Source organism: Amblyraja radiata, chromosome 8, assembly GCF_010909765.2.
Source record: "Amblyraja radiata isolate CabotCenter1 chromosome 8, sAmbRad1.1.pri, whole genome shotgun sequence".
NCBI classification, from domain to species: Eukaryota; Metazoa; Chordata; class Chondrichthyes; order Rajiformes; family Rajidae; genus Amblyraja; species Amblyraja radiata.
The window spans coordinates 72,150,526-72,294,704 of NC_045963.1; the positions used below are offsets into that span (position 1 = coordinate 72,150,526).

The 144,179-nt window shown below is 43.2% G+C and overlaps 3 protein-coding genes and 1 non-coding gene across 6 annotated transcripts; 2 read left to right on the forward strand and 2 right to left on the reverse strand.

Moving 5' to 3' along the window:
• The first annotated feature begins 4,558 nt into the window (after window positions 1-4,558).
• Window positions 4,559-29,737, forward strand: LOC116976373 (GDNF-inducible zinc finger protein 1-like). Of its 3 annotated transcripts, none has more exons than XM_033026213.1 (9): window positions 4,562-4,683; window positions 6,829-6,834; window positions 8,764-8,863; window positions 11,212-12,557; window positions 14,407-15,369; window positions 16,855-16,949; window positions 23,998-24,165; window positions 26,589-26,746; window positions 28,095-29,737. In XM_033026213.1, exons 4-9 carry the CDS (start codon window positions 11,212-11,214, stop codon window positions 28,272-28,274), a joined length of 2,910 nt encoding a protein of 969 aa, XP_032882104.1. In that variant the 5' UTR covers window positions 4,562-4,683; window positions 6,829-6,834; window positions 8,764-8,863; the 3' UTR covers window positions 28,275-29,737. The 3 variants fall into 3 exon arrangements, with proteins under 3 accessions (XP_032882102.1, XP_032882104.1, XP_032882103.1); XM_033026212.1 differs by lacking the exon at window positions 6,829-6,834 and adding an exon at window positions 8,389-8,457 and having other exon boundaries at window positions 4,567-4,691; XM_033026211.1 differs by lacking the exon at window positions 6,829-6,834 and having other exon boundaries at window positions 4,559-4,691.
• Window positions 29,738-32,509: 2,772 nt separating this feature from the next.
• LOC116976374 (GDNF-inducible zinc finger protein 1) lies at window positions 32,510-51,447 on the forward strand. Its single transcript, XM_033026214.1, has 7 exons — window positions 32,510-32,567; window positions 36,118-36,191; window positions 40,046-41,500; window positions 43,840-43,934; window positions 46,886-47,053; window positions 48,613-48,770; window positions 50,066-51,447. Exons 3-7 carry the CDS (start codon window positions 40,065-40,067, stop codon window positions 50,711-50,713), a joined length of 2,505 nt encoding a protein of 834 aa, XP_032882105.1. The 5' UTR covers window positions 32,510-32,567; window positions 36,118-36,191; window positions 40,046-40,064; the 3' UTR covers window positions 50,714-51,447.
• A 6,342-nt stretch (window positions 51,448-57,789) lies between these two features.
• LOC116976375 (beta-soluble NSF attachment protein) lies at window positions 57,790-97,023 on the reverse strand. The gene is made up of 11 exons (XM_033026216.1): window positions 96,734-97,023; window positions 92,228-92,307; window positions 75,562-75,678; window positions 71,276-71,322; window positions 71,064-71,141; window positions 69,422-69,477; window positions 69,246-69,330; window positions 68,188-68,292; window positions 66,547-66,615; window positions 62,512-62,562; window positions 57,790-61,600 (listed from the first exon to the last, which is right to left on the reverse strand). Exons 1-11 carry the CDS (start codon window positions 96,829-96,831, stop codon window positions 61,502-61,504), a joined length of 885 nt encoding a protein of 294 aa, XP_032882107.1. The 5' UTR covers window positions 96,832-97,023; the 3' UTR covers window positions 57,790-61,501.
• Window positions 80,691-80,861, reverse strand: LOC116976569. The gene has a single exon (XR_004412979.1). It is a non-coding gene; the product is annotated as a U1 spliceosomal RNA (small nuclear RNA).
• Window positions 97,024-144,179: the final 47,156 nt, after the last annotated feature.

Here is a 144,179-nt window from a genome sequence, read left to right on the forward strand (position 1 = left end):
AAAGACTTTACTGAATCGTATGCAAAAAGGGATATTCACTGTACCTAGTACATGTGACAAAGTACCATTGAACCAAGTAACCTTGCACCTATCCATGTTTAATTTTCAATCAACAGACACAAATCCACATGAATAGCACCCTTTTTTTGGTCATCTAAGTGCTGTTTTAAGCCTAGATTGATTACCTTATGCAGGTACCCTGCTGGATTTGTCGCATTGGTTACACATTGGTAATGTTTTTATTGTCTATACTAAATGAATGCGCACACTGGGAAATTGATACCAATTAACATGTGCCAACCCAAAACATCACCTATTCACGTTCTACAGAGATGCTGCCTGACCCACTGAGTTACTCCATCACTTTGTGTCCAATTGTGTAAACCAGCATCTGCAGTTTCTTGTTTCTACCTTGAACCAATAGGAGCGGCATGGTGGTTCAGCGGTAGAATTGCTGCCTCACAGCACCAAAGGCCCGGGTTCGATCCTGACTACGGGTGCATTCGTCCAGTAACCACATTGGCTTTCTCCAGGTGCTCCAGTTTCCTCCCACACTCCAAAAACACGCAGGTTTGTAAGAGAACTGGCTTTGGCAAAATAGTAAATTGTCCCTAGTGTGTAGGATAGTGCTAGTGTATGGGGTGATTGCTGGTCAGAGCAGACTTGGTGGACTGGTGGGCACGTTCCATGCTATCTCTAGAGTCTAAAGTCATATAATGATTTGCCTGAAAAGAAAGTGTTCCACTGTATCTCTGTACAGGTCAAAGGGTCATAAGGTCAAAAGTGATAGGAGCAGACCATTTGGCCCATCAAGTCTGCTTGATCAATGCGGCCTGACCAGCACCTTACAGAGACTCAGCATTACATCCCTGGTTTTGTATTCTAGCCCTCTTGAAATAAATGCTAGCATTGTGTTTGCTTTCTTTACTACCGATTCAACTTGCAGATTGACTTTTTGGGAATCCTGCACCAGCACTCCCAAGTCCTTTTGCACCTCTGATTGCTGTTTTCTCTCCCCATTTTGAAAATAGTCCACGCCTTTATTCCTTCTACCAAAATGTATGACTCCACACTTTGCTACACTATATTTCATCTGCCACTTCTCTGCCCACTCTCCAAGCCTGTCCAAGTCCTTCTGCAGAATCCCTGCTTTCTCTGTACTACTGTACCTGCTCTTACACCTATTTTCTTATCGTCCACAAATTTGGCCACATTCTCCTCAATCCCTTCAAACCTCTCATCCAAATCATTAATATATAACATGAAGAGTAGCAGTCCCAGCACCAACTGGCAGCCAACCAGAAAAATCCCCCTTTATTGCCACTCTTTGCCTTCTGTCATCCAGCCAACCTGTTATGCATGCATGCAAGTATCTTCCCTTTGATACCATGGGCTCTCATCTTCCTTAGCAGCCTCACGTGTGGCACCTTATCAAAGGCTTTCTGAAAATCACATGAAAATAATAAATTACTAGTAATAATAAACCAACACAAACACTTGTAAAGTTGTGGTCTGAAGAAGGGTCTCGATTCAGAACATCACCCATTCCTTCTATCCAGAGATGCTGCTTGTCCTGCTGAGTTGCTCCACAATTTTGTGTCTATCTTCGGTGTAAATCAGCATCTGCAATTCCTTCAAGATTCAAGAGTGTTTTATTGTCAAATGTCCCAGATAGAACAATTAAATTCTTCTTTGCAGCAACACAACAGAATTCCTGCACCAAAAACTTCTATCCCCATATACAGAGTTCAGTGTGTCTATATAGCATAGACAATATATATATATATATATATATACACATAAATACACAGATAAAGTGCAATAGGCTGTTATAGTTCAGGATAAATCTCTACCGGAATATGTAAAAATTTCACCGTTAACGCGTCGTGTTTTCGAGGAGATGAGAATCGCACACAAACATCACACAAATAAATACACATCCAAGATCAGAGTTTTATAAGTATAAAGATTGTGTGTTATTTTTTAATTGTACCACTGCTGGCAAATTCATTTCACTGCACTTTATTATGTATGTGATGAATAAAACTGATTGATTGATTGAGAAAGAATGTGTGACGTTTTGGGTCGACACTTTTCTTCGGAAGTCTGAGGAAGGGTCTCGACCCGAAACGCCACACATTTTTTCTCGCCAGAGATGCTGCCTGTCCCGCTGAATTACTCCAGCTTTTTGTGTCCATCTTCAGTTAAAAAACAGCATCTGCAGTTCCTCCCTGCACAGTACTAACCAAGAATCTATCTACCTATGCCTTAAATATTCCACTGACTTTGCCTCCACAGCCTTGTGTGGCAAAGAATTCCACAGATTCACCACCCTCTGACTGAAGAAATTTCCCCTCATCTCCTTCCTAAAAGAAGGTCCTTCAATATCTGAATGCACCTTGCAGCCAAGTTGTCTTTGCCCAGACAAGTGTTGGTCAATGAAGAGCAAAGATCCTATAGCGGAGCAAGATAGGCTACTCCTGCGAAATGCAATAGGCTGACGTGTAGTACGCTACGGAGGGAATCCTGGGCATTTTTCCCCGCCCATTTTAGTAACCGGAACCTACCCGACCCGACCCGGCTCGCAGTGTAATCAACGTTGCGGGGGAACAGTTTGTGTGTGTGATATAGGGTTAGATTCATAATTCTGTCAGTTCATACTTCTGTTAATTCTTGTCAAGAATAAAATTTGACTCTGGTAATTGTCTTTTTTAATGTTTTTTAAATCTTTTCTTTTTAAATAGCTCATAAGCTGCGTTTGAGTTGATTTTGTAGTAACCGGAACCTACCCAGCCTGACCCGACCCGACTCGCAGGGTGATCAACATTGCGGGGGAACAGTTTGCGTGCGTGATATAGGGTTAGATTCATAATTCTGTTAGTTCATACTTCTGTTAATTCTTGTTAAAGAATAAAATGTTTATAAACACACATACATGAATGCGATATAGATGTAAATAATCATGTAACACACACAATTATATTTTTTCTGATTTTTATATCCAATGATGAACTTTATTTCAGACTAATAATAATAATAATATACTTTATTACAGACTCAAGGTCCAGACAAGGGGCAACATTACATTAAAAATGCATTGCATATCAAATATCATAAATACATATAAAAACTTGGTATATCACTTATAAAAAACATCATAATTTATATATTTTTTAAACACAATACTTAAGTTAAAAATCCAGATTAAAAGATGATCAATGTCCTACAACGAGACAACGATACCAGTGTCTCCACAGCTGGGATTCGTAGCGTGTAGTGCTAACCCTTATGTTTGTCAAGGCCACAATAAGCACATTTTTAAAGTCATTTATCCTGCAAATGAATTTATACATGTGGTGTCTTAGGATAGCTTCTAAAGTACTGACTCCTGCAGCCACAAACATATTACTGGCACTACACCATCTAGGTTGCCTTAGCAGTGTTCTCATGGCATCGTTATTTGCCACCTTTAGTCTCTGCATACTTGTCTTTAAATAGTTCGACCACAGGTGCGCAGTGTAGAGTGGTGTGCAGTATGCTCTAAATAGCGACAACTTCACCACATCTGCACACGCACCAAATTTACGCAAGAGAATATTTGCCTGTACATACAGCATGCGTCGTTGCCTATAAATATCCTCATCATCTGTCATTTGTTCTGTAATAATATGCCCTAGATATTTTATCTTATTACAGACACTAAGATTGTTGTCAGACAATTTAAAATCAGGATATTTTAGGCATTTATCCTCTTTGGTTCGACAGATCATAACGGCACTCTTACTAGCATTATATTTAATGTCATGTTCCACACCATACACAGAACATATAGTAAGGAGCTGCTGGAGACCAGCGCTAGATGGACTAAAGACCACAAGATCATCTGCATACATAATATGGTTCACTAAAATATTACCAATTACGCACCCAGTGTTACAGGCTTTCAATTGTTTAGACAGATCATCAATATATAGATGAAAAAGGACTGGGGACAAAATTCCCCCTTGTCTAACACCATTGCTAACCCTAAATGGGGCTGAGACCCTATTGCCCCATTTTATTTGCATAGTCTGGTGGGCATACCAGTAGGCCAGAATTAGACAAGGGACATTAAATAATAAACATTGTAAACCTCCCCGCAACCTCCCTCTCTGCCTCCTCCCCACACTACAATGTCTCCCCTCCTATGCTGTAGTCCCTTAACCCACCAGCCCCACATCTTTCCCCATGCTCTCTGCACCCCGGCCCCTACCTCACCTCTGCTATAAGATCTTTGATGCTCCGCTATAGGATCTTTGATGAAGAGCGTCCTGAGCTTTCCTATTTGTGGAATGGACAGAGGGAAGGGGGATGATGGACGTGTCGGGCCGCCAATGCGATGCGGGAGAGGGCGGGACTGTTTGCGTCATCGTTCTAGGGAATCAACCCGCCCACTCTCTTTGCGTCACCGCGGGCGCGGCGGTTGGTCGCGGACGCGCGCGCTCCCTCCCTCCCTCCCTCCCGCAGCTCGTGCACGCGGACTCGCGCACGCGCGCCTGGCCCGCCCGCCCGCCCCGTGCTCGCGCTCGCGCCTCGCCGGCTCCTCCTCGCGTGAGGGGAGGGAGAGAGAAACGGGCGGCAGCCGTCGACTGGATGGCGGCCTAGAGGCTGCTGGCGCCGCGCCTCCCCTCCCACCGCACCGCCGTCGCCGGGTAGGTTCTGGTTGCCGGGGGAAGGGTTTAACGGGTTGGTCAGGACCGTGGAGGAGAGGGGTGTGAGGGAGAGGAAGGAGGGGGGTGTGAGCGAGGGTAGATAGAGGGGAGGAGAGGTACAGAGGAGGGGGTGTGAGGGAGGAGTGGTAGAGGGGAGGAGTGGAGGGGAGGGGGGGTGAGGGAGGAGGATAAGTACAGGGGAGTGAGTGTGAGGGAGGAGAGATAGAGGGGGTGAGAGGGTTGAGGGAAGGATTGAGGGAGGGTCTGGATTGAGGGGAGAGGAGGGGGGGTTGAGTGGAGGAAAAGTACAGGGGAGGAGGTGTGAGGGTGAGGGAGGGTATTGAGTGAGCGGGGTTAGAGGAGAGGCGAAGGAGGGGGGTTTAGGGGTGTAAAGGTACAGGGGAGGGGGTGTGAGGGAGGAGATGGTAGAATGGAGGGAGGAGGTAAGTGAGGGAGATGGAGTAGTAGGGAGGGGGATAAAAGGGAGGTGGGGGGCTGGCAGCTCAGTAAGAGGGCTCCTGTGAGGGAGGAGGGAGGCATAGATGGAGGGCAGATGAGGAAAGGGTATTGGGAGGCCAGTGTGGGTAAGGGCGAACAGGTGGGACATGGATGGAGGGCAGGTGAGGAGAAGGTAAGGGAGGCCAGTGTGGGTCAAGGGGAAGAGGTCCAGGAGCTGAGAATGTGCTTGCAGGGCTATGGAGGGAAGATATGCAGAACCTGTGTTGGTAGTGAGGAAGATGGCGGTTCACAAATGTAGTAGAAAAGTCCCTTCAGCCCTACTTGTCCATGCCAATGCAAGATATCCCACCTATGCTAGTCCCACCTGTCCACGTTTGGCCCATATCCTTCTAAACCTCTCCTATCCCTGTGCCTGTCTAATGCATTTTAAAACATATCATCGTACCTGCTTCAGTTACCTTCCCTGGCAGTTTGTACCATACACCCTTTGCCCCCTGGGTGAAAAGTTGCCCCTCATGTTCCTATAAAATCTTTCCCCCTCACCTTAAACCTATATGATATTGGTAAGGCTGCATTTAGAGTATTATGTTCAATTCTCAGCACCATGTTATAGGATGGATGTTGTTAAGTTAGAAATGATGCAGAGAAGATTTACAAGGATGTTACCAGGACTCGTGGGTCTGAGCTTTCGGGAGAGGTTGAGCAGGCTGGGTCTCTATTCCCTGGAGCGCAGGACGATATGGGGTTATCTTATAAAAGTGTATAAAACCATGAGATGAATAGATCAGGTGGATGCACAGAATCTCTTGCCCAGAGTGGGGGAATCGAGAACCAAAAGGTATAGGTTTAAGGTAAAAGGGAAAGAATCTGAGGGGTAACTTTTTCACACAAAGGATGGTGGATGTATGGACAAGTTACGGGAGGAGGTAGTTGAGGAAGGGACTATCGCAATCTCTAAGAAGCAATTAGGCAGGTACGTGGATAGGACTGGTTTAGAAGGATACGGGTCCCAAACATTATGGTGCCCTGAAATGGGGAATATGTATAAACACAGCTGTCATTTCTACATGATGAAACCAAAATATATAAAAATACCATTTAATAAAATCTGACAATGTGCACTTTAACCATATGTGATTTTTTTTTTCTATTACAAATTTCAAATTGTGGACTACAGAGGCAAATAAATAAATGATGGTTCTTTGTCCCAAACATTATGGAGGCACTGTACCTGCTAATATTGGTGTTGCTTGTTAATCCCATTGAGTACAAAATCCAACCCACCCTTCAGCGAGGACTATGGATTGAGAGGTGGCGCGACTCACCCGTTGCAGCGGCCCCTACAGCCTGTCTGCCTTTTTTTTATTTTTTGTCTAGTTAAATGTAGTGTTGGTGTTTTTTAATACTGGTTTTAAATGTGTATATGGGGGGGGAGGGGGAAACTGTTTAAAATCTCTTCCCTGTCTGGGAGACCCGACCTTTTCCCTGTCGGGTCTCCGTTGTCGTTGGGGCCTAGCACCGTGGAGCGGCCTCCAGCCTGAACGACCCGGGGGCTCGGGAGACTGCGGAGCTGCGGACTACTCACCATCGTGGGGCTGGCCAGCCTCAGAGCGTGGGGAGCGGTGGTGACTCACTGCTGCGACTCGACTCCTGGGGCTCGGAGGCTCCAGCAACGCAGCCGCAGGTCCGGTGGACTGGGACATCGGGAGCTCGCGGGTCCGGGGGGAGAGAGAGACTGCTTCCCGGAGCTCCCGCAACGCGACTTCTCCAGCCCGTGTCGCGGGGTTGGAACGACCTGGAGCGGGGTCATACATCACCCGGCACGGCTTCATGGCCGTGGGACATTCCAGCGCCCGCCGGGGGCTCCAACTTCGAGACTTCTAGACCGGGAGCGGGGCCGTAAATCGCCCGGCACGGCCTAAAATGGCTGTGGGACTTATCATCGCCCGCCTGGGGCTTCGACATCGGGAGAGTCATGGAGAACAGGGGAGAGAAAATACTTTGCCTTCCATCACAGTGGGTCCACTGTGATGGATGTTTGTGTGAACTAAATTGTGTGTATGTCTAGGAATTGTCTTTGTTTGTATGGCTGTGGAAACAGAATTTCGTTTGAGCCTCACTGAGGCTCAAATGACAATAAAATTGTATTGTGAATAGGAAGGCGCTGATGGTCCAGAGAGTTGCTGTTTTATTGTATCACACGTAGACTGTGGAAGATGTGAGTGCAAAAATTGGCTTGGTCCACTTCTAACCAAAGGCAGCTTGCTCCCTGACATCTTGGCAGGCAGCCATGTCCAACATTTTTCTTGCTTTGTGACTGGCCAATCCTAACTGGTACCTGATCATGCCAGTGCTTCAGTGCACTTGTCTCTCTAGCATGTGCTTAAATCAACGGTTTCTGCAGAATCGCTCTTAGATAATTAATAAGCCATTTTTTAAATAACGCATTAGTCAAGCCATTAGTGATAAAACTTTAATTATTACCAGACTTCTTTTTACTGAATTCATATTCTCAAACTTCTCGGTTGAGATGCAAACAGGCCTCTGGATATCTATCACTTCTTGCCCCTTTTCACTGTGCATCCGACATCGATCCTAAACACTAGTATGAAACTAGTGTATGGGTGATTGCTGGTCAGCACGGATTCGGTGTGCAAAGGGCCTGTTTCCACACTGTATCTCTAAACTAAATTTTAAAACGACACTTCTTTCTTGTTCTTCCTTATCTGTTCAGGATCATGTTCCTTATCATCTACTGTTACTCTTCATTCTTACCCTCAGTGGATAACGTTTAGCACACAATTTGCGCACAACATTTATCTCTTTGGCTTCAAAACTATTAAATGCATTCTTTCCTGCAATTTACTGGATTTTTCCAACTTAAAAACAGGAAGGCCTGAAAACATGCCACATAAATGTGGTTATCTGAATATGTCCCAACCATTGAAGGGCAGATTGAGAAACTGATTACAAAGGCACACAGAAGCTAGGATTTATAAATAAAGGCCAAGAGTGTAGAAGCAAAGATGTTACAATCACCCACTATAAAACACATGTTTTTCTCAGTACTGCATTTAATTCTGTGCATAGTACTCCAGGGAGAATGTGAAGATCTTTTGAGAGGGTGGGAAAAGGTTAATTTGGAAAAACTCCACAGATGAGAAATTTTGATTATCGGGTAAGGTGGGGAAGCAGGTTATTTCTCATGGTTCAAAGAAAATTGTGTGTTAATTTAAAGGAAATATTTGAAATCATGAAGGGTCTAGCCAAGAGAAGATATAGAAGGATCACAAACCAAATGATACAGGTATAAAGTGATAGAATGAGCTATGGGGAAAACATGAGGAAAAACATATTAATGCAATGAGTTGTTATGATATGCATTGTAGAATTTTACTGACATTTTGAGTGGGTTACTGTACTTGTAACAGCAAGTACTTTGACGTTTTAGTATTAAATATATACTCTCATTGTACTCTAACCATCTAAAAAAATAAAATATAGTCACAAGAGATGTGTATGTATTAAATCCATAACAAAATACACTAATTAATTTTAGTAAATGTAATCTTACTTAAAATGTTTTAAGAACTCAATCTTTGTTTTCCTTAAGGTTTTTTTGGGCAGAGTGTAAAGGACCAGCATCTACACATATATCCAATGATGCTCTGGCTTTTGAGACATTTATACCTTGAAGTAAAGCTCTATTGAAGGTATTAAAAACCACAAAACTATTTGTTGTGGGTTATTGACTGGGTATAACTGTATGGGGCAAATCAAATTCCTCGTATATTGTAAAACATACTTGGCTAATAAAGTATGATTACGATTTGTTTATAGATTGCCATAAAGTGCCGTCTGATTCGCTAATGTGGAAATAAACTTTTCCTTACCTAGGCTGGCATATAGTGTAACTCCAGGCACACAGCCATGGGTTTGACCTTTACCTCCCTGATTAAACACAAGCTCATCCATAAGGCAGCTCGGCACCATCTATGGGCAACAAGTGTTCGTTTTGGTAGAGATGTTCACATCCTATGTATGGGGATGTTTTTTTTTAAGGAAGATATATTATTTTAATGGTTCAATTACAATATGCTTAGATGAGAATGATTTGGGGATTTGATGTTTATCTCACGTATGTTTACATAAATGTGGAATATTATTCAAGAAGAAAACTAACTTCCAATTTCTGAATCAGATATTCAGGATGAAAGGGAGAATGATATAAATGGGCACATGATTAAAAAAAAAAATTCTTGTAGAAGAAAGTGTGATTAGAAAATATATGCCTTGCAATGCATTGCATAGCATAAATTATCTTTGGTTTTGGGTATTTAATAAAACATTCAACTAATTTGGAAATTTTAAAGACTTTAATGCTGCAGTTATTCTGGAGTCATGCTATGCAAAACATTTTTGAGATCTTTTTCTGTTAAATATTGTGAACATTTGGTTAGTTGCAAAATTTGGAGGGTCTCCATAGAAGATTGTCTCAATAAGCATTTGCTCCAAAGGTTTTATTTGATATTAATCTTTCCATTACAATGCAAAACACAATGCCCATTTCACTTTTTATTTCTTGCACTTATACATTGATTTCCTTTGTATAGGGTGATTTCACGAAAGGTCACTGGAGCGTAAATCCCCACTCACGTGACCGAAATTTTTAACTGGGGGACAAGCGTCACTTCCGGTACATGTTAGTGAATGGGAAAACACGCACTTTCACACCCGTTAAAAACATCGAAAACGGCCCGTTTTTGAGCTGCAATTAACGGAGCCAGTCGGGGTGACCGTGAGGAACAGCTACCTAAATTTACAGTCCAAAAAAAAGATAGAAACTAAGGTAAATACAAGAGCGAGCTGAAGGTGTAAAAAAGGCGGAAGTGCTAGCGGACTTTTTTCTTGGAGATTTAAAGATCCAAAATATCGGGAATTATCGCGTTTGCTCGCTGCATTTCATCAAAAGTGGCATTATTGACTTTGTTATCTTTATTCATTTGTTATATGAAAAGTATTAAAAGTTAGAAACCCGTCAGTAAAATTGCAAAATTGCCCATGGTTCTCGGGTGGGTTTTAACATGCAAAATGAAAACGCTTCTGAAGCTCCATTTACCATTTAAATAATCGTAAACTCTCAATGCGTTTGGAAATCAATTTTACTGAGATGCAAGCTTTGTTGTTACCTCTTTGTTATTTTTAGGGCTATGCTATGTGCACATCAACAACCATGTTTGCTGCATTAGAGCAATGTGATGCATGCACATTAGTTTAGTTTTGTTTAGTCTAGATCAGCACAGAAACAGGCGCTTACATCCCATACACAAGCATTGTCCTACCCACGAGGGACCATTTTACAATTTTACCAAACTAATTAACCTACATCTTTGGAATGTGGGAGGAAACCTGAGCACTCTGAGAAAACCCACAGGGTTACAGCAAAAAACATACAAACTCCGTACAGGCACCACCCATAGTCAGGATCGAACCTGGGTCCCAGTTGCTCTACTGCTGCACTACTATGCCATCCACGTATGTATTTCAGGGCATATAGAGAATGAGAATGGTCCAATACTAATGCAAGTTCATAGTCTGTTTCTCTTAGTTAAAACAAACTAAGTTTCGAATTAACATTAGAATTATTGGGGGGGGTTTCCCTTAAAATTTTCCAAGATTTGCTGAATTGCATACAAGCATTTGCTATTGCTGTCTGTATTGCTCTTTGGTATTTTATTGAAGTTTTTTTAAATCCTGAAAGGTTGTGATGACCTTCACCTTATTAATGTCAGATATTAACTTGCTCTTCATGTCAGCAAGAGATTTCTGTTGGCTGCAATGTCCATCTGGTTCTCAGATGATTACCGTAAATCAAACTATTGACACAGCATAGATTCTAAATATATTACTATGGCAATTTGTTTACATGGATAGTAATTGATAGCCCAATCTGTTGTCCATATATGCCTTTCAACAGTAGTCAATGAATAATGATTACAATCTGCAACATTTGTTAACAATTAGCTTAATTTCTATATTTTCCTGTTTTTATTCCAAAAAGATGGATCCATCCAAAGTCACTATGGAATCAAAGGATGCTGCTTCAAATCTTTTGAGTGCATTGCATACTTTTTACCAGTTTGGCCATCTGTGTGATGTAACTGTCCATACAGAGCATCTTGGAATTCAAGATGAATTTTCTGTTCACAAAGCAGTGTTGGCTGCCTCAAGCAATTACTTTAAAGAAATATTCCTACGGGATGAGCTATCCGTGAAAAAAGAAGCTACAGTCACCTTGCAGGATATTTATACAGAAGATTTTACCTCATTTTTGGAGTTTGTATACACGACAAAAATAGAGATTGAACCACAGAATGTATATCGAATGCAGGAGGTTGCCGAAAGACTAGAATGTAAAGATCTTGTGGAAGCCTGTGAACACTTGAAGATGAAGCTTTCGGCTCAGAGTTCCGATGTGAAGGAACAAGTTTGCAAAGAACACAAGCTTGCTGGTAAATCTGAAAGTGATTGGAATAAGACACATTCACGTGATCTGGGTGACCAGGAAACAGAGATGTCATCCAAGATTGTTGCTGCACCAGTGAGAAACAGACTTTGGGACAAATTACCCAAAAAGAAAACACTGGAGAACAGCCAGTCACAATTGGATGAATGCGTACAACAAGGAAACATAAAAGAAGTCAGTGGGTCAATCACTGACATTAATTCGAGCACAGGAATGGGTAAATCAACAACATATGCCACAGAAACTGTGAACCTAAAGAATATTGATATTGTTAATGAATTTCCTGAAAAAGATAATTGCACAATTAGTTCAATAATCCAGGCTGTTTCTCCAGAAACGAGAATTGTAATCAAGAAACTCCACTGTCTGGAGGATGAAGATGGAACACAGGATGAACCCGAAGTTTTGGATGGTTATGAGTTGAAAAAAATAACTCGGAGCGCTTCCAAACGCATGGCTCAAAATTACACATGTGACAAATGTCACCAGACCTTTCCGTTTTTGAAACCCTATCAAGCTCATATGACTTCCGAGCATGGTATAACCATTGTGGTAAAGTACAGCTGCAGTATGTGTTCTCAGCTTTTTTCCAATTATCAGAACCTAAGGCAGCATAGAATGACTGTTCATAACAATGAGCGTCCTTTTGCGTGTTCGTTGTGTGACAAGCGATTTAAACGGCAAAAGGACATCAACGACCACACTAGGAGAGTGCACGAGAAGAAGAGGACTCCTCAGAAGTGTCCATTTTGTGATAAAGTTATTAGCTCAAAATGTGGATTGACGGTTCACATCAGAACACATACGGGCGAGAAGCCCTATAGATGCCAGTACTGCCCTGCCAGCTTTGCTCAGCGGTCTGCATACAACACACACGTAAGGTATTCCAATTCCATATAGATTGTTATTTATCGTAATTCACTGATCTGTGTCTTTTTACAAAAGTGTATCTCATGGATTATTTTTTTTTAATTACTGAAATCGAAAATGATACCAATGAATTCTTGAGTACTCTGAAATAAATACACAGCGGTCAGTGGTAACCCCAGTATCTCAGCCTGTGTGGTTTAATATTCAGAATTCCCTTCAATATTGTACCATTGGTATCCTGCATACAGGCACTCCCCGACCGTTATGTAAGTCAGATTTAATATAACTTTCTCGGCTGCACATGGGCGCTTTTGCGGCGAGTGGCCTTCTTGGTAAGCACCGCCACTTTGCCACCGCCACTTTCCGATCTAAACGTGAATGATCAAACAGAGTTGTGGAAATTACAAACTGCCTTTTATGGCACTGGGGACTGAGTATAGAGTTGTTTATGTAAGTACGAGTTTACGTAAGTCGCCGATTGCATCAGTCAGGGAGTGTCAGTAGAACTGAAGTATTCTTATTACTGTCGAAGAGGTAAATATACAGCAGTCAGAAGTAAAACCAATTTCTATGCCCGTTTGATTTAATGTTCAGAATTCCCTTCAATATTGTACCATTGGTATCCTGTATATTTCCTCTCAGTAGGATCTATTTGATCTTTGCTTGAATGTGTTTCAAGATTCAAGAGAATCTTGTCATGTGTCCCAGATTAGAACAATGAAATTCTTGCTTTGCTTTCAGCACAACAGAATATTGCAGGCATAAATAATACAGAACAGGTCGTTGCAGATTTCAGGCTCCTGTACCTTCCACCTGAAGGCAGCGGAGAGATGAGTGTGTGGCCAGGATGGTGTGGGTCCTTGATGATGCTGCCAGCCTTTTTGAGGAAGCAACTGTGGTAGATCCCATCGATGGTAGGGAGGTCAGAGCTGATGATGGACTAGGCAGTGTTTACAACTTTTTGCAGTCTTTTCCGCTCCTGGGCCACAAGTTTCCGAACCAAGCCACGATGCAACAGGTCAGTATGCTCTCTACTGTGCACCTGTAGAAGTTCGAGAGAGTCCTCCTCGACATACCGACTCTCCGTAATCTTCTCAGGAAGTAGAGGCACTGATGTGCTTTCTTTATAATTGCATCAGTGTTCTGGGACCAGGAGAGATCTTCGGAAATATGCACGCCCAGGAATTTGAAGCTCTTGACCCTTTCCACCATCGACCCGTTGATATAAACGGGACTGTGGGTCCCCATCCTACCCCTTCCAAAGTCCACAATCAGTTCCTTGGTTTTGCTGGTGTTGAGAGCCAGGTTATTGTGCTGGCACCATTTGGTCAGTCGGTCGATCTCACTTCTATACTCTGACTCGTCTCCATCAGTGATACGTCACACAACAGTGGTGTCGGCGGCGAACTTGATGTTTGATGCAGTTTAAAATTATACTCTCATCTGTCCAAGTGTAATAAACTTATTAACTGATATTTGAGTTTATCTAGTCCCCCACCCTCCCCCTCTCCTTCTACCCCCCGATTAAGTTTTTAAAAGGCATAATATATTTGGAATTTGGAATCTTTTAACAATTGACTCTGCCACTAGATATTATTTGCTTATTTTGGTTCAATATAGAAAGTATCATTCTAGTGATTTTGCAGAGCTGTCTGAAGACTCTTTTATTGTGTTTCAAGAGACAAATCTAAATTATTTAACTCAGCATATTCCCCAGAGATGCTGCCTGACCTGCTGAGTTCTCCAGCACTTTGCAGTTTTTTTTTTGGCATATACAGTTTACTTTTGTTCAGAAAGAATACATTTATACTTCTCAAACTTTAAGAAATATTAGATTAAATTGTGGTTTTTTTTTTACAGAAAGATACACGAATCTGGTCAAGAGAAGAAACCACCATTTATGTACTGGAAAGTTGTACCACAGGTAGATAAGCCGGATGAAATTGCTGGTGTTGCCATGGAAGTCAGTAGTAATGGAGACAAATGGGATAGATCAGAAGATAATGACTTGGTCATGAACATTAGCGATAACAGAGAAACATGTGATGAAGAACAACAGAATACATCTAATAGAGAAATTAGAGAGTGTACTAATATAAATGAAACGGAAGAAAAGAAAGGCATAGATACAAAATGTGCAAATGCACAAAATATTCTACTAAACAAAGGAAGGCATGTCAGGAACGAAGATAGTGGAGATGATGAAGACGAAGATAGTGGAGAAGATGATGAAGAAGAAGAATCTGGAGTAGAGGGCAATGAAGAAAATAGCACAGAGAATGAAGATGAAAACGATAAAGATGTAGACTACTCAAATGAACATGATCCTGAACCAAATGATTCTGACGAGGACTTTAAAACAAAGAAAGTCAACAAACGAGGAAGATTGCAGAAATCAAATCACGTTATTAAATGTGATAAATGTGATAATGAATTTGAGTCCCGGAAAGAATATGTGATACACTGCAAAGATGTTCACCAGTCCCTACCAGGAAAAGTCTATCACTGTGAGATTTGTGGCAAGGCTTTTGCAACCCACAACAGTTGGAAAGAGCACTGTGCTTGCGTTCACAGTGATGAAAGACACTTTGCTTGCACTCTATGTAATGCAACTTTTAAGAGGAAAAGAGATGTGCGGACTCACTATGCTCGGAAGCATGAGGGGCGTATAAAACGTCCGTTGTGCTCTGTTTGTGGGAAGATTTTAAGTTCACGAACAGCACTGGTATTCCATATGCGGACACACACAGGAGAGAAGCCTTATGAGTGCTCTATATGCCATTCTCGATTTGCCCAACCATCCCAGCTCAAAATTCATACAAGGTCACATCTTTAAGTTTGGTTTATGTTTATTCCCTAATAGCTTTGTGTGGGTGCGTACGTGCGCGTGTGTTTCTATTTTGATAGAAAGGTCAGCTAGGCTTCACCCTAGTGCATCCCCATCTCAATTGGTGGTCATTTGTTTAATTATTTAAAGTTCTGGCTGGCAAATCTACTTCGGTTTGGTCTAATGTGATGCCTAAATAGCTTGGTAAGTGGAAAGGAAGGTATCTCCTCATGTATGCCTACCAGAGTTGGAATTAGATAACTCCTTGCTTAACCATGTTACCCATTTGATTGTATTTGCTCTTCAGCAATATGTGAAAGAAGGTAAAACACATCAAAGTCATTGACTGGCATTATACACATGTTGAAGAGTTCTACAATTTGCAGTAATACTTGTATACAAAGCATTTTAATTTTACCTAGCTGTTTAAAATGTCAGGTGATGTGGTGATAAGTCTATTTGTCTTTATATATGTCTTTATATATATATATATACTAGACCAAGTGCAGACCCGTTGGGTCTGTTCCCCCAACGTGCGGTTGTGGGGGGGGAGGCGGCATGCAGCATCACACACTAACTACCCCCCCCCCCTCCCGCACTCACGCTAATGGAGGGGAGGAGGGGGGAGAGAGAGAGAGGGGGGGGGGAGGGGGGTAGGAGGAGAGGGGGGAGAGGAGAGGGGGAGAGGAGAGGGGAGGGAGAGGAGAGGGGAGGGGATGAGGAGAGGGGGAGGAGAGGGAAGGGGGAGAGGAGAGGAGGGAGGGGGGAGAGGAGGGGAGGGGGGGAAGAGGAGAGGGGGGGGGAGAGGAGAGGAGAGGAGGGTGAAAGGAGAGGGGGAGAGGGAGGGGGGGGAGAGGAGAGGGAGGGGGGGGAGAGAAAGGGAGGGAGGGGGAGAGGAGAGGGAGGGGGGAGGGAGGGAGAGAGAGTGCCTTTTTTACTTCAACCAACCCAAACAACCATTTGCAGGCAGTGCTTTTTTACCTCTAACCATATTTTCATTTTCAAACCAAATTATGGGTACTCGCAGTGCTGTAGACATTTGTCAGTGTCATTCAAAGCTCTGATTGAGGCACACCACTTGCAGAGACTGATTGAGGCACACCACTTGCAGAGACTGATTGAGGCACATCACTTCCTGGTTTTATAGTCCCTCCCCCTCCCTCCAGCAGAGGCAGCAGAGAGAATGGGGAATGTTGTAAAAACATTAATATCTCCGTCAATTTTCATCGACGGGAAAAATCCTCGGCACACATGCGGCGGAGGGGGGCTCTGAGCGAGGTGGCCAAAAATGACGGCCGTAGGTGGCGGTGTACTCTCGGAAACCGCAGCACAGAAAGCCAAAACCGGTCAAGAACAGAGTTTTAGTAATAAAGATGTATATGTTTGGACAGATATGTCCAGATTTATGTCTGGAATGTTTTGAAATTATTATTGGAGAATGGCAAATGTTTAATGTTCAAATAATTTCATACTAATTGCAGATCACATACTGGAGAGAAACCCTATATTTGTGAGGATTGCGGAGCCTGTTTCACCGATAAAGCTAAATTAAATGGTCACAAGAGAACACATACAGGTATGAATTGGATGGAGTCCACCGACTGGCGCCAGCAATGGCTGCCTCGCCAACAGTCTGTCCTTTCCTTCTCTGTTGTTTTTTAGTATGTGTTAAATGTCTGTTTTTAGTGTTCTTTAGCTTGTTTTATTTGGCGGTTGGGGGAACCTTTTTTTAAAATCTCTTACCTCGATGGACATGCAATGTTTTTCCGTATTATCGCGGAGTTGGCGGCCACTTCTGGAGATCGACTTTGGGAGCTCCATCCGCAGGAGCCTGCAGGACTTAACATCATGGGGCTGGCGATCCCTTTGTCGGGGATCGACCTCTGAGCTCCAACCGCGGGAGCCTGCGGACTTTAACACCGTGGCGCTCACGATCCCTGGTTAGAGACCGACTTCTAGGAGCTCTAGGCCGCAGGAGCTTTAACGCGGGGGCTTATATCGTGCTGACGCGGGGGCTTCGACTGCCGGCTGCAGGAACTTTGATAGCCCCGACGGATGGTTCGACTGCCCCGACTGCGGGAGAAAAATTAGGGAAGAAGATTAGACTTTATTGCCTTCAATAACAGTGAGGAATGTGATGTTTATGTTCACTTTTATGTAGTTGTGTGTCTTGTTGCTTTTTTCTAGTATAGCTGTATGGTAATACGAATATCACTGTACCTTAATTGGTGCACATGACAATAAAATACCTTTGAAACCTTTGGCTGGATGTGGATAGGATGTTTCCACGGATGTGAGATTCCAGGACCAGATTTAAAGGACATTCCTTTAGGAAGGAGATGAGGAGGAATTTAGTCAGAGGTTGGTGAATATGGAATTATTTGCCACAGAAGGCTGTGGAGGCCAAGTCAATGAATATTTTTAAGGCAGAGATAGATTCTTGATTATTAGGGTGTCGGGGGTCATGGGGAGAAGGCAGGAGCATGTGGTTAGGAGGTAGGAAGGAGATAGATCCGCCATGATTGAATGGCAGAGTAGACTTGATGGGCCGAATGGCCTAATTCTGCTCCTATCACATGATCTTATGAAATAATCATGGAGTACATTCTGCCATTTTAAACCGAATTTTGTCATTTTTGCCATATTTTGCGATTATTTAGTGTACCCCCTTCCAATTCAATGGGGCTTCCCCCACACTTTGCTTGAGTTAAATGAATATTTTCACATATTGAATTAAAAATTCTAAATTTATTATGCAATATCTAAAAATTAAATATTTGTCAACTGCTTCTAAATGACCCTGATATTCAGGAACAAGTGCAAGCAGTGGAACAGGCTTTCTGACGGAGGGCCAAATGTGTAATCGATGGGCAGGGCAGTTTCTGCTGGCTACAGCCTCATTGACACTCACAGTTCACTCCCTCTGTAAAACAACCGCAGTAAAAGGTCAGTGTAGCTACTGGTATCAAGCGAGAGGCGAACATCTGGTACTATCTGTGTCCTGCATTATCTGGCCTATTAAGAAATTAATACAGAGCACATTTTCTCTAAAGTTATCATTTCAAAATTGAATGATGTTCATACGGATGAAGTAATCTTGTGAAGTAATTATTCATTGCTGCAGGGTGTCTCACGTTAATAATAATAATAATAATAATACATTTTATTTGTATAGCGCTTTTCAAGGACTCAAAGTCGCTTTACATGGTGAGTCAAGAACAAAACAAAATAGAGCAGTAAGACAGAGATGCAAAGGGGAGGGGGACATGGGACTAAGGGTATGCAGAGGTGAAGAGATGGGTCTTGAGGCGGGACTGGAAGATGGTGAGGGACTCAGAAGTTCGGATCAATTGTGGGAGGGAGTTCCAGAGCCTGGGAGCTGCCCTGGAGAAGGCTCTGTCTCCAAAAGTGCAGAGGTTGGATTTCAGAATGGAGAGGAGACCGGCTGAAATGGATCTGAGGGACCGTGAGGGTTGGTAGGGGGAGAGGAGGTCAGTGAGATAAGGGGGGGCCAAGTGGTTGAGGGCTTTGTAGGTGAGGACCAGGATTTTGTAGATGATCCGGTGGGAAATGGGAAGCCAGTGAAGTTCTTTGAGGACTGGGATGATGTGGTGCCAGGATTTGGTGTGGGTAATGAGTCGGGCGGCTACATTCTGGACCAGTTGGAGTCGATTGATGTTGCTGGAATTGATGCCAAAGAGAAGAGAGTTACAGTAGTCCAGTCGGGAGGAGATGAAGGCATGGATGAGTCTTTCAGCAGCGGGGGGTGTGAGAGAGGGTCTGATTTTGGCAATGTTGCGGAGGTGAAAAAATGATGTTTTGACAACATGGCGGATGTGAGGCTCAAGGGAGAGGGTTGAGTCAAAGATCACGCCAAGGTTGCGGGCCTGAGGAGATGGGGAGACAGTGGTGCCGTCAATAGTGAGAGTGGGGTTGTTAATTTTGGTAAGTGTTGATTTGGAGCCAATGAGGAGAAATTCTGTTTTGTTACTGTTTAATTTAAGGAAGTTGAGTTGCATCCAAGATTTGATGGTTGACAGGCAGGAGTTGATATGGGAGAGAGGGGAGTGGTGGGGGGACTTGGTGCTGAGATAGATCTGGGTGTCATCAGCATAGCAATGGAAGTCCAGTTTGAAGTGACGGAGTATATGACCAAGGGGGAGGATGTAGATGATGAAGAGGAGGGGACCGAGAACAGAGCCTTGGGGAACGCCTTGAGTGACAGTGGCTGTAGCAGAGGTGTGCTTATGGAGAGATGAAGTGGGATCGGTTGGAAAGGTAGGAACGGAGCCAGCTGAGTGCAGAACCTTCAATGCCAAGGTCTTTAAGTCTGGTAAGCAGGATGTTTTGGTTCACGGTATCGGAGGCCGCACTCAGGTCGATGAGGATGTTGAGGGAACCAGTGTCAGCAGAGGTGAGGAGGTCGTTGAGGACTTTGAGGGGAGCAGTTTCTGTGCTATGGAGGGGGCGAAATCCAGATTGGAGGGGTTCGAATAGGTTATACGCGAGGAGGTGGGAATGAAGTTGTGACGCGACGATACGCTCCAGGGTTTTTGAAAGAAAGGGGAGGTTTGAGATTGGGCGGTAGTTAATGAGAGAGGAGGGATCAAGACCAGGTTTCTTTAAGATTGGTGTGACAGCAGCAGTTTTGAAAGCAGAGGGGACAATTCCTTGGGACAATGAGGAGTTGAAGAGATTAATGAGGTAGGGGCAGAGAACGGGGAGGCAGGACTTCAGCAGGGGAGTGGGGAGAGGGTCGAGGGAGCAGGTAGTGGGTTTGGAAGAGCTAATTAGTTTGGAGATTTCAGTAGGGGTGACCAGGTCAAACTGGGAGAGGAAGCAGTGTGGAGAGGGTAAGGAGGTCAGTGGAGATGTTGAAAGGAGGGGCCTTGGTAGGTGGTGGAGTAGATGATGGGGAGTCGGGTACAGGGGATAAAGATTGATAGATGGTGCTGATTTTGTCAGCGAAAAAGTGGAGGAATGAGTTGCAGAGATCCGGAGTAGAGGTAGGGAGAGTGTTGGCTCGAGGCTTGAGGAGGTTGCCCACTGTGGAGAAGAGGGTTCTGTGGTTAAGGCAGGGGTCGGTGAATATGGAGGAGAGGTAGGCAGATTTTGCAGCAATGAGGGCATCTTTATAGGCAGTGAGGTGGAGTTTGTAAGCTTCATGGTGGACTGTGAGAGATGATTTCTTTGTGAGTCGTTCAAGTCGGCGACCAGTCTGTTTCAGCTTACGAAGTACAGGTGTGTACCAAGGTGAAGATGTGTTAAAAGTTACGGTTCTTGTTTTGAGGGGGGCCAGAGTGTTAAGGGAGGTAGACAAGGTGGAGTTGAGATGGTTTGTGAGATCATCAGGTGAGATGTGGGTTGAGTCCAGGGGGAGAGTGGTGGAGAGCAGCTCAGAGAGATGGTGGGGATCGATGGATTTTAGATTAGGGAAGGTGATTTCTCGGAGGAAGCGAGGGCGAGGTGTCGGAGAAGGGATGGTGAACCGTATAAGCTTATGATCAGAGAGGGGGAAGAGGCATGGATGGAGGTCGAGTACCGGTTGATTTGTGGAGCAGACCAGGTCAAGGATGTGACCTTTGTCATGGGTGGGAAAGGTGACGTGCTGAGTGAGAGAGAAGTTGTCAAGTAAAAAGGCGAATTCAGATGCGAGCTTGCAGGTGGGGGTGTCCATATGAATATTTAAGTCACCAAGTAGCAGCAGACGTGGGGAGAGAGATGAGGCAAGTGTGAGGAGTTCAGTGAAGTCAGATAGGAAGGAGGGGTTTGGTTTAGGTGGCCGGTAAATGAGGATGACTGTCATGGAGGAAAGGGCTTTGAAGGCGAGGAATGATGCTACTGGGGGGAGGGTGAGTTCAGTGATCGGAAAGTTCTGGTTGAAAATAACAGCGAGGCCACCTTCATGGCGGGAGGGGCGGGGTTTGGATATGTAATTAAATCCAGGTGGGGATGCTTGATTGAGGGAGAAGAAGACATTGGGTTGTAGCCAAGTTTCAGTGAGCAGAAGGAAGTCCAGAGTGTAGTCAAGGATTAGTTCATGGAGGGCAAGGGCTTTGTTGTTGAGCGACTGGGTGTTGAGGAGGGCAAAGTTGGCATTGTGAGAGGGTGGAGGGATGGGGGCAGGCTGGAGAGATCTGAGGTTGTCCCAGTTGACAGTGCGTGTGGTCAGCTGGGATGGGGGGTGACGCGGTTGAGGGGGGGCAGAGCGTGGTAGTGAGCAGATGGATGGAATGGAATGTCCGTGGTTGAAGTAAACAAGCTTGCGTTGAGAGCCTCTGTGGATGTAACGTGGTCGACGTAGAAGTCTAAGCTGTTTAATGACTGGGATGCAGGATGGGATGTAGTTGTTGAAGAGACCAGTCAGTTGCAGAGTTGAGTATTTGAGCATGATGAGGAGCCCGAGCAACTGCAGGAAGCAGCAGAGAGGTGACCAGCAGAGAAGGTGAAGAGAGGTTGTCCAGCAGAGCGGGTGCAGCGAGTATCCAGCGGTGAAGGAGCAGAGAGGTTGTCCAGCAGAGCGGGTGCAGCGAGGTGTCCAGCAGTGAGGGAGCAAAGAGGTTGTCCAGCGGTGCAGGTGCAGAGAGGTTGGCCAGCAGTGCAGGTGCAGAGGCTGTCCAGCAGTGCAGGTGCAGAGGTTGTCCAGCGGTGCGGGTGCAGAGAGGTTGTCCAGCGGTGCGGGTGCAGCGAGGTGTGCAGCAGTGAGGGAGCAAAGAGGTTGTCCAGCAGTGCAGGTGCAGGTGCAGAGAGGTTGTCCAGCAGTGCAGGTGCAGAGGTTGTCCAGCAGTGCAGGTGCAGAGAGGTTGTCCAGCGGTGCGGGTGCAGAAAGGATCAAGCGTCGCTGGTGCAGGGAGGTGTCCAGCGTCGATGGTGCACAGACAGGTAACAGACAGGTTACAAAAGAGGGGGGGGGGGAATGGCGGGCGGAGAAGCGGCGAACAATCAACGCCAGCGTCCTCTCCGGGCAGCGTGCAGGGTTCTAGCGGCTAGCGATGAAGGCCGCAGGGCGACAGCCTTCGGCTGTCAGCTGAAGATCGTTCCACGGCCAAGAACGGCAAAAAAAGCCGCAGACCACCGCAATCGGAGCGACCCCCCCAGTGGTCCCTCGTCGGTGGTAGGTCCAGGCCTCGTCCGAGGTGGAAATTTACCACATTCGGCAATTGTAGCCGACTCGCTAAAGGGACCGTTATCATTTTGAATCTGCCGCCACTGCCGCCACGTTAACCATTGAAAAGGCCAGGTATCTAAACCTGTGCAGTTTTTAGGTTTTACCTTATTCAGTGCATCATTATACATTAGGTGTACAATGGTTGTGGCAGCTTGTATTAATGTAGCAATGCCCTTTGAGGATACCATGTTTAGAAGCAAAATCAATCAGAATAACTGGCTATTACACTCAAAGAATAAATAGGATGCTTTTCTTCCAGATGCAATACTGGTCCCAAATTGTTTATGTAAGATGATAATTTATTATTAAAAGTAATGCTCTAAAAGATTGCTAGCTACAGAATTCTCATCAAAATTCCTGAATAAGGAATAGATAAGGTGAATGCACAAGTCTTTTACCAAGAACCAGAGGACATGGGATTAAGGGAGAGGGGAAAGATTTAATAGAAACCGAAGAGACAACTTTTTCACTCAGAGGGTGGTGGATGTATGGAACGAGCTGCCACAGAAGGTAGTTGAGGCAGGTACTTTAACAGTATTTTAAAGACACAGACAGATACATGGGTAGCAAAGGTTTAGCGGCATATGACCAAATGCAGGCATATGGAACTAGTTTAGATGGGACATCTTGGTTGGTATGGATGAGTTGGACCTAAGGCCTGTGCTGTATGACTATTTGTGAACAGTTATCTCTTGCTCTTCCTCACTACCAACCAATATTTTTAAAGAAAGGAGGGAAGAGACAAAGACTTTAAGACTTTTGCCTTCCATCACAGTGAGGATGTGACTGGTGAACTCACTGTGGTGGATGTTAAATTTGTGTTTATTGTGTGTTTTTGTTATTTTTATTATATGTATGACTGCAAGGCAACAAAAATTTGTTCAGACCGAAAGGTCTGATTAACAATAAAGGATACTTTGACTTTGAAAACACTTAAAGGAAAACCTTGTATTCAGGATAAATTGTATTTGGCTTCTCGAAAAGAAATATTTAAGGAAAATTTTAGTTTTCTTATTTTATTTTGCTCAAATGGTGGTACTTGAGAAGAATGTCTAATTAATCTATTGATTGAACAAAGGAAGATATCAGCTTGATTCTTCAAGTAAACTGAGTTTTTTAATCTTATCACCAGAAGGGAAACTGATCAGTATTAGTGGAACTAAACATGCATGAATATTGGATAAGGAAAAAACTTAGCAAATCTTTACTCGGTCTTTTAAATGAACAATGGCCACTTTATCTAATTTGGAGGGGGAAGAAGCATTGCTTTGTTTAGTTTATTCAGGGAAGAACCAATTTAAAACGAGCAGGTAAGAATATGGGCAGAGAAAACTGGAAGGAAATTTGTATTTGTTATAAATGAAATCCTCAATTGGCACGCTTATGGTTAAAATCTGAGAATTAAATAAATTTGGTTTTGCAAGTAATGGACAACGTTGTTTGATTTCTCTTGCAGGGGAGCGCCTTTATGGCTGTGATGTATGCGGGAAGCATTTTGCCACCAATGAGTATTTGAAATGTCACAAGCGATGTCACATGGGAGCAAAACCTTATAAATGTGATGCATGTGGGAAAACCTTTGGTCTGAGAGCTTCCTTGGCACAACACAGCAATATCCATGCAGGTCTGTAACAATTCTATTAAAGGGGATTAATGTATCCACATAATCTATCTGTAAACACAAAGTTTCTGTTAATCCTATTAAATAAAAGGACTCGCTGTGAGGTAGATATTTATTGGAACTTCACAATTTTAAAGATACATTCTCAACTTCTCTATTTCCCCTATGTAACTGGGTTCCCTATCCCTGTTACTATTCTTCATCTTCACCACTGCAGGTTCCCAGCTCCAAGTTTGGGTAATATACCTGATGAGCCTGCGCCATTTTAAACCTGGTGTCAATACAGAATGGTGCCAAACAACTGTCAAAAATCTCAACGTTTCTGTTGGCTAAAAACAGCAAGCATAAGGGATACCGATGCCAATGATCTCAGTGGCTGACGGAGAGGCTAAAAAAGTAATCCCATAACAGGAATCTGATACACTGGTGTGTATCATTTTTTGCTGGATCATTTTTAGGTGGAACATTCCACTTTCCCAGAGTCTGAGGGACTTTAAATTAATGAAATATTTCAGTCATGCTACTCCACCTCACAATACAACAATGCATTCTTAGCAAAGAATAGTTGATTATAAACCATTCCTTCCAAATCAAGTTTCTAATGTAAGACTTGTCTTATTACCCCATGGGAATGGAGAGGGCCCTGCAACATCTCGTGAAAGCCTAGATATTCATACGATTACTTAATTGATCAAACATTAGTCAAGAGTATTTTATTGTCATATGTCCTAGATAGAACAATGAAATTCTTGCTTGCTGCAGCACAACAGAACATGTACACTGTACACTGTAAACAACATTACCCTTTTAACTTCTGACACTGCTCACAGCTGCAGATTGATTTTGAAGTTGCATTTGGCAACATGGTAGATATTGACTAAGGATTTGTTTTAAACTTTGATATTTAAACCTGACGTTGCTCTGAGTCGTTTCAATAAGGTTTGTGTCAGCTGTAAGAGAAAATAAAGGCTGCAGTTAGAATGCTATTGGGTGGCATGGTGGCGAGTTGCCGCCTTACAGCGCCAGAGACCCAGGTTCGATCCTGACTACAGGTGCTGTCTATACAGTGTTTGTATGTTCTCCCCATGACTGCATGGGTTTTTCCATAGGTGCTCTGGTTTCCTCCCACACTCCAAAGGCGTGCAGGTTTGTAGGTTAATTGGCATCGGTAAAAATTGTAAATTGTCCCTAGTATGTAGTGTGTGCTAGTGTAACGGGGATTGCTGGTCGGCACGGACCCTGGGCCGATGGGCCTATTTCCGTGCTGTATCTCTAAACTAAACTAAAAACTACTGTATTTCTCAGCAATGAAGACGCACCTGCGTGGAAGACTCACCCCCATTTTGAGTTGCTAAATTGTGAAAAAGGACTGGAACACATGGATCAAGGGTTTGGTTTATTCCCCACAAGCTGTGGAACAAACTCTTCTCCCCCCCCCCCCCCCAGCGGTGCTGTCCTTTTACAGCCGCTGTACTGAGGGATAGCCAAGTCTATCTTTCTTGGCTAACAATCTAACCTTCGGCCTTCAAGACGCAGGTACATTTTCGGGCCTTAATTTAGGGTAAAAATTGCGTCTTCATTGCCGGCAAATGCGGTAATACTGTCTGTCAGCAGCAGTGTTGCCAATTGGAGACGGGCAAATACTCTTTTAACAGTAGGAGTTAGAATTTCCTCATCAAATTGCCACAGGAGCCTTGCAGGTCTTTTGAATACTGGAATTTATATTTCCATGTTTGTATCAGGTTTACTGCTAACTCATGCCGCATGAGATCCATTGATATTCTATCTACCTCACCATGGAAGAATGCATGTGTTGATTGTGCTTCGGCAGAGACTTGATCTCTGGCCAGCCTGAGCTCATTAAGCATAATGTAGCCAAGAATCAATGTCCTTGATTCATGCTCACATTGAAATTTGAAAATTTAACACTTAATAAATATCTCCACTTTTCACTCCTTAGAGTGCCAGCAGTAGACATCAATTGGAGCAGCCCTTCGCCACCTCATAGAGATGAGATTTGTTCTTGTCATTCTACATACCTTCAAAACAGGCCACAAAGAACTATGTCATAGATCATAGAAACAGCCCTTCCATCCATGTCAACCAAGATGCCCCATCTAAGCTCGTCCCATTTGGCCCATATCCCTCTAAACCTTTCCTATCCATGTACCTGTACAACTCTGGTCTGAAGATGGACACAAAGTGCTGGAGTAGCTCAGCGGGTCAGGCAGCATCTCAGGAGAAAAATGATTGGTGACGTTTTGGGTCGGGACCCTTCTTCAGACTCGAGGTCTGAGATCAGTTGACTGCCAAGCAACTGGAGATCTGTCACTGCACATTTGGGTTTAATTATTCAGTATGAAAATTGCAATATTTTATCTCTGTTACTTGCGATGGCTTTACTGGAATCTTATTATATTTCACAGACACACGTCCATATTTTTGTGAACTGTGTGGAAAAGCTTTTACCCAACAGGGGGCACTTCGACGTCACCAACGAATTCACACAGGGGAGAAGCCTTACAAGTGCAAGGCTTGTGAGCGGACTTTCACAGATATGTCCACATTGAGAAGACATGTGTCTGTAGGTGCTTCCTATTTTTAGATAATGCATGCTTTCTGCTTAATTTAAAATATATTTTATATTGGATTAAATATAAAAGATTAAATATAAAATATATTTTATATTTAAAATATTATAGTCATGCTGTTCCAAACCCCCCTCCCCCCCAAATAAAAACAATGTATTCTTGGCATTGAATAGTTGATTATAAGGAGGAATGTTTTGCCCTCTACTTCTTTCTCCTTGAAGGCATGATTCATGTTAAAGCTTCTTAAACTGTTGGGTGACAAAATCCTTCAGCTATTTTGTATTAAGAAACAGTGTGAAAGATTAATGTGTTCAGATTTTTCTGTAAGTCCCAAGGCATTTCTTAAGTATATTAAGATGAAGAGGGTGAGCAGGGAAAAAGATCAGCCTGGTAAATGACCAGAGGAGCAATATGTACTTGGAGCCACAGGATGTGGGTGAGATCTTAAAATAATACTTTTCATCTGTGTTCACAAAGAAGGATATTTTTAATTTCAGATTTTGGGGAAGTGACAGGGATATTCTAGACCACATTAACATTAAAATGGATGTCTTAACGGCCCACGGTATCAAGGTCTAAGACCTAGTGCTGGTAAATGGGTTAATGTAGAATAGATGGTTACTTGATAGTCAACATGAGCATGGTACACAGATCTGTTTATATGCTGTTTGACTCCATGTTCCTGTTTATGATCCGAGTTATTGTTCTTGTTGCAATAATGATTATTCTAGGCCTGAATTTTTAATGTCTATTGTTAATCTGTTTTCTTAAGGTTGTCTGGTTATTACATTAATTTTCAGTGCTATTAAACCGTTTACTCATGACATCTGAACTAATTACAAAACCAGACAGTAATTATTTCCTCACCAAGAGAGCCTACTTGCTTTCTGTGCAGGACTTAAAACCTGTTTAATATTGCGCCCATTTGCATGTTTTTCGATTACGGCTGAATATTTTAAAATTTGATATAGCGAGGGGCGGCACGGTGGTGCAGCGGTAGAGTTGCTTCCTTACAGCGCCAGACACTCAGGTTCGATCCTGACTACAGGTGCTATCTGTACGGAATTTGCACGTTCTCCCTGTGACCACGTTGGTATTCTCCAGGTGCTCCTGTTTCCTCCCACACTCCAAAGATGTGTAGGTTAATTGGCTTCAGTACGAATTGTAAATTGTCCCCGATGTGTAGGACTGTATTAGTGTATGGGGATCGCTGGTCGGCATAGACTCGGTGGGCCAAAAGACCTGTTTCCGCGCTGTATCTCTTCAGAGAAAACAAACATTTTAATACAATTTCAAATTACATTCACTAATATTTATTTTTATGTTGTATTTTGCTTTTAGGTTCATGATCGAAATGCTCACTGGCGGTCCTATTTGATTGATCTAACCTCAAAGAAAGATCACAATTGGTCAAAAATTGAAACTTTAGCAGACATATGCCTCTCAGATGACCCTGTACCTGTTAGTTGGATGAGCATACAAAATGAACAGCCATTGGAAGGCATGCAACCGAGTCACTGACTGATATTCCATAAAGACGTGAACTTAGCACACAATAAATATATATATTTCAATCATCATGCAATTTATGGTGAAAAATAGGATATTTTTATTTCTAATTAACTAGTTCTTTAAAAGCCACTTTAACTAAAGGCATCACTGATATACCATTCAGTTAGTTCAATTTGCAAAAATAAGCCACGTTGTAATATTTAAATCTATTATTGTCATCTGGCACAATTTCTGTAGTTTGTCCATTAATGCAAACCTACAAATTAGACATATCTAATTCTTATATTAATTTGGCAAAAACCAATATCAATTTAATAATTGTACTATACCCTTCAATTTTTTTTTTAAATCTAGCTTGTGGAGATCAGGATATTATTGTCCTGTATTGTAAGAATTAAATATATTCATCAAAATCTTCCATATATTAACACAGTTCGCCAGTATGTTGAGGCAGAAATGAAAGTATCCTAGATTGGTGCAATGAACAGGATCCCATAGAAGCATAAATTTCCACACCAAATTTGTTGTTATTAATCAGTTCAAGTGTGCATTTCAAAAATGTATCTATATTTGGAATTAACCTCACCTGACATGTAACTTAATTTGGTCAATGCTAATCAGGATAACCTGATTTCTGGGAAGCTGCTGTTTTCATCTGCTTATATCCCTAGATTAATTTAAACTATGATAGAATATATTAAATTAATATAACATTTGACTCCTCAAAGGTTTAGTAGTCCATTGCTGTAAGTTTAAAATAATTTCATTAAATGCCATGGAACTTTATTTTTGGTATTGATTTACTGTGTTTAAGCTCTTAACAATTGGTGCAATATTATGAAGGAAAGGCTTATAAGCAAGAAGCAAATCGGCAACAATGGTGTTCATAAAATATTTGTGCACTTAACAGGATGTCATGGTAATTTCTACTGTTGAGGACTGCCCTCTGACATTGCGACAGATGCCTGAAAATCAAATGTTCTTTCCTACACTGATCAAATGTAGATGACATTGTACTTGTTGGAACATAATACATAAACCCTGATGCTCATATGATCCAGAGGAGAGTTTGTTAGTAACCTATTTCCTCGGAATCTGATGGGACTAAGCTGTTTTGTCTGCCAATAATATAATGTGATCACATAGTAAAGTCCTTTGTTAAATTTAACAGCTATATAATACCTCATAACTGAGCTTCTGTGAATTGTGCACCATTTATTTGTATGGGTTATAATGAGTGAACATCCAGGGTACAAGAATTTTTACTATAACAAGGCATACACTATAATTTAAGGAGGTATTAATCCTGGTCTGCTAAATATGTCATTCAAAGTATATTTAAAGTTTTGAAGTCGCATTGATAGAAATGTGTCATTAAAAAAATTTAATGCAAAAATCGCAAAACATATCATTGATCGATTGCAATTAGCTGGACGAAATCGAGAATCATTAAAGTCTTTCATTTGAAAAAATATTTAATGATTTTGGTTTTAATTCATCTTTCTTTCTTTTAGATGCATTAGTTAGTGTGTAACGGTTAGATTTTTAATACTTTTGATTTTTTCCAGTTAATCTTGTAACCAAATGAATCAAAAGAATAAAATTCTGCAATTCAAAAATTTTGCCGTTTAATATATATATATAAATATTGGCATTTAACTGTCCCAAATTCCAACAAAGATTTAGAGAGGAAATGTTCCAACCTACCAAGTCAGGGGAGAAGGATGGAGAGAGAGGGAAGGCAGAGGTTACTTGAAGTTAGTGGTCAATATTCTTACTGCTGAGGAGGAAGCTGCCCAACCGAAATGTGAGGTGTTCCTTCAATTTGGTTTGGGCCTCAATCTGACAATGGAGGAGACCCAGGACAGAAAGCTCAGTGTGGGAATGGGAGGGGGTTATCCACCACTTACTTACGAATTAGAGACAAAAATTATATATATAGAGGGGGGGGGGGGGGGCATTCTGGAGCGCTAGTATGGGTATTGTGGGTTGAAGGGACTGGTTTCCAGTGGGCTAGTATGGACATTGTGCGCCAAATGGATTCTTGGGGCGACAGCTGAGTCACTCAGGCCTGATGTGCTGGCAGCTCACTCACGGCTGGTGGGTGAGCAGTTGACTTGAAATTTCAAGCAGGGTGCAAGGCCACCAAATTCAAGTGCAGTTTCTTACCACTTCAAGCAGGGTGCAAGGCCACCAAATTCAATTGCAGTTTCATGCCACTTCAAGCAGGGTGCAAGGCCACCAAATTCAAGTGCAGTTTCCGACCACTTCAAGCAGGGTGCAATGCCACCGAATTCAAGTGCAGTTTCATACTACTTCAAGCAGGGTACAGGGCCACCAAATTCAAGTGCAGTTTCATACCACTTCAAGCAGGGTGCAAGACAACCAAATTCAAGTGCAGTTTCATACCATTTCATGCAGGTAGCAAGGCCACCAAATTTAAATGCAATTTCATACCATTTCATGTAGGGTGCAAGGCCACCACATTCAAATGCAGTTTCATACCATTTCAAGCAGTGTGAAACCACCATAAAACCACATAAACACCACACTTACAATTCAGTAGACATTCAATGTGTTCAGTTGATTCACAGCTCAGGCAGAGTCGAGACCTCGCCCTCCCCCATCTTGCAGAGACTGAGCCACACCCACACTTCCGGGTTTTATAATCCCTCCCACCGGAAGGGGCATGGCCTTCATGGCGTGATTGACTAGAGAGAGATTCTCAACATTTTTTTAAACACTTATTTTTCATTGATGGGAAGGATCCTCTGCATCTGATGAGCGGAGGGGGACTGAGTAAGATGGCCAAAAATCACAGCCGTAAGTGGGAGCGTTTTATCAAAAATCAATATACAGTGCAAACAGGAAGTTGTCCAGTTACCACCACCGACAGCCATTTGCAGTGCAGCATTTCAAAGCAGTTACCACCACCGACAGCCATTTGCAGTGCAGCATTTCAAAGCAGTTATCACCACCGACAGCCATTTGCAATGCAACATTTCAAAGCGACCACATTTTCATTTTCAAACCACATCAAGAGCACTTACAGTTGAGTAGACATGTGTTCAGTGTTATTCACAGCTCAGAGAGACGTGACCCTCTCACATCGTCCATCTTGCAGAGACAGAGAGGCACATCACTTCCGTGTTTTATAGACCCTCCCCCCTCCCAACAGCAGGGTCAGCAGAGAGAATGTCAACATTTTTTAAACATTCATAACTTCTATTTTTCATCGATGGGAAAAATCCTCTTGTCCTGCACAGCGGAGGGGGACTGAGTAAGATGGCCAAAAATCACAGCCGTAAGTGGCAGCGTTTTTATAAAAATCATGAAACAGAAAAACAGGAAGTGGTCAAGATCTTACTTTCAGTAATATAGATAATAGAATTACTATCTGCTTCTGTCAATCTTTGATCGGAATTCACTGGCTTTATCTTGCAATAAACGCTATTCCCTTATCGTGTACCTACACTGTGAATGGCTTGATTGTAATCGTGTATAGTCTTTCCGCTGACTGCATAGTATGCAACAAAAGCTGTTCACTGTACCTCAGTACACCTCACAATAAACTAAACTAGATTAGGAGGCATGGTGGCACAGCGGTAGAGACCCGGGTTCGATCCCGACTACGGGTGCTGTCTGTACGGAGTTTGTACGTTCTCCCCGTGACCAGGGTGGGTTTTCTCCGAGATCTTCAGTTTCCTCCCACACTCCAAAGACCTACGGGTTTGTAGGCTAATTGGCTTGGTATAATTATAAATTGTCCCAGCTCTGTGTAGGATGATGTTAGTGTGCGGGGATCGCTAGTCAGTGCGGACTCGGTGGGCCGAAGGGCCTGTTTCCACACTGTATCTCTAAGCTGAACAAGACGTGGAAATAAAACTGAAACTGCGCATGCTGAAAATCTGAAATAAAAAAGCAGACTGCAGGAAATCTGTTATCAAAGCAGAAAAGGGTGGAAACACACAGCAGGTCAGGCAGCATCTGTGGAGAGAAAGATTGACAGGTCGAGCTGCAGGCGGGGCATGGTCTGCGCACAGCTGACTGGCCGGGCAGGCGGCCGGCAACAGCGCCTGCGCGTCCCGCCTTGTGCCGGTTGCTGGGCCGACGGGGGGGAGGGGCGCGCACGCCCAGCTCCGTCGTGACGCCGTGCCGTGACGTGACGTGGTGACGTAATCCTCCTTCCCGCAGCACCCGTGCCACCGCTCGGTGGCGACCGAGAGCTCGCGCACCCGGCCCTCCCCCTCCCCCTCCCGGCCTAGGCCGCACCGCACCGGCCCCGCGCTGCCCCGCACTCGGGTGAGTTGGCGTCTGCACTCGGGGGGTGGGCAGGGCCTGGGGAGAGGAGGCCGGCGTGTTACGGGCGGGGGGTTGAAGGTAGGAGGGTGAAGAGGGCGGGGGCACTGGGGGTGGGGGGGGGGGAGGACAGGTGCGGGGCAGGTGGTGGCGTGGGCTGGATGGGGTGGGCTCTGTCTCTCTGACCCGTGCAATCTGTCTCACACACATACACTCACATATACACACGGACATAAACACACACATACACTCACACTCACACTCACATATACACACACATTCACACTCACATATACACACACATTCACACTCACATATACACACACATTCACACTCACATATACACACTAACATAAACACACACATTCACACTCACATATACACACTGACATAAACACACACACATTCATACTCATATATACACACCAACAAATAAACACACACACACTCATATGTACACTAAGATAAACGCACACACATTCACACTCACATATACGCACTAACATATTTAGCATTCATAGCAAAAGGATTGGAGTATAGGAGCAGGGAGGTTCTACTGCAGTTGTACAGGGTCTTGGTGAGACCACACCTGGAGTATTGCGTACAGTTTTGGTCTCCTAATCTGAGGAAAGACATTCTTGCCATAGAGGGAGTACAGAGAAGGTTCACCAGACTGATTCCTGGGATGTCAGGACTTTCATATGAAGAAAGACTGGATAGACTCGGCTTGTACTCACTAGAATTTAGAAGATTGAGGGGGGGATCTTATAGAAACTTACAAAATTCTTAAGGGGTTGGACAGGTTAGATGCAGGAAGATTGTTCCCGATGTTGGGGAAGTCCAGAACAAGGGATCACAGTTTAAGGATAAGGGGGAAATCTTTTAGGACCGAGATGAGGAAAACATTTTTCACACAGAGAGTGGTGAATCTCTGGAATTCTCTGCCACAGAAGGTAGTTGAGGCCAGTTCATTGGCTATATTTAAGAGGGAGTTAGATGTGGCCCTTGTGGCTAAAGGGATCAGGGGGTATGGAGAGAAGGCAGGTACAGGATACTAAGTTGAATGATCAGCCATGATCATATTGAATGGCGGTGCAGGCTCGAAGTGCCGAATAGCCTACTCCTGCACCTATTTTCTATGTTTCTATTAACACACACATTCACACTCACATATACACACTAACATAAACACACACATTCACACTCATATATACACACCAACAAATAAATACACACACATTCACACTCACATATACACACGAACATAAACACACATACAGTCACACTCGCATATACACACCAACAAATAAACACACACACATTCACACTCACATACACACGTGCATAAACACACACACATTCACACTAACATAAACACACACACATTCCCACTCACATATACACACCAACATAAAAACACACACACATTCACACTCACATATGCACACTAACATAAACACACACATTCACACGCACATATACACACCAACAAATAAAAACACACACATATACACACGTGCATAAACACACACACATTCACACTCACATATACAGGGCAACAAATAAACACACACATTCACACTCACATATACACACTAACATAAACACACACACTTTCACACTCATATATACACACTAACATAAACACACACATTCACACATATACACACCAACAAATAAACACACGCACATTCACACTCACATATACATACACACATTCACATAAACATTGCTCTAATTTCTACATGGTGAAACCAAAATGTATAAAAATGGCCTTTATTAAAATCTGACAATGTGCACTTTAACCACATGTGATTTTTTCTAATACAAATCTCAAATTGTGGAGTACAGAGGCAAACAAATAAATGATGGGTCTTTGTCCCAAACATTATGGAGGACACTTTATATTCAGTGAGAACCAACATCAATGAAACCGTGTAAGAAAGAACTGCAGAAGCTGGTATAAATCGAAGGTAGACACAAAATGCTGGAGTAACTCAGCGGGACAGGGAGCATCTCTGGAGAGAAGGAAAGGGTGACGTTTCGGGTCGAGACCCTTCTTCAGACTGAAACTATACCGTGTGAATGTCGGTGTGGGGATCTATTCCCCATAGAGTTGGTGTGTCTGTAACGACTCTCGCTAAGTATCTGTTACATGGGATTGTGTTCAAGAAGGAACTGCAGATGCTGGAAGAGCATGGGATTGTTGGGTTCCAATTCTACCAGGGTCAGGCAGAAAGTAATAGGACTTTGTGAAAGTCCCTCTAACAAAGTCAGTAATAAGGTAGCAGAAATAGATTTTTAACAATAAATCACTTTAAGGGCAGCAGAGTGGTGCAGCGGTAGAGTTGCTGCCTTACAGCGCCAGAGACCCGGGTTCAATCCTGACTACGGCTGCTGTCTGCACAGAGTTTGTATGTTCCATGCTCCGGTTTCCTTCCACACTCCAAAGACGTATAGGTTTGTAGGTTAATAGGCTTTGATAAAATTGTAAATTGTCTCTAGTGTGTAGAATGGTGTTATTGTGCGGGGATCGCTGGTCGGCACGGTCTTGGTGGGCTGAAGGGTCTGTTTCTGCGCTGTATCTCTAAACTAAACTAAATCAACAGTCGGTACTCTTGCCTGCCAATTGTAAAACAATGGAGATGGTGTGGAAAGGATAGGGCTGGACATGTTTTCTAATTGTGTTTGTGTGTATGTGTGTGTGCATGCGTGTGTTTGCTTATTCCTGCTTGACTCTGTGTAAATGCTTGAGCAGCAGTGAAGGTATTGAAATGGAAATGAGGTGTAAATCGTTCAAGTGAGAAATACCAGAATTAGATTCATATTAATTTAATTTATCGAGTTGATGTTAAAATTGTCCCTTGATGCCCCTGTGTATTGTCTTTGCAAAATTTTGCTGTTCCTGTTGTTTTACATTCGTCGTTGTATTTATTGTTGGGTCCATCATTGTCATGTATACTGTGTGCTCTATGTGTTTTGTGCAAACAAAAAATTTCACCGCACTCTTGTGTGTATGACAGTAAATTAATCTGAATCTGACACAATGTGAGATTGTATGCTGTTATATTAAAGAGTGGTATGCTATTAAGTTTATTCCACATGGGGAAAGGAGAATGCACCTCAAGAGATCATGTTCCACCATCCACCTATTCAATACAAGCTGTTTTACTCCCAGTGAATGGATGCAGATCCATATAGTATGTTTAAGAAGGAACTGCAGATGCTGGAAAATCGAAGGTAGACAAAAATGCTGGAGAAACTCAGCGGGTGAGGCAGCATCTATGGAGCGAAGGAAACAGGCAACGTTTCGGGCCGAAACATGCCTATTTCCTTCGCTCCATAGATGCTGCCTCACCCGCTGAGTTTCTCCAGCATTTTTGTCTACCATATAAATAGTATGTTTGCTTTTCCAGTAAAGCCTGTAAATTCTCCTCGTTGTAAGAACTTGAAGGACATAAACGAGTGAATGTCGGTTTTACTAATTGGGCCATCTGTTAACGTCATGCTGTTTTTAGTTGAAATCTTAACTACACATGCATTTACTTTGCAGTTGTACCTCAAGTACAGAATGGCGATCATCTTGACAGTCGTGATAAATTTAATTCTGGCATACTGAACCTCACAGTAAGTTTTTTTTAAATCATTTTGACTATTCCCACTTCCACAAAATTAGTTAATATATTTATCAGAGTGGGTGTCAGAGGTTATGAGGAGAAGGCAGTAGAATGGGGTTAGGAGGGAGGGATTGAATGGCGGAGTAGGCTTGATGGGCGAATGGCCTAATTTGCTCCTATCACTTATGATCACATGATTTATTGGGCTTTCAGGCCTTTAACGTTTGGATGAGATGGAGTTAATACAGGATAGGTCACTGATCCGTGGAATAATTAAGCTGCATGTTGAATCAGCCTGTGGGCTAAGGAGAACCATGTTGTGTAGGAGAGGAAGGCAACTTTGTTAAGCAGATGTCAGGATTTCAGAAGCTAGAATCAGTTTTAGTTTATTTTAGAGATACAGCATGGAAGCAGGCCCTTCAGCCCTCCAGGTCCGCGCTGACCAGCGATCCCCGCACACTAACACTATCCTACACACACTAGGGACAATTTACATTTATACCAAGCCAATTAGCCTACAAACCTGTATATCTTTGGAATGTGGGAGGAAACTCACACAGGTCACAGGGAGAACGTACAAACTCCGTACAGACAAGCACCCCTATTCCGCATCGAACCCAGGTCTCTGACGCTGTAAGGCTGCTACTCTACTGCTGCGCCACCATGCCGCTCACTAGCATTTACTGAAAGTTTGGTACCACTTGGCATAATACCAACTTTGAAGAACCAGTACAAAAGAGGAAATGCCAGAAAAAAGTGTTAGTACAGGAATACTACTAGAGCAGATAATGTGCCTGAAAACTGTTACATCCAAAGATTATGAACTATGAGCCAGAGATGTGAACAGGAAGGAGAGACAGAAGATAATCTGGTTCTCGCCTTCCAAAATTCTGTAGGATTTGAGGTTGACCCCACAAATTGGAGGGAAGCCAATATAAGCTCATTATTGGAGAAAGGTGAGAGAAAATAGGGAACAATCAACTTGTGAAAACAAAATTTTTATGTCAATTTAGTCACAAAATGACTATACAATTGAGCACAGTCAAGATGGATTAATGAAAGATAGACTACACTTCTTCCCACCCTGCTTCCTGTAGAGACTCTATCCCCTACTCCCAATTCTTTCGTCTATGCCGCATCTGTGCCCAGGATGAGGTTTTCTATACCAGGTCATCGGAGATGTCCTCATTCTTGGGGAAATTTGGGTTCCCCTCTTCCATTATACTGTAGATGAGGCTCTCACTAGGGTCTCCACGATATCCCGCAGTTCCGCTCTTGCTCCCCCTCCCCCTATTCGTAACAAGGACAGAGTCCCCCCCTGGTCCTCACCTTCCACCCCACCAGCCGTCGTATACAACATATAATCCTCCAACATTTTCACCACCTTCGACGGGATCCCACATCTTTCCATCTCCACCCCGTTCTGCTTTCCGCAGAGACTGTTCCCTCCGCAACTCCATGGTTAACTCCTCCCTCGTCCCTTTCCACCCCCTCCCCAGATACTTTCCCCTGCAACTGCAGGAGATGCAACACCTGTCCCAACACCTCCCTCGACTACATCCAAGGACCCCGACAGTCTTTCCAGGTGAGGCAGAGGTTCACTTGCACCTCCTCAAACCTCATCTACTGTATCCACCTGTTCCAGGTGTCAACATCTCTACATCGGCGAGATCAAGCGAGGGCTCGGCGATCGTTTCACTGAACACCTCCACTCAGTCCGCCTGAACCTGCCAGATCTCCCAGTTGTTCAGCACTTTAACTCCCCCTCCCATTCCCAATCTGACCTTTCTGTCCTGGGACTCCTCCATTGTCAGAGTGAGACCCAGCGCAAATTGGAGGAACAGCACCTCATATTCCACTTGGGTAGCTTACACCCCAGCGGTATTAACATTGACTTCTCTAACTTCAAATAGCCCTTGTTTTCCCTCTCTCTCCATCCCCCCTCCCCCTTCCCAGTTCTCCCACCAGTCTTACTGTCTCCGACTACATTCTATCTCTGTACCACCCACTCCCCTGACATCATTCTGAAGAAGGGTCTCGACCCGAAACTTCATCCATTCCTTCTCTCCAGCGATGCTGCCTGGCCCGCTGAGTTTTGTGTCTACCTTTAATGAATGGTAAATCAGATTTGACTAATCTATTGCCGTTTGTTGAGGGGGAGCCAACGCACTTGTGCTTGGGTTTTCAGAAGACTTTCAAAAATGTCCCAAGCAGGAGATTGGGAAATAAGGTTAGAGCACATCTTAGAATGGATTGAAAGTTGATCAGTTCAAAATGAGTCAAATTTGCAAGTTGGAATGTGTAAGAAGGAACTGCAGATACTGGTTTAAACCAAAGATAGACATAAAAAGCTGGAGTAACTCAGCGGGACAGGCAGCATCTCTGGAGAGAAGGAATGGGTGATGTTTCGGGTCGAGACCTTTCTTCAGACTGGTTAGGGATAAGGAAAAAAAGCGATATAGACAGTGATGTGGAGAGATAAAGAACAATGAATGAAAGATATGCAAAAAAAGTAACGATGACAAAGGAAACAGGCCGTTTTAAGCTAGCTCGCTAGGAGCTCATCCGCCCTTTGATGGGTCTTGTTTTAGGTCCTGCTGGGGGTCTACAGCCCCCTCCTCACCTGGCAAAACAGGTGGGGTAGACGGTTAAGTCGCCGACTATCCGACCATGGAGCAGATAGCATGGGATTACATGGTACCCGTGGCGCGGAGAGAGGGAATGCTCCAGGGATGCTGCCTATCCCGCTGAGTTACTCCAGCTTTTAGTGTCTTATCTTTTTGCAAGTTGGAAAACTGTTTTGTGAATAGAGTTCAAACGATTCATAATAATTTGGGCGAGTTAACTAAAGGTAAAATTTCCAAGTTTACTGGTGGCAAAAAATTAATGGGAATGGTGGGGGAGTAGTGAAGAAGATGCAAATTGTCTTCAAAGAGATGTGCACAGGCTCGGGGAGTGGGCAATATATAGTGATGCACAATGTGAAACATAGGAGGTTATCCACTTCAATGGAAGAAACAGCAATGGTGGCTACATTTTTGGTCAAAGGAACCTGGGCGTTCTTGTGCACAAGTTGCTGAAACCTAACATGCAGGTGCCAGTGTAATTAGGATTGAAAATGATAGGTTGGCCTTTATTGCTTGACAATTGAAATACAAGCCTAATTGAACAAGACCACGGTAAAACTCCAGCTGAAGTATTATCTATAATTTTCCTTACCTCATTTTAAAAAAAGATTGCAGTCGGGGAAGCGGTCCAAAGATTCACCAGACTAGTTTCTTAAATGGCAGGTTTGATAAATGCGATTGAATAGATTAGACAATTATATGGGAAGGAACTGCGGATGCTTGTTTTGACTGGATAGATTATTTATATTACTCTAGACTACTATATATATTGGGCAGCACAGTGGCACAGCCGGTGGAGCTGCTGCCTCACAGCACCAGAGATCCGGGTTCAGTCTTGACCTCGGATGCTGTCTGTATGGAGTTTACCCTTTTCCCTGTGACTACGTGGCTTTCCTCCAGTTTCCTCCCACATCCCAAAGACGTGCGGGTCTTTAGGCAAATTGACCCCAGTATGTAGGGAGTTGGTAATGTGGGATAACATAGAACGGTTGAGAACAGGTAATGAATGGTCGGCATGGACTCAATGGGCGGAAGGTGCCTGTTTTCATGCTGTATTTTTAAACCTAATTATATTCTCCAATGTTTTTACATATCTAGCAGTTAAATAATTTAACTCCAGACTTCAAAAGAGTTGTTTATGCGATCAGTTTCCATCGTGTTGACCTTCTGTCTTCTAAAGTTCAGAATGTAGTAAATCATAATTGTTGAGTTTGACAGAGTAACTTTTTTGTTACAGGGGTTGAACATAAAGGAAGATGGTAAGCAATCAAGTTGTACTGGAGTCAAAGGCAGCCCCTAAAAACCTGTTGGAAGAAATGCACAAACTCCGCATCTTATGCTACTTCTGTGACGTGACAGTGCAGATAGAACATCAGGGAAACAAAGAGGAATTTGTTGCTCATAAAGCTGTGTTGGCTGCGGCCAGCAGTTACTTCAAAGAACTGTTCCTTAATGAAATGGTGAACACTAAAATTACTGTAGTAACTCTGCAAGATATCTACACAGCAGACTTTGCCTCTTTTCTGGATTTTGTCTATACAGCAAAAGTGGAGGTTGAAGCCGAGAGGGTACAAAGGATACAGGAGATTGCGGAGAAGTTGAAATGCAAGGAGCTTGCGGAAGTCTGCAGTCAGGTGAAAACACAGATACTTGAGACTGCTCTGATGGACCTGGGCAATTTGGCTGATTCCCATGGAGCCGAGGATCTTAAAGACACCAAAGAACTGAGAGATTATGTCTCCGCTCCTGCTCAAACTGCAACTGTAATACCTTCCAAAGCACACAACTGCAAAGAATCCTCTAGCCAAGATATTTCGAATGAAGAGAAAGTTCATGATAGCGATTTGAATGCAGTGCCCACAACTACCAGAAGCAAAGGCTGGGAAAAATCGGAAAAGGACAAGAAAACGGGGAAACCGCTGAATGTAAAGGCAAAACGAGTTAGCGGTAGGCTGGCCGGCCGAAAAGTCTTTTTAGAAATTCCCAAAAAGAAATATACGCGTAAACTCAAAGAGCAGGAGAAGGTTAAACAAGGCCTGGAAGAAGAATCTGTAAAATTGGCCTTGGTCGAAGGTAATCAAAATATTGAAGACCAAGTCAAGAAGGAAACAACAGCAGAGGTTGTTGTTGAGGAGGCAGATGATGAAGAGATGATGGAGGGAGATGATGTTGAAGATGAGGAGGAAGAACCAGAAAGTGACGATAGCGAGTTTGAATTGGATGAGGACACCAGAAAGACACCAGATGAGAATGAGAAGAAGAGAAGGGGTGGAAATTTCAAGTGCGACAAATGTGAGAAAGACTTTCAGTATGAGAAAAGCTACTTGAAGCACATCGAACAAAACCACGGTATTACTCCAGAAATCATATACCGCTGCGAGACCTGCAACCAGACTTTTGCAAATCGCTGCAACTTAAAGAGCCACCAAAGACATGTCCACGTTGAGGAACGTCGCTTCCCGTGCACAATCTGCGGCAAAAAGTTTAAAAGGAAAAAGGACGTGAAACGGCATATCCTCCAAGTACACGAGGGCGGTGGAGAGCGCCATCTATGCTTGCAGTGTGGTAAAGGACTGAGTTCCAAAACTGCCTTGAGGCTCCATGAAAGGACACACACTGGAGACAAACCTTACGAATGCACTGTATGCCATGCAAAGTTTTCTCAGCCATCTGCACTGAAGGTGCACTTGAGGTAGAAACGTCTTAAGTAATTATTCAATGATATCTGTTACTTCAATATTGTAATAATTGTTGTTTGCTTCCAAGATAATGGAGAGGTCGTTCCATCTGTCTCGCCCTCATTGCAGCAATATAATTTAACTTGTTGTTGACCAGATTTATTTCAAACGCAGATCGTCAAGCTAGTTTGTCGTTTTTAGAAGTTAATCTATGCACAAATGATAACCAAGACCACTATAATACAGAAAATGTTGAAGTACACAGCAGGTCAGGCAGCATCTTAAGAGAAGCAAATGGAGTTAACATTTCAGTTTGATGGTGGTTTTCTGATGAAGCATGAACTCTTCTTTCTCTCTCCTCAGTTTCTACCTGACCAGGGTATTAAAGTATTTTCTGTTTTTATTTCAGATTTCTGACCTGCAATATTTTGCTTTACGTGAATGTGACTGACTTGGCCCAGATCATACAGTCTATATTTAAAAATTGTAGTTTTGTGTTATTTTTACTTTCCATCGTGTCTCAGATTGAAAAAAAATGTTTTTTTTCTAAAAGACAGATTTGGTACATGTTTGAACATATGGATAATTAAGGATCTGGGCATTCAGCAAGAAAATTAAGTTGCTTACTCAGCAATGATTGTTGCGGGATCTCAACCTTGATTTTACGAACTTTTACTATCAATCAATCAACCTTTATTGTCATCTTGCAAGCAACAGTTGTACAGTGCAAAATGACTTGGTAGAGCCGGCAGGAAGGATAGAATAGCTTATCGGTTTTATTTCTTCATCCATTCGTTAAATAGATGTACTTTGACCTTAATGCTGGAATTCAACCTTTTGCAATTCCAAAATGGTAGATCTATGATCTAACCGTTAGATGACTGTTTCTTTAATGCTTTCTCCAGGGAAGAATACAAAAAATAGGAGGGCAGATGGACATATTCGACCATAAGACGTAGGAGCGGTATTTGGCCATTCGATCGTGGCTGATCTATTTTTCCCTGTCAACCCCATTCTCCTGCCTTCTCCCTGTAACTGTTTATTAATTACACGATTACTAATCAGGAACAAAATCATTCACCGCTTTAAAAATTCCAAATGACTTGGTCTCCACCGCCATCTGTGGCAGTGAATTCCATAGATTTACCACCCTCTAGACCAGTGCTTCTTAAACTATTTCAATGTCATTCACTCTTGAGTCTTTATCACAAAATTTCATTCACCCTTGACTAAATTTTCTAATGTTTTTTTGATAATTGTTGTCTTATTCTCCCTTGTGTGTAATTTAATATATCATTTATTTTGTCACATGAGCAAAAACATAAATTAACTAATTCACCCCCAGAATAATGTCATTCACCCTTGGGTGAACCATTCACCAATCTAAGAAGCACTGCTCTAGATAAAGAAATTCCTCTTCATCTGCAGTCCTTTTATTTTGAGACTGTGCCCTCTGGTTCTAGACTCTCCCACTACGGGAAATGTACATGATTATTTGAACAACATTGGCCTCCTAAAATGTCAAATGTAAAGGCCAGGATACTGAGGAGAAAATGTAGAAGGAAGTAGAGAAGCAGGTAACATTTTTAGTAGTGAATCTATTAGATGCTGGTCTAGGACTGTCTTGTTTGGTTAATAAAATTAGGTAAGGAATAGGCCAAAGACATAACATGATTTAGCATTTCAGTGATTTATAACCATTAACTCCAAAGACATACAGGTTTGTAGGTTAATTGGTTTAGTAAATGTACAAATTGTCCCTAGTGGCTATAGGATAGTGTTAATGTGCAGGGATCGCTGGTCGGCGCAGATCCGGTGGGCCAAAAGGGCCTGTTTCCACGCCGTATCTCTAAACTAAACTAAAAAGGAAATCAACGCAATTACTTTCCTTTAGTCATTTCTACTGAAAGGTTCAAAGCAAAAAACATTAGTTCATTATAAAATAGTGCAGTCTTCAGAAAGATTTACCAATATATTAGTTTCAACAATAAAAAAATAAGAAAACCTAAACGTTGCAGAAAACAAAATGCTGGAGGAATTCAGCAGACTGAGAGTATCCAGATATAGCGTCTCAAACTGAAATCTCGACCGTAGTTCTGCCTCCACAGATGCTGCTTGACCTGCCCCTTCAGTAGTGTGTTTCTCTCTCCTGATTATGGCATATGCAGTCTTGTGTGTCAACAGCTAAAGTAATGTCCATAATTTTGGGTTTTATTGACATTTTATAATATAAGGTTCAATCTAATTTATTTGAAGTCTGATGTGTACAATGTTTGGAATTTTATCTTTGAATATTGAGAATACTTTGGACAATATTTATAAGATTCATGTCTCTCTTTTGTGCACTTTTAAGGGTGCATACCGGCGAAAAGCCTTTTGCCTGTGATGAATGTGGTGCCAGGTTCACACAGAATCACATGTTGATATATCACAAGAGATCTCATACAGGTAATCATTTATTTTTTGGGTTTTGGTGAAAATCCAGTACATTCTGAAATGTGATTTAAATCAAGAATTGTGATTAAGCCACGTTTTCAATTTACTTGAAATACTCGGTAGTTAAAACAGCCTTGGACCTGTCCATAAAAAGTGGGAACATGTTTGAAAGAGAAAAATTGATGCAAACACAGAGTAATAGTAATGAAGAATTATAGTTTATCCAACCTCCCCTTATTTTAGGTAAAGTTTATTGTCAAGTGTACCGAGGTACAGTGAAAAGCTTTTGTTGCGTGCTATCCAGTCAGCAGAAAGACAATACATGATTACAATCGAGCCTTTTACAGTGTATAGATACTTGATAATGGGATAATGTTTAGTGCAAGGTAAAGCCAGCAAAGTCCAATCAAGGATATTCCGAGGGTCACCGAAGAGGTAGATTGTAGTTCAGCATTGCAAGGCCATCTAATCCCAGCAGTATCCTGGTAAACTACTTCTGCGCCTTCTCCAATGCCTCTACCATGTCTAGTATAACCATATAACAATTACAGCACGGAAACAGGCCAACTCAGCCCTTCTAGTCCGTGCCGAACACTTATTCTCCCCTAGTCCCATCTACCTGCACTCAGATCATAACCCTCCATTCCTTTCCTGTCCATATACCTATCCAATTTATTTTTAAATTATAAAATCGAACCTGCCTCCACCACTTCCACTGGAAGCTCATTCCACACAGCTACCACTCTCTGAGTAAAGAAGTTCCCCCTCATGTTACCCCTAAACTTCTGTCCCTTAATTCTCAAGTCATGTCCTCTTGTTTGAAACTTCCCTACTCTCAATGGGAAAAGCTTATCCACGTCAACTCTGTCTATCCCTCACATCATTTTAAAGACCTCTATCAAGTCCCCCCTTAATCTTCTGTGCTCCAAAGAATAAAGACCTAACTTGTTCAACCTTTCTCTGTAACTTAGTTGCTGAAACCCAGGCAACATTCTAGTAAATCTCCTCTGTACTCTCTCTATTTTGTTGACATCCTTCCTATAATTAGGTGACCAAAATTGTGCACCATACTCCATAATTGGCCTCACCAATGCCTTGTACAATTTTAACATTACATCTTAGAACCATTTTTAAACAATGGAACAACATGCGCAAAACGCCAACCCTCCGGCACTATTCCCGTTTCTAATGACAATTGAAATAGTTCTGTTATAGCCCTTGCTATTTCTACACTAACTTCCCTCAATGTCCTAGCGAATATCCTGTCAGGACCTGGAGAATTATCTACTTTTATATTTTTCAAAAGTGTCAGTACTTCCTCTTCTTTGAATCTCATAGTTTCCATAGCTACTCTACTTGTTTCCCATACCTCACATAGTTCAATATCCTTCTCCTTGGTGAATACCGAAGAAAATAAATTGTTCAATATCTCCCCCATCTCTTTTGGCTCTGCAGATAGCTGTCCACTCTGACTCTCTAATGGACCAATTTTATCCCTCGTTATCCTTTTGCTATTAATATAGCTGTAGAAACCCTTTGGATTTACTTTCACCTTACTTGCCAAAGCAACCTCATCTTCTTTTAGCTTTTCTAATTTCTTTCTTAACATTCTTTTTACATTCTTTATACTCCTCAAGCACCTCATGCTACAATATGTTAACCATACAAGGACATTTCTATTGCACACAGCTCTGTCTTTCTCCAAGCTGTCCCATAATGGAGCCACTAATGATGCCCATTTCACAATTCAGTTGATTTACTTGAATGGGTTAGTTTACTGCCATTAACCTAACTTTCTTTTACAAAAGCTGATTTACTTGCCTATATTACAATAGTGTGTTTTTATTTTCGAATGACAAACCACTTGCAGTTCCTCGTGACCCTTAAGAATATGTACCTTGCTGCACAAAGAGGAACATAAAGAAATAATTTTAATTGTATAAAGCCTCTGATTAGATCCTCATCTGTACTTGTTGAAATGAAAGACTGAGATATAGAGGGTGTGGGGAGGATGTTTCTGGTAGTGGGAGGGTCTGGGACTAGAGGGCACAGCCTCAGAATAAAAGGTTGAATGGAGATGAGGAGGAATTTATTTTGCCAGGTGGTGGTGAATCTGTCGAATTCATTTCCACAGATGGCGGTGTGGCCATGTCAGTGGGTATTTTTAAAGCGGAGATTAATAGGTTCTTGATTAGTAAAGGCATCAAAGATTATGGGGAGAAGGCAGGAGAATGGGGTTCAGAAGAAAAAATAATCAGCCATGATCGAATGGAGGAGCAGACTCGAAGGGCTGAATGGCTGAATTCTGCTCCTGCATCTCATGGTTGAGAAGGTGTGGTGGTAAAAGGAGTACAAAGCACCACATTACCAAGAACATTGGATTTTGAGAGAAAATTATATGAACCGTGTTCTCTCGAATATAGAAGACTAGCAACGGATATGATGGGAAGAGAAACCTTTAACACTGGTAGGAGGACTTCAATTTGAAATTCGTCAAAGCATGCAGGAGAGAAGATGGAAGTGCTACAAAACAAAGTGTGATAGAAACAGGGAACACGCTCCCACATAATGCAGATTATAACACGATCTTCGAATTAAAAAATAATTGTTCAACTTCAATGGGATAGAAAGGAATATGAAGCCAAAATGTAGGGGGTGGTGTTGTTAGGATGTTGGATTGAATGATAGCACAAACTTAAAAGACTGAATGGCCTGTTTTTGTTCTTTGTATAGTCAGGAAAAAAACCACACAATGCTGGAGTAACTCAGCAGATCAGGCAGCAAGCATCTCTGGAGACCATGGATAGGTGACATTTCAGGTGGTGACCCTTCTTCAGACTGATTATAGTACAGGGGAGGGAGAAGCCTGGACAAGAGACATATAGTCAATACCGTTTAACCTCACCGTTATATAAGTCATGGACACTTGAGCACAGCTTTACTAATTTTACTTTATTTTACAGGTGAAAAACCCTTTATGTGTGAAACATGTGGAAAAAGTTTTGCTTCAAAGGAGTATTTAAAACACCACAACAGGATTCACACCGGATCAAAGCCATTTATATGTGGAATCTGCTTTCGAGCCTTTGCACAGAGAAATTCTCTTCACCAGCACCTTCGAGTTCATACAGGTGCGATACGATTTTGTGCCAACACTTTTGTTGTAATGCTCAAGCCCCTGTCCCACTTAGGCAATTTTTTCGGTGACTAGGCTGCCACCACATGATTGCGGGGTGACGCCTGTACGGTGGTGAGTTGTCTCCTCAAGTCACCTCAAGAGTCGTAACGTTTTTCTGGTCGCCGCTGGATTTTGAAATGTTCAAAACTTTTCGGCGACTGTGGGCTTGAGGTAGCTTGTCTTCTCCTGTCATAGGTGCTGTCGTAGGTTGTCGCCGGGTGCTGACTTCGGTGAATTCCATTGGCGACTACCTGCGTCAACCGGCAACAGGTACCGGCGACTGAATTGTCTTCAGTTGTCGCCGACGGGGTTGTTGGATGTAGGTTGACTTTGATTGTCGTAGGTTGTTGCCTGAGTGGTCGTAGGTTGTTGTAGGTGGACGTCGTAATGGGTCACCAGTTGACGGTAGCTTGCTGTAGCTTGAAGTCGACTAGGTGGTAGGTTGACGTAGACATTGTTGTGAGGGGGGAGTTCAGTCGCCGCTTTTTCAGCGACCTGCTACGACTATGACAGTCGCTGAAAAAATCGCCTAAGTGGGACAGGCCCTTCACTCTCCTTGAAGACAAGCTTAGTTTCTATATTTACTTATAAGCCAAGTACTATATCCAAATTTCCCCAAGTACAGATGTTATAAAGATATAAAATTGAGCATCTACATTAAAGCAAGCGGCAATATAACTCAGAAATTAAAGTATAGAGCAAAGAAATAGATAAAGTTCAGTAATGAGAGCTAAGTGGGTTATTTGTACCATGCAGCTTTTTGTCTCCTGTTCAGGAAGTTCAATGTATGAAGAACCTTGCACTGCAAATGTTTACTTTGATTAAAGTATTCCCGGGTATGAAGTACCCGGGATGGATCCAACCCCCATCTTTAATAGGTGCATGGTCAAGAACAATTGATTAAATTCAGCAGTGATTTAAAGACATGCCTTGCTTTTACATGCCCGATTTCATAACTTATCGGAGCCCCCAAAATCAATCCCTTTCCATCTGCTCATCTCACCCCCTCCCCGCACTCCGTTCCCCATTTTCTTTCCCACCCCACCTACAATGCCACCCTCTAGCTATCCCTATCTTCCACATTAACACCCTTTTATCTCTACTTCACCTCTTGCCTTGGTTACTATCTCCTCCCATCTCTGCTCCCCTGAATTCACTTATCACTTGCCAATTCTTGCCCCACCACTTCCCCTTCACCTATCTCAACTTTTGTTCCTTTTCTCCATCAGTATGAAGAAGGGTTCCAATCCAAAACATCACCTGAACTTTTCTCTCCACTGGCACAATCTGGCCTGCTGAGTTCTTACAGCACTTTTTTTTTTTTTTTTGCACAATCTATAGGCGATTAATTATGGTCACAGGGGACAAAGAGTAGCAAATTTAACTACTCACAAAAAATGCGAAGCAATGTAGCAGAAAAAGTGAAGTAGGAGGACTAAATGGACTGTTCTTGAAAGACCTGGAGGCTCAAATGTATTTGTTGGATTGATCATTATAAGGTGTCTTTTGCAGGTGAAAGGCCCTATTGCTGCGATCAGTGTGGCAAACAGTTCACACAGTTGAATGCTCTGCAACGCCATTATCGCATACATTCGGGAGAGAAACCTTTTATGTGCAGTGCATGTGGGAGAACCTTCACTGATAAATCTACACTCAGAAGACACGCTTCAGTAAGTAACCAAATTGTATGATGCATTTTCTACAAGGCACTATTTGTAGATATATGTATATACTTGCTAGTGACATTACGGGTCAAAAGAAACAAAATGGATTCTAGCGTACCTGGATTTATGCGCTTCTGTGTAGAATGGCACTGCAGATGCTGTTTATACCAAAGATGGACACAAAATGATGGAGCAACTCTGCGGGTCAGGCAGCATCCCTGGAGAGAAGGAATAGGTGACGTTTCGGGACAGAATCCGTCTTCAGAAGATCCGAAACGTCACCTATTCCTTTTCTACAGAGATGCTGCCTGACCACCTGGGTTACTCCAGCATTTTGTGTCTATCTTGTGTCCTCATGTCTCCTCTTTCACTAAGTTTTAAGATTATCAAATATACAACAGTTTACCAATAAAAATTTAGTAAATCCTGCATCAGTTTATATTTGTAAACTTCCCCAATATAAATTTAGGACATCATTTATAACAGACGATTACAAGCAGATGCAAGAAGAGTATTGAACATTGTGAGGTACTGCACGGGCACAATTTGTAGAAATAAATTATTCTAATCAATGGAGCAATCAAGAACTGGAGGATGACTGTCAAAAGATTCAAGGATTTATTTATAAATACACATGTGGTAAGGTAAGGGGCTGTCCCACTTGGCCGTCATTTAGGCGACGGGCCAGTAGTGACTGACCCGCGACGGTCGGGCGCATCATCATGCGTCCGCAGAGCCGTCTGGAGCGCGTGACGTCATTTGAAGATAGGCACAAAATGCAGGAGTAAGTCAGCGGGACCGGCAGCATCTCTGGAGAGAAGGAATGGATGATATTTCGGGTCGAGACTCTTCTCCAGTCTGAAGAAGGGTCTCGACCCGAAACGTCACACATTGCTTATCTCCAGAGATGCTGCGGTCCCCGCTGTGTTACTCCAGCATTTTGTGTCCATCTAAAATGCTTTTTTTAAATTTTGCATCAGCTTTATATCAAAGCAAGATATGCCATTATAATTTAAGATACTTAATGCTACAGAAGACATCATGACCTTCCCCGGTGACTTGCACGCTTCATTCCTCTTGTGTATTCTGCTTCTGGATCCTGTGAACAGATCGAAATCCAAACATCTGAAACCCATTCGTCCATCCAACAAACTATAATTTGCCCACTCTCCGAAGAAGGGTCTCGATCTGAAACGTCCCCTATTCCTTCTCTCCAGAGATGCTGCCTGTCCCACTCAGTTACTCCAGCTTTTTGTGTCTATCTTAACTATAATTGAAACGTGGGCTTGTATTCTTCACAGGTCCATGACAAGAATGCACGATGGCAGTCCTTCCTTGTCACTTTGGACGAGGGAACAAAGAAGGGACACGCTCGAAGAACAGACCTCCACGCATTTGTGGACTGCGAGCAGGTTTCTCCCACAGATGCCCAAGACAGCTCAGCATCTTGTACAGAGCTGAATGCTGTAACACTCCACGGAAACATCTCCGGTGGACACGAGCAGGAAGCTTCGGGTACATCAGGTTGGAGGGCAGCCGATCTGCCTTCCATCACTATGGTGACTCAAGGAACCTCCATGGCGGTCACCTTTAACGAGCTTGCGGTGCTTCACACCCCAACAGATTTAGTGCAGCCTCACCTGCACACCTTGGCCAACGTCGAGCAGTTGGGTGCAGCAAGTTCACAAGGTCTAGTCCTCGACAACGTGGCACTGGAGAAGAATGGGGCCACCAACACAAGCATTGTGACTACCATTTCAGTACCCGCCTGCTTGGCCATGACTGGTCACATGAATAACATGCTAACACATGCAGCCGGGGGTGGACAAATGCCCAGTGGACTTCCTGTCACCCTAGCAGCAGGTTCTCCACAGTTAACTGTGATGCAAAGCTGTAACCTGTCAGTGTTGCAGAACACGGTAAATGGAGTGACCAATATACAGATGTGAGGTATTAATCAGCAATGCTATTTCCATTAGCCCCCAGACTCATGGATTCTATTTAACTAAATTTGGGTAAGGACACATTTTGATTATCTGCGACGTTTTGTCCATCGACTATGACTCTTCTGCAGTGAACTGGAGCATCAATGGCACAGTATACTTTTTACAATCTCCTTTGAGGCTCAAGATTGCAATTCTTTTGTGCTTCCACTTTTTCTGATGCTGTGTGACAGGGGTTGCCTTGTAATGGATTTAGATTTTTTAAATAAAGTAACTTGCAGTAACTAGTTAGTCTGACTATTGGCTTTGAAAGGCACCAGAAGATCTGTTACCCATGATTTGTTAGGTCCTTCAGAGAAAATAAGGTGATGCTACTTTTGTGACTGTCCCGCAATTTTTGTTTGGAAGACCTGGCATTAGTAATTATATTTACCCACCACATAATTAGTATTGGATTCTCATTTGCCTGCACAATGCTAAATGACATGCTTGGATTTTTGTCAACAGAAGGAAATACAATTTTTTTTTGATGTCCATAGCATCTCAGATCTAACGGCCTTATAATACAAGTGTCTTTATTTTAAATTATAGACTCGCCCCTGTATAAATGCACGTGCCTGTAATGCCGTGTAATATAGATGAGTAATTTTGGGGAAGTGATGCTGTTTGTTCATTTATGCTTTTATCAATAATGTCAAGATACAAAACATGGTCTTAATAAATCGAACATGTTCATAAGGCTCCTTTGTAACTTTGCAAATTGGCACTAATGTTCTGAAGCTCTGGAAATGCTCAAACTGAACGATGATTAAGCAGTACCGTGTATGTGGTGTAATTTTGAATGTATTAGTATAAAAAATGTGGTAGGAGACATTTATGAATTTGTATTTAACTTTGATCCATAATTTACAGTGTAAACAAATACTGGTGTAGAGGGATGCAATTCAAAATTGTAGCCAGTCACATTGGCCAGTCTACACAGTGCTGCTCCCCTAGTTCGTGTATGCTAACTTATCCAGCATGAAAAATGTTCTCAATAGACTTCAGTCTGATGGAGAGATCTTCTGAAAACAAGTTTCATGGGAATGTATGTTCTGCATCCGAGCTTACAAACACCATCTTTTCCTATCACTGAGGGAAAATTTCAAATTACTCCAGGTTAAAACAAACATTTGACTTCCATTTACCCAATGTTATTTTTGTCATTATAAGCTTGCTAGAAATTGTCCATCTAATTTTAAATATTGATAAAACACTGACATTACCATCTTACCTACTTCATACTGTAGGTCCAAGAGCATTCTTCAGAAGGTAATTTCTTTGTCACACCTGAGAGTGATATAAATTTACAGGTATGTCTTAGCCTAGTCGACTTAAATTAGATAATGTACTCGCAGAGTGATACAGTGTGAAAACAGGCCCTTCGGCCCAACTTGCCCACACAGGCCAACATGTCCCAGCTACACTAGTTCCACCTGCCAACGTTTGGTCTATATCCCTCCAGATTTGTCCTATGCATGTACTCTTAAGGGCCTGTCCCACTGTACGAGGTAATTCAAGAGATCTCCCGAGTTTAAAAAAAAAATCAAACTTGTGGTAAGTACGTAGCGGTTATGTCGGAGCTCGGGACGTCTCTTAGCGGCTCGTAACGCTAACGGCAGGTACTCGGGAAACGCCGTAAGCTCGTGAAGACTCGTGACGATTTTTCAACATGTTGAAAAATGTCCACGAGAGCCCCGAGTACCTACGAGCGGCTATTACCATAATTCTCCAAGTTCGAATCGGGGAACTCGGGAGAACTCTTGAATTCGCTCGTACAGTGGGACAGGACCTTTAGAACCAATTCACATTTAGCATCAATCCATAGTAACAACAAAATAATATATTTTGCAATATGTAGTATAAATATGAGTGATTTTAATTATTTATCCTGTTATGAACAATACTATAGGAATCCCACAAGCAGTTTAAAGTACTTACCTTTCAATCATTCTCTTTCTCGGAAACAAAAAGGTGAGAGAGGTTTTTTTTCTCCCACCTATTAGGACAGTATTGAAACAAAAATGGTCAAAATCTGCACCATCTCTATAAAAAGACACAAATGCATATCACAGGAGTTTACTATTGTAACCATCCTAATTTTGTCGCATAAATTTCCTCGCTGTCATTTTGTAACAAAAAATATCGTAAGAAGGTATGCTCCTACAGGTACCTATTTTATGCTTTAAAACCTTGTACTATTTTCCTTTAATATTTACCTAGAAGTTTCTCTTTCTAAACTCATTCTTAATGGAATTTCTTTAATGTTATGCCCTAATTTTATTATTTGTCTCCCTGTCAGCATTTGCTCATTTATACTTCCTTGTGCTGCTTGCTTTCTGCTCCTTTAGCCATAGGGTGGTTAATCTGTAGAATTCAGTGCCGCAGACGGCTGTGGAGGTCAAGTCATAGGGTATATTTAAAGCATAGAATGACAGGTTCTTGATTAGTAAGGGTGTCAAAGGTTATGGGAAGAAGGCAGGAGAATGGGGTTGAGATGGAAAAATAGATCAGCCATGATTGGATGGCGGAGTAGATGCAACGGGCCGAATGGCCTAATTCTGCTCCTGAGACGTGATATTGGAGGGTTATATCTGTGTATAGCTCCAGAATTATATCCCTTCATAGTTATCAAAGTTTCTAACAGTTGACTTTCATCTATCATACATGTCCCACTCCCAATTATCCAAGGCTCCCATTATGTTCAATCATTTAACCTAGTTTCAATTTTGAGTTTTAGTTTTTTTCCTTTCTTTAGCTCTGTACCTGGGTGGCTTCTTCCTTGAGTCAATAAAAGACCTTTGAAACCTTTGAGTCAAGATACATTTTGGGTAATCCTTTGTTTTTAAAGAGTGCTGAAAGCTATCGATATATTTTTTTAATTAAAAGGTTTCTTTCTGATAACATTTTCTGATCTACGGTTATCATGTTGCAGTGGTTGGGGGTTCTTGGTCTTGGAGGTCATTGAAAGTGCCTTCTATTGAAAATAAGGGTAGCCCAATCTTATTAAAATGAATTTTCAGTCCCAGTTTCTGAGTCAAATACCCCGTTCATGCTGCAGAACTATATGCACAAGGTGTAGGAAGGAACTGCAGATGCTGGTTTACATCAAAGATGGACAAAACATGCTGGAGTACCTCAGTGGGACAGGCGGCAACTCTGGAGAAAAGGAATGGGTGCGGTTTTGGGTCAAAACCCTTCTTCAGTCTGTAGAAGGATCTCGACCAGAAACGTCACCCATTCCTTCACTCCAAAGATGGTGCCTGTCCTGCTGAGGTACTCCAGCATTTTGGTTCTATTTTATGTGCAAAAGGTGATTGGAGCAGATGATTAGAGGATAATGGTGCTGAGCAAAGGTGGCGATGAAGGGGTATGATCTGTTCATGCAAGAAGTAACAAAACTCTGCTCATGATCTTTGCAAGCACCTCAATATTTCAGCCAGTCCGCAGCACCAGAGTGGACAGGACTTTAACTTCTGCCAATGTCAGCAATTATTTTTTAACGTTAGTGCCACCAAATGGAGTTTCACTCTCCTGTGGGCTTGATCATGTCAAATTGATTTAAGATCCCTTAAGTGCACTATCCAAGGTAAATGTGTAAACTAAATGCGGCAGTGTAATCTTTTAGTGTATTAAAAACTATAAAGATGATTGCGTCTTTGTATCCTTTATCATTTGATCTGCATTTTGAATTAATGACAGCAGTATCTAAATTATTTTCAATTTAGTTTTGTTTTTAAATAATACAACATGGAGCACAGGAGACCAAGTGGTGTATACTATTTATGAGGGGAATAGACTGGGCGAATGCACAGTCATTTGCCCAGGGTAGGTGAAATCAAGAAACGGAAGATATAGGTTTAAGGCGATAGGGGCAAGATTTAATAGGAACACAAGGGGCAACTTTTTCACTTAGGGGGTGGAGGGTATATGGAACGAGCTGCCAGAGGAAGTAGTTGAGGCAGGTACAAGAACAGCATTTAAAAGCCTTTTGGACAAGTACATGGATAGGAAAGTTTGAGGGATATGGACCAAATGGGACTAGGTTAGATGGGGCATTTTGGTCAGCATGGGCGAGTTGGGCCTGATGGCCTGTTTTCATGCTGTTCGAATATTTAAAATGGTATGATGGGATGCATCAACAAATGCTTTGAAATCCTTACTGATCTTTTAAAGTGGAATGTCTATATTGCAAGTATAATTAAAGCACTGCTTCAAATTAATTCAAAAAGAGGTTATATTGTACTTTATTTGCAAAGTTTTCATAGAGCGGGTCTTGTGGGAGTTTTTGTACTACTAAAATGGCCTGGACACGGCTTTCGAAAAATCCAATATTTTAATGCAGCAACTTGTCATCCAATTTCCCTATCTTTCTACGACCAACCGCAAAATTGAAAAAACCTCAAAACTGAATTCTGCACATTTTCTCCAGAAGACACCAACCACCATTTTCTGCAGCCACTTCTGCAGAACAAACAGGGATAGTTAATGAGCAGAAAAATAAAGCATGCACATCTTTAAGGAAAACTACTGTAGCTCTCAAAGTTGGACCATATTCCGCACCAGGTGTTATCCACCTGGGATTTAAAATAAACTTTCAATGGTCACAATTTCAACATGAATCGTTCATCAAAAAAAATAAATAAAATAGAACAAATATTCAGAGTCCCAGGAATCCTTAGTCAGCCCAGAGATCGATTTAATCGGTGAGCAGTCAGTACTCATTGATAAAATGGGAGGTTGAAGGTGGATCAATAAGGGCTCTTTTATCCTGAGGCTGAAATCATTTGCTTAGTGGAGCTCTTTCCTTTACCATGGGTAAGGTGTGAGCTCTGCTTTCAAGTGTGCAGACAGATTTCAAGGTCGACTGTATTAAATGTATAAGTAGTTAGAATCCCTTCTTAGCAGCACTTCATCATTTCAAGGCTAAATGCTTACATTGATTGAAGTCTCATTTTCTATGGGTTTATTATTAAGAGCCTTTCAGGGAGTTGTTTGTTAACCCGTCTAGGCAAGGCATTAAGCCAGCAATAGCTCTATCTGTCTATAAATACTGGACTCAAAATTAATTGACAGCAGTGGAGAGCATTAACAGGCTGAAGGTTTTTAATTATTATTCTCGCACTACTGGCTAGATCAAGTGAGAGGCTTGGATGGAGAGGATGTGTGGGAGAGTCGAGGACCAGAGGTCATAGCCACAAAATAAAAGGACTTCCTTTAGGAAGGAGATGAGGAGGAATTTCTTTAGTCAGAGTGTGGTGAATCTGTGGAATTCATTGCCACAGAAGGCTGTGGAGGCCATGTCAATTGATATTTTAAAGGCAGAGATAGATAGATTCTTAATTAGTACGGGTGTCAAGGGTTATGGGGAAAAGGCAGGAGAATTGGGTTAAGAGGGAGAGATAGATCAGCCATGGTTGAATGGTGGAGTAGACCTGAACTGAATAGCTTGTAGGGCAGAGCAGATATGAAACAGCCTCGTGGGGACCAGAGGTTACACAAGCCAAATGGAGTAAGAAAGAACAGCAGTATCTCAGCATGCCCAAAAGTTTGTAGTGTAAACTAAGTAGGTTTTTATAGCAATCCAACAGAATCGGTCACTGGTACTGTTTTTTTTTCTTCTAAATGTCATTTTCTTAAATTTCAATGCCTCCAGCTTCTGTCATAGATGTAGCCATGGTCATAGCTTCTCAGGTCCTTCTTCCCTGTGGCTATCAAACTGTACAACTCCTCTCCCTTCTGCCATGGGGTAGACTGTATTTACATGGTGCACAAAAATGCTGGAGAAACTCAGCGGGTGCAGCAGCATCCATGGAGAGAAGGAAATAGGCAACGTTTAGGGCCGAAACCCTTCCTCAGATGGTGCTTTCTCCCTCCCTCCTCAAGAGCTGCAAAATCAATTCTCCGCTATTTATTTCTAAATAGAATTACTATTCCTGAGATCCCAGAAAGCAATGTGGTTAAATGGAAGATGTGGGAATGGCTACCCAGGGTAAAAAAGCACGACATTGTCACTGAAACACTGGACTATCGAAAGATGGTGCTGGAATCAATCAAGGACAGGCATTAGTGTTCAAAAGGGAACTGCAGATGCTGGAATATCGAAGGTACACAAAATTGCTGGGGAAACTCAGCGGGTGCAGCAGCATCTATGGAGCGAAGGAAATAGGCGACGTTTCGGGCCGAAACCCTTCTTCAGACTGGAGTCTGAAGAAGGGTTTCGGCCCGAAACGTCGCCTATTTCCTTCGCTCCATAGATGCTGCTGCACCCGCTGAGTTTCCCCCGCAATTTTGTGTACCTAAGGACAGGCATTAGCTTGTTTATTTTACAGATATTTGATGAGTGGATGTTCTGGGGTGGAAGATTGCAACCTTCATGTGGTCCGCCCTTGCAATCAACCCGGCGTCCACAATCAAATAGAACAAGTTGTCCTACAACTTTAGGCTGTGTACGCCATACACAAGAGGAGGATGTTCTGATTTGCACATTATAATGCAGATTTTATTTTTAGAATTACAGTGTGGAAACCGGCCCTTCAACCGACCAAGTCCGCGCCAACCAGAGATCACCGCACAGTAATATCATCCTACACACACTTGGGACAATTTACAATTTTACCAAGCCTATTAACCTACAAACCTGAGATAGACACAAAAAGCTGGAGTAACTCAGCGGGACAGGCAACATCTATAGAGAGAAGGAATGGGTGACATTTCAGGTCAAGACCCTTCTTCAGACAGAAGGCTGAACCTACAAACCTGTACGTCTTTGGGAGGAAACCAGAGCACCTGGAGAAAACCCACACAGGTCACGGGGAGAACATACAAACTCTGTACAGACAGGATTGAACGCGGGTAATCTGACACTGTAAACTCTACCGCTGCGCCAATGTGACGTACATGTGGGATTGATGGATGTGTGGAATAATTGGTTACACTTCCGATACTAAAATACTAAGAGGAGATTGTGTAAATAAAGGCGTCCCAGCATTGGACCCCATAGTAACACTGTTCGGCGCCAGAATGAAGAAATGAGGCTTTGATAATACTTTGAATATTTTAATTTTCATTGAGAAATTTAGCTCGTTTCAGGAACAGACCAATTAATTGTTGCTTCTTCTCAGAAGCACCAGTTTTGCAGATGAGACAAAACACCACAAAGACCAGATAGTCCTGATGCACTAGATCCTCAAAACAATTTCTAATACATAAAGTTGATAACATTGCTCATATGACCTCAGAACATGCTGCATACAAGTAGTTACACTGGGACAACACTTCAGATTACAACACATTGGAACAGGCATACAATCCACACAATTTAATGGCAAAAGCTTAACACCATTAGAGATAATAATGTTGGATAAAATACCTAGTCAATTGACAATATAGTCCCTGGACACCCGACAAAAAGGTACAATTTTTAATTTAAAATGGGGTGCGGAAAGAAAAGGTTAGAGTACATAAAGTCACCTTATCATTACACTAGAGCCAGCCCCTAGTATATGAAGTGAACTACGTTTCTTCCCATTCATTCATTTCCATCTCAGAATGTCATTCCTTCCCTATAGTTTCTAGATGGAATAATTAAAGTTGCACGTCTCACCATCTTCAACACATACTTTTTTATTTAGGGCAGATTTTGATTTTTGCAGGTGATTGAGATGGCTTTCGGGTAAGTGCATTGAGCTTTTCTTTTCTTTAGGATTTGCTGATCACAGCACCAGATCGTGGATAGGAAGGTTGTCATCAGCATCGCAAGGCATCTTCGTACATGGGGGCATTTATATAATGAGACAAAATTGTACGTGGGTTCCTGAAATATGCAAATACTTATTTTAGGATTGGGCAGGGCAAGAGAGAACATTCCCATCTATTTCTTGTTTGATTAGTATGGGTGTCAGGGGTAATGGGGAGTAGGCAGGAGAATGGGAATAAGAGGGAAAGATGGATCAGCCATGATTGAATGGCGGAGTAGACTTGATGGGCTGAATGGCCTAATTCTGCTCCCATTATTTGTGAATTTATGAAGAAGCATTTAGAAAGATACACGGATAGAATAGGTTTAGATATGGCCCAAACATGAGGCAGGCGGGACTAGTGTGGATGGGGCGTGTTGGTTGGCGTGGGCAAATTGGGCCGAAGGGCCTGTTTACATACTGTATGACTCTGACACAAACTACACAGATAAATCTCAGGAATGCAAAGGGAGGTTTAAATACATCTTCATGGGTGTGTTTGTGTGTACATTTGCGATGGGCTAGGCTACAACTCACTTGATTATTTAACATTGCCACTTGTGAAACTGGATAGAAAACAAGTTTTTCCCTCATTTCATTCCCAAAACAAAAGTACTTTTCTTAATAACTATCGTTCGAATACAAAAGTTCTGGCATGAATAACTGAGCATTAGAGAAAGTCTGTAGTAGTACTTATGAATCAAATTTATCATTAATGATTTTATAACAGGCGTTTGACATTATTTCATAAATGTTTGAAGATGTGTTTTATGTGAGAATTTCCCCACTTGGTAAACTATAGTTTTGCAATAGTCCAAGTGGATGTTTCAGATTATCAATAGATTTACAAAAAACAGCACCCATAGCTTTCACTTTGATTTCTGTGTTTAGAGCAAAATGTTATATTTTCTAAATTCTATTCCTCTACGCAAGAGTCAAAAAATAACGAATTTGTTTTCTTTTTATTCTTCGGTTAAACAACTATTTTCATCACAAAAGGAAAATCAGCTTTCAACGCATTATCAGTGCAAAACATAAAAACAGATCACAAAATGGAACAGCTGAATAGACTTAGAGAAGCACAAATAACAGAGAGCAAATCAGTCCCAGCTAGCATTAATATCTGGACTAGGCTGCAATTTTCATCTGAAAGTATAGAAAATACAGAAATTTTCAAAACCAAAATTGAATAGCAACAGCTTTATTGTGTTCATTTGCCAGCTTTACATTTGGAAAGTAAAAGCAAACATCTATTCATGCAGGGGGACTCCGACACTTCCACTTTGAAGCCTGTAGCAAGCAGGTCTAAAGTATGTTTCACATCCACGGAAAATAAAACGTCCTTCGTCACATCAAATGCAGCCTCTCGTGTATTTAAAATGAAAATGCTACGTCCATAGAAAACAGCTAGTCCATTGCAATACTGAGCTTTAGAATGCTAATGAAACTCTCTGACCCGTATTTATACCTTGGGACACGATATTAAACACAGTAAGACACAACACAGTCTAATATATAAAGTGTCTGGCTTTTAAAGATTGAACGTGGGATGGAATGTATTTATTTTGTGAAGTATATAATCTGGAACCAGACACCTTCATGAACTTGTACCATCTTCTGCACCCTGAACCCTCGTTCAGCTCATTAACTCGACGTCCACTGGTCCACAGTCTAGAACTTGTTAATTTAATTCGGATACGAGGAAATATCTCATCAATGCCTTCATTTTGCTCTATTTTGTAGACTCGACCGACATCATTACATTGACTTTCCCAAGTCTTAAGCACTAGCATAGCCAATTGAATTATTGTTTACCTGTGGACAAGTATGTCTCCAATAGTAACAGCTTGCAGTTCAATATCTGCCTGGACTGATACACAGTTAGGCCGTTATAAATTTTGATACATACATACACGCACACACCTACGCAAGACACACACCCACACACGGGAAATTAACATTGACCTTTCACAAAATATTGAATTCTGGATTTACAAAAACAATCTTCTATATAAAATACTTAGCACATTCATAGAGTTGCAACCCTTTCACACTGTAAATTGGAAAAGGGTTCCATCTTATCAATTATGCATTGTAAACAGAAATAGCTGGTGACTGCCACTATATTACATAACGAGTTCATAACAAGTCTTTTCCATCGTGTCGGTGAATCTCCAGGATAAGAAATAAATAATTGCCAAAAAGAATGACATTTAAAAAGCTTAAAAATCAGCAACACATCATCTTCAAGTGAACCGTGGATAGGTTAAAAAAGTATTTTAACAGATTCTTAAACCAATCTAAATGTTAGGGAGACACACCACCAGGTCACAAACCTTAATGGAATGACTAACTAAATGCTTTTTAAAATATAAACAAACATAATCACATCGACCTTTTCGAATAGATCTTTACAATGAACTGCAAAGGACAAATTATGAAAAAAACAGCAAACGTATTAAAATGATCACCTATAATACCTTCTCAGTTAACACAGAAAGAAAGAGAATTAAAGTTTGCATTCCAAACACTATGCTTAAAGGATTTAAAAAATATATTAAATGTAAAATTTTAATTATTTTTTTAAATGAGTGCGCGTGTTGTTGAATTTTCACCAAGAATTATTCGGGATTACATGAATTTCCGACACTGAATTCACGCCCTTTTTGCATATGTTTCTTCACAATCCTTTGCTGCAGTATTGAATTACCACCCAATGGACACAAAAGGAACTGTTTATACGTCACTGACATTCAGAACAATTTTCAAGCAAAATGATAAAGAGTGTTACCATGCCCTTTGTAGTGCTGTGATGTCTATGGCTAGGACTAGTCTCCATGTCGGGCATTAAATCAGTGGATGGCCACAACAATATATTGTTAAACTTACAATAACTGGCAGATTACACAAGAAAACAAATCCCAATTATTAACATTGAAACAGGGATAACCAAGTTTGTCACAACCCAGTACACATAATAGCAGGTCACAATTTTGGCACGATTTTGGCCAATCTTTCATTTCAGATCTCCTTCTCCATGGATGGATTTCTTGATCCGCAGCAACATGGTTGTAAGCCACTGGTCCAGTCTTGATATGGAGTCAAATTCCTTCACCTAGAGGGTCAAATAGAGTCAGAGGGTCATACAGTGTGGAAACGAGCCCTTCGGCCCAACTCGCCCATGCTGACCATCCACACTAGTCCCACCTGTCTGCATTTAGCCCATATATCCCTCTGAACCTACCCTATCCATGCACCTGTCTGAATGTTTCTTGAATATTACGATAGTGCCCATGTGATTGACGAATTCACAAGAATATGTGACCACGAGGCGGCACGTTGACGCAGCGGTAGAGCTGCTGCCTTCGAGCGCCAGAGACCCGGGTTCGATCCCGACTATGGGTGCTGTCTGCAGCTGAGTTTGTACTTTCTCCCTGCGACCGCATAGGTTTTCTCCGGGTGCTCCAGTTTTCTCCCACATACCAAAGACGCACAGGATTGTAGGTTAATTAGCTTCTGTAAATTGTCCCTAGTGTGTAGGATTGTGTTGATGTATGGGGTGATCGCTAGTTGGCATGGACTGAGTGGTCCAAAGGGCATGTTTCCACACTGTATCTCTAAAGTCTAAAAACAGCTGAAATGCACACTATCGCCTCAGCGCAGAGGGAGAAGAGGAGGGAAGAGACTGGAGACCTAAGACTTTTGCCTCCATCACAGTGAGGAGATGTTGGGTGGACTCACTGTGGTGGATGTTAATATGTGTTTATTGTTGTTTTTTATTGTATTGTATTGTATGTATGACTGCTTCAATTTCGTTCAGACTTCGGTCTGAATGACAATAAAGGCTATCTAATCTAATAATCTAATCTAATCTAGTTTAGTTCAGAGATACAGCATGGATCTCCAATTCTGAGGAGATCGGCCATGCATCTCTACTGATCGAAGGTCAGCGTGGACAATGTGGGCCGAAGGGCCTGTTTCCATGCTGTATCTCTAAATTAAATTCTGCAAACTGCGTGTACTCACTGCTTCAGTGTAAGATTCGCCGTTCTGTTCCTCGTGGGCTTCAAGCAATTTCTACGACAAAAGAAGAAAAACAATGAGTTATAAATGCAGATCAGAAAGAATGTTCATGTTCAAAAGTTATAGGAATAGAATTAGGCCATTCGGTCAATCGGGTCCACTCCACCATTTAATCATTCTAATCCCATTTTCCTGCTTTTTCCCCCCATAACCCTTAACACCCGTTCTAATCAACTATTTGTCAATCTCGGCTTTAAAAATATCCACTGACTTGGCCTCCACAGCCCTCTGTGGCAATGAGTTCCACAGATTATGAGTTCCACAGATTCAATTTACCCAACACCACTTCCCGACTAACCTGGATTTCACTCAATTCCTCCAACTCCTTTGACCCGCGGTCCCCTGCTATTTCCGGCAGATTATTTATGTCTTCCTTAGTGAAGACGGAACCAAAGTAGTTATTCAATTGGTCCGCCATATCCTTGTTCCCCATGATCAACTCACCTGTTTCTGACTGCAAGGGACCTACATTTGTTTTAACTAATCGCTTTCTTTTCACATATCTATAAAAACTTTTGCAGTCAGTTTTTATGTTCCCTGCCAGTTTTCTTTCATAATCTATTTTTCCTTTCCTAAAGGGCTTAATTAGGAAAGGAAAAATAGATTATGAAAGAAAACTGGCAGGGAACATAAAAACTGACTGCAAAAGTTTTTATAGATATGTGAAAAGAAAGATTAGTTAAAACAAATGTAGGTCCCTTGCAGTCAGAAACAGGTGAGTTGATTATGGGGAACAAGGATATGGCGGACCAATTGAATAACTACTTTGGTTCCGTCTTCACTAAGGAAGACATAAATAATCTGCCGGAAATAGCAGGGGACCGCGGGTCAAAGGAGTTGGAGGAATTGAGTGAAATCCAGGTTAGTCGGGAAGTGGTGTTGGGTAAATTGAATGGATTAAAGGCCGATAAATCCCCAGGGCCAGATAGGCTGCATCCCAGAGTACTTAAGGAAGTAGCTCCAGAAATAGTGGATGCATTAGTAATAATCTTTCTAAACTCTTTAGATTCTGGAGTAGTTCCTGAGGATTGGCGGGTAGCTAATGTAACCCCACTTTTTAAGAAGTGAGGGAGAGAGAAAACGGGGAATTACAGACCAGTTAGTCTAACATCGGTAGTGGGGAAACTGCTAGAGTCAGTTATTAAAGATGGGATAGCAGCACATTTGGAAAGTGGTGAAATCATTGGACAAAGTCAGCATGGATTTACGAAAGGTAAATCATGTCTGACGAATCTTATAGAATTTTTCGAGGATGTAACTAGCAGCGTGGATAGGGGAGAACCAGTGGATGTGGTGTATCTGGACTTCCAGAAGGCTTTCGACAAGGTCCCACATAAGAGATTAGTATACAAACTTAAAGCACACGGCATTGGGGGTTCAGTATTGATGTGGATAGAGAACTGGCTGGCAAACAGGAAGCAAAGAGTAGGAGTAAACGGGTCCTTTTCACAATGGCGGGCAGTGACTAGTGGGATACCGCAAGGCTCAGTGCTGGGACCCCAGCTATTTACAATATATATTAATGATCTGGATGAGGGAATTGAAGGCAATATCTCCAAGTTTGCGGATGACACCAAGCTGGGGGGCAGTGTTAGCTGTGAGGAGGATGCTAGGAGACTGCAAGGTGACTTGGATAGGCTGGGTGAGTGGGCAAATGTTTGGCAGATGCAGTATAATGTGGATAAATGTGAGGTTATCCATTTTGGTGGCAAAAACAGGAAAGCAGACTTTAATCTAAATGGTGGCCGATTAGGAAAAGGGGAGATGCAGCGAGACCTGGGTGTCATGGTACACCAGTCATTGAAAGTAGGCATGCAGGTGCAGCAGGCAGTGAAGAAAGCGAATGGTATGTTAGCTTTCATAGCAAAAGGATTTGAGTATAGGAGCAGGGAGGTTCTACTGCAGTTGTACAGGGTCTTGGAGTATTGCGTACAATTTTGGTCTCCAAATCTGAGGAAGGACATTATTGCCATAGAGGGAGTGCAGAGAAGGTTCACCAGACTGATTCCTGGGATGTCAAGACTGTCTTATGAAGAAAGACTGGATAGACTTGGTTTATACTCTCTAGAATTTAGGAGATTGAGAGGGGATCTTATAGAAACTTACAAAATTCTTAAGGGGTTGGACAGGCTAGATGCAGGAAGATTGTTCCCGATGTTGGGGAAGTCCAGGACAAGGGGTCACAGCTTAAGGATAAGAGGGAAATCCCTTAAAACCGAGATGAGAAAAACTTTTTTCACACAGAGAGTGGTGAATCTCTGGAACTCTCTGCCACAGAGGGTAGTTGAGGCCAGTTCATTGGCTATATTTAAGAGGGAGTTAGATGTGGCCCTTGTGGCTAAGGGGATCAGAGGGTATGGAGAGAAGGCAGGTACGGGATACTGAGTTGGATGATCAGCCATGATCATATTGAATGGCGGTGCAGGCTCGAAGGGCCGAATGGCCTACTCCTGCACCTAATTTCTATGTTTCTATTAACTACCCTCTGACTAAAGAAGTTCCTCCTCACCTCCTTTCTAAAAGAGCTCCCTTTAATTCTGAGGCTATGACCTCTGGTGTTGGACTCTCCCACCAGTGGAAACATCCTTTCCACATCCACTCTATCTATGCCGTTCAGTATTCAATTTTACTACAGCTTTCATCAGTCTATCTGTGACTAAAGGAATGACAGTGCATAGCAGGAGAGCAATGGCTTAGACAGTGGTAAGTAAGATATACCACACTTGAACATACAGGTGAACACGCAGCCCAGACCATCACACAAACATCACACAACTCCCTTCTCATGACTGCATCTACACCTCACGCTGCCTCGGCAAGGCCAGCAGCACAACCAAGGACGAGTCGCACCGTGGCCACTCCCTCTTTTCTCCTCTCCCATCAGGCAAAAGGTATAGAAGTGTGAAAACGCACACATCCAGATTCAGGGACAGTTTCTTCCCAGCCGTTACTAGGCAATGGAATCATCCTACCACAAATCAAAGAGCGGTGCTGAACTACTATCTACCTCTTTGATGACCCTGGGACTACCCGTGATCAGACTTTGCTTTCTTTACCTTGCACTAAATCGTGTATCTATACACTGTAAATGGCTCGATTGTAATCATGTATTTTCTTTCTGCCGACTGGTTAGCACGCTACAAAAGCTTTTCCCTGTACCTCGGTACACGTGACAATAAGCTAAAGTGAAATTTAAAATGCTGGCGAGAATTTAAAAAGCGACCGGAGAAGTTTAAAATCAGCATTCTTGGTTTCTTGGTCCTCCAAAATATTCCAAATGGAATTTAAACTGGAGGTGGACTAGGCGAATGAGAAAGGGCAGATACCTGTCTGAAGAGAAAGATTCCTGCCGGAGGTGCCGCTGAGAAGCAGAAGCTGGAGCCTCGCGAGTCGGAGGTGGAGCCTCGTGGGTTGATGAAGCCCGTGGTCTGCGGAGCCCGCGGCGGGGGCCTGGGTCTGCGGAGCCCGTGGCTGGGGCCACTTAGCGTCCAGAGAGGACCCGGCAGCGTTAGTGGAGAGGTTGTTGCGGCGGTCAATGATGGCGCCGACAGACAGACGAGGAAGGACACGTGGAGTGAGGACGTCGTTGCTGGGGAAGGAACAAAGGGTGGCCTGGCGTGGGGGGGACCGCTGTGAGAGAGGGGGAAGAACAAAGGGGGACCTGCATACCTGTCACTTATGAACAAACAGGTCGCAGGTACACAACCCCGATGTGACCAGGAGGACGACCTGTTTGTTTTGCAACACTTCTAGCTTTCTTGTCACGTGCTCTCCCCCATCTAAAGGTGCGTCCTTTAATTCTGAAGCTATGGCCTCTGGTCCTAGGCTCTCCCACTAGTGGAAACATCTTCGCTGCATTCACTCTATCCAGGCCTTTCACCGCTGCAAGAACTGAACTGCTCAGCTAAAATATAAATAATGAATGCGACCAACCCTTTCTTTGAAATCCCAGCAGTGCCACGATTTTCCAACAATTACCTTTAGAAGTTTGCATTCCCGCGAGTCTGAAAATGCTGGAAACATTTCTTCATACTTCTCTAAAGCAAGCTGCAAGAAAATGACAACTTAGTTTCATTCTCAGCACATTGGAAAGACAAGGTTACGGTACATGAATGAATGAATAAGCTTATTGGCCAAGAATATTCACATACAAGGAATTTGCCTTGGTGCTCTGCCCGCAAGTGACAACATGACATACAGTGACAGTTAGGACACATTAAACGTTAAACATTAATAATAAAACATTATCGATTAAACATGTGAATTAAATAAATTACCAGAGAAAAAGGTGGCTACATTGATGTTGTGTCGGTTCAAATTCCGCAGCGAAAGAAAGCCTTTCGTCGCAGAGTTGTCTTTTAGTTCAGTTTAGTGATACAGCGCGGAAACAGGCCCTTCGGCCCACCGAGTCCGCGCCGACCAGCGATCCCCGCACACTAATACTATCCTACACACACTGGGGACAATTTACAATTTTTACCAAAGCCAATAAACCTGGAGTACGAGAAGAAACCGGAGCTCCTGGAGAAAAACTCACGCAGGTCACGGGGAGAACGTACAAACTCTGTACAGACAGCACCCGGTAGTCAGGATCGAACCCCGGTCGCTGGCGCTGTGAGGCAACAACTTTACCACTGCGCCACCGTGCTGCCCCTTGACGGCGAGATCAAGCAAGCGTACATTAGCTGTTGTCAGCTACAACAACCAGTTAATTGGGTAAAGATGACACAAAGTGCTCAACCCCCCTTACATTTGATTGAAGTAGAGGGGAGAAATTTGGAAGAAAGGTGGGAGAAGTGGTCAACTAATCTACTAAAAGGTCAACTAATCTACGCTTGGTGTCGCCGATGTAAAGGAGGCCACATCGGGAGCCCCGGGTGCAGTAGACGAGGTTAGAGGTGGTGCAAGTGAACCTCTGTCTCAGCTGGAAGAGCTGATGGGATCCCCGGATGGATCTGAGTGGGGAGGTCGAGGGACAGGTTATTCACCAACAATAACCCTTTCCCCCTCCCCATCCTATTCCATCTAGATCCCTTCTTCTAAATACAAATTTCATGCCTCTTCCCTTCTTGTCTGGTCTTTGCCCACCCATCTGCCACCCCCCACCCCCCACCCCACCTGTATTCACCTCTCTCTAGGAAGAAACTGCAGAGGCTAGTTTACACCAAAGTTGGACACAAAATGCTGGAGTAACTCAGCGGGTCAGGCAGCATCTCTGGAGAGAAGGAATAGGTGACATTTTGTGTCGAGTCCCTTCTTCACAGTCTGAAGGAGGGTCTCGACTCAAAGCATCACCTATTCTCTCCAGAGATGCTGCCTGACCCGCTGAGTTACTCCAGCATTTTGTGTCTATCTTCATATTCCCACCTCTCTTTTAGCTTTCTCCCTGCCTCTACAATCAGCCTGAAGAAGGATCCCAACCAAAAACATCACCTATCCATGTCCTCCAGAGATGCTGTCTGACAAGGCTGAGTTACTCCAGCACTTTGTGTCTTTTTTTTTGTTGGTAAACCAGCATCTGCAGTTCCTTGCGTCTACATCTAGCTCTTTCAGGTCGAGTTACGTTTTAAACCAAGAGTGCACCTAGTCTTTGTTGTTTAACAATGAAGTCGTACCCACCTTAGCATTCAACTCATCAACAATAAAATGGCACAGTGCTGCTTTGAAGAAATATTCCTTTGCACTATATTTCAGCAATGGATTGTCCATAGTGTTGGTCCCAACCTGCGACACAAAAAGCACTTCAATCAACATTTCCAGATGCGGCAGAAAGCAATTAAGTAATTTATGCACATGGTAATAATATTTTCTTTAATTTAGTTTCAGTTAGTTTAGAGATATAGTGCAGAAACAGGCCCTTCGGCCCACCGAATCCACGCCAAGCAGCACACCAACACTATCCTACACACACTAGCGACAATTCACAATTATACCAAGCCAATTAGCCCACAAACCTGTACGTTTTTGGAATGTGGGAGGAAACCCACAGAAAACCCACGCAGGGGAGAATGTGCAAACTTCGTACAGACATCACCTGCAATCAGGATTGAACCCGGGTCTCTGGCGCTGTAAGGCAGCAACTCTACTGCTGTGCCACCGTGCCACCCTTGTTGTTGCTAAACTAATGCTTGAATACAAGATATCATTGCACTCCTCTGTATTTTGTCAATTGAAACAATAGCAACAGTCTGGTGGAAGCTGAACATATTCCAGCACGGAAAAGCAACATTCAAGTAAATTCTAGACCAAGCCACCAAACTGCAGCAGGATTTCACATCCACGATCACAGACTCAAAATAGATCCAGATTGCACCGTCCACCCGGTGAGTGGTCTCAACATGTCCTACAAGATAAAGATTTAAGCAGCTGCGCGCCATCACAATTAGACGTGATAAAAACACACGAGGAGAAAAACATTACATTCATCAGGACAAGTACAGAACAAATCAAATCCTTTGTAGACACAAACTGCTGGACGGGACAGGCAGCATCTCTGGAGAGAAGGAATAGGTGATGTTTCGGGTCGAGACCCATCTTCAGTCTGAAGCGACCCGAAACGTCACCCATTCCTTCTCTCCATAGATGCTGCCTGACCCGCTGAGTTACTCCAGCAGTACTCGATTTAAACCAACATCTGCAGTTCTTTCCCACAAATCAAATCCTTTGTTGTGACTGACCTGCTCATAAATTTCTATTGCCTTCGGATACTGCTCTAGTTGTGCTGCATAGGAAGCCACTTTCAGTAGACACTTGTTCGCTGAACTGAAATGAGAAAAGCCAAGTCAGTTGTGCTTTCTAACACAATGCCGAGAGAGTTCATCTATTCACCATTGGTAAAAGTGGTGTTAAATACCTGTTTGATTCTTCTCCTTTGTAATAATCTGCAGCTTGTTCATAATGTGCCACGGCCTGGGAAATTCAAACAAACGTCAGACAAAGTTTAAAGTGCCGCAGATCCACTCTCTGGATGGTCTTTTGCGGATTCTGAGTACTTCTGCGAACCGACTGTTAGCCGGCAAACCTGCACGTCTTTGGGATGTGGGAGGAAACTGGAGCACCTGGAGGAAACCCACGTGGCTACCGGGAGAACATGTAAACAGACAGCACCCGAGGTCAGGATCGAACCAGTGTCTCTGGTGCTGTGAGGCAACGGCTCGACCAGCTATAGCACTGTGCCGCCCTCAGGGGTCTGAAGACCTTGGCCCCCAAGTATTTCAGGAACAGCTTCTTCCCAACAAACATCAAGCTCTCGAACACTACAAAACATGCATAGGAAGCCACTTTCAATAGGCACTTGTTCGCTGAACTGAAATGAGAAAAGCCGAGTCAGTTGTGCTATGAAGTACAAACTAAGCTATGAAGTACAAACTGTCTTGGTTGCACAAGGAAATGTGTGGGCTTTTGTTTTGCACTAAAATTGTTTTAATATTGTTACTGAACTTTTTGCTTATGGTGTTATCTATATCTACTGCAAATAAGAACACTAATCGTTCCATTTTCAGTACATATGACAATTAAACACTTGATTCTTGATGAGGAAAGACACAAAGTGCTGGAGGAACTCAGCGGGTCAGGTAGCATCTCTGGAGAATATGGATAGGTGACGTTTGGGGTCGGGACTCTTCTTCAGACCTTGATTCTTGAGTCTCGTCGCTCGAGAGACTCAAGGAGACCATATTGGGGATCCTCAGCATTGGTAACAAAGACAAACATGATGGATATTTACTTGAAGAAGGGGCCTACTTTCTGTCTCCGCCCACTCCTATCTCTGGTCTATTACAAAGTACAGCGCTTGCGAACCCTGTGGTACTGAGTGGACATCACGAAGAGCACTCAAAAGAAAAATACAGTGATCATACAAATGAAAATAATACAAGAATGAGGAGATTGGAGTTCCACAACATCCAGCCGGGAAATAACATGGACATGCATGTGTAGGAAGTAACTGTCGATGCTGGTTTACTCCAAAGATAGACACAAAATGCTGGAGTAACTCAGCGGGACAGGAAGCATCTCTGGATAGAAGGAATGGATGAGGTTTTGGGTCGAGACTCTTCTTCAGACTGAGAGTCAGGGGAGAGGGTGAGATCGAGATATGGAAAGGTAAGGTGTGAAAACGAGAGATCGAAGGACACAAAGTTCAAAGAAAATGTGGAATGGATCATTGCTAGCTAGGGGAAGGTGACAACGTGACATACAAAGTCAAATTTAATCAGGAGGACAGTCAAACTAGTTGGAGGGAAAGCAAGGATTACTTGAAGTTAGAGAAATCAATTTTCGTACCACTGGGTTGTTAGCTGCCTAAACAAAATACAAGGTGCTGTTCCTCCAATTTGCATTGGGCCTCAATGGAGGAGGTCCAGGATATGGACATGCACCTTGGCTCTCTCATCCCTTTCTGATCGTACCAAGTTACTACCAACTTTATACTTTATAGAGAGTTATAGTAAAGAGCACAATGCTTATACGGGCAAGTGCTCAGTCAAACACAATACCTTTTCAATGTCCACCAGCTCAGATTCATAAATTTCCGCAATTGTAATGTGGTGTTTTGCTGCAATTGTAAATCGCCCCTGTAGAATAAAAAAATAATAATTTGCTCATGCATTTAATTTGTGCTTTCAGATAAACATTATCTGCTACCACGCAGGGTACAGTTGGATTAACATAATTGCAATCACAGAAATAGATTAATGAAGCATCTTACCATATCTGTGTAGATATCAATAGCAGCATTTAAGCAGTTGATAGCCTCTGTTGGAAAAACGATAGGCTACTTCAGAAAAGCAATTGTCACCATTCAGCTGTTCAATCCATAGACTTCATCTCAGTCACTTTAACATGCAAAATCCTACAGGCTTGTATTGGTGGGAATGCATCACAATATCACTCAAATCAATTGGGCTGCATATAAATATATAATCCACATAAAAAAATATATAATCCACACTTCAGATGAAGTGGACAAATATGAGACCATTGGCAGAAGAATCAGACTATCAACATTCTGCAATCTGCCTTAATGTAAAAAAGGATTCTATAATTTTAAATGTAGACACAAGGAACTGAAGATGCTGGTTTACAAAAGACAGTGCTGGAGTAACTCAGCGGGCCAGGCAGCATCTCTGGAGAAGGATCCCAACCCGAAGCATCACCTATCCATGTTCTACACACATGCTGCCTGTGTCCTTTATACCCCCTACAAAATCAATGTCAGATTTCAGGAGTCTGAAGAAGGGTCCTGACCTGAAATGTTTCCTCCACAGATGCCGCCTGACCCGCTGAATTATTCCAGTACTTTTTGTTTTGCTTATGATCCCAGCAATTCCAATTCCCAATGTCTCCATAAAATCAGTAATTCTCATTGCAGATCCTGCACCTGAGGCTCCTTGAATTTACTACTGTGTTGGCATTGAATTGAATAAATGTTATTAGCCAAGTATGTATACGTACAAGGAATTTGCCTTGGTGCTTTGCTCGCAAGTAACAACACGATATACAGCAGACAATTAAAAATAAAACATTATAATTTAAACATGTGAAGAATTAAATATAATACCAGAGCAAAAGGAGGCTCCAGACTTTTGGCTGTTGAGTAGAGCTACTGCTCGTGGGAAAATAAATCTGTTTTTATGTCTGGCTGTGGCGACTTTGACAGTCCAGAGTCGTCTTCCAGAGGGAAGTGCTTCAAAGAGTTTGTGGCCAGGGTGAGAGGGGTCAGATATGATCTTACCCGCTCGCTTCCTGGCCCTTGCAGTGTACAGTTCATCAATGGAGGGGGGGGGGGGGGGGAGAGATAGTTGCAGCCAGCAACCTTCTCGGATGATCGAACGATGCGCTGTAGTCTCCGGATGTCATGCTTGGTGGCTGAGCCAAACCAGACCATGATGGAGAAGGTGAGGACAGACTTACTCTATGATGGCAGTATAAAACTGGACCATCGGTGGTGCCCGTTTAAGAAGGAACTGCAGATGCTGGAAAATCGAAGGTAGACAAAAATGCTGGAGAAACTCAGCAGGTGAGGCAGCATCTATCGAGCGAAGGAAATAGGCAACGTTTCGGGCCGAAATCTGTCTATTTCCTTCGCTCCGTAGATGCTGCCTCACCCGCTGAGTTTCTCCAGCATTTTTGTCTACCATCAATGCCTGTGACAGATTGTGTTTTCTCAGCTGGAAGTACATACTCTGTTGTGCCTTTTTGACTGTGGAGTCAATTGTGGCCTCCCATTTAAGGTACCTGGAAATGATGGTTCCAAGGAACTTAAATGACTGCACAGATGTGACTGTGGTGTTGTTGATGGTGAATGGGGGGAGGGGAGGGGAGGGGAGAGGGATCTCTCCTAAAGTCTACAATCCATTCCACCGTCTTAAGAGCATTAACCTCCTGGTTGTTGCCATGGCACCAGTATGCCAGCTGTGTCACTTCCTGTCTGTAGGCGGATTCCTCCCCATCCTGGATCAGTCCAATCAGGGTTGTGTCGTCTGCAAACCTGAGAAGCTCGACAGAGGAGTCTGTGGAGGTGCAGTCGTACATAGAGATCTACCTATGCATGGATGCTCGAGTAGCAATTGTGTGCCAAAACAAAATTATACTGTACAGTACATTGTTCCCAACACATCATCACCGAAGTATCAGAGGAACTTGCAGCAACAATAAAGTGGAGATACCATTTCCTATTGTGTTCCTCGCTTGCTACCGTGCAAATTTCTCCCTCAAAGACAGAGTGTTGGCGGCAAGTAACTGCGGTCATTCATATCTCTGTGCCAGGATTCAGAGGAATACACGTGACCGGGGAAAAGAGAGTTTCGACCCGAAACGACACCCAAGCCTCACCAATAACAACCGGTCATTAGGGCGGTCACGGTGGCGCAGCGGTAGAGTTGCTGCCTTACAGCGAATGCAGCGCCGGAGACCCGGGTTCGATCCAGACTACGGGTGCTGTCTGTACGGAGTTTGCACGTTCTCCCCGTAACCCGCGTGGGTTTTCTCCGAGATCTTCGGTTTCCTCCCACACTCCAAAGACGTACAGGTTTGTAGGTTAATTGGCTTGGTAAAATGTAAAAATTGTCCCTAGTGTGTAGGATAGTGTTAATGTGCGGGGATCGCTGGTCGGCACGGACCCGGTGGGCCGAAGGGCCTGTTTCCGCGCTGTTTCTCTAAACTAAACCCCATCTCCCTCCCCCCATCCTATTCCAACTCATCAGGCTCCCACTGGATACCGTATATTACCTCCAAATAGACACAAAATGCTGAAGTAACTCAGAGGGAAGAAGGGTTCCAAACCATTCCTTTTCTCTACAGATGCTGCTTGACCTGCTGAGTTACTCCAGCATTTTGTGTCTATCTTTGGTGTAAACCTGCATCTGCTGTTCCTTCCTACATATATTGACTCCAATTGATTCACCGATTTATCTGCGTTAAAAGGGAACAGTCCTGTCCAACGATACATTTTAAGGATAGACAGAAAAGGCTGGAGTAACAGCGAAACAGGCAGCATCTCTGGAGAGAAGGAATGGGTGACGTTACGCGTCGGGACCCTTCTTCAGGCTGGTTAGGGATAAAGGAAATGAGAGACATAGACGATGATGTAGAGAGATAAAGAATGCTGTCCTGCTGAGTTACTCCAGCTTTTTGTGTTCCTTCCTACGCAATAGATTTTAAGGAGTCTTATGCTGTTGCAATAACTTAAAGGCGACAACAGCTTTAAAATGATTGACTCTTGCCTCACAGATTTGAACACTGCAGGAGGGCTATGGGCCAAAATGGGAATAAACCCAGTATGCCAACGGTGGCAAATCCACAATGTACAACTTGGTTGGCATGGACAAGGTGGGCCTTACAGCTCTTTGACTCCCTATTTCATATGGCTGCATATACCGTACCATACAAACAGGCTTCTTGGCCTACCTTGTCCATGCTACATACCTCTATGGCTCTGCTGACAAAGTGGCAAGGCCTCAGGCTAAAGATTTTTCATACAACAAGAGCAGATTCAAACTAAAGAGAGCTGCTGCCACAGTGACAGTTCAGTCCACTGTTGACTGGAGCTTCTGCTCTGGGCCAGCCAGGATCATGGGCGAAATTCAGACCTGCTCAAGGCCCCTGCTTCATGCAGTATTGTTACTCTGGTGACAACAGGGAGTGGCGGCTTCACTGAAAGTGTCCAGATGATGGCTTTCCAATGTATGGACAGGAACTACAGATGCTGGTCTACACCCGAAGATAGACACTAAAAGCTGGAGCAGCTCAGTCGGTCAGACAAAATCTCTAAAGAAAAGGAGTAGGTGACGTTTCGGGTCGAACCCCTTCTTCAGAGGAATAGGTGACATCTCGTTTTGCCTCAGTCTGAAGAAAGGGTCCAACCCGAAACGTCACCTATTCCTTTTCTCGAGAGATGTGGCCTGAGCTGATTCTTGATTAGTACGGGTGTCAGGGGTTATGGGGAGAAGGCAGGAAAATGGCGTTGAGAAGGATAGATAGATCGGCCATGACTGAATGGCGGAGTAGACATGATGGGCGGAATGGCCCAATTCTGCTTCTATCACTTATCAACTGCTGAGTTACTCCAGCATTTTGTGTCTGGCTATGATGGTTTCTCATTGTCAGCAAGATACCTCTCCTCCGGGCTCAAGTAGGGCACCTCTCCATGGGGATCAATCAAGCCGGTATCACTGGCGAGGGACGGGAATGAACTGAACAGAGATCTAGAAGGCAATTGAAAGCCTGTCCACTTCTGTGCTGAGTAAAACAGCAACATGGGTGCTTTTTCCCCCACACAGAACACCATCGCCTGAGCCCCCACCTACCCGACGTAACCAAATGAATTATAATCAAGCTGGAGTTTGGCATGTTTTGTTATTGCCTTTAATGCTGGAAAGTCTGTGGTTCACATTAATATCAGAAATTGAGTCATATTCCCCTTGCAAATCAAGCGATGCAAATACTCCAACAAAAGTGTTTCACAGGCCGTTTAGACAGGTAAAAGTCCCTTACCTTGTGGGTCTGCTTTCTTGTACGCATTCCCTGCATCCACAAAACTGGTGGCGGCGTCGTGTTTGCTTTGCAGCTGCATGTGCAGCTTGGCCGCTTGGCAAAACGCATTCCCCGCAGCTATTAAACAGGAAAGGGAAGCAATGAGACCCGCTGTACAACAACACACGGCACATGAGTGGAATAGATCGGGTAGATGGACAGAGTCTTTTACCCAGAGTAGGGGAATCGAGGACCAGTGGACGTAGGTTCAAAGTGAAGGGGAAAAGATTTAATAGGAATCCGAGGGGTCACTTTTTCCACACAGAGGGTGGTGGGTGAATGGAACAAGCTGCCAGAGGAGGTAGTTGAGGCTGGGACTATCCCATCGTTTAAGAAACAGTTAGACAGGTACATGGATAGGCTATCAGGAAAGAGATACCGCAGCATCAAAGCCCGGACAACCAGACTGCTAAACAGCTTCCTTCCACAGGCTGTGAGGCTGCTAAACAGTCACTCCACCTGATTCTGCTGCTTTTGCACTGACAATTTAATAACTGGCACTGAGTAATAACCCTGGCACTGGCTCAGGCCACTTAAATCAGCGGCCCTGGACATTTTATGACTGTTTTTTTTTTAACTTGTATTTTAATGTCGCTTTTTTTTTTTTAACCTGCACTTTTTAAACTATTTGTACTGTTTTTATCAGGAACTGGATTGTTTTTTTATCGTTTTTATTTATGCGTGAAATGTTTAAGTTTTTATGTGCGTTGTTCTGGTACTCCCTGGGAAACGTCTTCTCATTTTGCACTGTACAATTGTTGCTTTGCATGATGACAATTAAAAAAAAGGATGATAATGGATACGACAGATTTGGAGGGTTATGGACCAAGCGCAGGTAAGTAGGACTAGTGTAGCTGGGACATTGTTGGCCAGTGTGGGCGAGTTGGGCCGAAGGGCCTGTTTCCACACTGTATCACTCTATGACAGCAACACTGAAACCCAACCCAGACTGTTCCCCTTGCTCAGCACTGCTGATGAAAACCAGTAAATTATAAATGACTTCAGGCAGTTTCACCGCAGGCAAATCAATCTATCAACACCGCCAGTGTATGGTTTGCGCAGATAGAGAACCTACACAGAACCTAGATGTGTTTAGGAAGGAACTGCAGATGCTGGTTTAAATCAGCGGGTCAGGCAGCATCTCTGAAGGGAAGGGCCTTGACCCAAAACATCACCCATTCCTTCTCTCCAGAGATGCTGCTTGTCCCACTGAGTTACTCCAGCATTTTGTGTCTACATAGAAGTAGAACAGTACAGCACAGGAACAGGCCCTTCAGCCCCCAATGTTTGTTCCAAACATGATGCAAAGTTAAAATGATCTCATCTCCTAAGTGATAGGAGCAGAATTAGGCCATTCGGCCCATCAAGTCTACTCCGCCATTCAATCATGGCTGATCTATCTCTCCCTCCTAACCCCATTCTCCTGCCTTCGCCCCATAACCTCCAACACCTGTACTAATCAAGAATCGATCTACCTCTGCTTGTACGTGACCCCTATCCCTCTACTCCCTTACATGTACCTATTCAATACACAGACATGTTTTGTTATTGCCTTTGGGCAATGCTGGAAAGATTGTGGTCTATATTAAGATCAGAATTTGAGTAATATTTCCCTTGCAACTCAAGCTACATAAATAATGCAAAAGAGTTTCATAAGCCATTTACACAGGTACAAGGATAGGCTAAGGGACAAAAGCAGGCAAGTGGTAATAACTTAGATGGGTGTCTTTGTCGGCATGGACGAGTTGGGCCGAAGGGTCAGTTCGATTCTGACTCGGGTGCCATTACAGAAATAAGATCAAGAACCATCCCCAATAGACATGTAATGCATTTACTTGACATTCTTAGACATTGTTTACATCCCAATTAAAATAATATTAAGAGGAACATCACCTGAAAAGTTAAGAGCTCACCTGCTAATGTTAAACAGTAATAGCTTTTAGCTTATGTTGCCTAACAAAATGGCTATTCATATTTCTATCCAAATACCACGGAGCTTCCTGCAACTCTCCAATTATATTGGTTAATAGAACTCTGTCTCAAAGATTAGTATAATTTAAAGTTACATTTAAAATTTTACAAACTGAAATAATTGCATAGTTGGATATATGAATGTTTTTTTGCCAAAAGGTTTTCATAGGACATCGAACAGTACAGCACAGGGTCTTCGACCCATGTCGGTTCCAAACATGATGCCAAATTAAACTCATCTTTTCTGCCTGCACATGATCCGTATCCCACCATTCCCTGCATATCCAAGGGCCTATCTAAAAGCCTCTTAAACGCCACTATTGTACCTGCCACCATCACCACCCCTCGCAGAAAATGTCAGGCACCAAGCACTCTGCAAAAAAAAAAAAAAAAAAAAACTCGCCTTTAAACTTTATCCCATTCATCTTATAGCTTTGCCCTCTAGACTTTTACATTTCTACCCTGGGGAAAAAAAGTTTCTGACTGTTTATTCTATCAATGCCTCATAGTTTTGGGGTAGTGATGGGGGCAGGTACAATAGCGCCATTTAAGAGGCTTTTAGATAGGCCCTTGGATATGCAGGGAATGGTGGTATAAGGGGTAGCACAGTGGTAGAGCTGATGCCTTACAGCGCCAGAGACCCAGGTTTGATCCAGACTACGGGTGTCGTCTGCATGGAATTTGTGCGTTCTCCCTGTGACCTTGTGGGTTTCCTCCGGGTGCTCCAGTTTCCTCCCACACTCCAAAGACGTGCAGGTTTGGTAGATTAATTAGCTTTGGTAACATTGTAAATTGTCCCGAGTGCATAGGATAGTGCTAGTGTATGGGGTGATCGTTGGTCGGGCCTGTTTCCGTACTGTATCTCCAAAGTAAAGTGCATTTTATACTTCTATCATGTCTCCCCTCAGCCTCCAACGTTCCAGAGAATACAATCGCTGTTTGTTCAACCTCTTCTGATAGCTAATCCCTTTAACCCTGGCAGCATGTTGGTAAAACTCTTCTGCATCCTCTCCAAATCCGCCACATATATCAAAATCTCGATTGCAGCAATAACATGCAATGTGTGAAATTGTTCCGATATAATGCCTTTGTCATTCTCCAACACGATTAATTTCACAATGAAAATGCACAATGTTGCCAGGACTAGAGGGCCTGAGCTACAGGGAGAGTTTGAGTAGGCTGGGGCTCTATTCCTTGGAGTGCAGGAGGATGAGCGCCTCTACTTCCTGAGAAGATTACGGAGAGTCGGTTTGTCAAGGAAGACTCTCTCTAACTTCTACAGGTGCACAGTAGAGAGCATGCTGACCGGTTGCATCGTGGCTTGGTTCAGCAATTTGAGCGCCCTGGAGAGGAAAAGACTACAAAAAGTAGTAAATACTGCCCAGTCCATCATCGGCTCTGACCTTCCTTCCATCGAGGGGATTTATTATCGCAGTCGCTGCCTCAAAAAGGCGGGCAGTATCATCAAAGACCCACACCATCCTGGCCACACACTCATCTCCCTGCTACCTTCAGGTAGAAGGTACAGGAGCCTGAAGACTGCAACAACCAGGTTCAGGAATAGCTACTTCCCCACAGCCATCAGGCTATTAAACCTGGCTCGGACAAAACTCTGATTATTAATAACCACTTTCTGCTATTTGCACTTTATCAGTTTATTTATTCATGTGTGTATATATTTATATCATAGTATATGGATACATTTATCTGTTTTGTAGTAAATGCCTACTATTTTCTGTGTGCTTAAGCAAAGCAAGAATTTCATTGTCCTATACAGGGACACATGACAATAAACTCACTTGAACTTGAACTTGAACTTGAGGGGCGATCTTATTGAGGTGGATAAAATCATGAGAGTAGATGCACAGAATCTCTTGCCCAGAGTAGGGGAACCTGGAAGCCCAGAGGACACAGGTTTAAGGTGAAGGGGAAAAAGATTCAATAGGAATCTTAGGGGAAACTTTTTCCACACAAAGGCTGGTGGGTGTATGAAACGTGCTCCAGAAGAGGTAGTTCTTCTTTTCGTGTCCATCTTGTTACAAATGTTGCCGTCACCGTCATCGTCCGTCCTGAAAAGGACGCGAGCTTCCGTCGACAATCAGTGGAAGCCATCACTTGTCGCAATAGATGATGGTGGTAAGTAGAGGCTGGGACTATCCATTTGAGAAACAGTTAGACAGGTACCGACTATTTGAGAAACAGTTAGACAGGTACATGGATAGGACAAGTTTGGAGGGGTGTGGACCAAGCACAGGCAGGTGGGACTAGTGTAGCTGGGGCACATTGGCCAGTGTGGGAAAGGTGGGCTGAACAGACCATTTCAAGTGAGTTTATTGTCATGTGTCCCTGTATAGGACAATGAAATTCTTGCACACTGTATCACTCTATGGCATGAACCAGAAATGTGCAGAAGGTTCAGGGGAAGGGGAAAAGTAGTCGGGATGCAATTAACAATTTGTACAATAACTTGGTCCACTTGTACAAATAGGAAGGCAAACAGCAGATTACATTTCATTGTTGTAAAAAATGTAAGCACGGCGGCAACAGGACAAATGAGGGAAAGGATGATTACAAAGATTACGGAGAGACAAGAGAGCGATATCACGCATGACATTTTCAATGTGCAGATAATATCACATAAAAAAGATGGAAAAGTGAAATCTGACCAATAAAAGTTATTCTGTGTATAAGACTTTATAAGATAATTATCGCTCTTGGGGCTAACGGAATCAAAGGATATGCGTAAAAAGCAGGAACAGGGTCCTGATTTTGGATGATCAGCCATGATTATATTAAATGGCTGTGCTGGCTCGAAGGGCCAAATGGCCTACTCCTGCACCTACAGTATTTTCTATGTTAGATAATGTGTCCACCTACCAACACTGTGAGTGTGGGTGTGAGTGTGCGAGTGTGGGCGTGCGAGTGTGGGCGTGCGAGTGTGAGTGTGGGTGCGAGTGTGGGCGAGTGAGTGTGAATGTGAGTATGTGTGAAGAATAGGTGCAGGAGTAGGCCATTCGGCCCTTCGAGCCAGAACCGCCATTCAATGGGATCATGGCTGATGATCCACAATCAGTACCCCGTTCCTGCCTTCTCCCCATATCCCCTGACTCTGCTATATTTAAGAGCCCAATCTAGCTCTGAACACAGTCCCCCACTACCACATATTTTGCAGTCGCGTATCCTGCATTTGGTGACATCGCAGGCGTCAGCAAACCCGAAGTGCAATGGGATAACCTCGTCCTGGAAGAATCGCCTTTATGATCACGGTCTCTCCCCTGCCAGGTAAGTAAGTTTATACACATACAAATACATGTAAATACATATACAGAGGCGCCCTGGGTCACAGAAGACCTGACTCAGGGAAATCTGACTAAGCAAATAATAAGCAAATACCATAAATGTTTTAACTATTTTTTTTCAAGACAGAAAGATTACATACAGAAATGCAATTCTTTTCAGGTGTTATGGAATAGGGGAGGCAGCTGGTTAATTCTAAAGACAACTATCTGCAAAAATAAAGTTCTTTACATGGACCCATCCCGCAATAATCTAACAGCTGCCAATGTCTGTACAAAGCACAGGCTGCCATTCACAGCAGGAGGCCACTTAAGAGATTCGCTTTGGCAATCTCTTCTATCAAGTCATAAGTGAATTAGGCCACTCTGCCCATCATCTACTCCGCGATTGCATCAGGGCTGAGCTATTCCTCCCTCCTAGCCCCATTCTCCAGCTTTCTCCCCATAACCTCTGACACCGGTACTAATCAACTATCTATCTCTGCCTTAAAAATATCCATTGACTTGCCCTCCACAGCCTTCTGTGGCAAAGAATCCCACAGATTCACCACCCTCTGACGAAAGAAATTACTCCTGACATTGACATTTTCTATTGACATTTGTAGAATACTTTATCAAAAAACTTAATGTCCATTGATACGTTAAGGCCATTGAGACTAGTCATTGGATGTGGGGACATTTTGTTTCTGTACCATTGTTATTGAGAGACTAAAAGGCAATGATGAGTCAGAGCATGGAGGGAGTGAGATAATCTGTTTGAGCGATGCCAGGACAATATTACTTTCAACATTGGCAAGACTGAAGAACAGATTGTTGACTTCGGGAAGGGAAAGCCAAGAGACCGTGCACATGTATTAAGCGCAGATTGGTGATGGTGAGAGCCAACAGCTTCAAGGTCCAGGGTGTACACATCTCTGATGATCTACACTGGCCCAGCACATTGTCGCGGTTATAACAAAAGCTCAGCAATGCCTCGGCTACCTCCTAGGTTTGAAGAGATCCAGGATGCCACCAAATACTCTGCCAAACCTCTAGACGTATATATAGCGGAGTGAATGCTGGCCGGTTGCGTCACAGACTGGTCTGGAATCCAAATTCCCAAGTATGAGCGTTTGTCGGCACTGGGCCTGTGGTCGCTGGAGTTTAGAAGAACGTAGGGGGACCTCATTGAAACGTACAGAGTAGTGAAACGCTTGGATAGAGTGGATGTGGAGAGGGCGTTTCCACTCGTGGGAGAGTCTAGGACTAGGGATCATAGCCTCAGAATTAAAGGACGTTAATTTAGGAAGGAGATGAGAAGTCAGAGGATGGTGAATCTGTGGAATTCTTAGCCACAGAAGGCTGTAGAGGCCAAGTTTGTGGATATTTTAAGGCAGAGATAGATTCTTGATTAGTACAGGTGTCAGAGATTACGGGGAGAAGGCAGGAGAAATGGGGTTAGGAGGGAGAGATAGATCAGCCATGATTGAATGGCGGAGTAGACTTGATGGGCCGAATGCCCTAATTCTACTACTACCACTTATGACCATACAACATGGGAGGCTGCAAAAAGTGCCAGATTGCACAATGGGACCAACAGGAAATACTGCCTCTGGAAAGCAGCTAATATCATCCCCACACCACCCACTGGCCATGCTCTCTTCTCACTGCCACCATCGGGAAGTTGGTACAGAAACATGAGAATTGTACCTCCACACGTGAACCACCTTGCACGGCCCCTACCTCAGCACCAGACCACCGCGGACTATCCTGCTGAAATGTTTGACAACCCTCTTCACTATCCACAAAACCATCAATATTTTGGGTCATCTGCAAAGTTGCTAACCATGCCATGTGCGTTCTCATCCAATTCATGTATATAGATGGCAAACAGCAATGGGCGCAGCACCGAACCCTGAGGCTCACCACTAGTCGCAGGATCTATTGATTGAGACAAATGCAGCTGGTCACGTAGCAGGAATCTCAACAGGCAGTGCGAACAGACTTTTGGATCTACATGCTTTTATGAGTGAAATAAAACTGTTACTGGAAAAATAGATTAAACTAGACCAAGTGCAGACCCGTTGGGTCTGTTTCCCCAACGCCGTTTGCGGGGGAGGGGGGGGGGGCCTGCGGCATCACACTCACATTAACCACCCCCCAAACACACAGGTGGGGGGAGAGGGGGTGAGAAGAGGGGAGAGGAGGAGGAGGAAACGGGAACGATTTGGGAGGGAAAGGAAAGCGGGGTAGGGGGTGAGAGAGGGGGATGGGGAGAGAGATGTGGGGGAGGGGGGGATGGAGGGGAGGAGGGAGGGAGGGGGAGAGGGGTGGGGGGAGAGAGGGGAAAGAGTGGGGAGGGAGAGTGGAGGGGGAAGAGAAGTGGAAGAGTGGGGAGGGAGGGGTAGGGGGAGTGGTGGAAGAGGGACAGAGGGGTATGGGGAAGGGGGCGGGAGGAGAGGGAAGGGGTGGGGTAGAGAGTGAAGGGGGTGGGGGAAAAGAGGGATGGGTGGGAGAGGGGGAGGGGTGAGGAGAGGGAAACATAGAAATAAAGATTCTATAAGATCCCCCCTCAATCTTGTAAATTCTAGCGAGTACAAACCAAGTCTATCCAGTCTTTCTTCATATGAAAGTCGTGACATCCCAGGAATCAGTCTGGTTAACCTTCTCTGTACTCCCTCTATGGTAAGAATGTCACAATGCCCAATGCCCAAAGACATCACACGATGGAACGTTCACCAGGGGCTGGTGCAAAGGCATATGTAAATGGATCCATTCCGATTGGACATCTGCGAGCATTGGGCATTGTGACATCACACGATGGAACGAATCAAAAGGCAGAAAGGCAGCCGGACGGCGCCAGGCACAGACTTTTAAATATATAACTAGACGAAGTGCAGACCCGTTGGGTCTGTATCCCCAACGGCGTTTGCGGGGGGGGGGGGGGGGGGGGGCCTGCGGCATCACACTCACATTAACCACCCCTCAAACACACAGGTGGGGGGAGGGGGATGAGAAGAGGGGAGGGATGGGAGAGGAGGAGGAGGAAACGGGACAGATTTGGGAGGGAAAGGAGAGCGGAGTAGGGGGTGAGAGAGGGGGATGGGGAGAGAGATGATGGGGAGGGAGGGGAGGAGGGAGGGAGGGGGAGAGGGGTGGGGGGAGAGGGGAAAGAGTGGGGAGGGAGAGTGGAGGGGAAGGGGGGAGAGGTGGAAGAGTGGGGAGGGAGGAGGAGAGGGGTAGGGGGAGTGATGGAAGAGGGACAGAGGGGTAGAAGGAAGGGGGTGGGGTAGAGAGGGAAGGGGGTGGGGAGAGAGGGATGGGTGGGAGAGGGAGAGGGGTGAAGAGAGGGAAACATAGAAGCATAGAAATTAAGTGCAGGAGTAGGCCATTCGGCCCTTCGAGGCTGCACAACCATTCAATATGATCATGGCTGATCATCCAACTCAGTATCCTGTACCTGCCTTCTCTCCATACCCTCTGATCCCTTTAGCCACAATGGCCACATCTAACTCCCTCTTAAATATAGCCAATGAACTGGCCTCAACTACCTTCTGTGCCAGTGAATTACAGAGATTCACCACTCTCTGTGTGAAAAATGTTTTTCTCATCTCGGTCATAAAAGATTTACCCCTTATCCTTAAACTGTGACCCCTTGTTCTGGACTTCCCCAACATCTGGAACAATGTTCCTGTCCAACCAGGCAGGCGGCAGCCACAGACTTTTATATATTAACTGGACCAAGTGCAGACCCGTTGGGTCTGTTTCCCCAACGGCGTTTGCGGGGGGGGGGGGGGGGGGTGAGAAGAGGGGAGGGAGGGGAGAGGAGGAGGAGGAAACGGGATAGATTTGGGAGGGAAAGGAGAGCGGGGTAGGGGGTGAGAGATGGGGAGAGAGATGTGGGGGAGGGGGGATGGGGATGGAGGGGAGGAGGGAGGGAGGGGGAGAGAGGTGGGGGGGAGAGTGGGGAAAGAGGGGAGGGGAAGGGGGAGAGAAGTGGAAGAGTGGGGAGGGAGGATGAGAGGGGTAGGGGGAGTGATGGAAGAGGGATAGGGGGAAGGGGGCGGGGGGAGAGAGGGAAGGGGGTGGGGTAGAGAGGGAAGGGGGGTGGGGGTGGGGAGAGAGGGATGGGAGGGAGAGGGGTGAGGAGAGGGAGAGGGGGAGGAGAGAAGGGGGAGAGAAGTGGAAGAGTGGGGAGGGAGGGAGGGGTAGCGGGAGTGGTGGAAGAGGGACGGGGGAGTGGAGGAAGAGGGACAGAGGGGTAGGGGAAGGGGTGGGGGAGAGAGGGGAAGGGAGGGGAAGAGAGAGGGGTGGGGGAGGGAGAGGGGTGGGGTAAGGGGATAGAAGTGGAAGAGTGGGGAGGGAGGGGTAGGGGGAGTGGTGGAAGAGGGACAGGGGTAGGGGGAAGGGGGTGGTGGTAGAGAGGGAAGGGGGGTGTGGCAGAGAGGGATGGGTGGGAGAGGGAGAGGGGTGAGGAGAGGGAAACATAGAAATGAAGTGCAGGAGTAGGCCATTCGGCCCTTCGAGCCTGCACCACCATTCAATATGATCATGGCTGATCATCCAACTCAGTATCCTGTACCTGCCTTCTCTCCATACCCCCTGATACCTTTAGCCACAAGGGCCACATCCAACCCTCTTAAATATAGCCAATGAACTGGCCTCAACTACCTTCTGTGGCAGAGAATTCCAGAGATTCACCACTCTCTGTGTGAAAAATGTTTTTCTCATCTCGGTCCTAAAAGATTTACCCCTTATCCTTAAACTGTGACCCCTTGTTCTGGTCTTCCCCAACATCCGGAACAATCTTCCAGCATCTAGCCTGTCCAACCCCTTAAGAATTTTGTACGTTTCTATAAGATCCGCCCTCAATCTTCTAAATTCTAGCGTGTACAAGCCTAGTCATATGAAAGTCTCCCCCCGACAGCCCCTGCTTCAAGCCCCCCCACCCGACAGCCCCCGCATCAAGCCACCCCTCCCCACCCCCAGGAAGCCCCCCCCCCCCCCTCCCCACTGCAGAACACTCCCCCACTTTCCCGGCTCCGGGACGCTCGCCCCCCCCCCCCCCCCCCCCCCCGCTCCAGGACGCTCACTTCCCCCCCCCCCCCGACAGCCCCCGCTTCAAGCGCTCCCCCCAGACAGCCCCTGCATCAAGCCCTCCCCCCTCTGTGTTCTACGTCATGGGGAATGGGGAAGGGAGTGGAAGGGGTGAGGGGGCGATCAGGGGCGTCCCGTCAGCCACGCCTGCACAGTTGGGGGCTATGGGTGAGTGGTGGAATATTGCGTTGGGGGAACAGGACCCAACGGGTCCCACTCAGTCTAGTATAATAAAAATGAACGGCACATGTTGGTTTACATCAAAGAGAAACACTAAATGCTGGAGTAACAGCAGATCAGACAGCATTTCTGAATAAAATGGATAGGGTGACATTTTGGGTCGGGACTGTGTCTGTGTTCGGGATAGGTCAATGTCTGAAGAAGGGTCCTGACCCGAAACGTCACCTATTTATTTTCTCCGGAGATGCTGCCTGCCCTACCGAGATACTCTGCCCTGTCTATCTTCAAGTATCAGCTAGCTGCAAGCAAAGCTAGTGTCGAGAGACTGCAGAAAAGTATCAACTAATTAGGATCAATACTTAATCAAAAATATTGAGTGCAGCTTGTCTATGTAAAAATATTAAGTGCAGCTTGTCTATGTAAAAATATTGAGTGCAGCTTGTCTATGTTTAACATTGGATTTTGGACACAGACGTCAAAAGTCAGTGACAATATTGTGCCTCTGGTCATGATTCATGTAATTCTCACTGACATTGGAATAGAGCATGGAACAGCATAGCACAGGAACAGGCCCTTCAGCCCACAATTGCACATATTCCTTCGCATCCGTGTGCCTACCTAAAAGCTTCTTAAATGCCAGTGTCATATCCACCTCCACCGCCGACCCATTTTAGGCACCCACCATTCTCTGTGTAAAAACTTCATAAGATCACAAGTGATAGGAACAGAATTAGGCCATTAGGCCCATCAAGTCTACTCCGCCATTCAATCATGGCTGATCTATCTCTCCCTCCTAACCCCATTCTCCTGCCTTCTCCCCATAACCTCGGACACCCGTACTAATCAAGAATCTATCTATCTCTGCCTTAAATATATCCACGGATGGTATCCACAGCCTCTGTGGCAAAGAATTCTACAGATTCACCACCCTCTGACTGAATAAACTCCTCCTTCCAAAAAGAATGGCCTTTAATTCTGAGCTAATTTAACTTAGCCTGAACATCTCCTTTAAACTATGCCCATCTCACCTTAAAGCTATGCCCCATTTGTTCAGTTTCGGGACATATAACAATAAGACTCTCTTGACGCTAGTCGTAGAGTCCAAGAGTGATACGGTGTGGAAACAGGCCCTTCGGCCCAACTCGCCCACACCGGCCAACAATCTCCCAACTACACTAGTCCCACTTGCCTGCGCTTGGTCCATATCTCTCCAAATTTGTCCTATCCATGTACCTGTCTAACTGTTTCTTAAACGACGGGTTAGTCCCAGCCTCAACTACCTCCTCTGGCAGCTTGTTCCATACACTCACCACCCTCTGTGTTTATTCCTATTAAATCTTTTCCCCTTCACCTTGAATCTATGTCCTCTGGTCCTCGATCCCCGACTGGGCAAGAGACTCTATGCATCTACCCAATCAATTCCTCACATGATTTTGTACACCGCAATAAGATTTCCCCTCATCCTCCTGTGCTCCATGGAATAGAGATCCAGCCTACTCAACCTCTCCCTATAGCTCACACCTGGCAAAATCCTCATAAATCTTTTCTGAACCCTTTCAAGGTTGACAATATCTTTCCAAAACATGGTGCCCAGAACTGAACACAATATTCTAAATGCGGTCTCACCAACGTCTTATACAACTGCAACATGACCTCCTAACTTCTATACGCAATACTCTGAATGATGAAGGCCAAAGTGCCAAAAGCCTTTTTGACCATTTTATCTACCTGCAACTCGACCTTCAAGGAATCATGCACCTATACTCCTCGATCCCTCTGCTCTGCAACACTACCCAGAGGCCTAATATTTACCGTGTAGGTCCTGCCCTCGTTCGACGTCCCAAAATGTAACAACTCACACTTCTCTGTATTAAATTCATCAACCATTCCTCCACCCACCTGGCCAATCGATACAGATCCTGCTGCAATTTTTCACAATTATCCTCACTATCTATAAAACCACTCACTTTTGTATCATCAGCAAACTTGCTAATCTTGCTCTGTATGTTCTCATCCAAATCATTGATGTAGATCTGTACCGGGCCCAGCACCGAACCCTGAGGCACACCACTAGTCACAGGCATCCAGTCTGAGATGCAACCTTCCACCATCACCCTCTGCTTCCTTCCATGAAGCCAATTTGCTATCCATTCAGCTATCTCTCCTTGGATCCCATGAGATCTAACCTTCTAGACCAACCTAGCATGCGGAACCTTGTCGACTACCTTACTGAAATCCATGTACACAACATCTACAGCTCTGCCCTCATCAACCTATTGGTCATGTCTTCAAAAAAATCAATCAGATTTGTGAGACACGACCTCCCACGTACAAAACCATGCTGACTATCCCCAAACAGCCTTTGCCCATCCAAATGCCTGTATAACCTATCCCTCATTTGACATTTCATAAGTTCTAGGAGCAGAATTAGGCCATCATGTCTACTCCGCCATTCAATCATGGCCGATCCCTCTCAACCCCATTCTCCTGCCTTTCCCCCATAACCCTGGACAGATTTTCAACCCTGGGAAAACCCTCCCTACCCTATTTAGGCCTTTTTCATCATTTTATACCCTTTTATCAGGTCTCCCCTCACCCTTTCAGAGAAAACAATCCAAGTTTGTCCAACCTAAAATCTGGATGATTTTCATTGTAATTCTGCTTTTCCTGAAATTCCCAACAGAATTGTATTATTACCCAATTCAACACACTATTTTACAATATAAATCCATTTTCTATTCCTGCAGTTCGCCTGGTTTTGAAACACAAATTAAACCCAATTTATGTATGATTGTAGACAAAAATGCTGAAGTAACTCAGCGGGACAGGCAGCATCTCTGGAAAGAAGGAATGGGTGACGTTTCGGGTCGAGACCCTGTTTCGTTGTAAACCAGCATCTGCAGTTCCAACTTTAAGGCAGAGATAGATAGATTCCTGATTAGTACAGGTGTCAGAGGTTATAGGGATGAAAAAGTTCACTAAAAAGATAGACAAAGTACAAATTCTTAAGACCATACAAAGCATTAATTTAACGTCTGATGGATGTGGACCTAGAGACCCAGAGGCAACAGTTTCACGTCCGAATCTCCAGCAGCACACACAAAGACATACTAGAAAACACGAGTTTATATACGTACAGAAATAATACCAATTGCATGATGTAATGTACAAAAACCATCATCCACCTCCAAATATGGAGTTGTTTTTCACTCTTTGCCAAAAGCCAGTTACCCCAATGGCATCCTCTGGGGCCCCTTCTTATCTGATTAACCTCTTCAACACATAAAAAACCTTGCAAGAGAGCTGCAAACTTTTCACCTTAAGTTAAAAAAAACCCTTGTCACGACGGAAGTTGTCCAAATCCCATCATGCATTACAATTGGCCTTTTACACCAGGAAAGCTTAAATATGACAACAATCAATGAATAACTAACTCTTTCAGGGAGACGGCAGGAGAATGGGATTAGGAGGGAGAGATACATTAGCCATGAATGAATGGCTGAGTAGGTTTGATGGGCCGAATGATCGTACTGCTTTGAACGAAAACTACTCCAACTACAATTTTTTTTTTTTTTTTTTAAAAGGCACGACTATTTGAATATTTAACTAGGATAGTAACTAAACATTGCCTTCCAAACACTCCAAAAAGCTACCTACGTCATTCTTAATCCTCTAATCTTTTCCATCCATATCCTGGGGTTTAAAACAATCTTTTAACTGAAGATTTATTTCCACGCATCTCTAAAGTAAATCCATGTTATCTGTATTTAATCTATTCCACTGTCTGCCTGAAAGAACCAAAACGCTATAAAATGCCTACTTCATAATAAATCAACCTTCGACATGCAGGATAGTTTAGATTAGTTTAGTTTAATGCCACGTGTACCAGGGTACAGTGAAAAGCTTTTTTTGTTGCATATTATCCAGTCGGCGGAAAGACTAAGGTACACAAAAATGCTGGAGAAACTCAGCGGGTGCAGCAGCAACTATGGAGCGACGGAGATAGGCAACGTTTCGGGCCAAAACCCTTCTTCAGTCGGCGGAAAGACAATGCAAGATTACAATCAAGCTGTTCACGGTGTACAGATACAGGATAAAGGGAGTAACATTTAGTGCAAGGTAGAGTCCAGTAAAATCTTATTAAAAATTGTTAGAGGGTCTCCACTGAGGTAGATGACAGGTCAGGACTGCTCTCATGTTGTTGAGAGGATGGTTTGCAAGTTCAAAATACTGGACAAGGGATGACTTGAAGTTCACACTGTAATCAACAATAACCTCTAACAATGTAAAGAGTCAGAATACATTGAGAGGTGAACCTTGAAAATGGAAGAAGAGTGTTGCTCGAGTTACGTATGAAATGCCGGAAGCACTAGGGTGCACTTTGACTACACTACAGGCAGCTGTCAATGTGAACGTGCATAGTTCGAGTAGACAGCAAAGACACGGGATTTGTCTGCAGCCTGCCTCGCAGGCAATGGTGCAGCAACAGGCTGTCGCATTTAATTGTATGGCAGATCTGGAGATGACCCACTGAAAAATAAAATCATTTTTGCAAACAAATTCTTGAACTGGTGAAGTCTGCTGAGCTTACTTGACTCTAAAGAAGGTTCTCGACCCCAAAAGTCACCCATTTCTTCTCTCCAGAGATGCTGCCTGTCCCGCTGAGTTACTCCAGCTTTTTGTGTCTATCTATTGTCATTTTTAAATGTTTTTTTGTGTTATTGCAAGAAAATGCACATCACAGGAAAGATTTCTTCAGTGGCCTCTCTGGATTCCTCACGGGTGGCAAAGTGGCGCAGCTGGTACAGGTCCAGCTGGTGTTTCACAGCGCCAGAGACCCGGGTTCGATCCCGACCTCGGGTGCTGTCTGTGTGGAGTTTGCACGTTCTCCCTGTGACCTCTCCGGTTTCCACTAACATCTCAAAGACATGCGAGTTTGTAGTTTAACTGGCCTCTGTATATTGTCCCCAGCATATAGGGTGTGGATGAGAAACTGGGATAACATGGAACTAGGGTGAATGAGTAGTCAGTGTGGACTCGGTGGGCATAAGGGGCTGTTTCCATGCTGTACTTCCAAATTAAACTGAATAAGATATGAGAAAACCCAGCATCAAAATGAAAATGTATACATAGAAAATAGGTGCAGGAGGAGGCCTTTCGGCCCTTCGAGCCAGCACCGCCATTCATTGTGATCATGGCTGATTGCAGTTTTGGGGACAGAGCCTTCTCCAGGGCAGCTCCCAGGCTCTGGAACTCCCTCCCCCAACTGATCCGCAATTCCGTATCCCTCACCATCTTCCAGTCCCACCTCAAGACCCATCTCTTCACCTCTGCCTATCCTTAGCCCCACGTCCCCCTCCCTTTTCGTCTGTGCTTGAATTGCCTCATATTGTGTTTTGAATTGAATTCTGTCTTTAATTTGTGTACTAGTCATGTCTCTACTATTTATTTCATTCCGCTTACATATTTTTCCTCTACTTGCTAAATTTTTGTAAGGTGTCCTTGAGACTCTTGAAAGGTGCCCATAAATAAAATGTATTATTATTATTATTATTATCGTCCCCAATCAATAACCCATGCCTGCCTTCTCCCCATATCCCTCGATTCCATTAGCCCCTAGAACCCTATCTAACTCTCTCTTAAATCCATCCAGTGATTTGGCCTCCACTGCCCTCTGTGGCAGGGAATTCTACAAATTCACAACTCTCTGGGTGAAAAATTTTTTCTCACCTCAGTCTTAAATGGTCTCCCCTTTATTCTAAGACTGTGGCTCCTGGTTCTGGACTCGCCCAACATTGGGTACATTTTTCCTGCATCTAGCTTGTTCAGTCCTTTTATAATGTTATATGTTTCTATAAGATCCCCCTCATCCTACTAAACTCCAGTGAATACAAGCATACAGTGAATAGTCTTTTCAATCTTTCTACAAACGCAGTCATTGCCATTTTAAGTGAAAAGGTGATGCTTCAGTCTGAAGAAGGGTCTCGACCCAAAACATCACCCATTCCTTCTATCCAGAGATGCTGCCTGTCCCACTGATTTGATCAACGACACTAGTTAGCTCAATCAGTAAACCACAACCCAGGTTTGAATATGCAACTCACCAGTCCAGTTTTTGGCCATCTTGAACATGTTTGCAGCTCTCGCAAACATTTCGCACGCTTCTTCAACTCTTGCGTTTCCTCTGAAATGAAATATATATATATATATTTTAAAAATAACCACAAATCCATCGATTCTTTCCTGATCTCACCTTTCCGTTATACCATTAATTTTTCACCCAAGACCTCCCCTTGCACAATCCTACATACAGCAGACGTGAACTAACCCAAACAGACTCTGGACTGGGAATGCTATCCAATGCTCTTGCCATTTAGGAAATCCTTGCTCAATCCCCTGTAGCTTTCGGTGAAGACAGATCCAATTACATTCAACTAAGTTGCAGTCCTCAGGGCGGCATTGTTGCTTTAGAGCGGTGGAGATGCTGCCTTACAGCACCAGAGACCCAGGTTCGATCCCAACTACGGGTGCTGTCTGTACGGAGTTTGTGCGTTCTCCCTGTGACCGTGTGGGTTTTCTCCAGGTGCTCTGGTTTCCTCTCACATTCCAAAGTCGTGCAGGCCTTGGGTTAGTTAGCTTGGGTAAATTGTCCCTAGCACGTAGAATGGAACTAGTGTACGGGGTGATCGCAATCGGCGCGGACCCGATTCGGCGAAGGGCATGTTTCCACACTGTAACTCTAAAGTCTAAAAATATCAGAAATGCACACTGGTTTAGTTTAGAGATTCAGCATGGAAACAGGCCCCTCGGCCCACCGGCTCCACACCGATCATCATATAATTCTATCTCTGGTTGAGCTGCCCTACCTACCAGGCATACATTAATATTCAACATCAATGTGTCAATCAATAAAGATCTTTATTTACTTCCTTTTCCATTTTGCTTGGACATTTTCCTATCACATACAAAAAGCATCATTATTTTTTTTTTTTTCTAACACTACAGCTGGAAAGCAAAGACTCAAGAATCATTGATGGGAGCTTATTCATTGCTAAAATGAATCTCAAGTTCATATTAAGAAGAGGAGGCATCTGTGGTCGGAATTAATACAATCTATGTTTCAGCGCAGAAGATGCTCAGTGCAGAAGAGCCCAGGGGTGTGCCGGTTATGCTTCATGAATCTTGGGCGATTTCTTTCCACATTTGGTATTTTGTTTTTATTTGGGTAGGAAGGAACTGCAGATGCTGGTTTACACCGAAGATGGATATAAAAGGCCCAAAGAGGCTCTCCCGCAGCCAACAATGGACCATTGTGGGCTCAACCTTTCCTTGGACATCAGTACCGGCTCTGGTTGAACCTTTTGCATACCTCGATTCTCTCTCCCCTGACTCTCAGTCTGAAGAAGGGTCTCGACCCGAAATGTCACCTATTGCTTATTGCTCATATTTATGTCGCTCTTCTAGGGAGATGCTAACTGCATTTCGTTGCCTCTGTACTGTACACTGCACAATGACAATAAAGTTTGAATCTGAATCCTTCTCTCCAGAGATGCTGCCTGGCCTGCTGAGTTACTCCAGCATTTTGTGTCTGATCTTTTGTTTATAACTTGTCTCTTTTCACCAGCAAGAACATTACAGCATTGTGATACAAATCCTTAATCAGAGTGTTAAGATAAGTTAGGTTAAACATTGATGTAAGATGCAATCTTAAGGCTCCATAGCATATATCTAACACAAAGACTGGATGCTAATGGAACAAGTACACAGTTTCCCCATTTTACATGCTGATAACAACATTTTATGTACCAGCTCATTGATTTGAGTTTATCAGGAGGCAAATTACAGCAATAGATCCCAATGAAGCAATAAATTTGTGGTTTAAATTCAAGCAAACTTTTGAGGCATAAATTATAAATAAAGTATTTTACCTGTCCCTGTTAATTCTCCAATGACAAAAGCGAAAATTCATCTAATTAGTAACCAAGATCAACAGACAGAAAAGTCCAAAGTATAATTCTTGGAGAAAAAAGACAAAGTGCTGCAATAATTCTGTAGACAAAAAATGCTGGAGAAACTCAGCGGGCGAGGCATTTAGATGCTGCCTCACCTGCTGAGTTTCTCCAGCATTTTTTGTCTACCTTCGATTTTTCCAGCATTTGCAGTTCTTTCTTAAGCAATAACTCAGTTCATCAGGCAGCATCTCTGGAAAATCGAAGGTAGACAAAAATGCTGGAGAAACTCAGCAGGCACGGCAGCATCTATGGAGCGAAGGAAATAGGCAACGTTTCGGGCTGAAACCCTTCTTCAGAAAACATGGATTGGTGGGATTTCGGGTCAGGAGCCTCTGAAGAAGGGTCTCAACTTGAAACTTAACCTATCCACGTTCTCCAGAGATGATGCCTGACCAGCTGAGTTACTCCAGCACTTTTTGTGTCCTTTGTTTTGTAAAACAGTATCTCCAGTTCCTTGTGTCATCTCTGGCTTGGTTGAATTAAATCCCTCTGCTGAGATATTGGAAGGATTTCTAGAATTGGGTTAAACAAAGGTGATAACTTCATACGTTCATAGGTTGTAGGAGCAGAAGTAGGCCATTTGGCCGATCAAGTCGACTCCGCAATTTCAACTTTAAGAGAGAGTTAGATAGAGCTCTAGGGGCTAGTGGTGTCAAGGGATATGGGGAGAAGGCAAGCACGGGTTATTGATAGGGGATGATCAGCCATGATCACAATGAATGGCGGTGCTGGCTCGAAGGGCCAAATGGCTTCCTCCTGCACCTATTTTCTATGTTTCTATGTTTCAATCATGGCTGATCTATCTTTTCCCCTCAACCCCATTCTCCTGCCTTTTTCCCATAATCCCCGACACCGTTACTAATCAAGAATCTATCAATCTCCATTTTAAAAATGTCCATTGAATTGGTCTCCACAGCCTGTGGCAATGAATTCCACAGATTCACCACCTTCTTTAGTCAGAGAAATTCCTCAAAGATAAACACAAAATGCTGGAGTAACTCAGCGGGACAGGCAGCATCTCTGGAGAGGAGGAATGGGTGAATTTTCCTTCTCATCTCCTTTCTAAAGGTACATCATTTTATTCTGAGGCTATGGCCTCTGGTCCTTGACTGTCCCATTAGTGGATACATCCACTTCACATCCAGGCCTTTCACTATTCAGAGTCCTTGTCCCTGCCTATAATTCGGTAAAGTAAAACCCCTTTCCCATGGAAAGGTGTGTTTGTGCATAATTATCAGGTGAGCAAAGGACTGGTTAGCGATGGCCTCAGCAGCCAAAAACGTTGTTGACGTTCACCTATAAAGATCACAGATAAACAATAACCACTTAGCTGAAGAACTACACAATACTTGGCAGTGATGCCACAGGAATGCTGCAAAGGAGGAGAAAAGAATGGCTTTTAGCCAATTTGTGAGAACGCATACCGAGGTTTTTAACTACTAATTGGATTTATGTGGATTCATTACATTCAATTTTTTTTTTGCACACAGAGCGGAGGAAATATTCCTTCAGTCTCTGCCTATCCACGTGCCCATCACTAACCATAAGCCTCTTAAACGCAAAGGGGTGGTGGTGGAGACAGACAGAATAGTGGCATTTAAGAACCTTTTTGATAGTCACGTATGTGGATATTATGCAGGGAATGGAGGGATATGGATCACTTACAGGCAGATGAAATTAGCTTATCTTGGCATCAAGGACATTGTGGGCTGAAGGGTCTGTTCCTGTGCTGCACTGCTCCATGTTCAGCAAAACAATCCATCTCCCTCCCTCACAAATTCGTTACAGTTTTTACAATAAAATCTCAAAAAAAGAATCTGAATAGATGCAAGTCAATATGATTAGTTATTTCTCCAGCCAACATCAATAATAATCTTTCAAATAATAAAGTCAATACCCCTGGAGAATATTTAAGAGCCCATTTATTCATTTTTTGTGTGATTATGGCTGCCCATTCATGATCCATGATCCCAAATCCATGTCCATACCGATAACGTGACAAGGGCCAATATCAGTGACTGGTCAGCCAGTATCTTCTATCTCAGCTTGATACATGTTTCTTTTTTGCTCTAAGCAAACGAGATTTCTTCTTGTTCAACAACTTAAAGGGCAAAAAAAACCCCAGAGGGAATAGATAATTTCCCAATTAATCTACATGCAGTAGCACTCTACACTTGCAATCCGCGCACATTACCAAAGGACAAGAATTAATTATCCCCGACCCCAACCTTTTCTTCCCAACCTTAAATCATTCTGGCATACAAGATTTACAAGAAAAAAGATGGCAGACTAAACACTGCAGTGTTTTCAAAGAAGATTGCATCTGCAGAATTATTCAGTGTAATCGGCTTTTGCATCCTGCACCCCCCTCCTCCCTCCCCCTCTCTCTGCCACAGGGAATAAACATGCAATGCATTTTTGTGCAAAAAATGTACTGCCATTTATGCAAAATGATGATTGCCTCCCATCACCTCCCTGATAAATGCAATGCAACATAAAAGCCAGCTTGCATAAAACCCTCTCCCCACCACCAAGGCTCGGTTTGCAGTGTAAATAACCCGCCCCCTCCCCCGTTTATTGCTCAGCAACCTCTCTTACCCAAACAAGCCTCCTAGAAATGAATGCGACGACTTCACCTTCTTCTCAGCATCAGCCATCAGCTGCATAGCTTCTTTCTCTTTGCCAGAATTGTCCATTTTTGCAATTGTTCCTTTTGCTTATTTGTTGTTGCTTTTGCTTCAATGCAGGGGCATGTATTGATGGCACGATCTTGCAGCCAGGGCAGCACCAGCCTTCTTCTCCTCCGTTCCTCAGTCCCCCCCCACCACTCTGCTTCTGCTGCACCTGCCTTGACTGCGACCCGCTCCGCCCACGGGTCGGGATGAGTCGAGCAAAGTATCCGCAAAGCACGCCGGTCTTTGTAGTCCTCCCACCGCGGGCTCCAGCGGCTCCAACCGTAGCTGGAACTACACCTCCCAGTCGACCCCGCGCCAAGACTAGTCTACATTGCTCCCAATGCCAGCGAATTGGGGACTGGGTTGAATGCAACCAGTAACAAATACTATGTCATGTTTAGGATTATTGCCAAGTTTACTGCACACACAAATTTGCAGATTATCCAGGCAGCAGTGTTGTCAAGCTCGAAAGGGTGCAAAGAAGAGAAGTCAGGCTGAAGAGGGGTCTCGACCCAAAACGTCACCCATTCCTTCTATCCAGAGATGCTATCTGTCCCACTGAGTTACTCCAGTATTTTGCATCTATCTTAGATTTATAAGGATGTTGCCAGGAGGGTCTGAGCTATAGGGAGAGGATGAGTAGGCTGGGACTCTATTCCTTGGAGAGCGGGAGGATGAGGGGTGATCTTATATTGTATAAGATCATGAGAGGAATTGATCGGTTAGATGCACAGACAGGGCCGTCTTAACAGCTTTATAGGCCCCCGGGCAAAGCTGTGCACTGGGGCCCCTACACTTCCAGTTTCTTTATGCCGAATCAATTATGGCGTCATGCACTTGCGATGTTCTTCTCCGTTTTCATGTTCTACAATAACATTCTACAATAGATAGATTAGCATGGGGCCTCTATGCTCGTGGGGCCCCGGGCAACTGCCCAGCGTGCCCATGCGCTAAGACGGCCCTGTGCACAGAGTCTCTTGCCCAGAGTAGGGGAATCGAGGAACAGAGAGCATAGGTTTGTGAAGGGGAAAAGATTTAACCTTTTCACTCAAACGGTGGTGGATATATGGAACGAGTTGCCAGAGGAGGTTGGAAATTTGCAAAAAAAAACAGAAAATACTGGAAACACTCAGCAGGTCAGGCAGCATCTGAGGAAAGAGAGACACAAGGGACTGCAGATGCTGGAATCTTGAGCAAAACACAAAGCGCTGGAGGAACTTAACGGGTCAGATAGCATCGGTGGAAGGAATGGACAGTACATTTCAGGTCGGGATCCTTCTTCCATTCCCTCCACAGATGAGTTTTGCTCAAGATTCCAGCATCTGCAGTTCTTTGTGTCTCTTTCCACAGATGCTGCCCGATCTGCTGAGTTCCTCCAGCATTATGTGCTTTGCTCTGTGAAGCACTCGGCACTGGGAAAGATTTTTGATAAGAAAGAGAGAGGAAAAAAAAGTTTTCCTACAGTTAGCTGCAGTGTTTACAAATTGTAATCTCTTAGTAAGACCACAAGACGTAGCAGCAGACCTAGGCCATTTGCTCCATCGAATCTGCTCCACCGTTAGATAATGGCAGATTTATTTTTCCCTCTCAACCTATTCTCCTGCCTTCTCCCTGTAACCCTATGATGCCATTATATTGTATATTGCAATTATGCAAATGAACAAACAATTATTGCATTTATATATAAACATTTTTAAGATGGAACTGCAAATGCTGGAAAATCGTAGGTAGACAAAAATGCTGGAGAAACTCAGCGGGTGAGGCAGCAACTATGGAGCAAAGGAAATAGGTAACGTTTCGGGTCGAGACCCTTCTTCGGATATATAAAAATGTTTGTACCTTTGTTGTGTCACCATTAGAAGCTCCAGTCATGAGGCAAAATGTCAAATTATTTAATGTCTAATTTAAAAAATGTCTAAATTTAAAATTGTTATATTATTCCAATTCTTTTTGAAATTCTGCAACATGACTGTTTCTTGTGTGCAAGGGCGGCACGATGGCGCAGCGGTAGAGTTGTTGCCTTACAGAGCCAGAGACCCAGGTTCGATCCCGACTACGGGTGATTTCTGAACAGAGATTGGACGTTCTCCCTGTGACCGCGTGGGTTTTATCCGAGATCTTCGGTTTCTTCCCACACTCCAAAGACGTACAGGTTTGTAGATTAATTGGCTTGGTATAAGTGTAAAATGTTTCTAGTGTGTATAGGATAGTGTTAATGTGCGGGGATCGCTGGTCGGTGCGGACCCGTTGGACTGAAGGGCCTGTTTCCACGCTGTTTCTCTAAACTAAACTAAACTAAACTAACAGTATCTGTACCATTTGCTTCACATGATTAGATTAGCAAAGATGATACAAAAGTGGGTGGTTTTGCAGATAGTGAAGATGGTTGTGAAAAATTGCATCAGGATCTTGACCAACTGGGCTGAGGAATGGTTGATGGAATTTAATGTAGAAAAATGTGAGGTGTTCAGACCTACACAGTGAATGTAGGGCTCTAGGGCTCTAGGTAGTATTGTAGAGCAGAGGGATCTAGGAGTGCAGGTACTGTGCATAGTTCCTTGAAAGTGGAGTCGCAGGTAGATCGGGTGGTCACAAAGGCTTTTGGCACATTGGCCTTCATCAGCCAAAGTATTGAGTATAGAAGTTGGGAGGTCATGTTGCAGTTGTATAAGACGTTGGTGAGGCCACATTCAGAGTATTGTGTTCAGTTCTGGGCACTGTATTATAGGAAAGATGTTGTCAAGCTGAAAAGGGTACAGAGAAGATTTACGAGGATGTTGCCAGGACTAGAGGGTGTGAGCTAGAGGCAGAGGTTGAGTCGGCTGGGACTCTATTCCTTGGAGTACAGGAGGACGAGGGGTGATCTTATAGAGGTGTATAAAATCATGAGAGGAATAGATTGGGTAGATGCACAGAATCTCTTGCCCAGAGTGAGTGACTCGAGGACCAGAGGACATAGGTTTAAAGTGAAGGGGAAACGATTTAATAGAAATCTGAGGAGTAACTTTTTCACACAAAGGGTGGTGGATGCCAAGAGAGTCAAGAGAGTTAAGAGTGTTTTATGGTCATGTGTCCCAGATAGATCAATGTAATTCTTACTTGCAGCAGCACAACAGAATATGTAAACATAGTACACTGTAAACAATATGATATGGAACAAGCTGCCAGAGGAGGTAGTTGAGGCAGGGACTATCCCAACGCTTAAGAAGCAGTTGGACAGGCACATAGATAGGACAGGTATAGAGGGATATGGACCAAATGCTGGCAAGTGGGACTAGTGTAGTTGTGACATGTTGGCCAGTGTGGGCAAGTTGGGCCGAAGGGCCTGTTTCCACACTGTCTCTGCATCACTTTATGAGGCATTTGGTTGGTGCATAAAGACAACGAGACAGATATCAGTTCATTGTTTTGTGGAAATACTTTATTGTGTTAAATAAAAACGATAAGTATATGCGATATGACCAGTATGAAGAACTAGTTGTCACATGCATCCTTGATAAACAAGTAAAAAAATTAAAAGTTCCATTAAAAATATTCTGATGAAGGGTATCTATCAGACCTGAAATATTAATGCTCTCTTTATTTCCATAACCATATAACCATATAACAATTACAGCACGGAAACAGGCCATCTCGACCCTTCTAGTCCGTGCCGAACAGGTATTCTCCCCTAGTCCCATATACCTGCGCTCAGACCATAACCCTCCATTCCTTTCCCGTCCATATAACTATCCAATTTATTTTTAAATGATAAAATCGAACCTGCCTCCACCACCTTCCCTGGAAGCTCATTCCACACAGCCACCACTCTCTGAGTAAAGAAGTTCCCCCTCATGTTACCCCTAAACTTCTGTCCCTTAATTCTGAAGTCATGTCCCCTTGTTTGAATCTTCCCTACTCTGTGGGAAAAGCTTATCCACGTCAACTTTGTCTATCCCTCTCATCATTTTAAAAACCTCTATCAAGTCCCCCCTTAACCTTCTGCGCTCCAAAGAATAAAGCCCTAACTTGTTCAACCTTTCTCCATAGTTGCTGTCTGAACTGCTGAGTAATTTAGTTTAGTTTAGTTTAAAGATACAGTGCAGAAACAGCCTCTTCGGCCCCCGGAGACCGCACCGACCAGCGATCACACCGTACATTAGCACTATCCTACACACGAGGGACAATTTATAATGAATCTACAAGTCTTTGGTGTGTGGGAGGAAATCAGAGCTCCCAGAGAAAACCCACGTGGTCACGGGGAGAACGTACAAACTCCGAACGGAAAGTACCCGTAGTAAGGATCGAACCTGGGACTCTGGCGCTGTAAGACAGAAACTCTGTGCCACCGTGCTGCCGGTTAGTTAGAAACATAGAAACATAGAAAATAGGTGCAGGAGTAGGCCATTCGGCCCTTCGAGCCTGCACCGCCATTCAATATGATCATGGCTGATCATCCAACTCAGTAGCCTTCTCTCCATACCGCCTGGTCCCTTTAGCCACAAGGGCCACATCTAACTCCCTCTTAAATATAGCCAATGAAGTGGCCTCAACTACCTTCTGTGGGAGAGAATTCCACAGATTCACCACTCTGTGTGAAAAATGTTTTTCTCATCTCGGTTCTAAAAGATTTCCCCCTTATCCTTAAACTGTGACCCCTTGTTCTGGACTTCCCCAACATCGGGAACAATCTTCCTGCATCTAGCCTGTCCAACCCCTTAAGAATTTTGTACGTTTCTATAAGATCCCCCCTCAATCTTCTAAATTCTAGAGTACAAGCCGAGTCTATCCAGTCTTTCTTCATATGAAAGTCCTGACATCCCAGGAATCAATCTAGTGAACCTTCTCTGTACTTCCTCTATGGCAAGAATGTCTTTCCTCAGATTAGGAGACCAAAACTGTACGCAATACTCCAGGTGTGGTCTCACCAAGACCCTGTACAACCGCACTAGAACCTCCCTGCTCCTATACTCAAATCCTTTTGCTATGAATGCTAACATACCATTCGCTTTCTTCACTGCCTGCTGCACCTGCATGCTTACTTTCAATGAAGAAGGGTTTCTGAAGAAGGGTTTCGGCCCGAAACGTTGCCTATTTCCTTCGCTCCATAGATGCTGCTGCACCCGCTGAGTTTCTCCAGCTTTTTTGTGTGCCTACTTTCAATGACTGGTGTACCATGACACCATGAAATTTTTAAATTTCAAGCCAGTGATTGAGTCATAGACTCCTAAGCATGGAAACAGGCCTTTCCCATGCTGACCAAGATGCCCCATCTACACTAGTCCCACCTGCCTGCATTTGACCCATATCCCTCCAAACCTGTCCTATCCATGTACCTGTCCAAATGTCTTTTAAATGTTATTATAGTGCAGACACAGTAAAGAAAGGTGGTTAGACACAAAATGCTGGAGTGACTCGCAGGACTGGTAGCATCACCGGAGAGAAGGAATGGGTGACGTTTCGGGTCGACAGCCTTCTTCAGGCTGCCTGGTCCGCTGAGTTACTCCAGCATTTTGTGTCTATCTTTGGCATAATCCAGCATCTGCAGTTAAGTTCCTACACAAAGAACTGACGGTGTTGGGTGCCTGTCAAGAATCAAGAGAGTCAAGTATTTTATCATCATATGTCCTGAAAATGAAGGTCATAAGTAATAGGAGAAGAATTACTATTTGCATTACGAGTTGTATTACTAGTCAGGGAAGATATTACAGCAGTGCTTTGGCAGGATAGATTGGAGGGCTCATCTAGGGAGGCTATTTGGGTGGAACTGAGAAGTGGGAAAGGGGTAGCAACACTTATAGGGGTGTATTATAGACCGCCAAATGGGGATCGGGAATTGGAAGAGCAAATATGTAAGGAGATAGCAGATATTAGTAGTAAGCACAAAGTAGTGATTGTGGGAGATTTCAACTTTCCACACATAGACTGGGAAACACATTCGGTAAATAGAAACATAGAAACATAGAAATTAGGTGCAGGAGTAGGCCATTCGGCCCTTCGAGCCTGCACCGCCATTCAATATGATCATGGCTGATCATCCACTCAGTATCCCGTACCTGCCTTCTCTCCATACCCTCTGATCCCCTTAGCCACAAGGGCCACATCTAAAACCCTAAATGGGCTGGATGGTTTGGAGTTTGTAAAATGTGTGCAGGATAGTTTTTTGCAGCAATACATAGAGGTACCTACTAGAGGAGGGGCAGTGTTGGACCTCCTGTTAGGAAATGAGACGGGACAGGTGGCGGAGGTATGCGTTGGGGAGCACTTCGGGTCCAGTGATCACAAAACCATTAGTTTCAATATAATTATGGAGAGGGTCAGAACTGGACCTAGGGTTGAGATTTTTTGATTGGAGAAAGGCTAACTTTGATGAGATGCGAAATGAATTAAAAGGAGTGAACTGGGACATTTGGTTTTATGGGAAGGATGTAGAAGAGAAATGGAGGACATTTAAAGGGGAAATTTTAAGAGTACAGAATCTTTATGTTCCTGTTCGGTTGAAAGGAAACAGTAAAAAGTGGAAAGAGCCCTGGTTTTCAAGGGAAATTGGACATCTTGTTCGGAAAAAGAGGGAGATCTACAATAATTATAGGCAGCATGAAGTAAATGACGTGCTTGAGGAGTATAAGGAATGTAAAAAGAATCTTAAGAAAGAAATTAGAAAAGCTAAAAGAAGACATGAGGTTGCTTTGGCAAGTAAGGTGAAAGTAAATCCAAAGGGTTTCTACAGCTATATTAATAGCAAAAGGATAACGAGGGATAAAATTGGTCCATTGGAGAGACGGAGTGGACAGCTATCTGCAGAGCCAAAAGAGATGGGGGAGATATTGAACAATTTATTTTCTTCGGTATTCACCAAGGAGAAGGATATTGAATTATGTGAGGTAAGGGAAACTAGTAGAGTAGCTATGGATTCTATGAGTTTCAAAGTAAAAGAAGTACTGACACTTTTGAAAAATATAAAAGTGGATAAGTCTCCAGGTCCTGACAGGATATTCCCTAGGACATTGAGGGAAGTTAGTGTAGAAATAGCCGGGGCTATGACAGAAATATTTCAAATGTCATTAGAAACGGGAATAGTCCCCGAGGATTGGCGTACTGCGCATGTTGTTCCATTGTTTAAAAAGGGTTCTAAGAGTAAACCTAGCAATTATAGGCCTGTTAGTTTGACTTCAGTGGTGGGCAAATTAATGGAAAAGATACTTAGAGATAATATATATAAGCATCTGGATAAACAGGGTCTGATTAGGAACAGTCAGCATGGATTTGTGCCTGGAAGGTCATGTTTGACTAATCTTCTTGAATTTTTTGAAGAGGTTACTAGGGAAATTGACGAGGGTAAAGCAGTGGATGTTGTCTATATGGACTTTAGTAAGGCCTTTGACAAGGTTCCTCATGGAAGGTTGGTTAAGAAGGTTCAACTGTTGGGTATAAATGCAGGAATAGCAAGATGGATTCAACAGTGGCTGAATGGGAGAAGCCAGAGGGTAATGGTGGATGGTTGTTTGTCGGGTTGGAGGCAGGTGACTAGTGGGGTGCCTCAGGGATCGGTGTTGGGTCCTTTGTTGTTTGTCATGTACATCAATGATCTGGATGAAGGTGTGGTAAATTGGATTAGTAAGTATGCAGATGATACCAAGATATGGGGTGTTGTGGATAATGAAGAGGATTTCCAAAGTCTACAGAGTGATTTAGGCCATTTGGAAGAATGGGCTGAAAGATGGCAGATGGAGTTTAATGCTGATAAATGTGAGGTGCTACACCTTGGCAGGACAAATCAAAATAGGACGTACATGGTAAATGGTAGGGAATTGAAGAATACAGTTGAACAGAGGGATCTGGGAATAACCGTGCATAGTTCCTTGAAGGTGGAATCTCATATAGATAGGGTGGTAAAGAAAGCTTTTGGTATGCTAGCCTTTATAAATCAGAGCATTGAGTATAGAAGCTGGGATGTAATGTTAAAATTGTACAAGGCATTGGTGAGACCAAATCTGGAGTATGGTGTACAATTTTGGTCGCCCAATTATAGGAAGGATGTCAACAAAATAGAGAGAGTACAGAGGAGATTTACTAGAATGTTGCCTGGGTTTCAACAACTAAGTTACAGAGAAAGGTTGAATAAGTTAGGTCTTTATTCTCTGGAGCGCAGAAGGTTAAGGGGGGACATGATAGAGGTCTTTAAAATGATGAGAGGGATAGACAAAGTTGATGTGGATCAGCTTTTCCCTTTGAGAAAAGGGAAGATTCAAACAAGAGGACATGACTTCAGAATTAAGGGACAGAAGTTTAGGGGTAACATGAGGGGGAACTTCTTTACTCAGAGAGTGGTAGCGGTGTGGAATGAGCTTCCAGTGGAAGTGGTGGAGGCAGGTTCGTTGGTATCATTTAAAAATAAATTGGATAGGCATATGGATGAGAAGGGAATGGAGGGTTATGGTATGAGTGCAGGCAGGTGGGACTAAGGGGAAAAAGTTGTTCGGCACGGACTTGTAGGGCCGAGATGGCCTGTTTCCGTGCTGTAATTGTTATATGGTTATATGGGTATATGGTTAATTAGGCCATTCGGCCCATCAAGTCTACTTCACCATTCTATCATGGCTGATCTATCTCTTCCTCCTAATCCCATTCTCCTGCCTTCTCCCCATAACCCCTGAAACCTGTACTAATCAATATCCACAGTATCTCTGCCTTAAAAATATCCACTGGCTTGGCCTCCACAGCCTTCTGTGGCAAAGAATTCCACAGATTCACCACCCTCTGACTAAATAACTTCCTTCTCATTTCCTTCCTAAAGGACTGTCCTTTAATTCTGAGACTCTGACCTCTAGTCATAGACTCTCCCATTAGTGGAAACATCCTCTCCACATTCACTCTATCCAAGCCTTTCACTCTTCCATACGTTTCAATGAGGTCCCCCCTCATTCTTCTAAACTCCAGCGAGTACAGGCTCAGTGCCGTCAAATGAACGATGAAATTCTCACTTGGATCACGCTGCCAGGGGTGATGGAGGAGGCAGATATGACAGTGGCATTTAAGAGGTTTCTAAATTGGTGCATATGCTGGGAATGGAGTGATATGAGGATATGAATCTTCTTAGGACAGATGAAATGTTTAAGAAAGAACTGCAGATGCTGGAAAAATCGAAGGTAGACAAAAATGCTGGAGAAACTCAGCGGGTGAGGCAGCATCTATGGAGCGAAGGAATAGGTGACGTTTCGGGTCGAGACCCTTCTTCAGACTAATGTGGTGGTGGGGGGGGCGGGAAGAAGAAAGGAAGAGGCGGAGACAGTGGGCTGTGGGAGAGCTGGGAAGGGGAGGGGAAAGAAGGAGAAAGCAAGGACTACCTGAAATTGGAGAAGTCAATGTTCATACCGCTGGAGTGTAAACTGCCCAAGCGAAATATGAGGTGCTGCTCCTCCAATTTGTGGTAGGACTCACTCTGGCCATGGAGGAGGCCCAGGACAGAAAGGTCAGATTGGGAATGGGAGGGGGAGTTAAAGTGCTGGGCCACTGGGAGATCAGGTTGGTTAATGCAAACCGAGCGGAGGACAGATGAGATTAGTTTATCTTGGCATTATGTTCATCACAGTCAAAGGGCCTGTTCCCATATTATACCTTTCTATGTTCTGAAATGGCAGAGCTAAGACCTGACCAATCCTTTTTAAACAATATTAACCACTATCCTCATTTATTTGTACAGTCATGGACACTTTATTATGTTCTTTAGATGTGGTTAAGCCTGACTAGTATTTATTTTAACTTGGCATTGTGTTCAGAGCAGACAATGTGGGCTAAAGACTTCTTCCTGTGCTGTACTCTTCTACATTGTAGGAAGGAACTGCAGATGCTGGTTTACACCAAAGATGGGCACAAAATGCTGTAGTAACTCAGCGGGTCAGGCAGCATCTTATGAGAAAAGGAATAGGTGATATTTCGGGTCAGACTATTCTATGTTCTATGTTCTCTCCCCTGCCCATTCTCAATATTACCACATATTTTGAACAAGTCACAACCGTTTACACTTCATGTCCAGTCCAGTCCAGTCAAGTATATTATACATATGGACAAGTACAGTGAGGTATAGGTGCAAGGAACTCAGTAGTAGGTTAGTTTAGTTTAGTTTAGATTATTGTCACCTCTACCGAGGTACAGTGAAAAGCTTTTTTTCTGTACACTATCCAGTCAGTAAAAGACTATTCATGATTGCAATCAAGCCATCCACAGTGTACAGATACTGGATAAAGGGAATAATGTTTAGTGCAAGATAAAGTCCAGTTAGTCCAATTAAAGATAGTGTGAAGGTCTCCAATGAGGTAAATGGTAGGTCAGGACCGCTCTCTAATAGCATCAAAGACCACAGGCTCAGACAACACACATAATTGTAAATTGTACATGAATTATACATAAATTACGCATAGATTGCACAAGACAGTGCAAAATAAAAACAAGACATGGTGTCGCAGCAATAGAGTTGCAACCTAATGCCCCTGTCCCACTTAGGAAACCTGAACTGAAACCTCTGGAGACTTTGCGCCCCACCCAAGGTTTCCGTGCAGTTCCCGGAGGTTGCAGGTTGTTCCCGGAGGTTGCAGGTGGCTGCAGGTAGGGAGACTGACAAAAACCTCCGGGAACCGCACGGAAACCTTGGGTGGGGCGCAAAGTCTCCAGAGGTTTCCGTTCAGGTTTCCTAAGTGGGACAGGGGCATTATTTAGAGAACCAGAGACTCGGGTTCGATCCTGACCATGGGTGCTATCTGTACGGTGTTTGTATGTTCTCCCCGTGAGTGCCTGGGCTTTCTCCGGTTGCTCCGGTTTCCTCCCACACTCCAAAGACGTACAGGCTTGTAGGTTAATTTGGCTTCGGTAAAAATTGCAAATTGTCCCAAGTGTGTAGGACAGTGTTAGTGTGCGGGGATCGCTGGTCGGCGCGGACTCAGTGGTTCGAACGACATGTTTCCGCAAACTAGTATCTCCAAACTAAACATGAGATCAGAACACATTTAGAAAACAAGCCCTTAACTACTTTCCCAATTGCAATTACAGGTAGGTTTGCTTTTAAAGAAAAACCCCAGAGGAAGCCTGTGTTTAGGAATCTTCATTCAAATGAATTTTAATTCAAATTAGCAAGATCCAAATAATCAAATCACCAACAGTTAGCTAACTTTGCACTAGTAACAAACTCTCCTATCTCAACAGTGTAGAACAACAGTGTACAGTGTAGAAACTCTAAGGACATTTACCACAACATTTTGGTTAAAGCACATAATTCATTGATGAAGAGGGGTCTCGAACCGAAACGTCACCCATTCCTTCTCTCCAGAGAGGCTGCCCGCTGAGTTAATCCAGCTTTTTGTGTTTATCTTCGATATAAACATGACATTTGGCCCCAGCAGCCTGTTGTCGCAGTTTGCCAGGTGACCAACAGCACTCCAAGGCCACATGATTGCATACAGCAATGTCATTACCATGCCTGCACCATTCATACTCTACTGGGCAAGTGTCAGCTGTACCTTGATAATTGTTGTCCCTGCCCCTCCCATTGAAAAAGCCAATCTTCTTCCTCTTGCGTATGGCGTGCAAAGCCTAAAGTTGTAAGACAAATTGTTCTGTTTGATGGAAATAGGCAACGTTTCGGGCCGAAACCCTTCTTCAGACTGCTGCACCCGCTGAGTTTCACCAGCACTTTTGTCTACCTTTGATTTTCCAGCATCTGCAGTTCCTTCTTAAACACTTGTTCTGTTTGATCTTCTGTTTGTGCACGCCAGGTTGATTGCATTCGTCGAAACAGGGTGGGCCACGTGAAGGTTGCAATCTCCCACCCCTCCCATTGAAAAAGCCAGTGATACAATGATTCACTGATACGTTACTGTCACATGTTCCTCGATGCAGTGAAATGCATTGTTTTGCATACAACCTGCTAAAATCATATAGCAAACCTCACCTAGGCAGTACACAAGGGTCGCCACATTGCCGACAAAGTTACAAAAGTTCATGGAAGAGTCCTATCTGCTGCCTGGCGCTGCACGTGGCAGCAGGACTCTCCCCCTCCCCCTCCGTGCTGGGTTCCCCCATATCTCTCGGTGCTTCCCCAATAGGAAGCTCTCCAACGTCCTTCCTCACTCTCCGACCGCCCACCTCAGGATTGAAAGATATAGCATGGAAGCAGGCCCTTCAGCCCACCAAGTCCACACCGACCATCATTCACCCATTCACACTACATCTATGTTATCCCACTTTCATATCCTTTACATGTATTGACAAAAGGTGGCATGGTGGGGCAGTGGTAGAGATGCTGCCTTACAACGCTAGAGACTGGAGTTCGATCCCGACCACGGGTGGTGTCTCTACGGCGTTTGTACTTTCTCTGTGTGACTACGTGGGTTTTCTCCGGGAGCTCTGGTTTCTTCCCACACTCCAAAGACGTACAGGTTTGTAGGTTAATTGGCTTCTGTAAATCGCGCCTAGTGTGTCTGCCACCACTAAAAAGTTAACAACTAGATTTAAATTTTTTAATTTGATTTTCTACTTTATACTAGTTGTCAGTTCTTTAAATCAGTGTTTCTTAAACAATTTCAGTGTCATTCGCCCTTGAGTCTTTATCACAAAATTTCATTCACTCTCGACTAAATTTTCTTTTGTATTTTGGTAATTTTCATCTCATTCTCCCTTGTGTATAATTTTAAATATAATTTATTTTGTCACATGAGCAAAAAACATAAATGAACTCATTTCTTAAGGGTTTATTTTATTCAACATTTTGAACATCCTAAAAATATGTAAAGAAAACTAGGAGTAAAAAACAAGTTTGATTACCACTTGAGTTGGAAAATCATTCTATTAGAATGATAAAAATCCATTCCAACATCTAAACACTGGAATTCATCCCCATCCTACCCTTTCGGACTTAGATTACTGCAGTTTTTTCTTGGAAAACTAGCTCAAACAACCATGGTCTTCCCTAAAAGGTTATATTACAGTAAATTTGGGAAATATCTTGCTACTTTGAAATTAGAAAACCATAGGTTGAGAGAAAAAAACATGTCAAACCATTTATGCTAACCACTTTAATGGCAATGCCTTTTTTAAGTATAGAAAATAATATATAAATATCTGAATAAATTAAGCCATTCCCCATTCATTCACCCCTCTAGATTCATTCACCCCAAAATAATTTCATTCACCCTTGGGTGAACCAGTTTAAGAAGCATTAAATTGCAAGGTAGACAAAAATGCTGGAGAGACTCAGCAGGTGAGGCAGCATCTATGGAGCAAAGGAAATAGGCAACGTTTCGGGTCGAGACCCTTCTTCAGACGTCTCGACCCGAAACGTTGCCTATTTCCTTCGTTCCATAGATGCTGCCTCACCCGCTGAGTTTCTCCAGCATTTTTGTCTACCTTCGATTTTCCAGCATCTGCAGTTCCTTCTTAAGCATTAAATTACAAGATGCTTGGTCACAAACTCAAAACAGAAGAAGGAGGCACACTGATGTAAAAAAAATGTTGATGGATATATAACTTAATTTTTAATAGTTACATTTATTTGCATCTTTATGTTTATAAATGAAGCAGAGGAAAAATCAATCACCACATGATGGCATTCGAAAGCCTTTGATCTGCCTGTTTAATCAAAATCACATCAGTTTGAAATTTCTTTTCATGTCATGCTGGAGTTTTAAAACATTACTTTTAATGTACAAAATAATAGGCTCTCTCTTTGTGTGATATTCCGTTGGATTGTTGGATCATTAAAGTGTGTCAGAAACTGTTCTTAAGTTGCTGCTGTGACATAACGATGACTGGAAATAATGAAGACAATAATACTGTTGTTAGACACAAAATGTTGAAGTAACTCAACAGGTCAGGCAGCATCTCTGGAGAAAAAGGATGTGTGACCTTTGAGGTCGAAACCCTTCTTCAGACTGCTGTCTTTGGAGTTAGGATTTTTTAGTTTTAGTGTTACAGAATGGAAACAGGCCCTTCGGCCCATCGAGTCCATGCTGACCGTCAATCACCGGTTCATACTAGTTCAATGTTATCCCACTTTCTCAATATTATATTGTTGCTCTAATGAAAGTTACAAATATTTCAAATATCCGTGCCTTCCTTATCTCTTCAGAAATATTTTATGTTGTTGATTTATCTTCCAAATTATCTTTTATTAGTTATCTCTGGAACTCAGAGTTTGCAGGAAGTTCTGATAGACGTATATAACATTATAAGAGGCATTGATAAGGTAGACAGTCAGAACCTTTTTTCCCCAGGATGGGAAACAAAATGAATATTAGAGGGCACAGCTTTATGGAGGAGGAGGAGGAATACAGGAACTTGACCAGTTCCTTTTGTGCCTGGAGTGAAGAGAACTGTCTCATCCTGAACACAACTAAGACTAAAGAGATGGTGGTTAACTTTGGCAGGTCCAAGCTCCCCCTTCAACCACGTCATGAACTGAAATCAGCAATCCTTATGGTACCGCTGCATCACATGAATCCAAAAAGTCGATGAAAGGAGACCAACTCCTTAAGAATTGGTCATATTTATCTATTAGTCGGAGTCTCATTTCTTCAAGGCGTGCTATGTCCATCATATTCCTAATCCACATTTTAACAGTTGGTATGGTTGTATTTTTCCAAAATTTAAGTATCAATTTCTTTCCAATTATTAACCCATAATTAAAAAAAACATTTTGGTCTTTATTTAAATTGGTATCTTCTCCTATTATTCCAAATATAATCCATTCCATTTTGGGTTCTATTCTTGACTTGAAGAGCTTTGTAAATATATCAAATATATCACTCCAAAATGTATTCAACTTTGTACATCCTACAAATGAATGTGTTATATTAGCGTTTTGAAACAAACATTTATCGCATCTGGGAGAGACGTTTGGATAAAATTTATTCAACCTCGTTTTTGAATAATATAGTCTATCTAATAATTTGAATTGAATTAAATTATGTCTTGTATTAATAGAACAGTTATGTGTATTCATCAAATACTTTTCCCATCTATCCTTCGAGATCTTTATCATTAACTCATGTTCCCAATCTTCCCTTAGTGCTTCCGTTGAGGGTGATTCTCTATATAATATATTATTATAAAAGTATGATATTAATTTTTGTGAATCAGCCTTAATATTCATTGCTTCTTCTATAGGGTCTAAAAATATAGTTTGAAATCTATGTGTATATTTCTTCATAAAGTCACATACCTGTATATATTTAAAATATTGATTATCCTTCAATTTAAATTTAAATTTTAATTGTTGAAATGATAACAGTTTACCCAATTCATACATATCCCCTACTTTCCTAATCCCCAGTCTATCCCATTGTTGATATGTGTTGTCGATGAGAGAAGGTTTGAATGCGGGGTTGTTCAATAGTGGGGTTAGTACTGATAAATTATTTAATTTCAAGGATACTTTTATTTGTTTCCAAATTCTTATTATATTGTGAATAATTGGGTTCTTCTTATATATTATACTATTCAATTTTATCGGTGAGAGCAGGATCGTTCCTATATCGTGCGGATAGCACTCCTCTTTCTCCATTCTTATCCACTCCAACTGCTGAGTGGAACTATCCAGCCAGTACATTATGTTCTTAATATGCACTGCCCAGTAGTAATACATAAAGTTAGGTAATGATAAACCCCCAACTTCTTTAGATTTGCACAAATGCTTTCGTTGAATTCTATGTGTTCTGTAATCCCATATAAAATTAGTGATAGTGGAATCTAGTTTTTTGAAAAAATATTTTGGAATATATATTGGGATCGCATGAAACAAATATACTAATTGTGGTAAGAAAGTCATTTTTATAGCGTTAATTCTACCTATCAATGAGAGCGGAAGTGTTTTCCAAAATTTAATCATATCATTCAGTTTATTTAATAGTGGTATAAAATTGGCACTAAATAATGATTTGTGTCTTCTCGTAATTTGAATACCCAGATACTTGAATTTTTCTGTTGCAATTTTGAAGGGAAATTTTAGTAAGTGTCTCGAATCCTGTGGTTTTAAAGACATAATTTCGCTTTTATTCCAATTTATTCTATATCCTGAAAAAGAGCCGAATTCCTCAATTAGTGTTAATAAGGTGGGTATACTCGTTTGTGTATTAGTAATATATAAAAGAATATCATCAGCATATAGTGAAATTTTATTATTTGAATCCTTAGTGTTATATCCGTGAATATTCGGGTGATTTCTAATCTTTTCGGCCAACGGTTCTATCATAAGGGCAAATAGCAATGGTGATAAGGCACACCCTTGCCTATTACCCCTTGATAAGTAAAATTTTGGAGATAGCGTATTGTTAGTTAATATTCTTGCCGTAGGTCTATCGTAAAGTAGTTTAACCCATCTAATAAAATTCTCTCCCATATTGAATTTTTGGAGTGCCTTGTATAAATACTGCCATTCTACTTGATCAAATGCCTTCTCTGCATCCAGCGTGACAACTGAAATATCTTCATTGTCCTCATTATGAGAGTACATTATATTGAAAAGCCTTCTCAAATTATTAAATGATTGTCTTTTGGGTATAAATCCCGTTTGATCCGTATTTATTAAATTGTTAATATAATTATTTAGCCTTCTAGCTAGAATCTTTGCTAACATTTTCTGATCCGTATTTAGTAGTGAAATAGCTCTATAAGAACCTGGTTCATCTAAATCTTTATCTTTTTTGGTATAAGTGTTATTGTTGCTTCTGCTAGGGTTTCTGGTAGTTTATTTTCGGTATAAGCCTGCGTGTATAAATTGAATCATCTTGGTATAATTGACTCCTGAAATCTTTTATAAAATTCATTACTAAAACCGTCTGGTCCTGGGGTCTTCCCATTTTTCAGTGAGTTTATTACTTGTTTTATTTCTTCACTAGTAATCCGTGCTCCTAATTGCTCTTGTTCTAAACTATTTAATTTTGGGAGCTTGCAATTATCTAAAAAATTTGTAATTTTACTTGCATCTGTATTTATTTTAGATGTATATAAATTGTGATAAAATTGGGCAAACTTATTAATATCCTTAGGCAGTGTTAAAAACTCACCCTTATCCGATTTAATTTTAGTAATAGTTTTTTCCTTTTCTCGTTGCTTCAGTTGCCTCGCAAGTAGTTTATGTGGCTTATCCCCAAATTCGAAGTGTGCTTGTTTTGTAATTTGGAATAATCTTATTACTCTAGCCGATAGTATTCTATTGACTTTATATTTCAATAAAGTTATCTTATTATGTTTATTTATGGTTGGGTCAGTTGCATTGTCCAGTTCTAGTAGTTTTATTTTCTGTTCTATCCGCTGAAGTTCTCTTTTATTTTCCTTATTTTGAAAACTTTGGTAAGAAATTATGACACCGCGAATATATGTCTTGAATGTTTCCCATTATAGCGGTGCAGAAATACCCGGCGTGTCAGACTATTCTATGTTCTATGTTCTCTCCCCTACCCATTCTCAATATTACCACATATTTTGAACAAGTCACAACCGTTTACACTTCATGTAAAACAGCAAGTCCAGTCAAGTATATTATCATATGGACAAGTACAGTGAGGTATAGGTGCAAGGAACTCAGTAGTAGGTTAGTTTAGTTTAGTTTAGATTATTGTCACCTCTACCGAGGTACAGTGAAAAGCTTTTTTTCTGTACACTATCCAGTCAGTAAAAGACTATTCATGATTACAATCAAGCAATCCACAGTGTACAGATACTGGATAAAGGGAATAATGTTTAGTGCAAGATAAAGTCCAGTTAGTCCAATTAAAGATAGTGTGAAGGTCTCCAATGAGGTAAATGGTAGGTCAGGACCGCTCTCTAATAGCATCAAAGACCACAGGCTCAGACAACACACATAATTGTAAATTGTACATGAATTATACATAAATTACGCATAGATTGCACAAGACAGTGCAAAATAAAAACAAGACATGTTGTCGCAGCAATAGAGTTGCAACCTAATGCCCCTGTCCCACTTAGGAAACCTGAACTGAAACCTCTGGAGACTTTGCGCCCCACCCAAGGTTTCCGTGCAGTTCCCGGAGGTTGCAGGTTGTTCCCGGAGGTTGCAGGTGGTTGCAGGTAGGGAGACTGACAAAAACCTCCGGGAACCGCACGGAAACCTTGGGTGGGGCGCAAAGTCTCCAGAGGTTTCCGTTCAGGTTTCCTAAGTGGGACAGGGGCATTATTTAGAGAACCAGAGACTCGGGTTCGATCCTGACCATGGGTGCTATCTGTACGGTGTTTGTATGTTCTCCCCGTGAGTGCCTGGGCTTTCTCCGGTTGCTCCGATTTCCTCCCACACTCCTAAGACATACAGGCTTGTAGGTTAATTTGGCTTCGGTAAAAATTGCAAATTGTCCCAAGTGTGTAGGACAGTGTTAGTGTGCGGGGATCGCTGGTTGGTGCGGACTCAGTGGTTCGAACGACATGTTTCCGCAAACTAGTATCTCCAAACTAAACATGAGATCAGAACACATTTAGAAAACAATCCCTTAACTACTTTCCCAATTGCAATTACAGGTAGGTTTGCTTTTAAAGAAAAACCCCAGAGGAAGCCTGTGTTTATGAATCTTCATTCAAATGAATTTTAATTCAAATTAGCAAGATCCAAATAATCAAATCACCAACAGTTAGCTAACTTTGCACTAGTAACAAACTCTCCTATCTCAACAGTGTAGAACAACAGTGTACAGTGTAGAAACTCTAAGGACATTTACCACAACATTTTGGTTAAAGCACATAATTCATTGATGAAGAGGGGTCTCGAACCGAAACGTCACCCATTCCTTCTCTCCAGAGAGGCTGCCCGCTGAGTTAATCCAGCTTTTTGTGTTTATCTTCGATATAAACATGACATTTGGCCCCAGCAGCCTGTTGTCGCAGTTTGCCAGGTGACCAACAGCACTCCAAGGCCACATGATTGCATACAGCAATGTCATTACCATGCCTGCACCATTCATACTCTACTGGACAAGTGTCAGCTGCACCTTGATAATTGTTGTCCCTGCCCCTCCCATTGAAAAAGCCAATCTTCTTCCTCTTGCGTATGGCGTGCAAAGCCTAAAGTTGTAAGACAAATTGTTCTGTTTGATGGAAATAGGCAACATTTCGGGCCAAAACCCTTCTTCAGACTGCTGCACCCGCTGAGTTTCTCCAGCACTTTTGTCTACCTTCGATTTTCCAGCATCTGCAGTTCCTTCTTAAACACTTGTTCTGTTTGATCTTCTGTTTGTGCACGCCAGGTTGATTGCATTCGTCGAAACAGGGTGGGCCACGTGAAGGTTGCAATCTCCCACCCCTCCCATTGAAAAAGCCAGTGATACAATGATTCACTGATACGTTACTGTCACATGTTCCTCGATGCAGTGAAATGCATTGTTTTGCATACAACCTGCTAAAATCATATAGCAAACCTCACCTAGGCAGTGCACAAGGGTCGTCACGTTGCCGACAAAGTTACAAAAGTTCATGGAAGAGTCCTATCTGCTGCCTGGCGCTGCATGTGGCAGCAGGACTCTTCCCCCTCCCCCTCCGTGCTGGGTTCCGCCATATCTCTCGGTGCTTCCCCAATAGGAAGCTCTCCAACGTCCTTCCTCACTCTCCGACCGCCCACCTCAGGATTGAAAGATATAGCATGGAAGCAGGCCCTTCAGCCCACCAAGTCCACACCGACCATCATTCACCCATTCACACTACATCTATGTTATCCCACTTTCATATCCTTTACATGTATTGACAAAAGGTTGCATGGTGGCACAGTGGTAGAGTTGCTGCCTTACAACGCTAGAGACTGGAGTTCGATCCCGACCACGGGTGGTGTCTCTACGGAGTTTGTACTTTCTCTGTGTGACTACGTGGGTTTTCTCCGGGAGCTCTGGTTTCTTCCCACACTCCAAAGACGTACAGGTTTGTAGGTTAATTGGCTTCTGTAAATCGCGCCTAGTGTGTCTGCCACCACTAAAAAGTTAACAACTAGATTTAAATTTTTTAATTTGATTTTCTACTTTATACTAGTTGTCAGTTCTTTAAATCAGTGTTTCTTAAACAATTTCAGTGTCATTCGCCCTTGAGTCTTTATCACAAAATTTCATTCACTCTCGACTAAATTTTCTTTTGTATTTTGGTAATTTTCATCTCATTCTCCCTTGTGTATAATTTTAAATATAATTTATTTTGCCACATGAGCAAAAAACATAAATGAACTCATTTCTTAAGGGTTTATTTTATTCAACATTTTGAACATCCTAAAAATATGTAAAGAAAACTAGGAGTAAAAAAAAAGTTTGATTACCACTTGAGTTGGAAAATCATTCTACAGGGGTATTAGAATGATAAAAATCCATTCCAACATCTAAACACTGGAATTCATCCCCATCCTACCCTTTCGGACTTAGATTACTGCAGTTTTTTCTTGGAAAACTAGCTCAAACAACCATGGTCTTCCCTAAAAGGTTATATTACAGTAAATTTGGGAAATATCTTGCTACTTTGAAATTAGAAAGCCATAGGTTGAGAGAAAAAAACATATCAAATTTCCAGCCCCACTGCCATTAAAACTAATAAGAGCTTGCTAACCACTTTAATGGCAATGCCTTTTTTAAGTATAGAAAATAATATATAAATATCTGAATAAATTAAGCCATTCCCCATTCATTCACCCCTCTAGATTCATTCACCCCAAAATAACCAGTTTAAGAAGCATTAAATTGCAAGGTAGACAAAAATGCTGGAGAGACTCAGCAAGTGGAGCAAAGGAAATAGGCAACGTTTCGGGTCGAGACCCTTCTTCAGAGGTCTCGATCCTTAAACGTTGCCTATTTCCTTCGTTCCATAGATGCTGCCTCACCCGCTGAGTTTCTCCAGCATTTTTGTCTACCTTCGATTTTCCAGCATCTGCAGTTTCTTCTTAAGCATTAAATTACAAGATGCTTGGTCACAAACTCAAAACAGAAGAAGGAGGCACACTGATGTAAAAAAAATGTTGATGGATATATAACTTAATTTTTAATAGTTACATCTATTTGCATCTTTATGTTTATAAATGAAGCAGAGGAAAAATCAATCACCACATGATGGCATTCGAAAGCCTTTGATCTGCCTGTTTAATCAAAATCACATCAGTTTGAAATTTCTTTTCATGTCATGCTGGAGTTTTAAAACATTACTTTTAATGTACAAAATAATAGGCTCTCTCTTTGTGTGATATTCCGTTGGATTGTTGGATCATTAAAGTGTGTCAGAAACTGTTCTTAAGTTGCTGCTGTGACATAACGATGACTGGAAATAATGAAGACAATAATACTGTTGTTAGACACAAAATGTTGAAGTAACTCAACAGGTCAGGCAGCATCTCTGGAGAAAAAGGATGTGTGACCTTTCAGGTCGAAACCCTTCTTCAGACTGCTGTCTTTGGAGTTAGGATTTTTTAGTTTTAGTGTTACAGAATGGAAACAGGCCCTTCGGCCCATCGAGTCCATGCTGACCGTCAATCACTGGTTCATACTAGTTCAATGTTATCCCACTTTCTCAATATTATATTGTTGCTCTAATGAAAGGTACAAATATTTCAAATATCCGTGCCTTCCTTATCTCTTCAGAAATATTTTATGTTGTTGATTTATCTTCCAAATTATCTTTTATTAGTTATCTCTGGAACTCAGAGTTTGCAGGAAGTTCTGATAGACGTATATAACATTATAAGAGGCATTGATAAGGTAGACAGTCAGAACCTTTTTTCCCCAGGATGGGAAACAAAATGAATATTAGAGGGCACAGCTTTATGGAGGAGGAGGAGGAATACAGGAACTTGACCAGTTCCTTTTGTGACTGGAGTGAAGAGAACTGTCTCATCCTGAACACAACTAAGACTAAAGAGATGGTGGTTAACTTTGGCAGGTCCAAGCTCCCCCTTCAACCACGTCATGAACTGAAATCAGCAATCCTTATGGTACCGCTGCATCACATGAATCCAAAAAGTCGATGAAAGGAGACCAACTCCTTAAGAATTGGTCATATTTATCTATTAGTCGGAGTCTCATTTCTTCAAGGCGTGCTATGTCCATCATATTCCTAATCCACATTTTAACAGTTGGTATGGTTGTATTTTTCCAAAATTTAAGTATCAATTTCTTTCCAATTATTAACCCATAATTAAAAAAAACATTTTGGTCTTTATTTAAATTGGTATCTTCTCCTATTATTCCAAATATAATCCATTCCATTTTGGGTTCTATTCTTGACTTGAAGAGCTTTGTAAATATATCAAATATATCACTCCAAAATGTATTCAACTTTGTACATCCTACAAATGAATGTGTTATATTAGCGTTTTGAAACAAACATTTATCGCATCTGGGAGAGACGTTTGGATAAAATTTATTCAACCTCGTTTTTGAATAATATAGTCTATCTAATAATTTGAATTGAATTAAATTATGTCTTGTATTAATAGAACAGTTATGTGTATTCATCAAATACTTTTCCCATCTATCCTTCGAGATCTTTATCATTAACTCATGTTCCCAATCTTCCCTTAGTGCTTCCGTTGAGGGTGATTCTCTATATAATATATTATTATAAAAGTATGATATTAATTTTTGTGAATCAGCCTTAATATTCATTGCTTCTTCTATAGGGTCTAAAAATATAGTTTGAAATCTATGTGTATATTTCTTCATAAAGTCACATACCTGTATATATTTAAAATATTGATTATCCTTCAATTTAAATTTAAATTTTAATTGTTGAAATGATAACAGTTTACTCAATTCATACATATCCCCTACTTTCCTAATCCCCAGTCTATCCCATTGTTGATATGTGTTGTCGATGAGAGAAGGTTTGAATGCGGGGTTGTTCAATAGTGGGGTTAGTACTGATAAATTATTTAATTTCAAGGATACTTTTATTTGTTTCCAAATTCTTATTATATTGTGAATAATTGGGTTCTTCTTATATATTATACTATTCAATTTTATCGGTGAGAGCAGGATCGTTCCTATATCGTGCGGATAGCACTCCTCTTTCTCCATTCTTATCCACTCCAACTGCTGAGTGGAACTATCCAGCCAGTACATTATGTTCTTAATATGCACTGCCCAGTAGTAATACATAAAGTTAGGTAATGATAAACCCCCAACTTCTTTAGATTTGCACAAATGCTTTCGTTGAATTCTATGTGTTCTGTAATCCCATATAAAATTAGTGATAGTGGAATCTAGTTTTTTGAAAAAATATTTTGGAATATATATTGGGATCGCTTGAAACAAATATACTAATTGTGGTAAGAAAGTCATTTTTATAGCGTTAATTCTACCTATCAATGAGAGCGGAAGTGTTTTCCAAAATTTAATCATATCATTCAGTTTATTTAATAGTGGTATAAAATTGGCACTAAATAATGATTTGTGTCTTCTCGTAATTTGAATACCCAGATACTTGAATTTTTCTGTTGCAATTTTGAAGGGAAATTTTAGTAAGTGTCTCGAATCCTGTGGTTTTAAAGACATAATTTCGCTTTTATTCCAATTTATTCTATATCCTGAAAAAGAGCCGAATTCCTCAATTAGTGTTAATAAGGTGGGTATACTCGTTTGTGTATTAGTAATATATAAAAGAATATCATCAGCATATAGTGAAATTTTATTATTTGAATCCTTAGTGTTATATCCGTGAATATTCGGGTGATTTCTAATCTTTTCGGCCAACGGTTCTATCATAAGGGCAAATAGCAATGGTGATAAGGCACACCCTTGTCTATTACCCCTTGATAAGTAAAATTTTGGAGATAGCGTATTGTTAGTTAATATTCTTGCCGTAGGTCTATCGTAAAGTAGTTTAACCCATCTAATAAAATTCTCTCCCATATTGAATTTTTGGAGTGCCTTGTATAAATACTGCCATTCTACTTGATCAAATGCCTTCTCTGCATCCAGCGTGACAACTGAAATATCTTCATTGTCCTCATTATGAGAGTACATTATATTGAAAAGCCTTCTCAAATTATTAAATGATTGTCTTTTGGGTATAAATCCCGTTTGATCCGTATTTATTAAATTGTTAATATAATTATTTAGCCTTCTAGCTAGAATCTTTGCTAACATTTTCTGATCCGTATTTAGTAGTGAAATAGCTCTATAAGAACCTGGTTCATCTAAATCTTTATCTTTTTTTGGTATAAGTGTTATTGTTGCTTCTGCTAGGGTTTCTGGTAGTTTATTTTCGGTATAAGCCTGCGTGTATAAATTGAATCATCTTGGTATAATTGACTCCTGAAATCTTTTATAAAATTCATTACTAAAACCGTCTGGTCCTGGGGTCTTCCCATTTTTCAGTGAGTTTATTACTTGTTTTATTTCTTCACTAGTAATCCGTGCTCCTAATTGCTCTTGTTCTAAACTATTTAATTTTGGGAGCTTGCAATTATCTAAAAAATTTGTAATTTTACTTGCATCTGTATTTATTTTAGATGTATATAAATTGTGATAAAATTGGGCAAACCTCTTATTAATATCCTTAGGCAGTGTTAAAAACTCACCCTTATCCGATTTAATTTTAGTAATAGTTTTTTCCTTTTCTCGTTGCTTCAGTTGCCTCGCAAGTAGTTTATGTGGCTTATCCCCAAATTCGAAGTGTGCTTGTTTTGTAATTTGGAATAATCTTATTACTCTAGCCGATAGTATTCTATTGACTTTATATTTCAATAAAGTTATCTTATTATGTTTATTTATGGTTGGGTCAGTTGCATTGTCCAGTTCTAGTAGTTTTATTTTCTGTTCTATCCGCTGAAGTTCTCTTTTATTTTCCTTATTTTGAAAACTTTGGTAAGAAATTATGACGCCGCGAATATATGCCTTGAATGTTTCCCATAATAGCGGTGCAAAAATACCCGGCGTGTCATTTATTTCGAAAAAAAGTTTTATTTGTTCTTTTATATACTCATAACCCTGCGGGTTATTTAATATGTGTACATTGAATCTCCAAAAAGGTTTTATACTTGGCATTCCCTCAATTTTAAGTATAAAAGTCAATGGTGAATGATCAGAAATAATACTATTATGATATGATGGTTTATTCGTATACGGGATTAATTTTGTGTCCAATAAAAAATAGTCAATTCGCGAATAAGTTTTGTGAACTGATGAATAAAATGAGTATTCCCTACCGCTTGGATTTGCTATTCTCCAAATATCAGCTATGTTATTATTTTTTATATAAGTATTTAAAAATTCACAGGCCTTAGTTTTAACAAGATGCTTCCCTAGCTTTATTGATTTATCTAAGTATGGATCTATAACACAGTTAAAATCTCCCCCCATTATTATATTTTGATAATTATGCTCTGCGATTAAATCTATTATTTTCCTAAAAAATTGTGGGTTATCAAAATTAGGCGTGTAAATATTTATCATAGTTAATGGTTTATTCTAAATTTCTCTCGTGACTATAACATATCTTCCCTCTTTATCAGATATAGATTTCTTTAATTTAAAAGGTATACCCTTCCGAATTATAATAGCCGTGCCTCTTGCTTTAGAGGTGAATGAGGAGTAATAGGTTTGACCTATCCAATTTGCCCTTAATCTGATCTGAGTTTGTTGTTTCAGATGTGTCTCTTGTAGGAAAGCAATATCCATATTTAATGATTTTAATTGTGCCAGAATTTTACCCCTCTTAATTGGCTCATTCGCACCTCTGATGTTCCAACTACAGAAGGTGAGACCTCCGATATTTATTCGACTATTATCTTGCATTGGCTATTATTACCAGACTGTATAATTCATGTGATGCAGCCAAGTACCTCGGAATCCCGAATCCAGAATTGCCCTTCCTAATTTCTACAGTAGTTCTACATCTCCTGACACTATTAAACATAATTAAGGGAAAGAGAAAAACATAAAATAAAGTGTACATAAAAATTGTTAAGTCATACAACACATAATTGTGAATAAACAATTTATTTATTATTATTATTATTATTATTATGGTGAGAGGGGCAATGTTTAAAGGAGATGTGCAGGGCAAGTTTTTCCCAGAGGGTGGTGAGTGCCTGGAACGCGCTGCCAGGGTCGGTGTTAAAACAGGTACATTAGTGGCATTTAAATTACTTTTGGGTAGCGATATGGATATGTAGGGATAATAGAGTCATAGAGTGATACAGTGTGGAAACAGGCCTTTCGACCCAACTTGCCCCCACCGGCCAACATGTCCCAGCTACACTAGTCGCACCTGCCTGCATTTGGTCCATATCCCTCCAAACTTGTCCTATCCATGTACCTGTCTAACTGTTTCTCAAACGATGGGATAGTTGCAGCCTCAACTACCTCCTGCGACAGCTTGTTCCATACACCCACCACCCATTGTGTAAAAAAGTTACCCCTCAGCTTCCTATTAGAGGTATATGGGTTATGTACAGGTTGATAAATGATGGTCTTGGCACCATGTGCGGCATACATATTGTGGGCCAAAGGGCCTGATCTTGTGCTGTTAATTTCTATGTTCTAAGATTACCTCTCAGCCCCCTGCGCTTCAAGGAGTAAAGTTTCAGCCTGCCAAACCACTGTCTGTAGCTCAGGCCCTCGAGTCCTGGCAACATCTTCGTAAATCTTCACTGGGTTTGTTATAGGTTAATGGCATCTTTCCTGAAGCAGGTCGCCCCAAACGGAACACGATACTCCATGTGCACCCTCACCAACGTCGTGTCTAACTTTAGTTTAGTTTAATGTAGAGATGCAGCACGGAAACAGGCCCTTCGGCCCACTGGTTCCACACCGACCAGCGATCCCCGCACATTAACGCTCTCTTACCAACATACCCTGGGGCCAATTTACACTCGCACCATGCTGATTAACTGACAAACCTGTATATCTTTGGAGCGTGGGAGTAAACGGAAGCGCTTGGAGAAAACGCACACGTATGTCCTCTAGTCCTCGATTCGCATACTCTGGGCAAGAGACTCTGCGCATCTACCCGATCTATTCCTCTTATGATTTTATACACCTCTATAAGATCACCCCTCATCCTCCTGCGCTCCAAGAAATAGAGTCCCAGTCCACTCAACCTCTCCCTATGGCTCACACCCTATAGTCCTGGCTACATCCTCGTAAAGTTCAGGCACATTTGCTCCCAGATTCATGCTAGAGAGTAAGAAGATGTACTTTGACAAATTAAAGACTCTAATCTTTACAGGCTAGAGTCTGAGTATGATTTTTAAGCACCTAACGAGGTTACACTGAGCACAGTGTTGTTTGAAAGAACACATGGTACCAGTGAAAGACCTGAATAGAGTGGACGTGAAGAGGATGTTTCAACTAGTGGGAGAGTCTAGGACTATTGGCCATAGCCTCAGATTTAAAGGACGTACCGTCAGAAAGATGAGGAGGAAAATATTTTGGCAGAGGGTGGTGAATCTGCGGAATTCATTGCCACAGACGTCTGTGGAGGCCAAGTCAATGGATATTTTTAAGGTGGAGATTGACAGATTCTTGATCAGTAAGGTTGTCAGGGGTTATGGGAAGAAGGCAGGAGAATGGGGTTGAGAGGGAAAGATAGATCAACCATGATTGAATGGTGGGGTAGACTTGATGGGCCGAATGGCCTATTTCTACTCCAAGAACTTATGAACTTCTGAACCTTCTTGTACTCATGCATCTCACGTGACGTCCTTTATTCCATGCATGCAGCAGTGGTCATTTAAGTTTATCTTTGAAATATCATGTTCACAGATAATACAGATATGAATGACAGTTTATAATTTTGCTTTTAAAATCTCTTCTAATCCGAGAGTCACACTGAATGTTAATTTCTATTTGAAATATATTTTAAACCTTGTTTCCATGGTGCATGGGTCTGAATACATGTTCACAGGCATTGTCTTGGTGTGTTGTTTTCAATCATCCAGAACTGCACTGAATTTGCCTCCAAAGGCATTTTTATTTGTTTGGACTCTCTGCAGAGCCTTTGGTATTTAAACCTCATCTCAAGCAGATGCAAAACTGAAGTAGATCTTTCCTTCTGAAGAAGGGTCTTGACCCGAAATGTCGCCCATTCCTTCTCTCCAGAGATGCTGCCTCACCCGCCGAGTTACTCCAGCATTTTCCCTTTGATACTGGGGTTTTGCCAATTAACCAATTAATTATTTTGGGTATTACCAACTGGAAGAGCTGCTACCTCAGTGCAACTAACCCGGCTTCGATCCTGACCTCGGCTGCTGCCTGTGTGGAGTTTGCATGTTCTTTGTGTGACTTTGTGGGTTTCCTCCGGGTGCTCCAGTTCGCTCCCACATCCCAAAGACGTGCGGGTTTGTAGGTAAATTGGTTGCTGTAAAATGCCCCTAGGGTGCATGGGGAGTGGATGAGAAAGTGGGACAATGCACTACGACAAAGGACAAAGGACAATTATTGTCACATACACCAAGTGGTGTAGTGAAATTTGTCTTGCCATACAGCACACAGATAAAGATTAGACATAACATTAAAGAAATTTAACAATAAACATAAAAATATCCATCCACAATGGTCCCCACTGTGGGGGAAGGCACAATGTCCAGTCCCCATCCCCAGTTCACCTATAGTCGGGCCTATTGAGGCCTCCGCAGTCGCCTCTACGGAGGCCCGATGTTCCAGGCCGTTCTCGCCGGGTGATGTAGCTCCGGCGTCGGGAGAATCCTCACAGCGGCTTGGGACACCTGGAACAGCCGCTTCCGTACTGGAGGCTGCGGTTTCCAAAGCCACAGTGGACTCGGTGGGATAAAGATACTATTTCCATGCTGTATATCAAAAACTAAAATCATATGTCATAATAGAGTTATGCCATTCGGCCCATCAAGTCTACTCCGCCTATCAGGACCTGGCAATGGGAGGTAAAACAACAAAAACAGACTTGGTTGGTAGTCCCCTTTCTGCGGAGTTTAATGTTATAATAGAGCGATTGTTCCTACTTTCTTTTTCTTTCTTTTCTAGGATCTACTTTCTTACTTTACTTCCTTCTCTAACTTCTTTTCTAAGGGGCTTTCTTTTCCCAACACTCTTGCACTTCACGACTCTTGCACACTTTCTTTACTTTCCTTACTTCTATCTTTTTCTTAAAGCTCAAAAAAATGAAGCGGTACAAAAAATGTATTAAGATATATGTGTTGTGTATTATTGTAATTTACCGCACTTCTAATAAAAATAATTAAAAAAAAAAAAAAAAGTCTACTCCGCCATTCAAACATGGCTGATGTACCTCTCCCTCCTAACCCCATTCTTCTGCCTTCCCCCCCCCCATAACCCCCAACACCTGTACTAATCAAGAAATCGGTAAAATATATATGGTTGAAAAAAGGACACAAAGTGGTGGAGCAACCCAAAGGGTCAGGCGGCATCTGTGGAGAACATTGATAGATGACGTTTCGGGTCGGGACCCTTCTTCAGACCCATGTCCTTTTGTGTAAACCAGCATCTGCAGTTCCTTGTTTCAACGTTTCTGTGGGTTTTGTGTGAAGTTCTTCAATCTGCCCGCTGACTTCTTGCAATGCCATGAGAATTCCAGGCAGGCATTCCTGGCATGTCCACAACATCTAACATACGTATAGATCCGGGGCTGGATTTTCCCCAGGTGACTTTGCCACTTATCCCAGGGGGAAGTGGATGAGAAACTGGGATAACATGGAACTAGTGTGAACGGGTGGCCGGCATGGACATGGTGGGACAAAGGGCCTGTTTCCATGTGTATCTTTGAATTAAACTAAACTAATATTTAATTTAGATGAATTTATTGTTTCGTGTACCGAGGTACAGTAAAAAGCATTTTGTTGCGTGCTATCCAGTCAGTGGAAAGTCTATACAATCGAGCTGTCCACAGTGTACAGATACTGGATAAAGGGAATAGCATTTTGTGCAAGTTAGGTTAGGTTAGTTTAGTTTAGTTTATTGTCACGTGTACTGAGGTACAGTAAAAAGCATTTTGTTGCGTGCTATCCAGTCAGTGGAAAGACTATACATGATTATTATCAAGCCGTCCACCGTGTACGGATACAGGATAAAGGGAATTACATTTAGTGCAAGATAATAGACAACAGACAATAGACAATAGACGCAGGAGTAGGCCATTTGGCCCTTCAAGCCAGCACCGCCATTCAATGTGATCATGGCTGATCATCCACAATCAGTACCCCTTTCCTGCCTTCTCCCCGTATCCCCTGACTCCACTATTTTTAAGAGCCCTATCCAGCTCTCTCTTGAAAGCATCCAGAGAACCTGCCTCCACCGCCCTCTGAGGCAGAGAATTCCACAGACTAAGAGCATAAAGTCCAATAAAATCTGATTAAAGATAGTCTGAGGGTCTCCAATAAGGTAGATGGTAGCTCTGGACAACTCTGTGGTTGTTGATAGGATGGTTCAGTTGCCTGACAACAACTGCGAAGAAACTGTCCCTGAATCTGGATGTGTGCGTTTTCACACTTCTGTACCTCTTGCCTGATGGGAGAGGGGAGAAGAGGGAGTGACCGGTGGGTGAGACTGGTCCTTTGATTAAGCTGCTGTCCTTGCCAAGGCAGCGTGAAGTGTAGATGGAGTCAACACATTCGATCAGCTGCGGCATCTGGAAAATGATTCGTACCGTTCATATTTACGTGCATTCATTTGGATTACTTCGCAGTTTGATTTTCACAGGGCATCAATCTCCCAGTATTACCGATCGATGAGACAGGACGTACTGATCCTTGGCCAGTGATTCTATCAGGAATTTCAAACCATTTGCAGTGCATGGTACAGCTCTGAGCACTCTCTTACATCTGAACTTATACATTGATGCCTGTAGCTCAGAGATCCAACGACACTTCTCTGTCATGCACAGTGAAATTCTTTGTTCTTGTATACATTCCGGTAAAATCACACAGCAGGCCTCACCTGGGCAGTGAACAAAGAGCCGCCCAGGTTTCTGGTGCTGACAAGGTTACAAACGTTCTTAGTACAGGCTTCTCGCCTAGCAGCGGTGAACCAGGCCTGCCTCTGTAGGTGGCCGCAGGTGGCCCTCCGAGTCCCTCTTTGTCCTCGATGGCTCCTGCACACCGGGCCCCCCTTGTTTTTGGAGGCCCCAACCCCCCCTCGCCGGGTCCCTCTCCTCTCCGTCGCCGGCAGCCCTCCCGAGACAAGACGTCATGTCAGATGTCGGAGTAGAGGACTTTGCTTCCTCACCACAGCTGCAAAACACACATCCAGACCGAGGTGCCAGATGCTCTTCTAGATTTTATACCAGCCATGCCTGGCATAAAGAGTGGCACGGTGGCGCAGCAGTAGAGCTACTGCCTTACAGCACCAGAGGCCCGGGTTCAATCCTGACTACGGGTGCTGTCTGTACGGAGTTTGTACGTTCTCCCCGTGAGTTTTCTCCGAGATCTTTGTTCCTCCCACACTCCAAAGACGCAAGGGTTCGTTGGTTAATTGGCTTGGTGTAAATGTGATATTGTGTGAAGGGTAGTGTTAATGTGTGGGAATCGCTGGTTGTGGCTGATTCGGTGGGGCCAAAGGGCCTGTTTCTGCGCTGTGTCTCTAAACTAAACTAAATAGCAAGATACTGCAGATGCCGGAAATCTGAAATAAAAACGGAAAGTTTGAAACATTGAAGCTCTGTGGAGATAGGAACATTTCGTGCCTTTTATCCAAACTAGAAAACGGGAAAAAGCAAGGTGGGTCTTCTGTGAGGGGAGAGGTGGAGAAAACAAAGGGTCTGTCTGTGAATGGAGACCCATCATGTCCAGGGGACACCGTGCGTCTGGCACTATCAAAGAGAGGAGACTGACGGGAGAGAGGGAGAGGGAGAGAGGGAGGGGGGAGAGCGGGAGGGATAGAGGGGGATGGGGAGAGGGGAGAGGGGGGAGGGGGGGAGGGGAGAGAGGGAGGGGGAGAGAGGGAGGAGGAGAGAGGGAGGGGGAGAGAGAGAGGGGGCGAGAGGGAGGGGGAGAGAGGGAGGGAGGGGGAGAGAGGGAGGGAGGGGGAGAGGGAGGGGGAGAGAGAGAGGGAGGGGGAGACAGGGAGGGGGAGACAGGGAGGGGGAGACAGGGAGGGGGAGACAGGGAGGGGGAGACAGGGAGGGGGAGAGAGAGGGAGGGGGGGGAGAGAGGGAGGGAGAGGGAGAGAGCCAGAGATCGAGAGAGAGAGTGAAAGCGAGAGATAAATCGAGAGAAAGTGTGAGAGGGCGATAGGGAGAGAGAGAGAGAGAGAGAGAACAAGTGTGAGAAAGTGAGAGAGATTCAGTGAGAATGAGAGAACAAGTGAGAGAGAAAGGACGAGAGAGGGACTGAGAAAGAGAGAGAGAGAGAGAGAGAGAGAGGGAGAGAGAGAGGGAGAGGGAGAGGGAGAGGGAGAGGGAGAGGGAGAGGGAGAGCGAGAGGGAGAGGGAGAGAAAGTGCACGAGGAAGTACAAGAGAAAGCCAGAGATCTCATCTGCATGTACAAGATCCATATCCCTCTTTTGCCTGCATTTGCACGTGTCCATCTAAAAGCCGCCTCAACGTATCTTCCTCCACCACCACCTCTGGCAATGTGTTTCCAGGCCCCCACCACCCTCTGTGTAAAAATACTTGTCCCGCACATCTCCATTTAATTTTCTCCCTCTCATCTTATAGCTGCGCCTTATAGTGTTGGACGTTTCCACCCTAGGAGCAAGGTTCTGTCTACCCTATCTACGCCTCATTAGTTTAACTTGGCATCATGTTTTGTGATGGACATTGTGGGCCGATGAAGCTGTCCCTGTGCTCCACTGCTCGAAGTATATGGGCAATGCTTTCCATTCACCACAAGAGGGCGAAAAGGTATCATTAAAAAAAATGAAAGAGATCTTAAAAGATGAAAGAAATGAAAGGATTTATAAGAAACTAGACCAAGTGCAGACCCGTTGGGTCTGCTCCCCCAATGGTGTGATCCCCCAACCCAATATTCCACCATGCACCCGTCTCCTCCAATGGAACTGAAGCCGTTCCCAAATGTAAGATTCCAGCACTCCCCTGCCTCCCTCAGCAGTGGATTAAAAAAAAATCCAATTGCACCTCCCCTGCCTGCTGCAGCAGTGAAAAGTTCAGAGTGTTCCTGTCTTGCAACTTTGTTTCGAAGTGTGTTGGAAGCTGATAGGAAGGAGCAGCCGTCAACGAATCAAAAGGCAGAAAGGCAGCCGGACGGCAGCCGGTCGGATGGCACGAGAGTTTTAATAGTATACTAGACCAAGTGCAGACCCGTTGGGTCTGTTTCCCCAACGGCGTTTTGCGGGGGGGGGGGGGGAGGGGGGGCTGCGGCATCAAACTCACATTAACCACCCCCCAAACACACAGGTGGGGGGAGGGGGGAGAGGAGGTGGAGGAAACAGGACAGATTTGGGAGGGAAAGGAGAGCGGGGTAGGGGGTGAGAGAGGGGGATGGGGAGAGAGATGTGGGGGAGGTAGGGGAGGAGGGAGGGAGGGGGAGAGGGGCGGGGGAGAGAGGGGAAAGAGTGGGGAGGGAGAGTGGAGGGGGAAGGGGGAGAGGTGGAAGACTGGGGAGGGAGGTGGAGAGGGGTAGGGGGAGTGATGGAAAAGGGACAGAGGTGTAGGAGGAAGGGGGCGGGTGGAGAGAGGGAAGGGGGTGGCGTAGAGAGGGAAGGGGGGTGGGGGAGAGGGATGGGTGGGAGAGGGGTGAGGAGAGGGAAACATAGAACCATTGAAATTAAGTGCAGGAGTAGGCCATTCGGCCCTTCGAGCCTGCACCGCCATTCAATATGATCGTGGCTGATCATCCAACTCAGTATCCTGTACCTGCCTTCTCTCCATACCCCCTGATCCCTTTAGCCACAAGGGCCACATCTAACTCCCTCTTAAATACAGCCAATGAACAGGCCTCAACTACCTTCTGTGCCAGTGAATTCCAGAGATTCACCACTCTCTGTGTGAAAAATGTTTTTCTCATCTCGGTCCTAAAAGATTCACCCCTTATCCTTAAACTGTGACCCCTTGTTCTGGACTTCCCCAACATCTGGAACAATCTTCCTGCATCTAGCCTGTCCAACCCCTTGAGAATTTTGTACGTTTCTATAAGATACCCCCTCAATCTTCTAACTTCTAGCATGTACAAGCCGAGTCTATCCAGTCTTTCGTCATATGAAAGTCCTGACATCCCAGGAATCAGTCTGGTGAACCTTCTCTGTACTTCCTCTATGGCAACAATGTATTTGAACATTGGGCATTGTGACATCACACGATGGAACGTTCACCAGGGGCTGGGGCTGGTGCTGATTCTATGGGTGAGAAGCCAGTTTATTTTTGAAATATTAGGGGGGGGGGGGGAGAAGGATTTGATTAAAAACGTGTACTTAAACACGACGAAATGTAATGAGGGGCGGATACTTAGAAAGAAAAGTGAAATCTCTACCGAAATGGAAAAGATGTCGGCGATTCCGCGTCTGGTTTCGGAGTTGCAGGGAATCAAAGGAAGAAATGCGGCCGGAAGCCGTACATGTAAATGGATCCATTCCAATTGGACGTCTGCGAGCGTCGGGCATTGCGATTGGACGTCTGCGAGCATCGGGCATTGCGACATCGCACGGCGGGAACGAATCGAAAGGCAGAAAGGCAGCCGGACGGATGTCGGACGGATGGGGCGAGAGTTTTATATATTAAATAGAAGATAGAAGATAGAAGATAGAAGATAGTAGATAGTAGATAGATAGATATAGATAGATAGATGGCAATGCTATTGCTGGGAAGTTATGCAAACATTTAGTAAAATGAGTTTTTATTGCTCTCATGCTGTTGGTGTGATATAGTTCCACATTCCCATTATTCTATAATGAAGCTTGATTCCTTGTCGATTTGATCATTGAAAACATGAACACTTTCAGTAGTTTAGTTTAGTTTAATTTAGTTTAAGAAGATTGACACAAAATGCTGGAGTGACTCAGCGGATCAGGCAGCATCTCTGGGGAGAGGAAATGGGTGACGTTTCGGGTTGGGGCCCTTCACCAGACTGAAAGTCAGGGGAGAGGGAGACTAGAGATATGGAAGGGTGAGGTGTGAAAAGGACAGATCAAAGCAGACGATGATCGAGGAAATGCAGAATGGTTCATTGTTGGCTGAGGGGAAGGTGACAACGAGGCGGGGAAGGAAAGGAGAGCGAGGGAAAGCAAGGGTTACTTGAAGTTAGAGAAATCAATATTCAAACGGCTGGATCGTTAGCTGCCCAGTTTAGAGATGCAGCATGGAAACAGGCCCTTCGGCCCATCGTGTCAATGCGGAGCAATGATTCCCGCTCACTAACACTACCCTACACACACACACACACACTAGGTATCATTTACAATCTTTACCAAAGCCAATTAACCTGGAGTGTGGGAGGAAAACAGAGCTACCTGGAGAAAATCCACGCAGGTCACAGGGCAAACGTACAAACTCCACACAGACAGCACCTATAGTCAGGATCGAATCCGGGGCCCTGGCGCTGCAAGATAGCAACTCTACTGCTGCACCACCGTGCCGCCCTTTATTATCATTAAAAGTGATAGCAAGCCAGTATTAATACGATACGATAAACTGTATTCATCCCCGAAGGGAAATTGGTCTGCCAACAGTCACAACACACAACAAGGTACACAAAAACTTGAAATTAAAAGCGGAAAAAAAGGACAAGCTACTGTTGTCTGGCTGCCGTGTGCACAGCGCCTTCACCGGAATGAACGAACGAACAAACAAACAAACAAACAAGACTTATCCCCTGGGCAGATGATACTAAACTAGAATCTCCCACCGTCCCCCACACCGGGTCCCCATTGTCTTACCCCCCACCCACCCCCCACCCTCACGCTCCAACGCCATCAAAGTTTCCGCTGCTGCCGCTGAGGCTCCCGTGGCCGTCGAGGCTCCTGCTGATGAAGCTTCCTTCGCCGCCGCTAAGTCTCCTTCGGCACAGACAGGCCTCGCCGCCCGGCTCTCCCGTGTTGGACTTGGCCAACCACATCCCTGAAATGAAGAGTAGTCTTCACACTCTTCCACAAGACCTGCAATAGGTAATTCCAATTTGCCACTCACGTACAGTCCGACAGCACTTAAGCATCGTGGAAGTTCAAGCCACTGGTTCACATGTGTGCTGATCATTCTTCCCAACTTTTCCACTTTGTTGATGGGGATTTCACACAGTTAGAGGCCACATGAGTCTTGGCCGTATGCCAAACTGGAAGCCCCACAGCTTGAGTTTTCCTGGTAGCAAGGTCTTGTTGATGCGAGCTATGTGCATGATGGTATCCCTTTTGAGTTGTTCAAACTGCTCGGTGTCCTTGAGATTTGCATCGTACCATCGGCCCAAGCTCTTCACTGGCATTTCTGAAACAGTTGGAACAGGTATTCCGTCAACATTAAATCTTTGATCCTTGACTTGACCTTTGACAATGGAGGTGCTTCTGCACTTGCTGGGTTTAATCTTCTTCCTTGCCCATGTGATGTTTTGATGAAGTTTTTCCAGAAGTCTCAGTGTTGTTAGTGTTGTTATATCGTCCATATAGGGTCATATAGGTGGTAACCGCTGACCACACTGTGGCCGTTTTCCTCCCACAACCCATTTTGATGCTCTGATAATGAGCTCCATTGCCATAGTGAAGGTCAATGAGGAGATGGTGCACCCCGCCATGATGCCCAAAGATTATAGAGCAGAGCAAGATGCGCCACTCTGCGAAAAAAGTGTAGTATGACATGGGTATGACATGACGCCATTTTATTGAGCTGCAATTTACAATATCCTGGGATGGCAGGACTTTCACATGAAGAAAGACTGGATAGACTCGGCTTGTACACGCTAGAATTCAGAAGATTGAGTGGGGATCTTATAGAAAGGGGTTGGACAGGCTAGATGCAGGAAGATTATTCCCGATGTTGGGGAAGTCCAGAACTAGGGGTCACAGTTTAAGGATAAGAGGGAAGTCCTTTAGGACCGAGATGAGAAAATTATTTTTTACACAGCGAGTGGTGAATCTGTGGAAGTCTCTGCCACAGAAGGTAGTTGAGGCCAGTTCATTGGCTATATTTAAGAGGGAGTTAGATGTGGCCCTTGTGGCTAAAGGGATCAGGGGGTATGGAGAGAAGGCAGGGATGGGATACTGAGTTGGATGATCAGCCATGATCATATCGAATGGCGGTGCAGGCTTGAAGGGCTGAGTGGCCTACTCCTGCACCTATTTTCTATGTTTCTATGTTTCTATGTAATAATATTAATAACATTTACAATAATATTAACTAAATATGTGAAGTGATCGATGCTGTATAAAACACAACCCTACAATACTGATTACACCAAAGATGATAGAGTGGATCAATCTTTGGAATGGATTACACCAAAGATACTAGAGGAGCAATGCCCGCTGCCTCGGGTGCGCCGACCGCGGGCAGACGCTTGAGGCTCTCCCACCGGCCGCCTTCGTCAGTCCTGGATCAACTCAGGAGTGGAGGAAACGTCCTCTTCCCCCAAAGATACTAGAGGAGCCTCTAGTATCTTTGCTTTTCCCTGCGACCGGATGTAAGAGCTGATTGTATTTAATGTGGAGTCCGTCCCCGCTACCAAAGATGTCGCGTTTGGCATAAACAAATGGCGGCCGTGACGTTCCGTTACGTACTACACGTCAGCCCATTGGATTTCGGAGGAGTGGTCTATCTTGCTCTGCTCTATAATCTTTGATGATGCCTTCTTCCAGTGGTTGCCAAGCTGAGGTAAAGTCTAATGTTGGGAGACAAAATCGCTGGTCCTGGAAGTAGTTCTTTACCAGTTTTGTTATTGTTGCTGGCACCCGAAAGCAGTCAACAGTAGCGAATGAGGAACTGATCCATAGGCGTTGGCCAGATTGAGGAACAAGACACGCAGATTATTTTGTTCTTTCTGGATTTGATGCAATATGACGCTGATATCTTCAAGACTACCGGAAAAGCTTGCTGTGTCAGTCTTTTGGATTGATGTATTAATTAAATTGTTTTGTTTCAGATACTTTGTGTCTTTTTGCCAAAACACTGAAAAAGATCTTGCCCTCTATGTTAAGAAGGTTTATTTGCCGCAACTGTTCGCTGGTGGACGATTTTTTTTTTCCTTTGGGATCAGCATTCTCCCCCCCCGCTTTTCACCAGGCTTTGGGGATAACTTGCTTTTCCCACGCAACCCTCATGTTCCTCCAGAGGAATTTCTGAACACCCGGGGCATTCTTGTAGACACAATATGGAACACCTGGTGCAGAGGCCGTTCTTGCCTTCTTCACTACCTCTTTCAGCTTGGGAGGGCAGATGTCAAATTGATGTTGTGGTGGTGAGATTGATGGGATGTCAGTGGGGACAAGTATCTTTTAACTCATCAGTGTGGATGGATCTGATGTGTCCTTCAACCTCCTTTTTTGACGCTTTCAGGGATTTGCTTTTCTCTTTTGTGAAAAATGCCTTTCACAAACATAAAGGGATCTTTGTAGAAGCCTGTTCTTGTTTTTTTCTTCATTTTGCGCAGTTTCCTTAAATTCTCCGCTCTGTGCAGCTTCGAGAGCCTCTGTAACCCAGTGAACCAGGAAGCATTGGTGGAGCGAATTGATAGTTTTAGTTTAGTTGAGATATACAGTACAGCGAGGAAACAGGCCTTTCGCCCACCTGACCAGCGATCCCCCGCAGACTAACACTACCCTACACGCACTTGGAACAATTTTACATTTATACCGAGCCAAATAACCTACAAACCTGTACATCTTTGGAGGGTGGGAGGAAACCAAAAATCCCATCCATTCCCTCCACAGATGCTGCCTGACTCACCAAATTACCCCTGCACTTTGTGTTTTATTCCACAGTAAACAGTATGAGGAAGCTTCAAACTATTAAAATGTTTACCTGCTACAACTCCCAGCTACAATTAGTGTTGTATTACTTCAAGTTATTGTTGTTGTTGGTGTTGTTCAAGAAAGAACTGCAGATGCTGGAAAAATCGAAGGTGGACAAAAATGCTGGAGAAACTCAGCGGGTGAGGCAACACCTATGGAGCGAAGGAAAAGGCTTTCTTCTTCTTCATCTTGCGAATGAAACATAAACCAAAGGAATAGTTAAGGGCCGGTCCCACGAGCATGCGACTGCATACGGCAATGGCGACCTAATGTGGTCGCTTGAGCCGTACGGCCTCGCGGGGCCGGTCCCACTTCGATCGCCGGAGCCGTATGGAGTTGTGCGGAGCTGGTCCCGACATCGCACGGGGCTCCGGAAAACTGACCGTGTTCAAAAATTCTGCGTGGCAACGGCCTGCCGGCCCGCAGCCGCATTGAGGCCGTACGCACCGCCTCGACGGGCGTGCGCAGCGTCTCGACGCCGTACGCAGCGTCTCGACGCCATACGTCACGCGCGAACTTCCCGTGGACTTCGCTCGAACTTCACGTCACTCACTCGACCTCCGCGCTGCCCCCGCTTCCGGTTTGGTCGCGCTTGCCGCATGCTGGTGGGACAGGCCCTTTAGATCTCAAGCCGGGTGTTGAGCTGCCAGGTTGTTGTCTCTGCATCAATGTCTGCCGGGCCCTAAGCTCCATTTGGTGGGTGGTAGAGCGGGCACCCAGAGATGACATGGTTGGCTGTCTGTTGTTCTGCTCCGCATTCACAGGCTGGGCCCTGGCGGAGCCCCCATCTCCACACGCCGGCATTGAAACGCCCATCTCCAGTACGAAGTCTAAGGAATTGGCAACGTTTCAGGTCAAGACCTTCAAGTTATGACTCGTGCTGTTTTGCATTCATCCCAATGTGATTACTAACTGGGAAGCAACGCCCGTAACCATTTAAATCAGTTAGATTATAGTTTATGACTTTATGCAGAACGAGAGAGAAACTCACTGCACGAAATTCAAAGATCAAAGTTCATTATTATGTGGTAATGGATTTAGAATGATTCTGATGTAACGAGGTTTTGATACTTTTGATCTAAAGTGCATATTTTATATATCAGAAATAAATTAAGTTTATATTGAAAATTGAGTTACAATGCAGAAAGATGATATACAATATATTTATATACAGCTAAATACATTTTTATATAGGAATCACAGAGGGGTTATTCCTGGTGGTGAGAGTGTTGGAGGATTAAATGCTGTCTGTGACGGGTTTTTGGCAGCTCAGCACTTCAACTCCCCCTCCTATTCCCAATCTGACCTTTCTGTCCTGGGCCTCCTCCATTGTCAGAGTGAGGCCCAGCACAAATTGGAGGAACAGCACCTCATATTTTGCTTGGGTAATTTACACCAGTGCTTCTTAAACTGGCGAATGGTTCCCCCAAAGGCCAATGAAATTATTTTGGGGTGAATGAAACTAGATAGGTGAATGAAGGGCGAATTAATAATAATAATAATAATAATAATAAATTTTATTTATGGGCGCCTTTCAAGAGTCTCAAGGACACCTTACAAAAATTGAGCATGTAGAGGAAAAACATGTAAGCGGAATGAAATAAATAGTAGAGACATGACTAGTACACAAAGTAAAGACAGAATTCAATACAAAACACAGTATGAGGCAATTAATGCACAGATGAAAAGGGACGGGGACGTGGGGCTAAGGATAGGCAGAGGTGAAGAGATGGGTCTTGAGGCGGGACTGGAAGATGGTGAGGGACACGGAATTGCGGATCAGTTGGGGGAGGGAATTCCAGAGCCTGGGAGCTGCCCTGGAGAAGGCTCTGTCCCCAAAACTGCGGAGGTTGGACTTGTGGAAGCAATTAAGAATTACTTAATTTATTCAGATATTTAAAAAAAAAAAATTTCTATACTTAAAAAATGCATTGCCATTAAAGTGGCGAGTAAGCCCTTATTGGTTTTAAAGGCAGTGGAGCTGGAAATTTGATATGTTTTTTTCTCTCTACCTATGGTTTTCTAACTTCAAAGTAGCAGGATATTTCCCAAATTTACTGTAATGTAACTTTTTAGGAAAGACCAGACGAGCTAGTGGGATCATACATTCATAAATGGCAACACTGGAAATTTAGACGAAGGTGAATGAAATTTTGTGATAAAGACTCAAGGGTGAATGACACTGAAATAGTTTAAGAAGCACTGGTCTACACCACAGCGGTGTGAACATTGGCTTCTCTAACTTCAGATAGCCCTTGCTTTCCCCTTCTCTCTCCACCCCCTCCCAGTTCCCCCACCAGTCTTACTGTCTCCGACCACATTCTATCTTTGTCCCGCCCCCTCCCCTGTCATCAGTCTGAAGAAGGGACTCGACCCAAAACGTCACCCATTCCTTCTCTTCAGAGAGGCTGCCTGCAATTATTCCTGCAATTTGTGTCTACCGTACATTTTTATATAGGTGTGGGTCTGTCTGTCTGTGTGGGTCTGTCTGTCCCAGTCCGTCCGTATGTCCCTGTCCATCCATGATGCGTATGTGTCCGTGATAACATGAAGGCAACGCCCATAACTATTTTAATCAACAGTTAGATCATAGTTTATGACTTATACATAGGTGGCACGGTGACGCAGCTGTAGAGTCGCTGCCTTACAGCGCCAGAAACCCAGGTACGATCCTGACCACAGGTGCTGTGTGTACGGAGTCTGTACGTTCTTCCCGTGACTTGCGTCACCAATTTCCCTCCTGAGATAAATAAAGTTCTATCGTATCGTAAATCTGAATCAATTGTTATGAGAGCTTCATTGTGAACAGAATCATATCAAACGACAAGCTGGGAAACTAGCAACTTCAAAGGAGTTGGTAGTCAAAGTGTGTGTCTTGGCTTGCTACTAGGGACAGAGAGCGAAGGGCGGAGATAAGAAATCACCACACTGCAACAAGTAACATATAATCTAAAGTAATTGCTCTAAACTTTGAACGGGCGGAGAATAACAAGGCGAATGGGTGTGTCCAAATGTGATCTGTACCTAAGACGTGGCTAGAAATAATGTAAATAATATTTATGCCTGCTCCTCTCGTTTGACTTGGCCTGAAATATGAAGAGTGGAGTGTTTAATTGTCACATGTACCAGGGGGAAGCAGAACAATCAAATTCTTACTTGCAAGCAGCACAGTTCAGTTTCTCTATTTTTGTTTGTTTCAAAAATAATTTATTCAATTACGATACAAAATAATACTTACAACACAAAACCGTGGGAACACGCCCACCACCATAGTACAAAATCACCAATTTATCTAAGACCACTAAATTTTCAAATAAGTATAATACAAATCTTATTGAAGATTCAGTTTCTCTCTTCGACTGGTTTCTGGAAGGAACTCAGTTACTGTATCTGCCAAACTGCATTTGCAAACTGTAATGACCAAAATGCTTTTGCGGTCAGTGCCTTCCTGGGCGACGGCTGTAAAAACACAGCTCAACAGATAAAATGATAAACAAACAACAATAAAAAGAATGTGTCGGGAGGAACTGCAGATGCTGGCTTAAAACGAAGACAGACACACAAGGCTGGCTGGAGTAACTCCGCGGGTCAGGCAGAGCCTCTGGAGAAAAGGAATAGGTGACGTTTCGGAACGAGACCCTTCTTTCAGGTGATAATAGAAAAATTTAATAAATAAAAAACGAAAATAACAATATAAATAGGTAGATTTTATTCCAATGGAAAAGGTAAAAAAAGCTGTGGGTTTAACATTTTCCTTGAAGTTGCTTCAGAGCACTTGAAGTTTCAAGGACAGGTATATACATGTCTTGATGGTAAATATAAGAGAGAGCTAGACTTGATTTTTTTTTTTTTGACATTTCATAAAAACCTAAAAAATACCCTGAAGATCTGCTGAGGAAAAGTCATTTATCTTTCCCAGGAGTAAAATTCTGCTTTGGAAATGTCAACTGCACAAAATTAACATTTTAATTCAATTTACTTTACGATTAGCATATGATTTTTATTATTGATAAAGACTCAAATATCCAAATTCATTAGCTCATGGAAATTCTGGTCCATGGCATGATACAGGTACATTTGAATAAACAAACAGAATTTTGAATATGTATGTTATTATTACTGATTTCCATTTAGTAATCTATTATGGAGACCAGGTACATCTTGAGAGTAGACAAAAATGCTGGAGAAACTCAGCGGGTGAGGTAGCATCTATGGAGCGAAGGAATAGGTGACGTTTCGGGTTGAGACACGTCTTCAGACTGATGCAGAATACCTTGAGGGTTATTTCCAAAACCGATGATAGTCAAATTTGTAAAATACCACTAAAAAACAGGAAGGTAGACACAAATGCTGGAGAAACTCAGCGGGTTAGGCAGCATCAATGGAGCGAAGGAATAGGTGACGTTTCGGGTCGAGACACGTCTTCAGACTGATGCAGAATACCTTGAGGGTTATTTCCAAAACAGATGATAGTCAAATTTGTAAAATACCACTAAAAAACAGGGAGGTAGACAAAAATACTGGAGAAACTCAGCAGGTTAGGCAGCATCTATGGAGCGAAGGAATAGGTTCAGAAGAAGGGTCTCGAACCGAAACATCACATATTCATTCGCTCCATAGATGCTGCCTCACCCGCTGAGTTTCTCCAACATTTTTGTCTACCTTTGATTTTTCCAGCATCTGCAGTTCCTTCTTAAACTAAAAAAAAAACAGGAACACCTATTCCCCAACACTTAATAAACCACACACAAAGTGCTGGAGTAACTCAGCGGGTCAGACAATATCTCTGGGGAACATGGCTAGGTGGCATTTCAGGTCGGAACCCTTGTCCAATCTGAAGAAAGGTCCCGAATCGAAATGTCACCTACCCATGTTCCCCAAGACATGCTGTCTAAAACTGCTGAGTTACTCCAGCACCTTGTGTCTACTTTTGTAAACCAGCATCTGCAGGTCCTTGTATCCACAGTTAAATAAACCAGGCTTATAATGGAAACATTCAGCCCTGGAAATAGTAGATCCATGTGTTTATTTCACCCAAAGGTGCAGGGTCATGAACATCACTAAAAAACAAGAGACCTATTCTCCAACTCTCAATAAACCCCTAGTCCTGGTGTAACTCAGCAGGTCAGAGAATACACTATACATTAGAGAGATATATAGTATAGTTTGGCCCCGGGACAGAAATAGGTCCTGAAGCCAACAGTCTGAAGAAGGTTCCCGACTCGAAACATCACCTGTCCATTTCATCCATGGATGCTGCCTAACCCAGAGTTCTTCCAGCACTTTTGTGTTTTGCTCAAGATTCCAGCATCTACAGTACATAGACAAAGAACAGCAGAGCACAGAAACAGGCCCTATGGCCCACAATGTTGGTGCTGAACACGATGCCAAGTAAAACTGATCTCATCCAGCTGCATATGATCCATATCCCTCTATTTCCTGCATTACCATGTGCCTATATAATTGTCTCTTAAACACCACATTGTATCTGCCTCCACTACCACGCCAGGCAATGCGTTCCAGGCCTCAACACCCCCCCCATGTAAAACAACTTGCCTTGCACAACTCCATGAAACTTTCCAAAGTAACTTCCTGAGCTACTCCTTTTGAATGCATTTGACCAAAATCTCTCAGAATCTTTCCTATGCAAATACCTGCCCAAATGTCTTGATTAGAGCACATGCAAGTTCTCGAAAATACATTGGAGTTCTTTCATTTAGAACAAAAAGTTGAGTTTTATTGGTCTGAAGAAGCATTCCGACCTAAAATGTCATCTTACCATATTCTCCAGTATGCTGCCTGACCCGCCGAGTTACTGCAGCACTTTGTGTCTATCTCCAAGTTTAATTTCTCCAGCTTGCATCATCTAACCGGGCAACTGAATCGTGGTAAGGAATAGGAGTGGAATTAAGCCATTCAGCTCATCAAGTCTACTCCGTCATTCAATCATGGCTGATCCATCGCTCCCTCCTAACCCCATTCTCCTGCCTTCTCCCCATAACCTCTAACGCCTGTACTAATCAAGAATCTATCTCTGCCTTAAAAAATATCCACTGACTTGGCCTCTACAGCCTTCTCTGGCAAAGAATTCTGCAGATTCATCACCCTCTGACTAAAGAAATGTCTCCTCATCTCCTTCCTAAAAGAATGTCCTTTAATTCTAGTCCTAAACTCGCCCATTAGTGGAAATATCCTCTCCACATGCACTCTACCCAAGCCTTTCACTGTTCTGTATATTTAAATGAGGTCCCTCTCCCTCCCCCCCCCCCACCCACATTTTACTAAACTCCAGCGAGTACAGTCCCAGTGCTGACATCATAGGTTAACCTACCTGACGCTCTCAGTCCCATCACAATCCTACCACAGAGAGCAGAGGCCAAGCAGGCCATCCGCGAGTCACGGCACCAGGCGGAAGAAGGCTCTGCCCGAACCGGCTCCCTGCCCCTTTTCCAGGGTTACGTCCGTACCCGGGTGGTACTTGAGAGGGACAACGCGCGGTCCTCGGGCGCCCTGGGGATTCCCGGGACCGTTGGGCACTGCGTGGAGTGGAAGTCATCCTCAATGGGGATTGTAACATTATGATTTAATACTCAAGTCTATTTGATATTTAAGACATTTTTTGCTTTGGTATATGGTGGTGAGTTTGTTTGTATTTTTGTGTGTAATTGTTGTAAATAGTTAATTAAACTTTTTTTTTGTTAAAAGAGCAGTGCTGAACTACCTCGGATGATCCTGGAGAAGTCAATGTTCATACTGGTGGGGTGTAAACTACCCAAGCAAAATATGAGGTGTTGCTCCTCCAATTTACGGTGGGCCTCACCCTGGCTATGGAGGAGGCCCAGGACAGAAAGGTCGGATTCGGAATGGGAGGGAGAGTTGAAGTGCTGAGCCACCGGGAGATCAGGTTGATTATCGCGAACCAAGTGGAGGTGTTGGGTGAAGTGATCGCCAACCCTACGCTAAGTCTCACCGATGTAGAGCAGCTGACACCTAGAACAGCGGATGCAATAGATGAGGTTGGAGGAGGTGCAGGTGAACCTCTGCCTCACCTGTAAAGACCGCTTGGGTCCTTGGATGGAGTCAAGGGGGGGGGGGGGGGGGGGGGGGGGGGTAAAGCGACAAGTGTATCATTTCCTGCGGTTGCAAGGGAAAGTACCCGGAGAGGGGGTGGTTTGGGTGGGAAGGGACGAATTGGACAGGGAATTACGGAGGGAATGGTCGCTGTGGAAAGCTGAAGGGGGAGGAGATGGGAAGATGTGGCCAGTGGTGGGATCCCGTTGGAGGTGGCGAAAATGTTGGGAGGATTATCTGTTGTATGTGACGGCTGGTAGGGTGGAAGGCGAGGACAAGGGGGACTCTGCCCTTGTAACGAGTGGGGGGGGGGGGAGATGGGGAGTGAGAGCAGAGCTACAGGGTATAGAAGAGACCCTGGTGAGAGCCGCATCTATAGTCCTGGGTGCAGATGCAGTGTAGACGGAGGAATTAGGAGTAGGGGATGGAGTCCTTACAGGAAGCAAGGTGGGAAGAAGTGTAGTCCAAATAGCCATGGGAGACCGTGGGTTTGCAGATGACACAAAGCTGGGTGGCAGTGTGAACTGTGAAGAAGATGCTGTGAGGATGCAGGGTGACTTGGATAGGTTGGGTGAGTGGGCAGATGCAGTATAGTGGATAAATGTGAGGTTATCCACTTTGGTGGGAACAAGAAGGTAGATTATTATCTGAATGGTGTCAGATTAGGAAAAGGGGAAGTACGAGACTTGGGTGTCCTTGTATATCAGTCACTGAAAGCAAGCATGCAGGTTCAGCAGGACAGTGAAGAAAACTAATGGCATGTTGGCCTTCATAACGAGAGGATCTGAGTATAGGAGCAAAGAGGTTCTTCTGCAGTTGTACAGGGCCCTGGTGAGACCACAGTATTGTGTGTAGTTTTGGTTTCCAAATTTGAGGAAGGACATTCTTGCTATTGAGGGTGTGCAGCATAGTTTCACAAAGTTAATTCCTGGGATGGCGGGGCTGTCATATGTTGAAAGAATGAATAACTGGGCTTGCATTCATTGGAATTTCGGAGAGGGGATCTTATAGAAACATAAAATTAAGGGATTGGACACACTAGATGCAGGAAACATGTTCTCAATGTTGGGAGAGTCCAGAACCAGGGGCCACAGTTTAAGAATAAAGGGTAGGCCATTTAGAACTGAGCTGAGGAAAAACCTTTTCACCCAGAGAGTTGTGAATTTGTGGAATTCTCTGCCTCAGAGGGCGGTGGAGGCCAATTCACTGGATGCATTCGAAAGAGAGTTAGATGGAGCTCTTAGGGCTAACAGAACCAAGAGATAGGGGGAGAAGGCAGGAACGGGGTACTGATTGTGGATGATCAGCCATGATCACATTGAATGGCAGCGCTGGCTCAAAGGGCTGAATGGCCTACTCCGGCAACTGTTTTCGATGTATCTATAGGCATACTGGTAATTGAATTCTCAACAAAGTCTGGAAATGCGGCTGCATAGATTTGCAAGTTACAAATCATGCAAGCTATTTCTGCTTGCAACAGGAAATAT

Bases quoted from the DNA above. Each gene is read 5' to 3' on its own strand.
- LOC116976373 (XM_033026211.1), top strand. From the start codon at position 11,212: ATGGATCCATCCAAAGTCACTATGGAATCAAAGGATGCTGCTTCAAAT. The intron at 12,558-14,406 runs GTATTCCAATTC...TTTTTTTTACAG, and splicing joins GCATACAACACACACGTAAG to AAAGATACACGAATCTGGTC. The intron at 16,950-23,997 runs GTATGAATTGGA...TTTCTCTTGCAG, and splicing joins TCACAAGAGAACACATACAG to GGGAGCGCCTTTATGGCTGT.
- LOC116976374 (XM_033026214.1), top strand. From the start codon at position 40,065: ATGGTAAGCAATCAAGTTGTACTGGAGTCAAAGGCAGCCCCTAAAAAC. The intron at 47,054-48,612 runs GTGCGATACGAT...TGTCTTTTGCAG, and splicing joins GCACCTTCGAGTTCATACAG to GTGAAAGGCCCTATTGCTGC. The intron at 48,771-50,065 runs GTAAGTAACCAA...TATTCTTCACAG, and splicing joins CACTCAGAAGACACGCTTCA to GTCCATGACAAGAATGCACG.
- LOC116976375 (XM_033026216.1), bottom strand. From the start codon at position 96,831: ATGGACAATTCTGGCAAAGAGAAAGAAGCTATGCAGCTGATGGCTGAT. The intron at 75,679-92,227 runs GTGAGTTGCATA...CCTGTTTAATAG, and splicing joins GATGGCCAAAAACTGGACTG to CTGCGGGGAATGCGTTTTGC. The intron at 69,478-71,063 runs GTATTGTGTTTG...TGAATTTCCCAG, and splicing joins AGCTGGTGGACATTGAAAAG to GCCGTGGCACATTATGAACA.